The 144,179-nt window shown below is 37.5% G+C and overlaps 2 protein-coding genes across 8 annotated transcripts; both read left to right on the top strand.

Moving 5' to 3' along the window:
• Positions 1-83,702: 83,702 nt before the first annotated feature.
• On the top strand, positions 83,703-102,555 carry NUDT12 (nudix hydrolase 12). 3 transcript variants are annotated; one of them, XM_071580265.1, is made up of 7 exons: positions 83,703-83,717; positions 84,309-84,522; positions 88,505-89,094; positions 89,994-90,161; positions 91,968-92,081; positions 99,963-100,162; positions 101,419-102,555. In XM_071580265.1, the coding sequence occupies exons 2-7, from the start codon at positions 84,317-84,319 to the stop codon at positions 101,527-101,529; spliced, it is 1,389 nt and encodes a 462-aa protein (XP_071436366.1). In that variant the 5' UTR covers positions 83,703-83,717; positions 84,309-84,316; the 3' UTR covers positions 101,530-102,555. The 3 variants fall into 3 exon arrangements, with proteins under 3 accessions (XP_071436366.1, XP_071436364.1, XP_071436365.1); XM_071580263.1 differs by lacking the exon at positions 83,703-83,717 and adding an exon at positions 83,722-83,803; XM_071580264.1 differs by lacking the exon at positions 83,703-83,717 and adding an exon at positions 83,742-83,842.
• Positions 102,556-104,639: 2,084 nt separating this feature from the next.
• Positions 104,640-143,955, top strand: LOC139684978 (uncharacterized). 5 transcript variants are annotated; one of them, XM_071581446.1, is made up of 14 exons: positions 104,640-104,831; positions 106,561-106,633; positions 111,496-111,587; positions 112,589-115,114; positions 115,847-116,029; positions 119,833-120,000; positions 121,733-121,834; positions 122,806-122,916; positions 124,518-124,696; positions 135,580-135,737; positions 136,967-137,009; positions 140,320-140,506; positions 142,175-142,310; positions 143,048-143,955. In XM_071581446.1, the coding sequence occupies exons 3-14, from the start codon at positions 111,530-111,532 to the stop codon at positions 143,145-143,147; spliced, it is 3,951 nt and encodes a 1,316-aa protein (XP_071437547.1). In that variant the 5' UTR covers positions 104,640-104,831; positions 106,561-106,633; positions 111,496-111,529; the 3' UTR covers positions 143,148-143,955. The 5 variants fall into 5 exon arrangements, with proteins under 5 accessions (XP_071437547.1, XP_071437548.1, XP_071437551.1 ...); XM_071581445.1 differs by lacking the exon at positions 104,640-104,831 and adding an exon at positions 104,965-105,118; XM_071581447.1 differs by lacking the exon at positions 106,561-106,633.
• The last annotated feature ends 224 nt before the right edge of the window (positions 143,956-144,179 follow it).

Here is a 144,179-nt window from a genome sequence, read left to right as displayed (position 1 = left end):
ACCAAAAGGAGAAGAACAATTACTGTTAAAAAACTCTCTTCAAAAAGGCTGACAGGCAGCAAAGGAAAGAGACTGATAAAAAGTAAGACAAAGTTGTAGGCACAACACCCCACAGCAATGTAGAGAGATTGCCAAACATATCTGGAATGTGACATCGTTATTTTTAAACTTAAATGTGTAGTGCCATCCATATCATAGTTGCTTTTCATAAGTTAATGGCACAATTTTTAATTTAGGAACAAGGACTGAGTTATGATGACCCTCCCTTAAGAACATGTTCCAAGAGATGGAAACTCGATTGGTTTTAGCAATGTAGCAAGCAACAGTCTCCTACAAATATTTAAATGTGTCATTTTACCTTGAGAGAGAAGGTTTGCAAAAAGATTATTTCAGAGAATTATGACGCTCAGTCAAACTTTGATGTGTAAAGCTCTACTGAGCTACCACTTCTATAGGACAATCCTTCAGTTAGCAATATCAATCTTTTAAATAGTCTGTTCTGGCTGAGAACATCACGTATTTTGTTCTCACACAAAACTGCAGGAAGAAACATTACACAGTACTCTTATTAGGGAACCCATTTGTGTGGACTTTTGGCCTCATTAAGAAAATCCAGGTACTTTAATAATTGTATTACATGTACCAATGCTGTAGCACCGCTTCATTTATGTAGCACACATTTTTTAAAACAGTGCAAAATTATGTTCATCAAGGTATGGCTCAAAACCATAGCCTCCAAGTAGCAGCAGCAAGAGCAGATGTTAAATATCTTCTAGGAGTCCTGTCCAAGCTGTTGGCACGGAGAAAACAAAGTGAAAGCCAGGAACAATCTGTAGCAAAGCACAGGGTATTTTTTCTTGCCATACATTTAGTACTACATACACTATAAGAGTAATACTTACAAGAAATACTAGGGAGAATCAAAACATGGCATTGTGTGAATTCAAAAGGCAACAAATTCTAGACTGATAACAGCAGTAAATATCTAGACTAAAAGATTCTTTGCCACAGAAAGAAAGCAAAATAAAAAAAATTACCTGGTTACTTAAAGAAATACATACAGCTCAGAATAAAGCAAGAATAACTTCAATATATTTATTAGACCTGCTTCTTGGTTAGTCCTGCTTTAAAACACAAGTTACCAGTCAGAAGGGATGCTGGATTTAGTAGCATTCCTAAACTGCTGATCCCTTTGCTCCTTTTTTCTAGTAGATTTCTTCCAGCAGAACACTGAATACCACAGAGACATCTGAATATGTCCCATGAAAAAGAACTATTTAATTCCCCAGATTTTTATTACCTCATAATCATTTGAAAGGAAACTAAATGTCTTTAAAGGAAAGGTCAAAGGCTTGGCTGAAAACTGTGTGGGGCAACAATGGCATTATGCTATATTTGCTGAATGACTCACTCCATCTTTTGTTTAGTCAGTACTTACCTATTGAGTTTGGAGTTCACATTACTTTTTTTTTTTTTTTAAAGAGCTGAATGCCTCTAATGAAAATTTGTTCTTGTTGGCGTCAGGTTGTATATTCTTCTTTGACTCAGAGATTGTTTGGCTTTCAGCAAACCTCATCAGAAAACTATGAAACACCAAACCTCAACATAAGCCACACAAACTTCTGTCTGCTAACTGAATTGTTTGTGTAATACAATTGACCAGCTAAAATGCAATTAAAAGTAACATTGCCTACAAGTGCCCCCTGACCTTAGGACAACTGGCACATAACATCCAGAGTACCCATTATAAAAAATCTGCAAGATTTCAGTGTGGAGGGACCATGTGCAAATGTCCAGGAATGGCTCCTGGAGTGCACTAACCCCTGAACAGTAGCCTCAAGTACCTGTGAGAATGTTGACTAGTAACACAATATCTATGCCATTTTAACAGTTTAAAGGTATAAGCAGATGATTTCCAGTAACTTCAGATTTTCTCTTACACTGTTCCATTTGAGAGGATTGATGCAATGAAGAGACTGGAATGTAGTTCTGTTCTATCATAAGGTTCTCTGAAATGTCAAAAAACACTAAACGGAAAGAGTGAAAATATCCACTGCTGTTACATGGAAACACAGGGATGGAAAGAGTGTTCAGATTCCACAAACGAAGTTGTTTTAGTTTTGAGTATTAGTCTACCTAAATGTTAAAAGCAGGTTTTATCCATATCAAAACTACCGGGGATGAAGTTGGTTTTTAGGGTTTATTTTTGAGATAGAAGAGGCATCAAAAGTGGCGATTACCAGTTAAATGTTTCCATTTCAACACACACATATTTTTCAACCAAAACCAAGAAATAAAAATATCAACCGGCATATAGAGACAAGGAAAAAAGTGAAATATGTCATCCACTAAATAGTTTCGGAACACTGAGAAAAGTGCCATCATTTAGTAATCACTATACTAATAGGGTGCCATGCATGCCACTGTGTGATGTTTATGTGGAGGGGTATGTAAAGGCATTACCACTGTAACACACAGCATGTGAGCTAAGTTCCTCAAAATCTGTGTTAAATAAGAAAACAATCTCTAAACAGTTTTAAACATGGCCAAACCCAACCTTTCCAGGATGACAGAGGATGCCAATGGGCCCTAGAATTTGTCTTTAGTTAAAACAACAAGCTGTGCAGCATCTGCCCATTCTCAGGCAAAAGAAATCTACCAACATGTAACGGAGAAAGGAAGCTTTATAGACAGCAACAAAACTCAAAATTGGTGTGTCACTGAACTGCCACCCAGCACAAGAAATGAAGGTGGCAAGTCATAGACTTGATTTACTGTCCCTGCTGCAATGTTTCACTCTAACTGAAGCCTGTGAAAAGGCATGTTAGCCTTCCTCGAGAAAAATAAGGGTGAGAGAGAGGCATCTCAGTAATCAGTATTGGAAGTATCAAAAGTTCCTTCAGCTTAATAATACTGTGCACACAACAAAAAAGAGAAGACATAAATGGTACTTCCAAAATAACTGACAGCACATATTCTCAAGGCAAATTCTTATCAGTATGTTTCAAAGGATTTAGTGGAGTTCTTTCATTCAGTACTAAGTCTTTGTACTGCTGTGCTTTGCATGATACTGCTAAATATCAGTTGTTGCCACAGGAGTAATTTTAACAAGTAGTTCAAATTAGGTTCAAGGAATGACCTACACTCCTTTAGCGTAGGTTCCATGACACCTGACTTTCAAAGCCTCTGACTTGAAGTGAAACCCATAACATTGATTTAAGTTCCTGCACCCTCTTTACAGTGCACAGTATTGGATTTGTCCCAAAGTTAAATCTAAAATTGCAAACACTTTGTCTAGGTATCCAAAACAATTGAATCAATACACTGAAAACTAATGTGTTTGAACACTATCACATAAGAAAACATGGAGGCCAAAGTTTCCTAAATTTCAGATTTTCTAATTTCAAAGCAGCCTTCATCCACTATAAGCAAACCATTTTAAATGAGGTGCCTATCCTTGTTTATTCAAATAACTAAAAATACTGTAGACACTGACATACTTTCAAATAATTTAGTGGTTGTGACAATTATAGGAATCTAAATACCAAGTTGTGAGTTCTTCTTAGAAGAGAGAAATAGACCAAAGCCATCTGCTTCCTATAAGAATGACCAAATTACAGAGATTTTACAAAAGGTGGCCTCAACACCATTATTTACCCTTTTGGCCATCTCTTATAAGACAGGGTTGTTAATAAGCACAATGCTTGAGGAATTGAGTTTTGACAGAATATACATGCATGACTAGTACTTTTCAGACACTCAAGTGACAGAAACCAGGCCTCTGAATACCAGTGAAGTACACAAAAACCCAGGCAGTCTCTTATCACAATCTAAAGTGGGACAAATTCCAAATGCCATCATAGAGTAAGGTAAGCACAGACTAAAGAGTTTCATTTTGAAAATGAGACCTAATACCTACGTAAGTCACACATTAGCTGCCGCATTTGAATAAAACCAAGAAGTTAATGGAAATAATAGCTTTTACCTGAACCTGGAGGTACCTCAGGTTCAGTTTGCATTTCCATTTCTGACCTACTTATGGTTGCAGTCTCATGCAGAATTAACCCAAACTCCCTGATCGGATGATCCACACACTAGCCACCTAAGCCCTTTGAGTAGCATGCTATGAGCACACTGTAAGATGTCTCACTCAAAAGTCAGTGGCACATGCTTCATATACTGTTCATATATAGTCAGGGAGATAATGAGACCCTACTTTTATATATCACTGCAAGAGCTGAGGTAGTTCTGAAGAAGATATAGACCAAACTGTTTAATCCCATATTTGCCAGCTACTAGAGGAATGCCCTTGGCTAGATGGGAGCATCCTCCAAAGAATTTAAAAGCCAAAAGCAACTAACATTTTCAGTAAGATTTTACTTTAAGGAATAGATATGTGTATTTTTAATTTTCTCCAATCTTCTCTTTGTCACTACAAAACTTTGGTACCTTTGTGGCACATACAAATATGTAAATACATAACCAACTGCAACTGGAAATTATCTGCCTCACGAGTATAAAGATTATTTTGTACTTACAATAATATATTTATCCACTTAGGCAGTCACTCTCTGTCTTTATTTTTTCTGTTAATTTATATGAAATGTATGCATTAGTTCTTTACTTTGCACTCAGTGTTTTTCATCTGTAAATCTCAAACTTCTACACTTAGGTCCTAAGGCAGTTAAATGCCTCCCTGACATCCGATCCCGTCAGATCTCGGAAGCTAAGCAGGGTCAGCCCCAGATTAGTACTTGGATGGGAGACCTCCTGGGAAATGCCGGGTGCTGTAGGTTCTAGTCCTGAGGACTTCAATGTCACTGTCCAAGCTCGCTCGGCCATGGCAGATGAACCTCAGGACTTAAACGGTGGGGCCAGTTCTGCGCACGCTGAGTCTCACCTAAAATCCACTGCTCAGGCTGGAAGGGCACACCCACATGGGGACAGCCCTTCCCAAATCTTCATTCATGAAGCTGAGCCACACACACACACACTTAGGTCCACTTACTTATTTAAAAATGGTAAAATATTGCTGCCGAAAAATTAGGATACAGTAGGACAGAAGAAGCTGCATATTCAGAACCTACATGGAGAACAAACTTCACTGTAGCTTCACTGTAGCTAACAGGCTCTACAAAAAGCAGAAAACAGCCAATAAGCACAGAAGGTGAAATTACATTAAGGGATTGCTGTTATTAAGATCAGACATTTAAAGAACTGTTTAGAATATCTATTCAAAATTAAGCCTTCAAGCTAAGTTACAAAGCAGAATTAAAAATTAAAATGAAGATATCATCTGTTTTGAGGTATTGCTGTGCATCATCTAGTTGCCCCCATCATCTTGGAATATGTGCAGTGCAGATTGGAAATGATGTGGACTTTCCTCTTGTTTTTGCAAAATGTGCTATTGACTGCTTGTCTAGTGGAGAGTAACAGTAGGTAATTAGTTTGAATTCAGTCTCACTGGGCAAATTATTTCACTCTCCACAAACCTTTTTGTTAGATGCAGCTAATGGCATTATGTCTGCATTATCCATGACACGTGGATTTGGACTAGTTATGCTAAATTATGACAATGAAAGCATTTTTGAAGTGTAAAATTTGAAATAATCCATTAGGAAACACCCAGTATCACCTGAAGGAGCAAACTGACAAAAACATACTTCATTAGTTACAAGAGCAATTTGATGTGTGGCAAAATACCAGTTATATTTGCCAACCAGGCACAGGTGCATACCACATGGGCAGGTGAAAATGTGACTGCAAGGAGACTGATGTTCACTCTGAAATCATCATACATTCCTCTGATGTATCTCATTGCAGATCTCACAGACAGTAAAAACAGATTGAAACATGTGTTTGGGTAAATTCAAAATAGTTTGCATTAAGACTGAAAAATGTCAACTATTGCTTCAACTCATGTTTCAAAGCAATTTTAGAAACACAGTCACAAAACCTGCATGTGAACATTACAGAAGTGGTTGGCAAATCATAGACAAAGCTCAGTAGCAGGACAGAATAGAATATACTTTCATGAAAGAATTTGTTCATAGAGGAATACCAAAAACTAGGATGGAGAAACAAAATACAGAAATATAGTTGTCATGGCATTACTTGGAGGTATGCCTTCTGGAAGGACTCCCTCATTGTTTTATCAATATGAATACATACTAAATTTACTGAAACCTGATTTTGAAAAATTAGCAGCTGTAAACTGTAACTGAGAATGGAATGCATTCAGTGTCCAGTGACCATTTTAGTATAGCCACTTTTTAACTTGATTTTCACTAGATGTTTGCAACATTCTTTTCCTAAATACCTGAATTATCCTTCAGTGTTGGGTTCTCAAGCAGCAAAACTACTGTGAACTGTTTGATCCAGTGCCTATGTAGTTAAGTGGACTCCTATGTCCTTTTTCTGTGTTCATGTCTAAAACTAAGAAACACAAATTTGGCCTAACAGTCTAGATGGAAGTTCCTGGCCTGATTTAACTGCCAGACCAACAGTGCTTGAAATCAAAATAAAACCCCAGTGTGCAGAAGCCAATGTAGCAAGACATGGCATGGACCCCATGTATCACATCAGCTAAAGATTGTTATGTTTTAATCTAAACTGGGTTTTAAAAGTCTCTAAAACTACAACAAAGAATTCCTTGGACTTCCTTAGCTTCCAAATTCAGGTGTGGAATTTTTTGGTTTACTTGATTAAATACAAGAATTTGAAGCATTCAACCGTATATGTTCTTCAGGTCTGTTTACTCTAGGGAAACTCAGCCACTGAAATTTAGTGGCAGTGAACCAAACCATGATGAACTGAGGCAATTTCGGTTTTGTTGACCATTGCTCCAGGTCATTGTAATTTAATGAGTAGTAATCCTATTTAAAATATGTTACAGGCAGCAAGGTGCCTGCTGGGAGAAGGCTGCTACGCATGAACAGATCAATATGCACTGTGTGCATTCGACCATTCAATAATCGATTCACCCTTGTTATGAGAAAATGAATGCTAAAGTCCTAAAAGTTAATTTCTATAGAAAGCTTTTATAAGGCTATCAAATTATTAAAAGTTTTTACTTGTTCTCTTTTTTGTTTCTTTTTGGGTTTAAATCTTTGTGCAGTACAAGCTGTATCTCACAGCAACATCCAGTTAGCAGTAGCTACCTGGCTCTCAGTTTGATCCTAGGCTTAAAGGATGAAGTTGTGATTCAAAGGCTGCTATTATTTTGAGTGAGGAAACCTGGAGAAAAAGCAAACAGTTTCCAATTTAAAGAATTTGGCTGCTAACTCCTACAACTACCTTTCCAGAAGTTTGTTTGGTTTGGTTTGTTTTTTTTAATCACTGCCTTTTTTTTAAGTCAGTTCTAAGCTAACATCAGAGACTCAGAAAATATAATTTAAATTTTTGGCCTTGTTTTTTTTAAATAATTATTGTAAAACAAGTACATTGGAAGAGTGCCTGTCCAATGTGTTTGGATTCTTCAGCAAAGCCATCGGCGAGACTGGTACTGAGGATGGATCTAAGGGCAAATCTGCTACATACATCCACATTTTCCTTGTTGCAATGCTCTCCTGGATCTGTCTTTCTGCCTGTCTTCCCAGGAATAAAAGGAAAAAGTGCAATGACATGCAATACAGAGATGGTCCCAAAATCTTTGTGCTCTGTATGTATCACATACCTTTGTGACAATGTTTTGCAGTGACCTTCACCTTCATTTACACAACAATTATTGACTGGGTCCTTTATTTTAACAGCATAGGCATTCCTACAACAAGGACAGACAGAATATTGTAGTTGGTACAGAGGCAAACTTTAGGTGAGGTTGACACCAAACACTTTAATTTTAAAAGTGTTCACACTTTGAACACCTATATTCTTGGTCTTGGGAGTATCATGGTCACTGACAAAGACCCTCATTTCAGCTGCAGCATTAACCCATCTGAAATGTCCAGATCTAGCCTTTCATATGTTATTTGTTTAGGTTTTAATAATTAAAATATTTTGTGGCACTTATGCTAGCAAACACTTCCAAAAAGGGATGATTGAACTACCTTTGATCACTATTGCAACATGTAAGTAGTTGCAACAGATTGAATTTTTCACAGCCAAAATCACAAATATTAAACTGTTAATTTTGCATGTCCCATCATAGCATTCCCAAACCAGTTGCTCACAGTGTTTTTTACTGCTACGTTGTAATGGAATAATTCCCTTTCTAAGTGGGTAATATCTCATTCTTGCTCTCAAATGGCTTTTGAAAAGTCCTGTCTAATAACTTTACCCTCAGTCTGTTTCTGAGTGTGTGTTGTTTTCTCTCTCTCTTTCAGATAAAATTGTTGCTGAAGTCTGTCAGGGAAACGATATAAACCTGCAAGTAGTAGAGGTATTTCTGTAGAATTTTTCTGTTCTCTCATTTTGAATGTGGAAGAAGCTTTTCACATGTTTATAGTTCTTTTCCCAGACAACATGTGCCAGTCACTTCCCCAATCCTGACAGCCCATTTACTGGGACAAGCAAAGACTTTTTTCACTGAGCTGTTACCAATCACTAGAAGACAGAACAGCTTTGAGGCTTACTTTATTTTCTCTCCAGAGGCTGAAGCAAGTTTTCGTTGTCTTTTGGATTGAGAGCAAATCTGGAATAAAGTCTATCACAAGTAAGATTTGGGCTTATATGTTGACAGTGTATCCTTTTAGTATTTCCCATTTCCCCATGACTAAGCATTGATAGTATCCAAAAAGGTACTAATCACCCATAGACCTTATTTCTGTTAGCCTTCTTTTCTGCTTAAGATTCCCTAATGCTCTACTCTAACATTATAAAAGTTTCATTCCAAATCCCACCAGACCAGGAGAACAGCTGTTCTTTTCTACCCTGTAATTCTACTGAAGTTAATTAAGTTCTTTTTCATAACTAAAACTTGTAGACATCTAAAATTAACAGCTACTTTAATTCTTCTGTGTATCATGTATCATTGTAATTTGCCTTCTGAACAGACACTAGTCAGTGACTTCACTCCAGCCTCGAAGACTGGCCCTCTTTTTTTTTGTGCTGATGTCAGTGTTACTTCTGTGCATGCAAAGGTCAAAACTCTTTGTTGCACCCCAAGGAGACACTCTACTCATTCTCACCAGACAGAATGTCCAAGAGCATTAATCAAAATGATCTACTACTACAAATTTTTGTCCTTAACCATTCATAGCGCTCCACAAATCTGGAGAAATCTAGGAAACAGTGAGGTTTAAGGACAGACTTTGCAGACTGAATCCTCAGTCTCCACAAAATGTTTCAGATATACATTCAAAATGGATGAATTCACCCTCATGCACAAAGCACTTGCAGAAATTTAAACTGATTTCAAGGACCTACATAACATTTTAATGATTAATAGATCCCACGAGGTCCCTGAACAGGAAGATAATTTCCATTAAATGATTTCTGTATCTAACTGGTGACTCTATATGACAACAAGGGTGATCTTTTTAAAGATTTGCTTTCACACATGCAAATTAGGTAAAGAGTCATGAAACCTTAGCAAAAAGGGGTGATACCAGTGTTAACCTAAAAAAACCCAAACACCTTAGTGTAGCTATTTAATTGTACTTAATGTATTCTATTTAAGAAGACAAAAGATGAACTCCACTGGCAAATGTAAGCTTCATTACTGTAAAATTGGTGAGGTCACAAATCTACAAATCTTTTCCATAATCATATGGAACACCATGATTTAACCAGAGGCACATCTAGGAAGAATTTTAAAGTAATTTATACAAATCTGAGTACTGGTGAGTGAAAAGAAGCACTATTATAATAAAAAATACTTTTCCATCTGTCCATATATATGTGGACCTTGTATTTTATAGTAAGACAGCAAATGCAGCAATAAAGGAAAGTAACCAGGGATTTTTAAACAAACAACTATGAAATAACAGGCATGAAGAAAGAGAATATAATTAAAGAAATAGATATTTTCCTCCCATAGACACAAATTTTATTCATCTTCTAGTCTCACAGGACAAAACAAACCATCTGGTTTGTCAGCAGAACTTGAGACATCATAATACAACAGCAAACTGGTGAATGTATGATCCTTTTTATCCTTATGCCTCTGTAGCTTTCATCATGGATTTGGTTTGCTAATGGCTATTTATGCTTAGGAACATTTTTTTCAGTTGTAGAAAGCAGAAAAACAGGGGAAAAAAACTAAACAAAAAACAAAAACACAAAAAACCCACAAAGAATAAAAACAAAACAAAAAAATCAAAGCAAAGCAAAACAAAAACCAACCAAACAAAAAAGAACATACAAAGAAAAAAGAAACAAACAAGGAAACCACCAGAATGCTCCCTGGGTCTTTACGATAACAGAAGGCACAGTGACAACTGCACACAAAGTCAAATATTTGCCTATTAGCTGCTTATGGAAAAGAAGAAGAGAGTCTTAGTTTTTAAAACTGGAAGAGAAGCACATGGATAAAGTCCTTGTGAAGATAATAAAAATAATACTGTATTCATCTTCACTACAGGGAAATAAGTCAAATAGAGGCATGATTTAGCTACCTGATTTCCTACAACTCTAGAAAGTTGTAGAAAAGTGGGAGAACTGATAATAGTCCCACCCATCTATACCCATTACAATCTCTGTGTGTGTTCTCTAAGCAGCCTTATTTCATCTGGTCTAAAATCATAGCTTGAGATCAAATGCAACTATGGGTTCCATGATTTTCTGATGCCATAGGCCTTTTAGTACTTCACCAGAATAGTGTCTTAGAATATAGTTAACTGTTATTATGAATGAAAGGGATTTCTGATTTGCCTGACTAGGATGAAGGACTTAAAACCAGATTCTCTTCTCCTCTCTCCTCAGCCTGCAGCTGCACTGAACTTTATTTAAACCACAGTAATTTGTAATTGACAAATACAAACACAGGGTTCAGCTTTGAAAATCTTTAATTTGACATTTCTTTTATTGTGGATGCTGAACTATATAGATGTATTTTATTTTGAGGTTGATAATTTAATTTTACCTCTATGGTCTGATAGAAGAGACAAAGAAGACCTTGAAATTGCCAAAATAACTTCACACCTGAACAAATCATTTCATATAATATGACCTAGTTAGCTTGCTATGTATTGAATTGATGGTTAGATCTGAAAGTACTGACGTGCAAAAATATGTGTATTTAATATAAAGTAGCCTGGAATATATCTATTGACAGCTTACTGTAAGCATTTGATAAATTAAATTTGCATTATTTTTACTGGATACAAATCAAGTGGTTTGCTAGCAACTCAGGTAGATCAACATTGCTCTTAAATTTAAGTTTCTGGAACAAAGTATAGTATTAAGATTTTGATTACTAGGAATTATGACTATGCCTTTCATATTGCAAGATACAGAACAATGAATGAAATTTATCTTAATTTTTTAAAATACATATCTATTATTCATAGTTGTTAGCTGAATTTTATTTGGATAAATAACTGTAAATTTGTAGGTAGTCTTTGAGCTGTTCCCTATACATACTATTCATGCTGTTTAGGTTCCTGCTCTTTCATTGGACTACACTATTTCTTAGCAACAGAACAATGAACAATTAACATGCTTTCTTAACATGTCTGATAGTAGGTTTGTAAGTATTGTAGTGTCATAGCAAAAACATATGGTTCTCCTGGTTTTGACTGGGATAGAATTAATTTCTTTCTTGGTAGTTGGTACAGTGCTGTGTTTTGGATTTAGTATGAGAATCATGTTGACAACACAGTGAAGTTTCAGCTGATGCTACCCATAATGTGGAATCCTAATGTTACTGTGATAATCTGCCAACCCCAAGTCAAGAACCTCTCAGTGTCTCATGCTCTCATGTTGAGGAGGTGCACAAAAAAACTGAGATGAAGGATGGCCAGGAGAGCTGCCCAGAACTGCCCAATGGGATATTCTACACCATAGGACATCATGGCCACTATATAGGCAGTGGGAGTTACCCACAAGGGGACTGAGCACTGCTCAGGAACTGGTTGGGCATTGGCCAGTGAGTGGTGAACAATTCTATCATGTATCACTTGTTTCTCTTGGAGTTTATTCCTCTCTCATTTCCTTTATTATTTTTATTGTTGTTATTAATATTATCATCTTTTTTATTTTATTTTAGTTATTAAACTCTTCTTATTTCAACTCCCAGCTCTTAGCTCTTTCTGGTTCTTCTCCCCATCCCATCAGGAGGGTAGGGGGATGATGGAGGAGAGAGCAGCTGCATTGAACTTTGTTGCCAGCTGGGATTAAACCATGACACCCTGATAGAAAAGGCCGCACATTTAAAATGCATAAATGGTGGGGTATAAGAATATACCATATAATTAATCCGTGCAGCTTAATACCACCACACATTAATGAAAGTAGTAAGATACAAAAAAGATTCAACATTTATGAATAAAAATAGCATAGATAGTTAGACCAGGCCAGGTAGAATAAAATTAAAAGGGCAATCAATCTACATGCTTCAGTGCATAAAATAATTACTGGATTTTTTCAGGAAGACATTTAATCCCTTATATAGATGCATCAAAAAATAGGGGATATAATGGATATATTACCTTTTTCAGAAAAATCTTATGTTGCTAATATAGAGACAAGACACTAGGATAGGAAAGCTATTGCTTATTTTTCATACCAAAAAGCCCTTAAGATTCCCAAGAAATAGAAAACAAAAATCTAATTTCATTAAGCCTAGGATGTTCAAAAATTCTGGTCTGATATTTTTTCAAGACAAATTACTCTTTACAGAAATAATAGTCACTCAAGACTCATAAATAATTTATTATCACTTTTGGATTTTGATCCAAATTATTTAAATTTGGCCACACACTAATGCTGTCTATTGTATTCTTTAAGGTAAAACTAAAGCAAAGTCACAATGCAGATGAAACAAGTCAGAACCAAAGCCTTCCCCATAGCAGCTAGACAGCAGGTGCCTCATAACTACAGTACATTTACAGAAGGAAAGTATGTAACATAGTCATTTCTCTTTGAAGTACTTAACTCTTCCTTGAAAACCACAGAGGTGCATGGTTATTTTTTAATTATGAGATCTCTCTTTCCCTCAAGGCAGCTTCACTCATCTATAAATACATGTATACAACATACCAGGGAGGAAAGAAAAGAACTAAGAGATCTAGAGTGGGGAGTCAAAATTCTAATAGAGTTTATCTGCCAGAAACAATAGACAAATGACAAAGCAATTTTCACAACTTCTTAATGAGATCCCAAGGCAATTTTCTTGAGCTGCAAACTGAAAATGTCAAATAGATTAATTCAAACTCATACAGCTCACCAGGAATATTCCGGTTTGTGTTTTTTTTAATAAAGAAAATGGTGAAAAAGAATATGGGGACAGCACTAGAGTGATACTGGGCATCCAGAGTAGCATAAAGATTGTTACAGAGCAACTTCGATTAGCAACATCATAAGAAATACCACAAGAGCACACAGTAATTCACTACTTAGTTAAAAATTTATTTTTTAAGAATATTTTGACATGTTCAACAAAATTAAGTAGTTGGGTTTTTTTCTTGGAGGACTAGACATCAACTATTACTGATGGAAGGCTTTTATCCTTCAAGCTTTTCTGTCTATAATTTTAGATGCACACTCTTTCATGGAAAATTAGTAAAATATTGGGCACTTATGAAGGTGAAACTATCTGAGAAAATTGTTCCCACAAACCTCCTGGCAATCTTGCTTTTTATTTATAACTAGAAGCCGTTCAGCTGTTCAGTTCTGCCAGGTCAAATCTTGGCCTGTGCTGTAGAATCTGCAATTCCACCTTGGGCAAATGACCAACATCACCCCACTCTGCAAATGTGAGAAAATAAAGGCAGTGTGTTTTCCTCTTTCTCCATCTGCTTCCCTACAGGTCCTAGAGATTAAACATGTCAGTGCACTGAAATATCAGCTTATTGTCAGGCTATATGTGAATGCCTCAGTTGTGAGTGTTTCAGCAGGATGACACTGTGAAACTCCTGACCTCTGTGAAGAAGAAAAAAAAAGGGGCTGGGGGGAAAAGGCAGGTATAAATTTTGGCTTCCCAAAATGAAAGTCAAAAGGATCAAGCTGATGTCCCAAGATTTACTTTGGGGTGAAGTACTTCCATGTGTTTCTACACACCCCAATTCACAACTACCACCAACTACAGGAGAGGTCTGAGAGTCAGATTAATCAGCAGAAGAGATTTCTGGTTTTGAGGAGGTTCTTTGATACACAATGTTTTTGTTTAATGATGACATGAATGAAATGCATTTTTGTGATTCCTTTGTCTGGTTTGCTAAGATTTTAAAACCTTTGTTTGCTTCCAGCATGTTCTGTTTTTCTTTACAGCTGTTTGATCTGCTTTGTATCTCTTTGGGGTTTTTTTCTGCCTGCGGTTCCTTCTACTTCTTTTTTGATTTGTAGTTCTGAATGCCTTCCCACCACCCCCATATTCACTGGGTGTTCAGGTTATTTCAAGGAAGGATGATTTCAAATACATACTGTTCTACTCTAAGCACACCAAGAGGTAAATTTTCAGTACAATACATAGTCATTTAGATGCACGACACCTATTAACATTAATGGAGTCATGCAGCTAAATTCATTCACACCATGCTGAAAATAAAAACAGAGCTCTTCCCCTCAATGAAAATTTCATAAGGATGTTTTGCCCAGAAACTCAGTGGACACACATAATTACTAAGAAAGCAGTAGGGCTCAAGGCCCCTAATTGCTCACTACACAACATAAGTAAATCCACGACACTCTAAACACTGTGTCTACCAAGCTTAGAACTAGAGCTTTAGAAAGATAATATAATCCTTTACTAAGATATTTCAAAGTACTATGTGGCTTCCTATAAATCCAAATACCAGAGAAAAACATGGTAACACAAAATTTTGTATAGTTCATGTCCATTTTCCTTACTTAAACCCTGACCTAAGAGAATTATCTATTTGATCAAACAATATCTGGACAATGCCCTTCAAGCTGAGTGAACCCAGTATGACCATACATGTCAGAATCAGTTTTGGCTGCATTTTACCATATTGCATTGGAACCTTTAAAATCTGGATACAGAGCATTGGAAGGTAAGTGCCTTCCACACACAGCTGTTCCTTGACTACATTAGATATAAGTTAAGTTACACAACATTAAATAGAAGGTTTGAATTTAGCTGCAGTTAATTAAGAAATTGCATTTCAACCTTCACGCAGTAATTTTTATATTTTTTTAATGTTTGAAGTAAATGTGTTTATACCTGAAAAGCCACTGCTAATTTGTTTTAGAAATCATTTCTTTTTTAAGTTTTACTTTTCTCCAATGCCTTTATCTTTAAACCTATTTCAGTTATACCAGTCAGGCTCCATTAAGCATTTGTTTTCAGTCCTATTCCTACTCTCCTTGTGATTTTCATGCTAAAACACAAAAGGAATACAGTTTCAGAAATACAATTTAGTAGTGACTCATATTTTTTCAGTTCCATACTAAATTGGATATAATTGCTGCATCATATAGTGAGTTTCGTAGAATATAATCTTTAGAGATGCTGATCTTTATAAAAAGCCAAAAATAAAGAAGTAAACCCAGAAAAGCATATTTAACAGAAGCATATCCATTTCTAATTCATGACACACCACACATTTTCTACAAAAACAGTTACTCCCACTACTTCACTTGAAAACACCAGAAACCTCCTTTCCTGCTCAGAGCTCCATCAGACTTCACTGTGGAGTGCAGAGATATCCTAGAAACAAGACAGAATGGTTCTCAGACACAGCTGCACTTCAGGATTACATAAAATATTATAGGCTCAGCACAGGTATTATATATCCAGTTTTGGCTTTCTAGCTGACTCCCATTCCTTATCTGCAAAAATTTAAGGAACTGAGTAGCTATAGAAGTTGTGTCTGAAATTGCTAAGAATTTGCAACACTTCGCTTTCCTGCCCATGCACATACCCGTGAGTCTTTGAATTATTTTAGAAACCAATGAATAAAAAGTTGCAACATCTTTGAGATGAATATACAATAGTCCTGTGAGTTGATATTAGTAAGGCTTCATCTACTTTGTGGACAGTGTGTTCAATGCACAGAGATCTGTGAAGGAAGAGCAGCATAGAAACATAAAAATAAAGGGTAGAAATATGACATTTTTTACACATGTATTTAGTGTAGAATCTCCTAAGAACAAGGACTTTCCTATTCCATTATCTGGGCACAAGTTGTAATCATATTAACAGGTCTTAACAAGTTTAATTTGGTGGTCATTGTATTTTCAAGGACAACATTTTGCAAATGAACTGTTAATGGAGTGTAAGCCACATCCTCTGTATCTGATTTTTTGACAACATGTCGCTTCCTGCTCTTAAAGTTTCAAATGGCATATAGTCATTAATAGTAAAACTGACAACAGGTCTTCAAGCAAAAGCAGTAATTGTTTAAAACACAGCATGAAGATATATCATCAGTTAATATGATCTTGTATAGTGAGTGTCAAAAATATGAAGAGTAATGAAAATAAAATTAAAATCTTGCAAACACTTGTACTGTTATCACAGGGGTTTTTTTCCCTTTTTTTAATACAGTCACACAGAATTCCATCACTAGACACAAGAACATTTTAAATTCATTTTGTATACTTTACTTGTATTCTACATGTGCTCTCTCAAAGTAAAAATGGATTTAAAAGTGCTTATCTGGTGATGGCAGTGCTACAATTTGTGTGTGTGTGTGTGTGTGTGTGTGTGTATCAAAATAAGCTATGATAGGAAACTCTTCCAACTTGCTTTCACACGTATATCCAAGGAAGAAGCTCAGCTCCCCAAAATCCCATTCCCCTCTCAAACAGAAAGATGAAACCCTCTTTCAGACCCATTCTGCTGGTTCCTTCATGCTTGAAAAGCTCTTTGAGATTGCCATGTTAAGCACACTGGAAGAACTAGAAGGGTCTACCAAAAAATGCTTTATGCAGTTACAGAAGGGTTAATTGTGACACCTTTTTTTCCAGCACCTTCACTCTTCTATTACTTTTCAAACTTTGCTGCTCACAAAGGCTGAGAAATGGGGGCAAAGGTCAAAGAAAACCATTATTGTCAATAAAGCTGAAGGTAGGACAACCAGTTAATGCCCACAGCCCCTTCAAAATCACTGCTGAAGGACAACAAAAAGTCACAAGAACAGAAGTGCCTCAGAAGGCAGTGCTTGTCTTTAAACTATTGTGCCAACAATAGAGATAAGAGGCACCTATTTGCCGAGATAGGAGAAAACCAACTGGAAACTTTTGGACTCATGACCCAGAACTCTCAATTTATTGCTCTGCCCATATTGCTTGCAAGTAGCTCAGGTGCTGCTCCTGCTACCTCTGAAATCAGTCCAAGACCTGTATTTTAAAAAGGTCACCCTTGCTTTCAGCATGAAGAAGCTCAGACCTTGGCATCGTGCAATACCAAGATAAAGAGTACAGAGAGGGAGGAGTGTTTTCATCTTACCAGTTACAGCTACTTTCCAGTCTTGAAAGAAAGGGGTCTAATTAGAAAGCAATACCCATGAGAATGACTTTTCATCAATAGTTGCTTTAATTGCATATTGCACATACTGTTGCTACCCATTTTCTGTGTCAACTCACAAGGACCTCGTATCACTCATTGTGAGAATTCAGCTCAGCATGTAAGAAAGAGCCTTCAACAATGAAACTGTAGATAAGTTGCCATATGTGATGACTTCTACTAATGTTTTAACATTGCGTGAGCATATGATCCCTTTCTGTCCCTGCCATCCCATCCTACTCCCTGAATGTCCTTGGTACCAGCAAAACAATAACAGAATGGCTAAAAGTTCAGAATTTAACATAGATAATCATACATAAATGATTGATATTTAGCTGCTATCTCCCTTACTACCCACTCTAAAGAACTGAGGTTTATTAGAACAGGGTTTTAAAGGGCAAGCCAGGGGTGAGCAGGGCAGGTATAAGTGTCACAGACAGACTCCAACTTGTTACACCCTGAGTAGTCACAAATAGTTTCATTTGTGAACCATCACTGTATCCTCTTTACTGTTCTGTGCTTAGTCTTTCATCACAGGGGAAGGGAAGTAGACCTAAATGAGCTTTGATCCATTCTGGAAAACGCAATGAATTGTCAATGACCTTAATGCAGGGATCTCAAGCTTTGTAACTCAGGACAACCATAAAGAGCACTATGAGAAAAGGAAGGTAGGATGTAGAAAATTAATACTGAAATAACAAGGGTCTTGGCATAGAAAATTATTGCTGTCTGAAGTGAAAGTACCAGCAAGGTATGAATACAATATAAATGATAGTCATAGGACTTATAAATAATCTTTGAGAATGGGTGAAAATCAGTTAAAAAAATGTTTAAACAGATAGAAAACACTTAATTCACGGTTATGTTGAATCTCAGTAAAATTTTGCAGCCATATCATTTGCATGATTACCCACCTAAGCTACCATAGGCAATTGAGATAGTACTACAGGATGGAAACCTGGTCTGGCAGGAGGCAAACCCAGAAGACCACACAGAGATTTTTTTCCATCTATATTTCTCCATGAATCTACAGTATAACAGTTTAGGCATTTAGATAGCCAAGTAAAACAAAACTTAATTGAGGTTAAATTGGCTTTCATCTTGGGTTTCAGAAACCCACAAATGAAAGATATTTGCTGAAGTGATGTAATACAAACTGTACTGTTTAACTTGCCTATTTAAGTGATTAATCTTTGATGTTAAACAGCTCTCATTACTCATTATTATTCTTTTATGAGTCTATGATATTAATTGGAGTTCGTTTGTCTATTCACAGGCTTATAGCAAATAGACTGATGAGACTTAAAACTTTCAAACTTGAAGCAGTTTTTGTTGCATCCCAGCAAAAGTCAATATTTCATGCAAGTAAAACTAGACATTTTAAATAGTATTTTCTTTTGTCCTCTAAAGGAGAGTGAGATTTGCCGATGAAGACTTTTATAGAACAGACCTTTTCAGTCTGCATTTCACACTAATGCATTTTCAATCCATTCAATTTTTAACAGAGGAAAGAATAAACAATTAAGCAACACATTTAACATATAACAATACTCTTACACGCCTGCTAGCAACTAAGTGCTTTAATTAAAAATCAGAGGGGAATATACAGAAACATAACCTTTTCTACATTCACAGCATGGCAGAGAGAGAAAACTTTGTCATTACATTTGTTTACATCAGTTCTTAACAACATTTAAGAATAGATGATAAAGTGGAAACTAAGACAATACTCTCATCCTATTTGAGTTCCATCACTTTCAGTATTTAAGAAAAAATACTAATTGTATTTTAATATTTACTGGGAATACAAAATGAGCAAGGAATGTTTCAGTAAAAAATGAAATGTCATATGAAATTTGACAATACTTTAAGCATTGAACATATTGAGAACTTAGATCAGCAAGGGAGATTAGAAGAGGACAGATCAGAAGATCATCTACCCCTTTGGTTCCATGTGTTGGGAAGTGCTTAAACAGTGATGAAGAGGTTGTACAGATTAGACAGTGCACTAACTGAGAAAAGGAATTGACTTGAGGGAAATGGGTTGAGCAATGAAAGGAAAAGGATGAGAAGAATTAAGAGGAAGGAAAACATTATAAAGGAAAGGGGAAGTGCAGATGCAGGGAAAGTGAGGTTAAGTAAGATCTGGATAGTAGGAAACACAATTAAATTAGAAGAGACATAGAGACAGCTTATGAAAGGAAGAAAAGCCTTGCAAATGGGAGCTGTAAATTAAACTGTATCTTGTATCGAAACACACAAGTGAAAAAGAACTGAGGAAATCAATATTCTCCTTGTCTTACTAAAAAGGAAAAGACTTATCATCTTTGTGTCCCTAGGAAAGTCTGATTGGGAAGCACAAGAAGCCCCTAAGCTCTCCTTAGCTATCTGCTGAGCTAGCAGCACTTTGAGTATTCTTTTGCAGTAGAAGAGATTCTCAATAAATAATTGTAGTTAAAAATTTCTTCTGCTAGAGGAAGCCTAGCTCTGAAGTGTAGCTTATTGCTTGGATAAGCAACTTAGATACAGTGACATAATGCAATTAAGTGGAGTCTGTGAAAAATGTAGTGGAAGCGAGTGATGAGCAGTGTGCTACTTATCTTCTTTGCTTCGCAATACCTTTAGCAGCATGACTAAATGAGGTCTTTCACTCATGTAGCATGATATAAAGATTTTCTCAGCATTGGTTTACTCTGGCCACATTGCTCATATACAGGAGAGCTGTGAGTGAGTTATGTGAGTCACACCAAAAAAAGAATGATAAGCCTTCACACAGCATCATTTAGCTACTGCTTCATACAGGAGATAAAAAAAAATTGGAAGTATTTTTGAAGGGCTCTGTTTCTTCTGCATGCTCTATACCTTCACAAGAGAAACCAAGAGTGCAAAAGTTTCATGACTCAGAGTCCTCAAAAGGGCTGAACTTCATTTTAAAAAAGCAATAGGATTTCTATAAGTAAGGATATCTATTCCAATATTAAATTACTCATCCTATATATTGAGCCATACACCCCTCACTTCAAAGTTCCTAGTTCTGATTGGTGCCAAAATAGCAGGCTTGCAATTTCTACATGCCTAGACATGTATCTCAGGCCACCCAAAGATGTAAACAAAATTGCACATTACAGTATATGGCATTATATGTGAAAAATTCAGATTTTCTAATTAGCTTTTGCAGAGCAATTTTGCAAGTTCAAATTTCTCTTTCATGTTCCTCTATTTTCGTACTGCTTAATCATTCAAGTTAAGAGAAAGAAAACACCTCTTTTTGAATCTCCTGTAAAATTAAAACCATCACATTATTTGAAATACATATTGTCAATTTTATGTTTATATATTTATTTCTTCAAGTTAAGCACAGGCCCAATTGAAATAGAAGAATATGCAGGGTTTCAAAAGAAGTGAACTAGACGAGTTCTGGTCAAAATACAAGGGGAGATACAAGTTCATCTATTATTCTTGGATAATTTTTCCTATGATTGCCTATTAGAAGGGATGCAAAATACCAGGCTGATTTCTGAATTTTTAACAAGACATGATTTCTTGGAACACTGAATATCTCAAAAGACAGAATTACTGATTTATTTTCTGCATGTGTACCAGGAATGTTCTCCAGAAAGGAAATTTAAAGAAATTCACAATCTTGAGCTTATTACTGGTTTTATGCAGAAGTTGTTGTCACAGCAACTACTAGAAAAGTCTTGACTTTGCACTGAATAAGGAAAATTAAAATAAAATAAAAGATAAATGACAGAGAGAAAAAATGGAAGAAAAGGTCTGCTCATAGATAATATTTTTCTGAGATTAACCAACTGAACCTTGTAAAAAAACATTATCAGTTAAGACACTGTTCCTTCTCAATCTAAAAATATACAAAGCAAGTGTTAGAGGGCTAGTGTGTTAGCTACCCTTCTCTGAAAGAGACAGCTGTGAAATCTGCCTTATGTCACAAGACATACAGCAAATGTTTATTATTACATCCATGAGTATTTTAAAGATGTGAAAGCCCTTTCAAACTTCAAATTGGGACAAAAAAGTTAGTCTCAAGTTTTTCCAACAAATCTGAAAAAATATCCAGATTTTCCCAATCAAAACCAAAAAAAAATTTGTTGATTGCAATTAAATGGTAAAAAATTCCTCCCCTCTACAATTCTTTGTTACCAACACACAGATCTAAAAATTCTGGAGTGGGTGGGTGTGAAGGCAAATAACAAAAAATATTAAATTAATGCTTCAGAAAAGCCCCAATATTTAAAAAATAAATAAAAAATCATCATCGTTGACACTGTTCCAAGGGGTTTTTTTTCAACAAAAATTGGCAAGCAACCATAATCAGAGCTTCTAATGAATGTGGAAAGTTACTGACAATTCTATACTAAGAACTGGTCTACAGAATGTGAACCATTGGTTTGCCAAAGCTCATTTTCCCAGACTTCTTCTGACCAGTGACACAGACTGAACTGGAAATTGTAGAGCTGTACACTGTGTTCTGTGTGCACACACTGCTGCTTTATTTTAACTATAGCTACATGAAATCAATGCATTCACATAAAAATAATTTTAAACAGAAAACCTGGTGTAGCAAAACAATAAGTATGTTTCTTGTAGGTATCTAGGGATGACTAACTACATCTGAAAACGGAACCACTAAAGCAGTCTCTTTATGTCCTCTGTAGGGACAGAAATAATGTTTATGTTCTATGATACTGCTACAGTAGTTAAAATATCTAGACATATTTCATATTTGGTAGTAGGAAAGAATCATTCTGCTCCTAAAGTGTAATAGGTTCTGGCCATCTGGTGACACACTGTTCTGGGGCAAATGGAAATGCAGAGAACAACACCATTAAAATTGAGTTACTATGGCATGTATAAGGCAGAAGTGATCAATAAATACATTGATAAATTATAATTACTCCAAAAATCATTGTCCTTTATTACTCAGAACATATATGGGCTGCATAAGAAAGTACAATATAGCATACCATGAAAATACTAGAGTAAGTAATTGTGCATGTAGAAAGTTTACTTTTTCTCTTCTGTTGCACTGCCAGTGTGATCCTTGAGGAGTCACATAAACCACAGTATAGGTGCACATGTCTGGATCATCAGCTAGAGTTCTGTTTCTAACACAGAATCACTCTGTTGGTTCTGTCACCTCTTCTGTTGTCCCATTTGTCTTTCCTCGTAATCTCTGAATTTGATCCTGTATCCAACGAGTCCAGCTTCACAGAGTTTCAGTTTTCACATGCTACTCACCTGAAGTTATAATGCATATAATTCTTCAATTCTGTTTATATAAGTGAAGTTTCAGATGGCTACTAACTTGATATATGTGTACTAAAATGGTGTAATTAAGGATAACATGCAGTTATTTTGTGATACTAAGATGGTATAACCAGGCACAATCTCATATATATGTGAACAGTGTGAACACCAAGAGGGCAGACAAAGATGGCTGAAGTTTCAGACAGGAGGCATCCAAGAAAAAAAAGGTACCAGGCAGAGGAAGCACAAGGAACTGCAAATAGGCAGGACATCTTCACAAATGCATAGGACACATAACTAGCAAGACAAAGTAAAATAAAGTGGGCAGCATCAGAAGCAGAGGAGAACCCTTTGCATGAGAGATGGTTAACAGCATAAGAATCTCGAGCTTTAATAAGGAATGAAATCACAGAAGGTGATAACCCCACTTCTCTCATCAAAAACATCTCAGGGCTGACTAATTTGGCATTTGCAACTAAGAACTCCTGGGGTTCATAGCTATCAGTACTAACTATACTGCAGCAGCTCTGTGGCTTTATATACCCAGAGCTCTTTTAGAATATGACTGCTAAAGAGTAACAGCTTTATATATGTACTGACTATGTATCATAAATAAGAATATTATTAATTACTTGATCTAGTAAACATTCATTTTAAAACTTGAAATTGTTCTGGTTTGTCACTCTCTCAAATAACATCATTAGAGTGATTTCTGATTCCATGTATAGATAAAAATATAGATAATTTTAAAGACCATGGGACTATTTTACTCTTAATACAAACACCCCATAATTTCACATGTTACCAGTTAAACAGAAAGTTGGTAACCATGCAGATGATTTGACAACTTTTTCTCCAATCTCTGTGCCAGTAAGATACACGCTGAACATCATGATTCAATAAGCTGACACACAGGTTAGGAGATCACTTTGCAGGATTCTTCTAAAGTAGCTGCACACTTCTGAACCTTGCATCTTTCCTTCTCATTATCTTTCCACTTTATATAAACTATCAGTTGCATTGAAGTTCACTATCAATTGTCTATCATTATTGGATTTGACTGAATTTCTTATTCTGTTACGTATTTTCTTGTATTTCAATTTTTCTTCCCAGTGGAGAGAGGATGTCAAAAAGTACCAATAAATGCAAACAATATGGACAATTTATTTGACTCCTCTGCTACTCAGACTATGCCTGGACTGTTTCTTTCCCATTTCCCAGTGAAAGAATTTACTTTGAAGAGAAAAAGAATAATGGACTTAAATTGCCCTTCAAAGCTTATGCATACTTTAATTGAGGAGGCTCCAGCAATACCAACAACATGAACCTTTAGAAAGTCACCAGCTGACAAGCAGCAGCTGCAAAGGTCTTACAAAGATCTCTCTCTGTGGAGATCCAGAACAGCAAGTGATGATGGACTTGGCAGAGGAAAAGACTCAGCAAGTTATTAAGAGGCCAGACTGCCAGTCATTTTCCCCTGTCTTCATATTACTTCATTTACAACTTGTTCAGTGTTAATGTAGCAAAGAGAAACAGTGATGGAGTGAGAGACAAAGACAAAATAATACATCTTGGAAATGAAAAATTATTCTTTATGCTGATGGATTCAAACCTTTACAAATTATCATGCCATATATTTCTGCACATGCATTATTTTATCAGCTCTCATCTATTACTTTTAAATTAATATTATATTTTAAGATATTATTGAAATAACCCTAAAGGAATATTTGGAATTTAAGGGTATCACCAATCTTCAGAAACATAGTAGGTATTTCAACACCAAAAGAATTGATAAAAATACTCAAACTGCTACTAACAAAACTTCTTTCACAATTTCCAAACACACTGACTTCAATAGATAAATTGTCCTTGTTATATAGAATAAGATCCTGGGATCACTTGCTATCCAGGATCACTTCTCCACAATGGCTACATGGATTTTTCTTGAGAAGCCTTAAAAATTGGTTAAAGTACTTCACACTATTTCCATCAAGTTCTGATATTAGTTAAGTTAAACTGGAATAGTCAATGTATTATTTTTACTCTTAATTTCCTGTCTACATATGTTTCAGAACTCTCTAAGCATAGGATTCCAAATGACAACCCAGATAGTTCTTTGACCCTCCTTCATTCAAAAGAGGTATCCCAAAACGGCTTTATTGTCACCCTTCCATCTTTCTAAACCAGTCTGCAAACACATAATTAATTATGTCTTTGTTTAGGTTACAGTTCCCATGTGTGCAATAAGAACCTCTCAGTGCAAGGAAGAAAATATTGTCTCTGTCTAGTTTCAGACACAAGGCAAGGAGAGTTGAATGATATTAATGGAGGAACTTTGAAATGTCTGAGCAATGAGATTGTAACAGCTCAACCTACACAATGCAGAGTGGGAAAGTTTTTACTTACTTACTCTTGCATTGTATACAAGTTCTGTCAGACCTAGTTGAAATCTGCAGAGTCTCAAAAAAGCGCAATTGTTTTGCCCACATCCTTTTTCAGAATACTGAAGCACTACTTCAGCAGTGAATCAGAACACTTGGCATTTCCAGTCTGACTTCAAGGCAGTAGTTAGGAACTTAAGTTATTCTTTGTTAGACACTACTAAGAAATTTTGAAGACACTCTTAACACATGTGGTGATGAAAAATCTGTATGGGGGCAGTAAAAAGAGGGAAGATATTTTATCTCCTTTATGGTTTTCTTTATCACTCGACTGCTTTAGTTTTGTGGAAACATAGAGAACATCGAAAAGGTCCTTCCGTCCTTTAAGTAGTCAAAGTAGATTTCAAATGAGAAGAAGAGGTAAGCAGTTAGGCTACAAAATAAACTCAAAATTCCTGTTAAATCTGTGATATTTCAAAAATTCTGAATATTACTATTGTGCCATGTATCTGTGTTTAGTCTCAAAGATTAGTGCAAATGTAAGTGATAAAGCAGAAATCTCTGTTTTCCTTCTGCAGGCAACTCGCTATTGTAGTCCCCCAAGCTATCAAGTTGATTTTAAAAAAAAATCCAACCAGCCCCAACCACAAGTTTAAATTTGTTATTTCTTTATATCAAATGTATTTCATTATCTTCATCAACAGACTTATCTCAGTTAGAGATCTTGGAGAAAGTTAAAAACAAATCTCCAAAGATTTTTTTTTAAAGGTCACTGCTAACTTCTGTTGTTTCTCAAAATACATATCATAATAACAGAAATTTAACCAGCTATTAGAGTAAATTTGCCATGGATGCATAATTTATAATATTAGCATGCATGTGAATAACATAACCTGTATGTTTACACATCTCTTACATTTCCACCAATCTCTCTACCACCATGCACTGTTAAGGCAAAGAAAGACAACAATCCAGAAGCAAAAAATGGGGATCTATTATTGCCCTTATCAGTTTGTATCTCATCAGTCTCTGTGGACCCCACAGACCCTTCCTTATGAGTCACAGTGAGTGTCCTTTTCTCTAGATCTGCACAATAACCACTACAGGTGGGTCTCTGTGTCAGCACCATGTCAATAATATAACACTGTAAACCAGCTATATGCTTTCAAAACTCAGTCTTGTAAAGAGTTAATCTTTACTACTATTTCTGTATCAAGTGTCTCTTCCTCTTAGCATTTACTGATAGGTCATGCATTGGCAATTCAGAAAGGTGGAAAATCAGGGTTCTTTCTGTAGACAACCTGCGTTGGATCCATTCATAGCTAGTACTCCACCTGTTGTTATAGAAACACACTTCAGTATTATGACTTCTCTCTCACCTAGATAGCTGGTTTAATTGCAGCTATCATCAGGGTGTCAGAGGGCTGGACAAAGAAAACAACATCCAAAAATTCTGGGTCAAGTCAATCAAATCAGCAATAGCCTGGATATAGTTACAAATACGCATATAGATTTCTTCTTTGTAGTGCCACTTGTCTATTACTTTCAATGCTTGTTTTAGTTATTGAGGGAAAGCTGCAACAGACAGATGGGAATGACATTTAGTCTGGACGGTGGTAAGATTTGTGGCCATTTCAATTTCTTGAGGACATTCTTCACTCTTTCTGATAATGAGTTTAAATGGGGGCACAGACTCCCAGAAAAAGTGATAAAACACTTGTTGCTTGGGACTTGTGAAAGTAAGTTGAATGATGCACAAGAAAATGCAGTCCAGAAAGAGCTACACTCACAGAATGATAAGCTACATGGTTTCAGAGTTTCTAGCTATTTCTAACTTTTGTGGGAATTAGAAACCTCACAGAATTTCCCATATAAACAAGAAGTTGTTTACTTTGGGGAAAGGGGAGAGGAAGAGAGAGCACAGAATGAAGGAGAAAAAGCAGTCTATGTAACTAAATACTGAAGAAAATATCTTCTCAATTTCCTTATGCAACTGACTCATCATACCACTGAAACTTTTACCTACTCCTAAATAGTGCATAATTAGCTGGAGAAAATAGATGCATGTTCTCAGATGCTAAGCAGAACAAGTGCAACAGAACTCTGCAACTTATTTTGCAGTCTGAAGCTTATAAAAAATGGATAAGTAAACATCAGAGAGACTACTATACTCAAGAATGGAGAAGAGCTAGTTCTGTGTGGCATAACTGGTCATTTCTACAGTTCAGAAATATAGCATAATGCCACAGGTGATTTCTATTTCAATGGCTAAAATACACTACATCTATTCCCACAGCAAACTTAGTTCTCTCTCCAGGCAGGTCACTTGTGAACCGATATTAAACAAAATGAGCAAAGTTTGTACAAAATTCTTCCAGTGAAGATTTTTTCTTTTATATATTCTTAGAATACAGTTCTGCAGTTTCACTGGTTTTCTTAGTGAACACGGATTGGATTTCTTCTTTTATCACTCAGTAAAATACCCTCAACTCCAAATACATCATCTAGTCGGTTTCCTACTAACTATTTTTCTTATCAATTTACATATACCTAATGCTAAATTACTCACATATGGCATGATGCATTTCAAAACAATATCTCTGGCATCTTCTCAGGGCACATTTCTAAAGTATCTTTCTTGCAATATTGCAAAAGTTAAACACATCACAGAGTGAACCCATGTATTTTCAGTTATTTTAATACTAAAAATTCAACATGTATATGATACTTTAGCAGGTATGCAAAGATCAATAACAGAAGTTGAATGTGTCATTTCTCACACTCTGCCATGATTTTCACTAAATAAAATAGCTCAATGCTACAAAGTAATTACTAATTCACTATCAACTTTCTTCTCTAAAGCACATAAAAATATTAACCCAAATAAAAAGTAGCAAGGTATCCTGCTGTCTCTAGTACCCACTCCACTGCTCCAGTTTTACCCCATGCAACATTTTTGTAATAGTTCTGAAAAAAACGTATCAAAAACATTGTTTATAACTCACGTAAATCATTGCCATTGCATCACTGTTATTTATTATTTTATTAAGTTTGTCAAAAAGCACCAAAAGAGACAGGAACAATTGCTCTTATACTAGTTTTATGTACTATAGTTATGCAATTTTAACTCTGCTTTTATGCCATATTTTACAATTAACACTAATAATTTTGCAAGACTAACTTGTACAGCTAGCCTCTTATTTCCAGAAGGTTAGTTTGGTATGAATAATACCACTTCAGTTTACTTAACACATTTTTTTGTAAATTTGTAAATTGACATAGTAAAGCAGTGTAACCTGTCACAGAACACTATCTCCCTGAAAAAGTCTGGATTTTGTCAGGTACTTGTGGCATATAATGATGTTGTTTGTATGTAAAAGGACAATTAATCACTGTGTTGTGTGGGTCTTAGATACTATTCAGTGAAAGGAATTTATATCAGTGATCCTGAAGTTCTCAGCTGTTCGTGCTTAAAATCAGATTATTGCCTAACAAGCTTACGCTAAACACCTGCCTGCTTCCATTCAGAAATTTTTCTTCAGCAGAGAAGAAAGGAATCAGACATTTGCCCAGGTTCCAGCAGCCCAGGTGCAGTAGTACCAGGAGCTATGGTCAGACCGCTTAATGTCCAAAATAATGCACCTCTTACAACAGAAGGCAGAAGCAGCATTCAGCCAAATCATCTGCTCACTCTTGCCTTGCTTTTCCCAGGGAACAAGACAGCATATTGCAGGAATGCAAAGAAGCAGAACAGATCAAAGACAGCTGATTGCCACTGACACAAGGCCTATGGAGGATCCTATTTAAATGGACAACATTTGAAAGCCAGTAACACTCAGGTTTGAGGAAGCTGTGAGAAATAAAGTGCCAGACGGGTTCATCTTTCTCTACTCCAACAACCACAGCTCAGAAACACAGCCCTCAAAATTATGTCTTTTTCTAGACTTCAAAAACTCTTCCTACAGCCCTTGATAACAATGACCTCTATAACAGGTAAAAACTAGTATTGCACATGAAGGCAAAGAAAAAAGTATGCATTTTCATAGAGAATTAAACTTTGGGTTTAGAGATACATTCACTTAAGTAAAAGGAAGCTCCTAGGTTTTTCTGATGTGTTCTGTTGGAGCTTTGGTTTGGGTTGGGATTTTTATCAAAAAAAAGGAATACATAAGCACATGGGAAATACTTTAAAATGAAAATTTCACGGAGTAAATTCTTGAAAGAAGGAAACTCAAATGAAATACTTCTGAGGTCCTGTACAATTGCAATCTGTTCCCTTTTATCTTTTATCATATTTTGCTTAAGATACACAAACCATCAGGATCTCTAATATGGTGTTCTGAATTGGACTCCAAACTGATTCTGCACATCAGGCAAAATCACTAGATGTCTATTTCCCCACCTGGCCTAATCAGGTCATTCTGACTTGTATTGAATGTGGACACAGCTGCTGCTCATGACATCAGCAATATCATGGTCTCCAAACAACTTGTAACAATCTACTCACAGAACCACAGGGCAGGAACACATACAAACCCTTTCTGAACATTTTTAAGATTTTGTAATGGTAACAATCAGTGATGCAACTTGACTAATGAGCAAATTGTTGTGCTCTCTTACTAACATAGCAAAACCTATATTTTGAAGTATGACTCATCCATTGTAAATTATGTTTAAGCCAGTATGATTAAGAACAGCCAAATTTAAGCACAAACTAAAGTGCCAAAGGGGAGATTTTTTCAGTACCTTTGTTAATATCAACAAGGATTTATAGTAAAGTAATTATTCTGTCTGCTAAAACTCCATATTCAAACAGTCTTTTTATATTTACTCTGGTGTTCCAACATGAAGTAAAACTCCTGTCTCTCATATGACTCAGCAGCTCTTTCCAGAAACAAATAACCAAAATCTGTTCAGTCCCATGATATATGCTGCTCCACCATCACTCCATCATCTTTCGGAAAACAAACAGTTACTTGAACTTTTCCCAGATTCCCACTTTTCATTTTTAAGGTAGTATCAGTAACACATAGGCTTTATTATTTTTCTCTTCATGTAGGCATTCTCATGATATGAGGCATGATTCCAATCAAGGGGATAACTATAGTAGAATGAAGTCCAATTAATTTGAATCATACAATGTAGTCATTCAATATTAATGCCATTTAGCTAAACCTATCAATCCAAAGGAAAACATCTGCTTGCAACTGGCTGAGTGGGCAAATGAGTTGTGCTACATGGGTGTGTTTTCCTTTATGTGTATTGCACGTGTTACAAATACATCTGGCTGATAGCATCGCCAGCATCCTTTTCAAGCAACAACAGATAATGGCATCATAAAAGGGAAACACGTGGGGATTGTTCCCAGACATTATTTGGCAGCTACAATCTCTTATGACCAAGGAGAGTTGCTTAATGTTATTAGCAAGGTGGGTCCAATATAATCTTACACGAGGTATAGTGGAAAAAACTGCTGAGATAAGATAGAACAGGTTCTATTATATCCATAAAATTGTTCAGAAAGGGCATAGTTTGAGAATTAAATTAATGAGAATGCACAATCCCTCCAGGGGACTTGGAGTCAAAAGTTAAAGAATAGTATTAGCATGTAAAGCAGAGGGGAAGGAAGGACTATTACTTCAGAAAATTTACTAAAAGCTTGATAGTAATGATTATGCAAAATCTGCACTTAAGATGGCTGAACCTCAACAGCATTATAAAGAAATTTTCTATACATGGATAGTTTTGTTTGATCTCCAGAAGACATAGGCTATCATTTTATTTGTCCATGCAGGTCATCACATTATAGAGTTTTAAAATTAGAGTGTTTTATAGCTATCAAGCAACTAAGCCAAACAGAAACAGAAAATAAGGTGCCTCTAAACGCACTGACAAGACATCCTTTCTTTCCCATTCTCCTTTGTCTCCTTGACAGAGCAATTTTTTATTATTTGTTTTATGTTCCTCTTGAGATGTCATTTTGTTGCAGTATGTATTTGGGAGTCCTCTAAAGTGTATTTATTACAATGAGTGTAATAGCTTTGGAAAAATATTAAAATCTTGGTGTTATTAAAGCCAGTGTGACTTTTGTCTCTTCTTCAGAGGAGCCAGGATTTCAGTATACAGAAAGTCATGATAGCATGGAATGTTTTTGGCAAAGGACTTTGCAGAAAGTATTTTCAAATGACAAATCATACACATAAACTGCTTTGTATACTGACTTTATATAGTGTAACATGAAGAACAACAGGAGAGGTCGTCTGCAACCTTTCAGATCCATTAGGAACAGCAGGAATCATTTCAGTTTTGATAATCCTTGAACTTCTACAAACTCTCTCCAGCACAGCCAATTACTGTCTTCCTCACTAGTAGATCCTTGTAGTAGTAGACTCCACCTGAGCTCTTGTCCACATTAAGAAAGAGAGTGCATCTATAGTACCTAGGTATGGACATTGAAAGAAGACAAGAATTCACTGCTTCTCTGTTCTATATTCCTAGAAGAGTTGGCCTCAAGAGTCCCTCTTTTCCCTCTGAAACACTAGTTATGTAAGAATAATTAAGACCAGCTTATATTCTGTCCTATACGTCTCTATCTAAAACATGCACATTTTAAGAATGGAAGCTGACTGGTATGTTATCATTAAAATATCTCAGCATAAAATAGTCTATAGAATGCAATAAAACATTCTTTGCAACTTTTGGCTTTATTGCAAAATTAAAACAAGTCCTATTTGCAGAAAGTAATCCTAGCTATAAACATGTTCTGCTAACTCTGTCTTCTGTACAATTTTAATACCTAATGTAATGTATCCCAAGTTGTTTTAAATGTACAACAAAAACAAAGGGATTCATCAAAAAGGAACCATGCAGAGTTGTATACACAAGCTTTCTGTGTTTGAATTTAAAACAACATTATCCAATTTATCACAATCTTGTAAATTATCCAACTCACACAGGAGTTTGATACAAAAGGCTATGTAAATATTTATTTGGCCTATAAATAGTTGTGCCACCCCCACAGAGATGGCACTTTGCATTTCAGAAGAGTGGATCAATATCATAAATACACAATGACAAAGGGAAGAAGACAAGAACTGAAACTTGAAGGACTCCAATAGGTCAAAAAATGTTATTTGAACAAAATTTTCTGTAAGCACTTATACCACATTAAGATGAAGCCTACAAAATTTTTTTCTTGGATTTCTTCCCATCTCCCTTATATTTACCACTAAAAGAAATTCTCATAAGTTGTACAATTTGCATTGTTTTTTCATTACACATGAAGGATAGACCCTCCACTTCCACCTTTTGTCTTTTAATAAAGATTGAAAGTCCATAATACACAAGTATTTCTACTCTCTGTTGGCTTCTCAGTCCTTTAGAGGCCAAATTAAATGTCCCTACATTTATCTTCAAAGTTCTGAAGCAATAGGGTATTAAACAATTCTTAATTGTGTTCTTTCCTGTAGCATTATGGGCACCAATTGTAATTTCAAAAATAAATGCCAGCCTCCAGATCAAAGTCTGTCTTTCAGATATGCTTTAGATTTTTAGCAGCAGAGTATCCTCAACGGGAACATCTATGTCCAGAAAATCACATCTGTAAACGAGCAGGTGAGATCTAACACTAACCTACTTGTGCTCATGTTTACAGAAATATCATAATCTAGAACTGAGATAAAAATAAATAACTTGATGGTCAAAAAAGAGAGGGAAAATAAATGTTGACTAGAACTACTGCCAAGCATAAGTGTACTCATGAGGGTTATCGCTTGTAAGATCAGGCACTGGAACCAGATACCATGGGCTGTCTATTGTAATATATGTTTATGATAATCTTTGCCGCTGGGATTTTTAATCTATTCCAGAAAAAGTTACCTCATACTTTCATGACTTTCAGAGAGTAAGCAGGGCAGAAGTTTTCATCTGAATAAAAAAAATACAAACAAAACACATAATTTCTCTTAGCTACATAGTTTTGAAAAATATCAATAGAATACTTGCACCTTCTTACAAGGTAAGTAGCCATCAGGAGGCAAATTGATCCTTTTGGTCCCTGTTTAAATCCTCTTCAGACATACCTGGATGCCAAAACCATAAAAGTTATGTCAGTCTTGGGATGAAATCTAAGTGCAGTGGTTTCTTTGAAAGTATTCCTTTGTTAAAACGTTTTCCCTCAAAACTTCCCTTCCAGCTTTCTGGGGACAGAGAACAGCTTCTCAGATACCGAGTCTCCAGTGTGGCTTATTAGTCCTGTAATAATTAATTATTTATCCCACACTGTTTTGACTATTTATAGCTATTCTACAATGCCTCAATTGTAACATGAGGTGATAAAGGTAAATCTCTGACCTACACCTCATTTTGCTTCCTATTTTTGAATCTTCATCACCCTTCATTCACCCTTAATGGATATCTTTAGATGTAAAGCATTTCTGCTCGTATATGAACGTCGACCACATTTCCACTTTTAACCTTCTCATAGTTCCCAACAAGCACTCAAAAATTTGCAAGTTTATATATTTACATACAAATTTTCTGAGAAAAACAAAAGTTAAATTTTAAATCTATTGAGTTACAGGATTATTATTCCCTTCACTTTCAGGTACACAGAAAGAGTATTTTTTTAGCATGATTAAGGATGTTCTGTTTCCTTGGTAGGGCTCCTGTGCCTTCATACTGTACTTCGTGTATTTATTTGATGCTACTGCGTCCAGTACAGGACATAAAAAAGTAATTAGCCTTACTTTGTATTCTAGTACTGTAGATGAGGAATCTGCTGAGGGACACTAAACTGTCCCTTGGTCATCACACCAGAGGATCCTTTGTAAAGAAGCACCCAAAATGCCACAGTTATATGACAAGCAATTCCTGCACTACAAAAGGACCCATGGGAAAACTGGTATGTATTTATTTCCACTTTATAATATTAGATATAGAACAACATTTTCAAGGAAATAAGACAGAAACAAGAAGGTAATTCTTGCAGGGTTTCTTTCAGTTGCAGGTGAGATGGAATCCACACATTATATGACAGATCTGAGCCAACTACACAAGTAAAATTATGTACTGACAGAATTTTTGGAGATGTCATACTAAGCTTTTTCTCTAAGTTCGTTTATTGGAACTGTACAACAACAATTTCAGGCTTACATTTATTTATTTTAAAAATGGGTTTTCTTCTGCTTCTCAGGATTTCCAAGAAAGATAATAAATAACAAAAATAAAAAGATAACCAGAAAGAAAACATTATTTTAGGCTTATGTTTTCTAAAATCAATTACAGTGTTTTAGGCACACAACTCCACTCAAGATTCTTGGTAGTAGTTGGAATGAGTGTTTGTGATTCACCTCTTTGATAGCATTGGTAGCTTTTGACTGATATAAAGCACTGTTATTGAAACACAAGGCAAAGGGAAATTTAAAGAATTAAATATATACACACTCTTACACATTCAGTGAGGACATGTCAGAATTTGCTTTTAGTTTATTTAGGAATTAGCTCTCAATTACTGCCAGTGCTTATGCCTAATTTAACTAGAAAATTTACTTTGTAAACAGTACTACCTGTGCTCAGTTAAGTGCTAACTAATTTCTTCACTAATTCATTTCTGTGTCCTTGCCATTTATGACTTAATATTATTGGGAGAAAAAAATTCATAAGGCGTTTTATGTTGCATGATTCTCTAAGCAGAACATTTAAGACCACCAGAAATGCCTTATCTATTCAGATCAATGGTTCAGCCTCTCACAGCAGCAGTAGAAGTTGCTATTCAAGAAAAGCACAAGCATCTGGCTATTACCTACAGTCTATTTCCCTCATACTCCCACAACATATCAGGTCATCATGTTACAGGTGTTAGAGGACTCTCCCTAACCTGTTTCTTCAGAATCTCTTTATGGAGCTTCTGTTCATTTCTTTATCTTGTCCTGGATGGCATACATCTTTCAAGTCATTCTCCTCCTAGGTTAAGAGCATGATCCTACTTACAATAGAATGTTATCTAGTGAACAGCACTATATAATCCACTTTTTGCACCATGTTGAAGATTTTGTAAATCTTAACTCATACACTTTCTTTGTCTATTCATGTTAAAAATGAAGTACTAACATTTTTAATCACTTCCCATAAAGCAACTTCCCTCTCTATTTTATCATTTCAGCTTGATCCTTCTCCACTCAGCCCCCCTTGAGATAAAGATATTAGAACTTATTGAAATATTGCAACAGTAGGTTTGACAGGACTCAATACAACATCCCTGCTTACCAGATTTCTCATGTTTAAAAAACAAAACAAAACAAACAAATGAACAAACAAACCCCAAGAAACAGAAAAACAACCAACACACAGTGTAGTTTGAAGCTTACTGTATATCCTGAAAACATGGAACAGGTAAAAAGCCAGATTTCTTTATCATGAACTCAGCTCTGTGTATTTATACCACAAAAATGTTTTGCCCCCAAAGCACAGGATTCAAATAAACTTCAGGTTGATTAAGACCCACAGCATGGAGGACAAAAATAAAACATTCCACCCTTAGAAAGGAACAGTGGCATCTAATTATGATTTCTTTTAGTGACAGACTAATGACAACTGAGCAGTGAGAGCTAAGCTGTGTGAAATAATAAATTATGTGACAAGAACTTTATTTCACTTAACAGGAAGCATTCATTTCCCCTTGATCAAATCAGGTCCTTTACCAAGCTTCAGCAACTAAAAGCAGATCCCTAAGGAAACAATTAACACTGCCTCCTTCTGGCACTTTAAAAGGTGTTTTTGTTTACATATTCCCCCAGTCTGCAAGATAACACCCTATGCAATAATTATAAACAGTGAGAAGGAATATTGGTTTGGAATATTTGTTTTGCATTTAATTCCTTGGCACTCCAGGAAATTCAGTACTCTGGAAATTATATTTGGCTCAGAAGGTTTTTATTTTAATTTTATGAATAATACTTCAGCTTCATGCTTTCTCTGACTCATTGTTTAAATTCTACAACCAAAGAACTGTGAGAATAGCTATTGTCTCTAAATTCCCCTAACATTTTTATGTCAGCTGCAGTCAGATGGCTTAGGTTTTAATCTCTTCAAGAACAGATTTAAGACTTTTCTTTTTGCATCAAGATAATAGGAGATAAAAAAATATGTGCTCTCATCCTCTGGTTTTTCATGTTTCAGGAATAAAAAAATACAATCATTCTTTTCTGAGTTTTATCGCTTACAAATTCACAATATAATCTTCCTTACAGCTTGCTGCAAAGGACTACATCGTATACAAGAAAACAGTAATTACAGTTTTTCTACAGATTATTCAGGTGTGTAATTTCCAACAAATATTGCATTGAGATATATTTAAATGGGTTCAAAATGTTTTTTTTTTACTTCTGTCAAGTAGTGATTAACTAGTAAAGCTGTCTGTCAGATTCTGATCTAGTGACAACTAAATATAACATTAGTTTCTGCTGACTTTTATAAGAGCAAATACTAAGGAATACAATTATTAAAATTACATATCCTTATAATTTTTCAAATGCTAAATATTTAATATATTTTCAATTAAGTTTGCTCTTGGAATTTACAAAATATAGTACTGGAGATGGGAGCACTTTGTTTATATTTTTGATTAGCAAAACTTTTAAGGGCTGAATTCACCAGTCACCAGAATTCAATTCCTAGTCTGCATCAGTCTAATAGTATTAAATAGCTGGACTCCTGAAGCAATTTCTGTTCATGTCAGCTCTGCAGGCTACAAGGTTCAAAATCAGTGAAAGATGGTCTGGCCTCCAAGCAACTTCTGGACCTCAAACTTTCTTCACAGTAGACATTCTCCTGGTTTTTTATCAATATAAATCTTCTGGTGGTGATCTCCAGCCACGATCTAGCAAAACATTTCCATACTGCAGTAAGACACCTGTCAAAGAAACCTGTTCCTATTAAAATACAAGAAGTTCCATCCTATATTCTGAATAGGATATATTTAGTAAGTTTCCTAGAGTATTCAATATTGAAGTGTCCTAGTTTAGCAGGTGGGACCAGTTAACCCTGTGTGGGGGTGATCAAAGCTGTGTATTCTACCCCCTCTATTCATTTCCCAAGGACAATGGACCATTAGCAGCAGCTGCCCAGGGAGTCATTAGCACCTTCACACCCAGCCTGGGGGGGCGTGGCTGCTAATGGGCCATCAACAGTTCAACACCCCCTGGCTCCCAGAGTTAATCACCCATTGTGTGAGTCCCCGCCCAGGGGGAGGGACTGGGTGCTCCCTGAGGGTACATAAGAGGCGGGTAAGAAGACCTCGGGAACCTCTCATTGGATCCAGAAGAGCAGCAGGACCTTGAGAGGAGGAGACCGCCCCTCTCAACCAGACTACACCCCTCTCAACCAGACTACACCCCTCATCTGTACCAACAGGTTTTTCACTTCCTTTTGCTTTGGACTTGGGGGAACCACACGGATCTCAGTACAAGGGCCACCAAACCCCTGTGGGTTTGTGTCCCAGTACACTGGGTTATACTGCTGGGTTTTGTGAGTTGAAAACAATTTCCGTTTGTGTCAGTGTATTTATTGTAATATTATTATTAAATTTTAGCCTCTGACTTATAATCTCTCTCGTGGTAAGTTCATTTCCCCTGCTGGTTCACCTTTAAACCAGCACATGAAGTTAAAAAGGTCTTGTGTATTTTGCCTTCAAAAAAATTCCTAGTGCTATTGTTTTCTGGTCAAATAGTATTAAGAACAAATCTTTCCACACTGTAAAAAGAGATAGAAAATACAAAAATACTGAAAGTTGTCTGAATTTATTTTTTTATCTGATTGAAATGACCAGTTAAAATTTGAGGAGATGCAGTTCTCACCTCCCTTTTACAATGAACCATTGTAACTTAAAAAGAGTTTTTAAATATCTTGTCTTGGAAGTTAAACTCAACATAACTATACTTTGCATGTAGCTCTTTGTCACTAGGCTGTTGCTTACCCATTACAGCCCTCATCTTCATGATGAATCACAATTGGCCAAAACAGTAATATAAATGCAATGTATGTTCTACACTCCCTCTTTATGATTAATTCTACTAGTGGTACAAATTTGCATGAATGAATGTCAGTGTGTTTTCTGCCCTGAACATTTCCTGCTGGCTTCAATTCAGCCCTGCTGACATTTATTACAAATAATAGCTAAATATTCTTGATTTAATGGCTGTGGTGGCCCCACGTCTGAAGGTGATGTCTGTAATAAAAGCAGACAAGACAAGCTTATAAAAATTACTAATCAGATTGTGTTTGCACACATAATGGAAAGGCCTCACAGACATACCAGCAAAATGGAATGACAGCTTTTAAAATGCAGCTGCTCAAAGTCAAGAGTTCAAGAACATATCACCTGAATTACTTTTTGCACCTCTCCATTCTTCTACCACCTCTCTAAACCTGTGGCAACAATAAGAACACAGCCAAAAGGGTCAAAGTTTCAGTTTTCACCCTCTTTACACAAATAACAATGAACACTATAAATCACAGTGTAGTTGCATCTACTGTCATTGCTAATTCTTCTACCAAAAAACTATGAGGAATTAAAGGGACTTGTCACCATTGAGTCAGACTTCGGAGTCGTGTTTACCTTAGGTTAATATAAATCCTGTTAAAAACCTTAATTTCCTCCCACCATGTCCCCTGAATTCAAAAATGTTCTAGTCTTTAGAAAGAAAAAAGAATATGTTGCCTGCCAGAAGTGCAGAGCAAATGAGAAAATAATAGCTGGAGAAGTTTTGCATGATGTGCAAATACACATCATGGAAAGGCTAAAGAAAAGAAAGAAGGATACTATACAGGTTTCCTGTTGAGGGCTGTTAAATAATTTTCCCTTTGACCCGTGAATGAACAGCTACAATGCATCAGGAGTGACAGAGGTTAACAGGGCCACATCAAGCAGTGATACCACTTTCTCCAGATTCTTCTAGAAAGGATTCTACAGCATCCAAACTAAAATCAGTAAGGCCATTGCCTGTAAGGCTCTGAGGGTGGGGGAAAAAATATATTGTTCCAATCGTGCTGTTTAGAGGTACCTCATAGCATTGTATCCTCTGCTTTCCCTCAGTATTACCCCCATGCACATAAGGAGCAATTTGCTCCATCACTGTCCCAAGGACTGGAGGTGAGTCTAAGTACCCTGTAGTTAGACTCAGATGCTCATTCTTACCCATCTTGAAAACAAAAGTAACACTTGCAGTCCCCTAGTCCACAGGAGCCTCTCCCTAATGGTGTGACCTTCCAAGGATCATCAAGACTGACCTGGTAAAGACATCAGACATCCCCTTCAGTACTTCTGGGTGCAAACAATCAAACCTCATGGACTTGTACGTGCCTGGTTTCTCATAAGTGTTCCCTAACCTTGTCCTCCTTCACTGCAAGGAAATCTTTCATGCTCCAGACTTTCCTTTGGTCTCAGGGATTCTAGAAGGCTGATCTTTCCTCTAAGAAAGGAGAGAGAGAAAGCATTTTTTCTCTGTGCTGTTTGTCACCAGTATCACCAGTATCTACAAATACTTTAAATATTTTTAAATAACTACCATATCTATGTATCACACATGTTCAACATCTATTGTTACCTAACAGTTATTTCTCATCCATTGCTCAGGGACAATAGTATAGTGTATCTTGTTTTTCTCTTCCATTACCAACTTGCAAATTCACAGCAGTACTTACTATGTTCTTAATTCATTTACCATCTGAACCAGGAAAAACTTGTGCACCACTAATTCCTCTTGTAGATAAGAAATCCTAGGAGCAAGGCTTGTTTTATCTGTATTTATCTCCTGTCTGTGGTAACTTTGTTCTGTCCTTTCTGACAGGCAACAAATAAGGAATGTCCACATCAGATATTTTAATTACTTGAAATCCTTTTTTTATTGAACACAGGCAGCAAAACAGCTCTTGTGTTAACCTTTCAAAATGTCAACTTAATTTATGAATACAGTGATTTTTTTTTAGCTCTGTTGCTACCGATAATACATATTGTATTATATTACTGTTACCAAAAGGGTGTTTTAATTGTGTACCAAAAACATTCTTAAGAATCACTGTAATTCATGAGAAGAGGTGCTTAACTGCTTATATACAGTCTAAGCAGGTCAGTAAATAAGCTTATAGATTTTGTTGGGGCAATGATATTGTATTTGTTCAGATTTTTATGCCAGCGCCATTCATTCAGATTCTTCACAGCCTTTACATTTTTATGTATCAGAGGCTTGAACAAAAGTCAGTGGCTGCATACAAAAACATTCCTGCTGAGTGGCATTTAGACAGAATACAAGCACCTCACATGGCTAACACAAAGTTTAACAAAAATTCTCCTTCAGATCAGGAAGACATAGCAGTGTTCCACCACGTCTGCAAATTGTTTCACATCATTCCCTCTTCATCAGAGAAGAGTGACCTGTGCCTCACTGAGCGTGCAGTACTTTGACACTACATAATTGGATTACACAGCATACTAAAGCAGCAGCAGTGGCTGTGAATTGTTATGTACCTGTTCTCAGAGTTTTTCATGGCTCACAGACAGTGGCCGCTAACAAGAAGCTTCAGAACACACATATATTGACAGGAGGTGCATCCAAACTTTCTCTTGGGATTTGCAAAAAGAGGATTCTGGGGGATTAATGATAATAACATTCTGAGACATTTTTACAGGAAGGGGTGCCACTGATGGGTTTGCTCAGAGCAAAACAAAATGGCTGCCAGAGGAAAGAAAAGAAAATACTTGATAAAGTGGGGTTTTCAACTGTTTAAGTTACATGCCTTTTCCAGATTCTAAATCAGGTTCAGATCAAAGCAGAGAAAGATTACCTTATGGTTACTGACCCAATGATCTATCCTGAACATCATTTTTCCTCCTTGGAGTTTCATCAGCGAAAGCAGAACATATTGGATTTATTCTCCATAGAACTTCCATGCTAAATAATTAAACCTACAATAATTTGGATGACCAGTGATATTATTCATGTTCTTAAGGCTTTGTGGAATTAAGGCTTAATTCCACAGCACTTCAAGGTTATAAGTTCCTTAACTAATTTCATTAGCACTTTAATGAAGTATTTATTTTTTATTCTTTCTTTTCTTATTTTTTGCAGAACATTTTTGCAACAGCTCTGCACTATAAATCTGAAAGAAATGCTTCAATAGAAGTCTCCATAAAGACAAAGTCAAATAAAAACCACTGAATTCTTTAGTAAAATCTGCAGGGGGGAAATATCAAAACCAAAAAATGCCACAATTTTCTTTAAGAAAAATATTGACATTGCTATTTAAACTAAACACAAGTGCAGATTAGGAACATTTTCTATTTATTCTTGGACTGCAAATTACATGTCTACATTCTTCCTCATAACATTGCCAAAGGGAAATCAGTTACCAAAAAAACAAAACATTGTGACATGGTCTTAAGTATCCTGCCATCACATCTATTGCTACATTTGATATAACATTATGCCTGTGTGTTCATTAAGTCCACATTTTACAATATGACACATATGTTATATCTCTCCAAAAGCCTGTGAGCCAGGTGGGAAAAGTCAATAGCTTTGGTCACATTGAGCATTCCTACCACAGCACAGAATCCCAGCTTTGTGCTTTGCATTACCTGCCTATTATGCAGAAAATCAAATTGCCAATATGTCCTTTTGCTTAAAGCTGTAAACACATAGAAGACTACAGTAACCAATAGCTCTGCTGCACATGTAGCAATGTCCACAGTTGTCTTCTTAAGATTTTTATTTTGAAAAGCCATTCAAATAAAAATACTTAAGTATATGAATTTTCTTTGCGTTCCAAGGCCTGTAAATGTATGCCATTCCTGAGGAAGAAAGATGTTTTCTCATTCTACTGTGTCTAGAAGTGTAACACTGATATATTTCAGACCATTTACTAAAAAATTATGAAAGTAGTGGAAGAAGGACACTTCTTCCAACTCATTAACTCAATTTAAGTATCAGAGTATATAAAATTTTCAATACAGTTTATAGTTCAAATATCTGTGAATATCTGTCTCAGACCAGGTTCAGAAGGACCAATACCCATGAACTTAACTGCAACAAGAACCTGCAATATATCTGAAGGTGGCAAACTTGAGCTTACAGGAAAGCACTGGAAATAACCTAACAGGTATAACTGCAGAGCATCAGATGTCAATCATTTGATTACACAAAAATATTTCCTAGTGGAATCCTGAAAGCCTAAAGAAGATTTTTTTTTTTTGTTAAGAGTGACAATTTGAACAGAAAAATGTCACAGCAAGAATTGACTCTTCATCACTACTCACACTTTTGAAATCCACTACAGAGGAAGTCACTGAAGGTTATTTTAAAATTAGTGGATAGAGGGAGGAGATGAATTAGAGAGCTGGCATTTAAAATATATGTCCCACAAGTAAAACTTACGGGGTTTTTTTTCAGGAAAGTGACATCAGATGTTCAGTGTGTTCATATTTTACACAACACAAAACTTTCTGAAAGAACCAAAATATGTGATCAGATAAAAATGTAACATTCTTGAAAGTTAATTCTACTGCAAACACTTTTAATACAAAAACCACACAGGCACATCACAATTACAGGTTCATCAGTACACTATTAATGCCTGTCTGATAGAGGGACGGCCATCCTTCTTAGGAAGGAATAGTTTCACTCTGGATCTGCATTCACTTAAGTGGTTTTTATTTACTTTTAACTTTTCTGGTGCAAAGACTGGTATTTCTTTTTGATGTCAGTGTCATGTTAGCCATGGAGCAACAGCTATGCCCCAGCCAACAGCTATGCAACACAATTTGCTTCCCAGCAAAACTAGTGAAAGTGTGAATGTCTGAGGAGTTCTACTTTAACAGTGTAAGTGGAATTCAGCAGATATAAATCACATGCTTTTTGTACCTTCCTTTTAATAGGGAAATGGCCACCACTTCACAATAAACCACACTATAAATCATTCTAAATATCCTTGGACAAATCCTCCAATACTGCCAGCAGCTGCTGGAAGCCACTCAGACCAGCCAAGAAATAAGAAGCAAGATTCCCAGAAATCCTGAATACAATAAAATGTCTCTTAGTTAGGGCCACTGCTGTCTTACAATTCTGTAAAACATTTTGATGCAAAGCTCTGTTAACCAAAATATTCCTGTAAATCTAGGTGGAGGTTCTTCCAGCTAAAACAATTCCATTCCATTTCTCTGGAACTTCAACAGACAAATAAGAAACATACTCACAGAAAACACAGTCAGGAAAAAAATCTACCCCCGCCAATCAGCTGCTTTTTAGATGATAGATAGGAACTAATACTTAACAAAGTTCCCAGTTCAGTGTTTGAAGATAGTTTCACCAGGTAAGGATTCCCTTGAAATTAGTAGCAGAATGCTTATTTCTACACAAAAAATAAAAAACAAACGAACAAACAAAAAACCCCCACCCTGTGTCTTTCCAAAATGATTAAAGAGAGTGTATGAAAACATACACTAGAAATATTTATCTCTTTTGGGAGCAAAGAGGAATTTTTTATTTATAAATTATTTTCTCCAGTGGCTTATATAGCCCTGCAATTCCTCAATTACATGATGTGATCCCCATTATGTTCAAGCATGTTCTAATGCACTGGTTGAGCCTCTTTATTTTTAAGCAGTTCTCCTGACAGAGGATGGCTAAACTGCATGGGCTATTTCACAATAAAAAGCATGTCATGTCTATTGGTGATCAGGCTTCTGCTTTAAAGCTAAGCAGCTGAGATAAGTTGAAAGCTGATAAGGACTCAAAGGATGAGGATGCTGCAGACAGAGGATAAGCCTTTTTTTACTTTTTTTCTCCTTTGCTATTTTCATATCTGATGATTTGGAACATTTTTCATGAATGGGAGTGAAACACGGATAGAGCATTTTGGAAAAATGGAGTAAACATAATACCTATAACTATTTACTTTCACTACTACAGCACAGTAACAATGTTTAATTGCTCTATATATTTAGTGGGATTAGTGGCTCTGTAAAGATACCATAATGACTAAGAGAAATATTGTCCTTATTCAAGGGGATTATAGTAGGGTTAGTGGGTCTCAAAAAGCTGGATGAATCATCATTTTGATTAGTAGAAGAGGGACAAGAACCTTAATATTCTACACTTCAAACTCCACTGGAAGAGTCTACATGCTGGGGTTGATGTCCTATACTTACACTAATGCAGTTGGTTTTTTTCCCACAGTTGCTTTTTAGAAATTAACTTCCTTTGGTCCCTTGTTTTCTTACAGCATTTTGTCATAAAGAAAAAAATCTTAAAATATTCATAATCTCATTACTTTTATCTACACTGTTAGTAGGGATAAGCCTCTTTTTCATGCTTTAAGTGTTTATGAATATTGTGCAGTTCAGCCAATTTTTCAGGAAATAACATTTTTCGAAGACCAGACATTGTACTTGTACACTAATCATTCCATCTCTCTCATTTGCTGCACTTCTGATTGGTCTACTTTGCATTCATTAGCTCAGCTTGAAAAACATTGAGCAACAGGTTGATCATACCTTTAAATCAGTTGAAAGAACTTATTTGTTTTCCTTACTTAGTGACAAATCCAGTTACCATTATTAGTTTATTTACAGTCGCTCTTCAATATATATTGATAGTTTCTTGGCCTTATCAGCACCACCCAATTAACATGGCAGCATACATTAGTACAGTTTTAAATCCCCAAATTACTATCAGCTAGGTGAGTGGTGGCAAAAGATAGCTACTGTACACTTTTGTGCCATTAGATAACGACTGTTTACAGAGGGCTGTGTGCCTAATAAATTATCCATTATGTGGGTATTTGTGTTTCAGCACATTATTAAGAATAATCATGCTTCTCCACAACACAATTTCAATTCACTTCAGTTGACAAACTTAAATTTGAAGATTTTTAAGCTCCTTACTTAGCATGGGTACCACTGTTGAGTTTAAGAACTAACTGCAGCAGGTAATATTTACAGAAAACCAGCCATGACCCAGTTAATGGCAAGGTAATAACGAGACAGAGGCATCTTAAGTCCTTCAGTTAAGAATGAAGCAATATTTACTGTCTTGTTCTCACTCTCTCTCTCCTTCCCACCCACCTCATCTGTAAACAAAGTGAAGCTTCATCACCTGTATACATGACCATCATTGCACTGCATTAAAACACTTAATGAGTGGTAACTCATCAGCTGTGGTGTGGCTGCCTTTCCATCTTGGAGCAACACAAAGAGGCTGAATCCAGAATTCTTAGTCCATTGCTTCTTACCACTCCATACCGTTGAAAGTAAGTTGTTCTTGATTGAACCTTTTTCAAGATTCCTTCTAAGTTTAATGTCTTTTTGAGGGGTCATTCCTGAAAGAAATGCCACTTAAATTTACCCCCACTGTGTATGGCCACTGAGCTAGGTCAATTTACCTCAGGTCATATTCTGCACTATTTTTACACAGTTCAAATATATCTGCTTTATTGTAGTCCCTCTGGAGAAAAGAAAAAAAAACCTAAGAGGAAGGTTTTTAAAATACTGCAAATTGTTAGATACTATTCAGCTTTCTTCACTCACGGCATATAAAGAACAATATTTCTGCCACAGAAATATTTTGCTTTTCTTATTTGAAGGTATCTTTTCAGGCATAATTACAGGAATGCAATTTACAGGACTGCTGCTGCAACCTAACAGGAGAAAAGAAGCCTTTTGTCATCTTTTACAAGGAAAAATACAAGGCATAAAGCTCAGTAGTTAGATGGGCCCCTGGACTCTGACTCACATCATTTTCCATCAAGAATGGAACACATAAAAAAGAAAATCATGTGTCAGAGTCTGTGAAAACTTTCATTTGTGCTGATCAGAGAATGACCTGACCTACACTGATGCACTGTGCCATGCTGAGGTTCAGTTGTGCTACACCATACAAGGGCAACAACATTCAGTTAACATATGGACATGTGGTGCTCCACTAACCTGGAGTCCTGGCACATTTGCTGCAGCCGTATGCCACTGAGGAACACTCCCACCATGGAGAGAATCTGGGTATAATGCAGCAGTGGTACCTGTCAACACTGCAGAAAAACATCCTGCTGCTCATCCATATACCTCTAGAAGAAGCTGGTGATGCAACTCCAACAATGGACCAGAAGCTTTTTTAACTTTTATTTTTGGGGGGTTTTTAACAGTGACAACAGACGGACAGCTGACTACAAACCAGCTTTGGTATCGTAGAAGTGGTTAACACACAGGCCAAAAGCAGAAGTTAACACTGTCAGAGGGAATTTAGATAATCAATATTGTGTTTCCATCTCTACCTTTGCTTGTTCCAGCATGAGAGATGTGCAGTCTTGTATTGCCTAAGAAATGACCAGGTGGTTTTGTAGTGGTCATTTTCTAAGAAGAATATCAGAAAACCCTTGGGAGGCTCGTACTCTGTGGGAGAACAACTTGTACTTGGCCAGCTGTACAAATAAGAATAAGCAGAACAAAAAGCTGAAGATTCATCCTGGTGTGATAGGTTGGTTACTCTAAAATCTGAGATTACATTTAATACTAAAGGCTGAAAATAGTCTTATAAGAAAAAGTTAAATTTTCATTACATGTGTACAGCTACCCAGATACACAAAAAGACCACTAATGACAGCATATATAAATGTACTTGAACCTCTGGTTTGCCTGAATAGTCTACGTCCTTACCCCTTGGTGAGATAATAATTTCCAGAAAGACCAGTACTCAAGTATGTAACATGAGCTTGTACCTGCATCTCTCTAAATGGTGAGAAGCAGTTACATCCTATATTAGGCATAAACAAGAAGGTTTTGATACTGGTGAGCAGCAGCTCTGTGAGAAGAGCCTGGGACCACCCTGTGCTGCACACAGGCAATTCCAGCAGGCTCCAATAGACCCAGTGCAGGGCTAAGATGGTGGTGCCTCTGTTGTTTAAGACAGGGGTGACGGACAAGCAGAGAAGTGGGTGGAAAAGAGCTACAAACAGCAGGTCAGAGAACAAAGAAATGGAGGAGGTGCTCCATCACAAAGCTGAGATTCCCCTGCAGTTCATAGAGCAGACAATAGTGGGATAGATTTGTTTCCTGAAATAACCCACCCTGGAGCTGGGGAAACATGTGGGGAGGAGCAGCAGAGAGAAACTGCCAAGAAGAGAATACAGCCCTCTCTTCCCATACTCAGTCCTATCTCCTGTGCCATGTTAGGGGATGAGTTCCACTACTTGACTCTACTGAATTGCAAGTAAACTGAAATAATTTTCTCTAAGTCACTACTTGTTAAGTGATCTCTCTGCCTTTATCTCAGCTTTTAATTTTTCTCATCTAACTGTCTCCTCCCATCTCACAGAGGAAGGGAAGCAAGTGAATGGTCGGGTGCATGGCCCTTAGCCAGGGCTAACTCTCCACACATCCATCTTGAAAAAGAAGCCCCTGCATCCTTCTTTGTTGGTAATTCTAAATTTATTTTTAGTTATTTATAATGACAGCATTAGCACCTGGCCTCCTGATGATTAGTTCTAGTACATGTCTATATAATGGCTGCATCTTTCTTTTATATCTTTCTCTTCTAAATTCATTAGGATACATTAGGAAAGATCCATTTTACTGATAGACACACATTCAAAAGATGTTTCTACCAGGAACATTCTTGCACTTTGTGCACACTATTAAAAATCAAGGTATTAATATGTTTACGGAGTTAAGGCATAGGGGAACGAATTCAACACAGGCAGACAATTACTGAGAGTTAACAAAAGATTCTTCTGACATAATCAGGAGAAGCATTCTTTGAATTAATTTCTTGCTGTAATGTTTTCCCTCTAATAACTAGCTGGCAATTTCTACATGCTTTTCAAACTACCTTCACCACTAGAACAATACGGTACCATGTTAGAAATTATTTAAATCTCTCCAATTCCAAGTACAGAGACAGACAAAATTTGTTGTTTCAGAAAGGAAACACGTGCAGGGTACACTAACATGGCTAAAATTCAATAAAATATGACAACTTTTGCACTGCACATCAATTTATGTAACTTGATAATGGCTTACTGAAGATCCAGGGATTTCTCTTTTCTTTTGTTTAATTCCCTGTTTTGAATGTCCTTGTGAAGTCCAAGATGTTCAGAATGGGCATTCTGGTGAATACTAGAGAGAATGCCACCTTCTTCCCTATGATAAATATGGATGCTGAAGAGCCCAGAGGTGGGAAAAATCTCACTTGTGACAGGTAACATAGTGACTACAGTAAAAAAAAAACCAACAAAACAGCATGTCAAGTTGAGGTGAAAATTTTCACACACTGAACAAAAGGATATCCATTTTCATTATGGCAAGTTGCAAGTAACAGAAATTCAACACATCTGGTGTTTTACCCTAGAGCAACTCACCCTCAGCACCTTCAATAAACACAAGATGACAAGAAAACTAAATACATACATGCATCATGCCAGACATTTTCAAGGCACTCAAACCTCACAATTATCTGAAAGATTGAATTAGCTTACTATTACTTTTCCTGCTACTTTAACAAAAACAAGTTCCAATTCCTAAAGCTGAATGAGGTCTGTACTCTTTCAGGAATTAATGGCTCAGAAGGTTCACAGTTTTTGAAAGAGAAAAATTTTCACTGCCAAAACCAACTACCTGTAGGTGACAATACATTTCTCAAAATTAGTTTGTCATTGTATCTCTGGGCACATACCACATATAATTGATGACACCAGCTAAAAGAAATGTTTCCTTACACTTCATCTGTACATCTTCTCACTGCAATACACAGAAAAATTCCAAGAGAACTAACAATGCAGTTACAGATGAGCTGTAAGAGGTATGGAGAAGTAGGACAGGATCTCACTCCTCAGCATTCACTTTTTCACATATCATGATAAAGGAAAATAAATAACCTTCATTTGCATGAGAGCACTCTGCTCAGAACCACAACGTTAAGAGTACTCCAATACATGATATCCTACAACTTTATCATTGTGACATCTTTCTATCTGATCTTTACAGATTTAAACAAAAACAAAAACACACTAAAAAAGGGGGGTGGGGGGAGTGGGGGTGGTGTGCCAGGATGTAATTCTTGATTCTTCTGTTAAAGTCTTAATTCCTGATGTTCAATCATACAAAAAAATTACTCCTTCGCAGGAGCCTTTGCAGTATTTGACAACTGTCATCCCTATACCCCAGTCTGCCTATCTCTAAGCTAAACATCTCCAAGCTGTTCAGTCTTTCCTCGTACTTAAGGCTTCTTCAGGATCCCTTAAGGGAAGAGCCATTCCGAGTTCATCAAAACAATTTTGAATTCCACCTCATATCCCAGTACACTTGTAGCTATTCCTAAATTAGTGACATTTGGCAAATTCACCATCTTTTAGAACAGTTTGCAGATTTATCTCCTAACCCCTGTGCTGGGATCCATTTCTGTTTGTGTAATCCTGAAACAAGAACAAGATCTTGTCTTTGAGAACACAATTTGGGCTACAAAGATGAAAAAAGGGAAAACGTTTGTGAGAAAAAGTTAAGTAGCAGTGATTAGTCCCTTAGAAACTGTAATTTTACTTGGAACACAGCTGTCACCTAAACAATAAATAAGTGCCACGATAAACTCATTTGCTAGGTTTGTAAGTGTATATTCACAATAAGTTTCCTGCACTGTTTTCTTGGAAAAAATATAAAACAATATTACCATCTATTAACAATTTAAAGAAATACATCCAGGATATTAATGCTCATTCCCCAACTTTTAATATACTAAAAAAGTCAGCACTTAATCATAGAATCATAGAATGGTTTGGGTTGGAAGAGACCTTAAAGATCATCTAGTTCCAATCACCTGACAGTTAGAGCAGGTTTCTTAGAGCCTCACCCAACCTGGCCTTGGACACTTTCAGGGGTGGCACATCCACATCTTCTCTGGGCAAACTGTTTAAGTGCCTCACCATCCTGAATCACCTTAACTTTGTTACTTCTGTTCCATGTTAAACATGATTATGTGTCCTTTTTTTAAAGTAATTATTTGGCCATTTCCTAGTCTATGCCTTGATCCTCATTTTCAGCTGTATTACCTATAAAATTTAATGTCTTTATCATTAAAGAAGTCTAGTATTGTACCTACCTTATTTCATCTATTGTTTTGTCTAAATATGGTCACAAGTTTAAAAAGCACTGATTTATATATTTATACAGTTCGGGTTGTTGATGGAAAAATTACTGGGTTTTTTAATCACTAGGGATCCAAATTAAGCAGGTTACTACAAATACACGTGAAAAGTTTCACTAGACACTAACTTTGCTCAATAAGTATTACCTACTGAGAACAAAATTAAATTTGCAGAGAATTGTACAGCCCTGTCTACTCACAGCTAGACTGTCATTAAATGTTAATAATTAATTTTATACTTCATATTTACTTCACATAAAATAGCATAGATTAAGGTCCTCATTCAGGAAAAATGAAAAGAAATCATTAAATGCAATCATGAGGCTATGTAACAAAGTCAACAGAATATAAAAATTTCTAGATTCCAAAATTTCAATGGGGTTTATGAAGAGAAATATGTGTAACGAGATTCTTTCAAAGAATCTTCACAGGTCAGCAGTCCCCAAGTGACACACTCGATGTTTCCAAATGTGACCAAAGTGTGGAGACAGACTATATATAATCTGTAGAATCCTTTAAAAATTTCTAGGCCTAAGTGTTTTCCTGATGATTGGAACTGAGCTCAAATTATAGATAGGAAAACATGAAAACAGTATTAAGGATACATGAAAGTAGTGCACAGAAATAGCCAAACCAGCTTTGAAGAAAGTAGTTTTAGAGATGAAGATTAAAAGCGCTCTGCCATTCCCCAGCTAATTAACCTGTCGAGATACAGAAAAGGTATCATAATACTGCTGTACAGGGGCTAAACTAGTATATCAGCATGTTATTTCACTAAGGAGTCTAGCTGGTGCTGAGCTAGGAATTTCTAAAATTATGCTGCTTTGCAAGTTCTGGGTATGTGTTAATATTCTAGATCTATGGGAGAACCAGCACCAAATCTGGCTAATAAGTTTTCTGTGTTTTTAAATGTTAAATCATGCATTATTTCTATTTTTCTACCATTTAAAAGTCAACTGACAACATATCCATGTGGTCTTCATTATATCCTATTTTTCCTCTGAATACAAGGTTAGAGGAAGATATTTCATTGAAAACAGAGTAACAAGTTTTATTGAATTGACTCTCTACTTACTTAAAAAAACACATTATAACCAAGAAGAATGTGCTATAGAAAAATAAGAGCTCTGCAGCTAGTACTAATGGTTATCTTTAGTTTAAATATCCAACTCATGAGAAAAAGAAATATTTTCTGGTTTTAAATGTTACCTTATAAAATTTCTTTAAACTTACAGAAATACAGAATACGCTGAATTGGAAGGGACCCAAAAGGATCATTAAAGTCCAGCTCCTGGTCTTGCATAGGACACCCATAACAAACTCACCATGTGCCTGAGAGTGTTGTCCATACACTCTCTGAACTCAGACAGGCTTGGTGCTGTGATCACTGCCCTGGGGATTCTGTTCCAGTGCACAACCACCCTCTAGGTGAAAAACCTTTTCCTGATATTCTACTTAAAGCTCATCTATTTCATGACTTTTCCTCAGATCTTGGCATAGGTACTGATGGGTGAAGAAGAGTGGTCTAGCCCGACCTTAACTCCATTTCTCACTCACTTTCTTGCAGATTATGAAATAGGATGATCATGTCCTGACCTCCTAGATAACAAGACTCTGGTTTTTTTGCTTTTCAGCTGCAAAAAATCAGCGGATTATTTCACAGCCTTTCATAGGAATGGCATTTGTACAACATGATGCGAAAGGTTCACCTGAGGAATGGCAGAAGGCTTGCTGGGATGATTGTAGAGCCATGCCAGAAGAAGCATGCCAAGGTAGCACAGCCTTATCTATTCTAGGAACTGAGAGCATTTTAACTGCTGAATCATATACAGGGAGGGCACTGGGGAGGGCTTTGATGCCACAGGCCAAATTCATTCCAAGAAGCATTCTGACTGTGTGTTAATCCAGACCAGTATGGCCCAGTGCCAGAAAATATCAATGGCAGACTCAGAGTCACTTGCACAGACACAAACATCACACCAATAATTTCCACCTACACCCATCCATCTTCTTTTGTATCCTCATACAAACTCACAGTTCTCATAGTCAAGATTTCCTCTCCATACTTTTATTGCTTTGGTTCATTTCACAAAAAGATTCCAGAATTTTTATAGGCAACATTTATCTAATTACACTACTTATCTAGGACTTCTTCATGGCTTTTGTACCTTGATTTCTGCTGGTAGAGGCTCTGAGTTTGCAAGTCCTACTCTGATCTAATGATGTACACTGATTTAAGAGATAACACTTTTTTTCTTTCTCAATTTAGGAATACATTTTTTAAAAATTGAAGATGCAAATATATCTTGCTGTTCATTTTATTTGAAAGAGAAGTCAAAGGTGCAGATGGAAGGACTAGGTAATTGATTGTCTCTGCAAATTACAGTAATGGCCTACAATTTGTCCCTGTAATGCAAATGTACTTGCTTAGAAGTAGAGGAAAACTCAAGGCATGAAAATCAGTGTTTTGCAATTCCAAACAACTCTATGATATGTAATTCATAAACTGCTCAGGTTTCACCACAAAGCTGGCTAGGTTTGCTTTCTCTATATCCCTCAGAATCTGAAGCCTTGTCAATCCTATCTTTAATGTTTAGAAACTGTTGTCTTAGGGAAATTTAATGGCCATTTTATAATTTGCATTCTTAGAGACACAAAGCCAGTACTCCTTAATAACTTCTGGTTTGTTATTTCCCTCATGAAAAAAAAAAACTCCAAAGGAACCAGTACAATCTGTTTGCACTCTGATTTATATAACACCAAGGTCAATGAATTGCAAAACCTGTTTTTTTGAGGGAAGGATTTCAAGTCTATTCCCAGGAATGGTACCTGAATCCATACCAACTCTGTATCTACAACTAATTTAATTAAAGCATGGCTTAGTGATATTCTTGAACAAAACATACTGAAAATCTTAGTTATCTCTATGTTAATTAATTTTATAGATTCATATAGCTGCACAGAGGTTACCAAAAAGTTCAAAGTGAATAGTGACATAGCTCCAAAACTGTAAATAACAGCTGGACATTTGAGATTAGTGACTGTGAATAAATCAATGGTAGATTAAAATACTAAAGGTCTTATACTAAGTGGCAGAAAATAATGTTTTACTGCCACTTGAATGCATTCCAATCTTTTCTTTTGTATGCACTCATTAGATTTGAGATTTTGTTAGTCAAAAAGAGCCATTTCACTCTGTTTCAAAAGTGCCTAAAATGCATATATAGCTTATAGAGCATAAGACGACTTTTTTTCCCTCAAATCTTTATAGTTTACAGAGTATATAGGTATTTTCGAAATAGGACCTAAATCCTTACTCACTCAGTTGACCACAAATTTACAAATTAGTGCCATACAATTTCAAGCTTTCTGCCCTGCTTTTTCAGGCTATTAGTAAAATGCTTCCCAGATGAAAGAAAACTCAAGAATTCAGCTACAGTATGCAGGACAGGAAAAACCCCATTCTGCTATTTATAGGGTTTATTTTGGGATTTTTTTCAGTTCTTAGGCAGAAGTGTAATGTAAGAATGTCACTTCTATGTAGTTTGAACCCCTTCCCATTCAGAATTACATAGGGACTTCCCATGTTATGATTTATATAGCTATCAAAGCAGTCTAGAATGTTTACTGGTATTTGAAGAAATTCTACTATCACACTCAGATTGTCCTCTCATTTAACCTTTGCACCACAACCACAGAGTCTGTATTTTGTCTTTTTCTTTTCTTATCCAGAGTTCTATCTAACTGCTATTTCCTTTAGACTGCATAAACTTCTTAATTCTTTTACACTCAGAAAGATGGGGACCTACAGTGTCATCTTGTAGTACAACAAGTTATTGCATGTAGCTCGCACTATCTGCTACCATGTTTTGCTTCTAATCGTTTGCAGACACAAATGGTACAAAAAGAAAGACAAAAATTTAGAAATATATCTTATGATCAGTGGAAAAATACCCCCAGGGAAAAAATCTTCCAGTTGCAAACATATCCATTCTTTGGTTGTCATAGGAAATTGCAAGTTAACAAGAACTGTATTCTCTTTAATCATCAGGATTTGTAATTCCATAGGACTTGAATATTTAACACCTAGTCTTAGTCAGTTGTACTTACCTTTCATCAGCTGGCAATAGCATTGCAAAAGGAGTTACTGTATTAGTTTACATATGTGAATCCAAATTTATGTACATTGCAGTGTCTCTCTCAGAATAATCCTGTCTGGGCACGTTCTACTCCAGATTCTCAATTCTGCACTTGTTAGCATGTCTGTTATTTCTATTTTCACTTTGTCTAAAAAAAACCCCAAGCCTCTAAGATGCAATACTGTCTTTACCTATGATGGAAGATAAATGTGTATCCCCATTCATATGAATGTGAAAAATCATAACCCTTCACAAAGAAGATACCCCTAGAGAACTTCAATTTTCAATGACCAAATGATATGAAGATATAAAAGCATAAAAACATGAAAGTCATGTAAAATTAGTTGTATTATTACACTACTGCAATCTTCAATGTTTCTTTCATTTTCTGGATATTGACCTGTTATGGGTTCACCTAGGTGGGCCTAGATTTGGGCTCTGAAGTGTGGACTAGGCCGAAGCTGTCAGCTGACTTGAGCTGGGCTGAGCTAACAGCTGATCTCTTCTAGCCAGTAATTTTGTATTCCATACCACATTATGACATCATCTCCAGGGAAGTAGGAACCAGTATGGGAGTGGTTAAGGCAGTTGCTTCTCAGCCCTCCTCTTGGGAGGACGCACGATGCTGTCCCAGGGGGGATGGAGAGGACCAGGCCCACCACTGGCTCACAGGGTACCTCAGGAAAGTAAAATGTGTTGTTCTGGGTCTCTCCTTTCTGCTTGGGTTTGTCTCCCTGGGGAATAAGCTTCTTCTTAAGTAATGTGTAGTTAGGACAGTAGAATTTGTGTGTTCGTTAAGAAGTTGAGGTGGGGAACTTGTTGTTGCAGACTTGTGTGAGTGTATATTTGTACTCTCTTCTAATTGTCTCTTTCTTTCTGTGAAAAATATATGTAGATTTAGTATAAATGCAGTTTGAAGTGTTTTTTTTCTTTCCCCTCTCTTTTCCTCCCTTTCCCTGGTGTTAGGAGGGAGGCTTTTCTCTCTGTGCTTGGGGGGGTTGGCAGTTGCTTATCTCAAACCAAGACATGACCACTGTTCAAAAAAAGAACAAAACAGAGCTCACAATGCTTCTGGTGTGGTTTACAAAGAGAGGTGAAACAAAGACAGTTGTTATCTTCATCTCTTTGTTTTCAAACTAAGATGCATATAACACTGTAGCTCTCCTCATCTGTGACTTCAATCTCTCTTCTAAACTTCTTAGTCCTTTACACAGTATTGTGTAATCCTCTCAGATATTTCATCTTTCAATGAATGTTAAAATAAGGACTACATTTGGGGGGAAGGGGAGGGGGAATAAAGGGGGGGAAAAAGGGCCCCAAGAAACATGCAACATATTAGGCAAAGTATCTAAAAATCTATTTGCAGATGTTATTCCTGTAGACACCAATGAAGATGTAAAACATACCTGGATTTTTTACACCTACAGTCCTAATCTCACTTTTAAAATTAAACCTCACTTATTACTGGAAGGAAAAACTGCAACTGCAAGAGTTATAGACAGCATATTCAAACCATAGATATTTTTTTTACTTCCTTTCCCTAAGGATCTCTGCTTGTGTTCCTGAAATGTAGGTCTTTACCTTTGCGATTGGATTTAAGTTTCTCTTCTCTTTGATGCATTGATAGGGGTAGTCTGAGTCTTGGAGCGAATTTCCACTGTATTTGTTCAAGTAAGGGACTGATAGCAGTGGCTAAAAATGCCCGACATGGACTAGCAGATGCTAGACAAACTTCCCTGCAGAGCTCTGTGAATGCATTTGAGTCCTGATCTATAACACCCCTGCTATTCTTGATCTGGACCTCTCCTGTGCAGGGCCTGACAGGAGTTATCTAGTATTGTGGCTCTGAGATTCGAGCAGATAGCCACTTAGGACTAAATAGATACCCCAAAAGTCATCTTCACTTGTTTGCTAAGCCAGTTGTATGATTAGATCTAGATTATGCAGAAGTTAATAGGCATTGTCATGAGTCAGTAAATATGAAATTGTTTTTCAGCATCTGGACAGAGCAAAGTGGTAAAAACAAGGTTAGTCACAAAAACACAGAAAAAGAAAAAAAGAAACTTGGAATAAGGCATACAAAAGTGGTTGGGTTTTTTCCTATAACTATATGGCATCTTTAAATTCTAAATATAAAATTCCAAATGGAGATTTTCAGCTTGTGCTTACACCTGACTCATCCCAAGGAGTCACTAATGTACTGGTGCTGTTTACTCAATGTGTGAATCATAAAATGTTTTGTATTATTCCGCAGTCACAGTAAAAAAAAAAAAAGTTTGAAGTGCTAGAAGCCATACATATATAATGAGTATTTAATGAGAAAGTGTTACCAAAAGAGAATACTGCCAGGAGTGTTAGTCTGAAGTGAGCTGGAAGGCTTAGCAGTTCCTGTCCATTGTCTATGAAAATGGAATATGTCAGGGAAAGCACAACAGACCTCTCAAACCAGACTAGCAGCACACCTTCACTACTATAAAGTCCCATAAATCTGCTGATATCAGAGTTATGACAGTTTACACCTGCTGAGGATCTGTCCCTAGAGGAGCAAGCAAAGTACACAGCAAGTCAGGGGAGAAAAGAATGAATCCCAGATGCTCATTTTGTAACTGCATGTTATTTTTTGAAATTCAATTTATGCATGTCTAGCCTTTCTTTTCTGTTATCTTCATAATACAGCATAGTCTTGCATCTTAAGACATAAGATTTTAATAATGATTTAGCAGGTTTCAAAATCTTTAATGAATGATCTTTAATGCCCTTTTTCTTGGGAGTAATATTCTATGACTACATTCAAGATATGAATACTAAATTTCCTTAGAAGTTGTGTTAATGACTAATTTATAAACCTTTGAAAATAAAGGATTTTCCAGCAAAATAACAATATATTTACAGTTATATTAGTGTGGACAGTTTCACTGAAACACAAACTATGATTTTAAGTCCACTTGTTTCAAGACAAAACAGAAAGTATTAAAGAGTTACTTGAAGCCAATACTTGTATGACAAAATACTGAATGCCACAATGGGCCAGGTATCAAATCTTAGTTGTCCATTACTCTAAAGGACAGCAGCAAAGTGAACCAGTACTAAGTGTTCTTGATTAATCAATACAAACTGAGCAATGGTAGTGATCTGTAGCAAACAAGTGTGAGGAGGAAGCAGCAGCAGAGAGGACCTGTTGTGGCTTGACCACAACCCTTGTCCCTTGAGGAGTTGGGGAATGAAGCAGCGAAGGAGTTTTACTATTAGCATGTTACTGGCAGGACACAGGTAGAGTTAAAACAGCTTTGAAAACTTTTAATATCTGCCATTATTATCAGTGAAGTGTCACAATCAGAAAACTGAAGAAAAAGACGTTGGGGAGAAGTTTTTTTATATCTCTCATTTTATTCCTCACAATTCAACTCTATCTTAAGTGGCAATAAAATACTTTTTCATAAGCTGAGTCTGTTTTGTCCATGATGGTAATTGGTGAGTGATCTCCCTGTTCTTATCTTTACCCATGAGCTCTTCCATCTTAATTTCTCCTATCAGTCTGATAAGAAGGAGGACTGCAAGAGTGGCTGAGTGGGAGTCTGGCAGCCAGCCAAGGTCAGCCCACCAAAACTTCTTTTACGGGCCTTACCATCTTTAAATGGCTGCCTGTACTTTATTTGCTACATGTGGGTAGATATCAGAACCTATTATGAAGGGTTATGTGTCTACATTTCAAAGATTTTTTTTAATTAATGGTTTAATTATTGATGTGCTTTTTATTACAAGAATATAATCAGAATGGAGTGAGAATGCTACCAGGCTGACTGAATTTGTCAAGGCCCCACACTAGGAGAAATGAGATTAAGTGTAGGAACACATTTATTCCCCTTAATTATTCTTGCCATGTTTTCTGTGAATATTGTTTTTTCCAACTCAGAAGAGTCATATTCCATTATAGGTATTGGATGGTAGCTATATTATAAAAAACAGTAGAGTAAATGTTTTCATTTTAGGATGTGATGGATAAGATGTTAATGGAGTTCAAATAGTTTTGAAAACTTTTCATATATGCACTAATTCTACTGAAATGTTAGTTACAAAACTCCTAAACATTTCTTGACATATCAGTGAGAGGTTTTGATATTTCAAGATTATAGGAAAATAAGTGTTGCATTCATTTGCTAGGAATTATAATGAATTCATATAGACCCTGACACAGAGGTGGAAGTATGTCTTCAGTCTAAGATCTGTGTCCTGTGGTGAGTGCTGGAGTTGGTGGAACTGGCTGTGTCTGGCACAGGAGAGCCTCAGCCTCTCCTCACACAGGTCACCATGCAGCCCCCACTGCCACTACCAAAACCTATGCACATACACCTTAAACTGAACTGAAAATCTAAGATGATAAAATGCCCTCTCTTCTCACTCTAAATAACAAAACAAAACAGAGTAGTCAATCCTTTTTCCCATAGCTCCTCCATCAATAAGCATGCTGTCTGTATATTTCTACATGTAATAAGGATTCAAAACAAAAAGGACTTTAAGCCTATTTAGCTTTTAGAACTCTCTCTTACCCTAAACCTGCTAAGTGTTATCATTTTACCCAGCTTGATTTGTTTTCAGGTATTTACTCCATCTGAACTTTAAACCTATTTTCTACTTCATCTATGCAATCCATAAAGCTTGAGCATTAACTCATCTCTGGACAGGAAACACAAGTCCTAAAAGTTGTGAAGAGAAACAATTACCATTAGCCAAGTGTCTTGACCATTTATCTGCAAAAATGAATATTAACAACTACTGTTCAAGAACCACTAGGTGTATACAAGGTAGTTAATTCCCAGACAATGCCTAACCACACTTACTGTAGCTTCCCTGGCCTCCAGGTGACAGTCTCGAGAAGTGTATTCATTTCAGCTTGGACTCTTTATCAAAGTGGACTGGCATTGTAAAACTACTAGTTTCTCCCAGTCCTGTGTTCTGACGTATGTCACATGCAGTAACAGCAGTAAAGAGCCTTGTTTCCATCAAAGCCATTAAAGAGGGCAGAATCAGGAACTGTTCAGTAAGACATAAATGTGAAATAAGTGACAGAAACACGTAACCTGTCACCTACATATAAATGAATTTTACTCCTAATATCTACAAATCTAAAGAATGCACAAATGTACCATACAGGTGAATTCAACCTATTTTCACTCAGCTTGTTAAGGAAATTTATTACAAACATCTTATTGAATTGATTATACAGTTTACATTACTCTTCAAAATGATACACACCTTTAATATCTTTAGATGGGATTTGCATGCTAAATATTTTAAAGCCAGAAGTAGCACACTGCAATCATTACCTTTAGACCTGTAAGTGATCTGTGCAACATATCTTTTGCTATCATTATTAATTTAGGATGTTCTGAACCATAATCTGAGCCATTTGGAAAGCTATGAAGGCTTAGAAAAGCAATGGTTAGATAACTAGAAAAAGAATATATTTCCCTGCCTAGCAGAAACACTTATGCAAATATTTAAATACTTGACTTATTTCTGAGCTGCTTTTCAAATTTATACTTATTTCCACTAATTTTCATGATTTCTCTAGAATAAAGTGTGCTACATTATCCATATACACATTAACTCAGTTTGATATATTGTCCTCCACTAAAAGGTAGGTTGATGTGATCTCTTTTAAATTTCTTAACCTCAGAGAGAGAAACTGTTGGTTCACAATAGAAACTCAAATTGAAATAAAGATTTCCTAATAGCTTTGTGTTTCAGCATCCATGAAACTTGTTTGCTTCTACTTTTCTAACTTATTTTCAGATATACAAGAAATCACACTTGTATTTTGTCTGAAAAAGAAAGTAAAACTCATGGGAACACAAAGCACACATTTTATTAAAGTCAAAACATTAGGAGAAATTATCAATTAAATGGTCTGAGAAGTAAGTGTTTCTTTTCAAATCTGAATTTCAGCCCTTGTGAAATATGCCATAGGAAGCCCTGGAAATAAATCACCCAAACTGTCCAGATGATGTACAGCTTGAGAAGCAGTAGTGAAAAATTTCCTATGTACCCAAATTCTGTTCCAAACAGTGAGATCTTGTTATTTCAAGACTCAAGATTTTCATGAAAATGTATCAACATGAAGAAAACAACATGGTCAATAACCTCATGGAATACAAGTTAGGACTTTTTGGTTACTGAACTGCTAATATTCACATGAAAAGTCAAACATTTAAATTAAACAAAGGTGAAAAAAACCAAACACTTTCACTTTTGTGAAAGCCACTAGACATTTCAGAATTCTGAGATGAAAGAACTGAAATGCCAAATTAATTGACTACCCTACTAAAAGGTGTCCACCTTAAAACAAATGACAAAGCAAGAAACCTCTGAAGACTTTCAGTGTAAAACAAAAAAAAATCACATCTCAGGATGCATGTAAGAAAACTCATAGATACAATAGTGCAAAGCAGGACTTTAATCCTATGTAGGTTATTTCCAGGAATTTCTTAGCCAGTTTAATGGACACTGTAAGAAAATGTTGATTTAATAATACTGAGAAAGAGCAGCACCTGGAAGCATTAGTAGGTGTTGTGGTTAAACTGCGGTGGGCAGCTAATTACTATGCAGCCACTCACTCATTCCCCTTCCCCTCACCAACCAATCCTGCATAGGGAGGGGTATTAGGAAAAGGCAAAACCAATGGCTTGATATAAGAACAGTTTGAAATGAAGTAAAAAAAATAATAAATTAATAAAAATAACAGAATTAAAACCCAAGAAACTAAATTGATGCACAATACAACTGCTCACCATCTGTCAACTGAAGCCTAGGCTGTCCCTGAGCAGCAATCAGCACCCCTACTTTATGTACTGAGTATGATGTTCTGTGGTATGGAATATCACTTTGGCCAGTTCAGATCACCTGTCCTGGCCATGCTCCCTCCTGGCTTCTTGTGCAGCTGCTCACTGGCAGCATGGGAAACAGATTATTTGATTACTTTATTATCTCATAATGAAACATAACTACTTATAAGTTTATTAGACACTGCCAACTCATTATGAATTACTTTTGCCCCAAGACTGTTTCAAAATTAGAAATTCCCTATGGCAGAAGTAGCAATCTTAGCATAAATTTCTACAAAGTATAAAGAAAATATGCCTAAAAGATCTCTGCCTTTGTACTGCTGGTGACTTAAACAGAGATAACAAAACAACAAGTGAAGATAACTGATTAAATTCATCTCAAAAGACAAATAGCAAACACTGCATTGCTTTTTCTATTTCAGTGAGACTTTGTCTTGAAAATCACCTTCTTTTTTCCTTACTCAAGTTGCTGGTGCAGCTGGAAACTCAGATGAAAAATTAGCTAACCAGCAGTCCCCGAGACACATTTGTTCAAAACCTGCTTCATCTTCAGTGGACACCTGAGGAGAAACTAGTTAAAAGCTTGACAGATTCAACACATGGCAAAGCATCTTTTGTTGGCAGTGCTTTAAATTGCTATGAGGAAAGGTGTGTCAGTGAATCAAAAGTCAGCAGAGGGAAAGAAAAGCCACTGCTGCCCTCCATGTTAGGAAAAAACTGTCACATAAAGAATCCCAGAAATTCAGAAAAACATCAAATTTTCCAAATTAGCTTTAAAATTCTTAAACAAATCTTACATATATATCTGTAGAAACATATATATTCTAAGAGTGATTTTATGTGTAGCACTAGTTTCACATCAAGTAAAAGCAAAGATTCTCCAGTTCATGCTCTCTGACCTTCAGAAGACTCAAATTTAGATCCTATAGATGCAGGAAAACAAATAAGCTTCATTTTAAGTCACAGTTTGATAAGCTGATGAACAGGATTCTAAGATGTGCTCAGCTGTGATAGCAAAGGTCTGTGCTTGATGACCCAGAGAGTTTTTTGAAGTCCTTCTTCTTACATCCCAATGACATATATCAATGCAAAAAGTGTCCAGAATTATTCAAATGCAAGTGCATTAGATTTAATGAAGTATGGATTAGATTCCAAACAAAAAGAATCGTATCAGAAAGTATAACAGAAAATAAAATAAATCAAATTAAATAGGATTGCCTGAATGACTCTATTACAATGGTAATAGCCCCTCCAATATTTGTTGCTGCTTCTTGATCTTCGTTCAAGCCATAAGCAAACTTTCTCAAGCTGAACATCAAGTGAAGTGTTTTGTCTACTTCAAGATCTTCAATAAAACCATTAGTCATGATCTAGGTTTACTACAAATCAGTGATTACTTGCTTTGGGGTGGCCTTGTACCAACAACCTTAGAACTGACGTGGACTGAAGATGTGGTTAAATACTTGACTGACACATAATAATAATAAATAATAAAAAAGCATAAGTAGATATTATGAAAGGATCTGTCAGTATGGGGCACTTAATTTCCTTTTCAATTTCCAGTCTTTCTCCTGTTACTCTTCAGAAAGGGAGTAGACAAATATTACAGACATAAAATTCTCTGTAGATTAAATCACTGAAGCATCAGGTCAAATGTATTCTAGAATATATAAAAACATTCTTGTACAGATGTTCTAAATCCTGCCTTTCCTTTCATGGGAGATGGAATGAGGATGTACAAAGAAGCAAACACACACCTCTTCATTTCCTTCTGAATAGAAAAAGCCTCTATAGACAAACATTTGCACAAGAAAACCTGATAATCTCATTTTGTTCAACTGGATCAAAGAGCATAAGCCTGCTTCAAGGCCATCAGAAATGAGAAAGAACCAAAGGGGTGTGCTTGGATCACCTCAGTTCTGTTGTTCTGATAGGAAATTCAGATTGTTTTGTGTGCAGAACCCACGTCTATGTTCTGGCATTGAAAAGTTCTTTTTAGAGTTAAGGATGCTCAGTGATTTCGTTATCAGCCAGTTTCATTTCTTTGTATATATGAAGGAAAAATCCATATTGTGTGACAAAAAAAGAATGCAAATTTAAAGAAATTATTTATCCCTTTTGACTTATCAGATAATGAATTTGCTGGGAGAGCAGGGGAGGAACATGACACGACATTTAATTTTCATTACAATCTGACTAAAATTATTACTTGTCTCACTACTGCAATGAGTCAACAAATTCACTTGCAATTCTTTGTACTCACAAATTATTCATATTTATGCTTGACAACAATTCAGCACACTTTTTGTTCCAAAGAGTAAAATACTCTTAAAATACAAAGTATGCTTTAAAGCCCTTTTCAAGACACAGTTTGACTTACGCTCTTTTTGAGTTCTGCTCCCTGATTGCCAAAGCTTTCCAACTTACCTGAATACTGATGTACAAGAAGGCAATGTTGTACCTTTCACCAAGTAAAAAATCTGCAGGAAAGGCACGTGGTCTTCCACAGCCTCAGGACACATGTGTACATATGTACAGTTATATATAATGGGTATGCCTTCAGGCTAGACATGGCAACTGATCGACAGCAACCACATTGCCAGCCTGGTGCCTTGGAAAGGTACCTTCAGTCAAATCTTCTTTGAGCTTGGATTTCTAAGACATACAGAACTTGGCTGCAGTGCAATAACCTGGTACCATTCTCTTCAGAGATAGTCGAAAGCCAGAGACATATCACAGAGCTGTGCTGGGAATGTGTTCCAGTCAAACTCTGTGTCAGGGAATTAGGAGGTGAGGTGTAAAGAGTGAGCATCACAGTCACAGCATGAGAACTTCACAGGTTTTTCTTCTGGAAAGAGAAAAGATTAATGGTTATGAGCACCTTTCCTTTCTGGAGGCAAGTCTGAACAATAAAGCCTGTTCTCATATGTCCAACTCCAATCTCACACTAGAGAGGAGACCGTAACTAATATTTTCAGTGAGGCTATGAAGACTCTGCCTGCAATAGGCAGTCTCCCTCTAAAAAGCATAATAGAGTAGGCAGGAGGAAAGATTGGCTCTATTACAGGTTCCACTTCTAACACAGAGCTCATTTAACTAGTTTATAATAGTATTACATCAAATTGTCCTCTAACAAGTTGGCAATGGGTATTTTATTGCAAAAGTGGGTTTAGAGAAGGCAGCTACAAGTCAAAATATTCATCTGCTTCTTCTCATTAATCAAGGTGATTTACATTCTCTGGCCATGTGCATACTTAATAAAAGTAATATTAGGAGTCATAGGAATGACCAGGTTTTAATACATTTTGCAATATTTAGAATTTCAAATAAAATTAATAACAGGTGTGTTCAGCCAAAAAAAAAAAAAAGTGTTCTATTTCCCATGTAAACTTATAAACTGTGTTGTCATATCAAGGACCTAAACTATTCCATCTTGATACCAACCCTCACAACCTTAATTTATTAATTATTCTATATTATACCTGCTAATTCCTCTATTTTAATAATGATTTTTATGGATTTGCTACATAATGATTCACCATAATCTTTTATTCATTTACCATGACCAAAATTTCTTACAAGCATAAAGCAATTATTTCACTTCTACAGCATCTAACCTAAGGATCTCAAAAAGTTAAAAATTGTCGGCTAATTAATTCTAACAACATTGCCATAATTTGACAAAGGTTATACAAGTTTCACTTCAGCCACCAGCAAAATACCTTATCCTCTGATGTGAAATGCAATAGCTGACCGAAAAGTCTTGATAGAATAATATTTTGGATCGTTTTCTACCATGTGCTCCACAGTTTCTATTATTTAGTTGCAGATTATATGGGCTCTTACAAAGTTAGACATTAAATGACTTCAGAGAACACATACATTTATGTAGAAGGGGTCAAGAAACACATATGGTTCTTTGCAGAAGGCATAGACTTAAAGCCCTAAAAATTTGGAATTCATATAGACTATGCCTGCTTGGCCAGATGTCCTTTTCATGTTAGCAAAATGATTTGGCCATAGCTTTTGTTACTATTACATTCTGGGACCCCTTAGTGCAATTATCGCACTAGTAATTTAACTGTTACACCATCAACTTGCAAATGCTGGCTTAAATTGCTAGCACATGGCAGTATCTGTATGTTTATAAAAGACATGATAAGTCACATCCTTCTGGCAACCACTTCAAAAAACAGGTTCACTAAGCATACATTTGGCACAGCTAATTATAGAGTCAACTACACAAAATACAGGAGTGCAACAGATGACATTCTTGAAAAATCCTGATCTGCACTGGGTAAAAACTCTAACACACCTCAAGAAATATGGTCAAAAAGCCATTCAGTTTCTGTAAAAAAAATAAAACTGAAGCACTATGGAAAGAACTACCTGCCAAACTATTAGCAAGGTATCAAAAATATGGCGTTTCCCATGAATCTAGAATCACAGTTTATAATTCTCAGTCATCCTGCAGACACTTTGCAGCACCACTGTAGCTATAAAGCAGGCACTAGCCAGTTTAAATTACTGGCTCTCCTGAAGGCCTCAAATCTAGTTTAGAACTACCTTCAATTTTGTTTCATGCCTAGATTGGGCACAAACCTGAAACATTTAATCTTTTCTTACAAAGAGGTAAAGAAAGAAAGTACACTTTGTACATTTGGTACAAACTGAACCCTTTGGCTAAACTATGTGCTATGCTTTCTGAAGGCTTTCTGAGAGGCAAAGCACACAGGAAAAAAGTGTGTGACACCTTTGCTCATGCTGCATTTTGAACTAATGTAATATGAAACAGCCTCTCAGTGGTGTTGACGAACCACGCAATATATTGACGCCACACAGACAACTCATTCTGTCTTCAGGCTCTTTCTTTTCTTGATTCTCCAATTTTGAAGTGCATGGAAAAACTGGCACACATTTGTATGGCTTATCACTTTTAATTTAGATACTGTACTTACTATGGTTTTTCAGGTTTTGAGAACTGTATTCTATTTAGACCTCATACTATTTAGGAATGCCAGACCATGGCTCCCTAGAAAGACAGCTGAGAGGTCACTGAAGCTTAATCAGTTCCATACTAACAGCACAGTTCGCTCCCTGAAAGAAGGACTCTCCTCTGTACCCTTTCAGCTGCAACAGCCACACAACACTGAGATCAGAAGAATGACCTCTCTAGTTCACGTGTCTGACTCAGCTCCTGGGACAGTTTTCCAAAGCGCTGTCAGTGTGTGAGCCATGTACTAAGATCCTGAAAAACAGTGTGCAGGGTGACCATGAATCATCATGGCAGGACTAAGCAAAGATAAACAGTGTGAAGCAGGTGTGAGCAGAAGAAAGATGGAATGGGGAAAAAAATAAGCGTACATGTATATAGGTGAAAAGGGTATTGCTGCGTTTGCTTCCCCCTGTCCTTTCTCCTAAACAATATTTTTGGCAGCTTTTTTCTCTTTTTCTGCTGCTTATGCTTCCTAAAACACTTCAATGCAAATCTTGACACTAAAAAAAAAACAAAATAAAGGCAGAAAATCTGCAAAAGGACAACCTCTGCGTCTTTTCAGAAGGGAGCAGGAAATACTTTCTCCTTCCAACCTCCAAACAGGAAGGGAAGCATAGCAGTGAAAAATTTTTTTGAAACTTCTTCAATAATTTTTTTTTCTAACATGCTGAAAATGTGTCTTCTGCTTTCATCTTCCATGTCTCTACTCCTTCTCAATGTTTGCTTTGTTCTCATGATAAAATGGTGCATATCATTAAGTCTTTAATGGACTTACTATTGTTTTGATTTTTTTTCCTCTTACAGAGTTGTAATTGGTATCTGCAGCTGCTTACAAAGTATTTCAAACAACATAAACAAGTGGTCTGAATGATTCAAGATTATTAGTAAGGGCACACACAGCCTTTCAACTCTGTAAGACAAATTAAAATGCATCCTAGGATGATAGTGATGAAAGCCGTATGCAATTATGTCCTAAAGTTTTATATGAAACAAATGTGGTCTGCTCAGAGGTCTATCCTGCATCAAGAAACCCCACTACATATGGCACTGTTTAACAGCAGTTGGCAGTCTCCAAAGGATGGTTGCAGAACCAGTGCTATATGAAAATTAATTCCTCTTTTAGCCCTGGAAGAGGTGCTTTAGCTCAGAATTTACACACTGCATAAAGGGTAAGGATGTGGACCAATTCCACGACCACTTAACTCTTCTCTGCTGCTCAGAGATCTCTGTGAAGTTTAACAGTAGAAATATTCATAGTACCAGATGGTCTGAAATTTAACTACACAGAAGATGGAGTGGGAGGGAAAGGAATAACCTTTACCTTTACTGAAATAATCAAACTATATAACACAGTTTAGTCAGAGTACTCTTTTTTTCTTTCTTTTTTTTCCCTAATTGTGCTTCCTCCTTTTTACAAAAGGCACTGCCAGAAGGCAGCCCTGATAGCTCGCTCCAGGAAAACAAAGGTGCCAAGACACAAGGAGAAAATGGACCTGCCCTTGGACTAAGACAGTAAAGGAGAAGACACAAATACAAGTTGTGTATGCACAACCCATCTGACCACAGTTCCCTCACAATTATCCTTCCTGACAAAACTGAAGAAGAGAGTGCACAGAGATTACCTCAGTTGCCAGCTAGTAATTGCTACCAGCTCTCATACTGTTGTTGTGATGTATGAGATCCTCCACAGCTGATGTCCCCAGACCAAGGATATTGGTCTCAGAAGAATACTGTGAGACAATGAGCACTCCATGTAGCCATACATTTTACACATCTTCCAACTGGTTCTGGGCATATGTCTTACTTCCACCAGAGACCTTTTAATTAGTTGAAAGATGGAAAATCAAGTATTAAAGAGTGCCTGGAGTGCCTTACATCAACCAGTGGAAAGATAAAAAAAAATCTGTTAACATTTTTGACAACTTCAGTCCCAATTTCTTATTAGTATGTTTCTGGAACCCAAAACTAAATTTATAAAAGCAACATCATTGAAGGAACAAAACGAAATAACACATACTTGGACACAAAGCAGGAATGAGGATCAAACCCAAAAGATCAGAAAAACTACACTCAATAATTCAAATTACTCAGTAATTAAAAAAAAATACTTTATGGTCCATAAACCTATGCATCAGCTGCTATTGCACTTAAATTTTTTATTCTATCAATGTTCCCTGCAGATATGCAATACCTGAGCTCCAGTAAGTAGGTAAAAGGGAGGTTCTTATTGAAGCTTTACAGGTAAGCTCCAGGGATTAGTTGTATTTCATGTAAGTACCTACAAAGTTCAGAGAACAAAAGGCAATAATACTTAAAACTGTAATAGTAAATTAAATTCTTCTTTCCTTCTAGTGCTCTTAAAGAAAAGGTTTAAGCATATTTTAGGTTTACAAAAATAGTGATAATTTGTTTTCCAGAAGACTTGGGTAAAGAAAGCTATCATTAAATCCACCCAGAGTACAGACACCTGCAGCCTTAAACACTCAGAGAAATGGTCGGGGAACCTTTGAATGCTTCCTGAAATACTAAACATAGAAGATTCCTCAGACATGTTTTCCTGGACTCTGGTGCAAGTAGCATTTTACTCGGCTTCTTCCTATTCCCATGCCTTGTGCACCCTCTAGTGGAAAAAAGAAAAACAAACCAAATTACCCATATTTTTCAATAGTCAAAACTTTTGGCTTTACTATCCATGGATGACAGACCTTTTATTATTTTCCCTGTTTTCTCAGGGACTTCAGCTATTTCTTATTTCATGCCACACAACAGCCCGACGCATTAATATGAATTTTAAATAGATTGTCGCAATGTTACAGTGCAGGTAGTATGTGGTTCATGAGAATTCTGCTGTAATCAAGGTCAGTTATGCCATCTCTAGATTAACACTTAGTTGCCCATAATTAATAAACATCTCTCTTAGATGCCTGGAATCTCAACCCCCTATCCATCTTCTACAATCATACTGCAATATCCCTTAGCCTAGCACAATTTTAATGTAGCTTGCACAATACTGAACAGGATTTTGTCTGGATTTCCTGATGCAGCTTGAACACAAACTAATGATAACCAGAAGTTACAAAAAGAAACAAAAAAGAATCTAAACTCACCAGCCAAGCACAGATTACTTCTAACCATACAAAGAGAGAAACAAAAACAAACTCAAAAAACCCAAAACACAAACAAAAACCCCAAACAAACAAAAATAAAACCAAACTATTATTATACCTTAACAAGGATTTGTAAGCAAATTCAAGATTCTGGATGAGATAGAAGCAATGAAAGCAAAATTCGAATTAATTATCCTAAATAGATGAAAGTATTCAGAGAAAATACATCCTCACCCTTAGCCACAGCAACTGGTAGATGTCTTACAGAAAGTTAAGGGATATCTATGTTGGATATACATGGGAAAGTTTGCAGTTGCTTTGCATTGTGCCTGTGTCAGGCAGATGTTCTCTGAGATGGCAGAATTCTTGTAATTTCCATAAACCATCACAGCAAAACAAAGAGAAGTTAATATCTGATTAATTTCCACTAAAGACTGTAAGTAGCCATGTTATTATATTATCAGGACATAAAGGCCTAGTTTTATAGGTCTATGTATTTAAAATGAATTGACAGATAGATGAACACCTGGCACCTCTCCAGTGAAAAAATATTTTGCTGCCTTTGACAAAACAAGGGTGTCTTCTTTATGCTATTACCAGGTTTTCAGACATACTCTACCATGAATTGCATGCAGTTATTTTTATGAGTGTATTTCATTTGGCAGCATGCAGCCCTTGAAATGTTTCCAAAAACAGAATTAAATCCATTCTTTATCTTGAATAAATCTGTTTTCCGATAATAATTGATTACAACATTGCCTTTATAATAGTTAAATGGATAAATTAATGCATACTAACTCAAGAATTTTTATAGAATTTACTGAAAGGGGCCTGATCCTGGGCTTCTATAAGTCCTTACTAATTACTTTAAGTCATTTTCTTTTAAGTTCTTGCTAATTTACTTATAGATTATTGTTAAACAGATATGGTACACTGACTACTGTTAAACAAAAATGAGCCACAGTTTGGTAACAGGGACAGAATTAATTGGCCCTGTATCATATGGTTTAAAAAATGTTTTAGCAAACATCACATATATTAATACTGTTACTATGAAGCTATGGTTTCAATATTATGGCATCATGACTTTATGTACCTGAAAATCATCCATTTCAATTGTACATATTATGGTCCTAAAGATAAGCTACAGTACTTCTTCCCTTATGGGTGTTACACCATTTTTAGACTTGTACATAGCAGAAAAATTGAGTACATAAGCTTTTAGCCTCATGAGCAAAATTTTTATCCTCTCATACCTAGCTTTCTAGTTACAATGTTTATTATCCATCTGAAGTGTGTTTTTTGCTGTAAAATAAACACATTTTGCAAACATTTAGCAATGAATGTTTGTGGTGGGGGGGTTGGGTTTCTTTGTTTTTGTTTTTTTAATCAAATATCTCACCTCCTTTGGAACTTATCTTCTTGTAATCCATGCAAATACCTAATTTAAATATATTTATGCTTTTTAAGCCTAATCTGAGATTATGTGGATATTCAAAGGGTACATTAATTTAGTTTTTTCCTTATAATTTTCCTCTCCATCTTTTGGCTCCCCATAGTAATGATAAGGAAGAGCTTTCTATGGCAAGTACTGCTTTGTGTCGGATTACAATTAAACAAATTCTCTGAACTGACATTTCAAAACCAAAACATAACTTGGTCCTTGCAAAGAAAGAGTAAGTTGCACTCAAAATCAGGTACTTGCACAGATTCTGCACGTTTGAGATAGTGACTTTAAAATTCACATGACAAATTAGAACTAATACATGTACCCAAAGCAAACGCATATCATATGTATGTGTATAGAGAAAGACAACCCCCACATATTACTTTGCTCTTTTCCAGTGTATCTTGTTTGCTTTGTAGCATGAGAAAAGTACCAAGTTTTCTGTACTGTGCATACATAAGTGCTCTTTGTGCCTCTACCTTACACATACACAAACTCAGATAAATATACACTACCTAGCCTCTGTATTGCAAACCATATATTTTGCCATAAAACTGAACTAGCACATACAATGAATAATTTATTTGTCTAAACACAAAATCCTTTTCTCTGGGACAGCATTTTGTTTGCTTTAAGCTCTTCAGAAACCTGACTGATCCGCTAACTTGTACTCTCTCGTGTCTCATGAGAACCCTCTAGTGACTGAGGGTCTCAGTTCATGCTGCGAGTTTTCAATGGTGAACAATTATTGTGTTTGTAACATCCCCTCCCTTGTCTGTACTCAGACAAAATCACATGATTAACTAATAATTTTTCCCCACTGATTCACATATACATTTCTTACTGTGATTCCTCTGACATAAATAGGTACTAACATTCAAATCTTTCATAGATCCCAAACACCACTTCAAATGCATATTGCAACATGAATAGCATAGTGCTATCACACTGTCCTATTGTTAGGCTGCACTGCCAGTTCTACACGAGCTAGCCCAGGCATCAGCAGTCTAACTGGAACCACACTCATAAACAGCCAGTTTAATCTAGCTCTCAAGTGGATTTCACTGCTAAAAGTAAGAGCTTACTAAAGAGACAGCAATTTCAAAAGCTCAGGAATACCTAGCAGGGAGTATAGGCACACTCTTTGCCTGGTCAAAAACACCACTAAAGAAATAGGTTAAAGCAACTTAGTATTTCTGTGAAAACTTTGAAACCCCTTAAAGCCAAAATCAATTCTTTTTTTTTTCAGTTTTAAAGCAACTGAAATAGCCTAAATAAAAACATAGCATACCCAGCTTTCTCACTTGCTACATTCCATGGAAGAGTATCTCATTATATCTTTTTTTTTTAATTAACATATTTGTATATTTTTAACTTGTATTTCTGCCTTTTAAACTCAGTTTGAACTCACTGAAGCAGACAACAAATATAGATTTAATTATATACAAAAGATGATTTAATTGCGATGCAAATTCAATTCCAAAAATCAGAAAAAGCAGCCCTGCTTGAAACGTGCACAAATCAATTCATTACACCAATTTGAAAAGAAGTGTCCTTTAACACAGAGATTACTCAAGGCCAGAATTGATAAATTACTGAGTTTCTATGGGTAAAGTTTTACTGAAAAACTGACCATCTGTAAGACACTTCACAAACTCCTTTTTAACTCTTCTCTAAATGATGGAACCATTAGAGCCCCTTAAACTTCTAGTGCTAACCATACTAATCTGTCACCTAGTGAAAACTGACAATTTGAATTCAAATCAGAATACTAAGGATCAGCTGATACCTTATGAAAACCATGGAAGACTGTATTTTAGACACAATTGTTTTCTATTACATCTTTCTTCTGAATGTCTTAAACCTTCATCTTACTAGATAAGGTGTAATTAAAGCAGACTGGTCCATATAGCTGAGGGTGTTGGAGAGTCATCATTAGACACAGCAGAAACAACATGACCTAATTCACTTTCACAATGATACTACACTCAAGGAAGTTTAACATCCACAGACTCTGCACAGTGCCACAAACTATCCTGTGACTTCTAAAGATAACATTCCAAGCTACACTTATCTTACCTTGGATTTTTTTAACAATTGCACTAGTTTTCCCTTTTAAGAAGCGCAGCGGGTACACTTCACCAATGTACAGCAGGCTTTTCTTCAGAAACCTCACAGCAATGCTTGAGGAGCATCCCAGGGGACAGTCATCACCAGGGGCTGATCTTGCGCTCTCTTGCATGAAGGATCCTGGCACTCTGTATTGCTGGAATGATTTTTAAGCTAAGCAACAGTAGAAACACAAGCACACTGAACCTCAGCAATGTCACCCTCTCCATCAGCTCCTTGCAAGATGCTAACCACTGGCAGGAGTTTAAGCTGTCATAAGTGTCAGTAAATTGCACTAAGGGTCAATTAAGTAAAAAATTAATAAGTTTAGCAATTTGTTCTGTAATGAAAAGTATAAATGTAATGTAGCACAACAATATGAGAGGATGCCAAAATATAGGCTTTTAGATAAGGTGTTTAAGTAATGTTTTATAAATGCTCTCTGAGACATCAACAGACTCATGATCTTTGATAAAGAGCATTGCATTAGCAAAGATTTAACAAATCTGTAATAATAGCATCAGAATAACTATGGATTGTGATGTGTCTGAAATTTTATAACCATACTTATCAGTTTTTACTTCTGTTAATTTACTGTATTTCTTCTTATATAAACTTTTTACAATCATTTGCAGTTCTATCTAGAAGGAAGCACAGAATAAGCTTTCTATTTTATACAAGACACAACCCTCCTTATGAAAATAACTCCACAAAACCTTGTATTTCACATTTTCAGCAGGTAAAATCTCTTGAAATAAGAGGTTTGTTTCAATTTGGTCAATATCGCATTATTATTCACCCAAAAATCCTAAGCCATTGCTGATTTGGTGGTACTTAACTTATCTTTTGCAAAGAGCTGAATCTATACAAACACACATCAGAACCACTGCTCTTGCTAGCACTGCCACCTGCTGTTCATGCTAATTTTGTTTCCTGCTCAATAGTTTTAAAATACCAGCTTTTTTCAGCTAATTTCATATAGTCTATAAGAAAGATATATAATCAACACTGATATTTTTAACTATTTTAAACACCACTCGCTGTTTCAGTTTCGGCTGGCAGCAGATCCATAAGTGTATTTTTTAAGCCAACAAACCTAGCACAGAAATTCATGACACCTTAAAGAAATAGGTTCTACTACTTTTAGAAAGCAGACCTAGTAAAGTGTTGTGGGGTATTATTAAGTAAGGTCTGCAGCTTTACAGTATCAATAGAATGCTATGAATTTATTCTGAGGGAGCCATTGTTCAATGAGTCAGAGACTATTACTTTGCAACTGTCTTTGGAACTAGCCTAGGTTTCTATATAAACAAAAATGCAGACAAATTGAAAAACAATTTTATTTCATGTATGTATTGTAGTTTTGTAACTTTATATATATGTGTATGTGTTTTGTTTTTTTTAAATTTATTTAATTATATGTTTGTATACTGAAACAAGTAACTTAGTCCTAAATCTACTACTAAATTTCAAGGTAGCAATTAAGCCATGCTATCCTGATGCTTAGCTTATAATGCTGCTCAGAATATTGAGTTGGAAAGAAAATCTTCCTTTCCAGTGCCTTGAAGTCCTGAAGACTTAATTCCGGGAAAATGCATCACTGAAATTGTTGAAATGAAAAAACATGGACTGTAGGACAAAAAGCACTGACAAACTTTGGGGGGAGATTTCAAGAATCAAACTGAGGACTTGTTTCTGCTCTGTTGGATTTCCATGGCAAGGTTTTTTGATAGCAGGGGGACTACAAGTGTGGCTTCTGTGAGAAGCTGCCCCAATGTCCAACAGAGCAGTGCCAGCTGAATAAAAGACAGACCCACCACGGGCCAAGGCGGAGCCCATCAGTGACAGTGGTGGCACCTCCAGGACAACAGATTTAAGAAAATTATAAAGGTACTAAACAAGAGCAATTACAGGCAGAGGGAGGAGTGACAATATGTGAGAGAAGCAGTTCTGAAGAACACCAAGGTCAGTGAAGGAGGAGGGCAAGGATGTGCTCCAGGTTTCAAAGCACAGATTCCCCTGCAGCTCCTGGTGCAGCCTATGGTGAGGCAGCTCTGTCCCTGCAGCTGAGTTTCGTCCATGTGGAGCACAGATCAACCTGCAGACCATGGAGGACACCATGTGAGCAGGATGCATGAAGGAGGCTGTGACAGGACCTGTGGCCGCATGAAGAGAGGAGCCCATACTGAAACAGGTTTGTTGGCAGCACTTGTGACCCCTTGGGACACCCAGGTTGGAGCAGTGTGCATTCCTGAAGGATTGCAGCCCACAGAAGGGGCCCAGGCTGGAGCAGTTAGTGAAGAACTGCAGCCTGTGGGAAGGACCGACATTTGAGAAATACAAGGAGGACTGTCTCCCAGGGGAGACACCCAAAACTGAAGCAGGGGAAAGGGTCCCTCCCCTGAGGAAGATGCAGCAGCAGAGACCACAACCCCCATTCCTGTCCCACTGCACTGCTGGAAAGAGGAGACAGAGAATCAGGAACAAAATTAAACCTGGGGAGAAGGCAGGGGAGTTATTTTTAAAATTTGGGTTCACTTCTCATTATCTCACTCTGATTGGTAATGAATTAAATTAATTTCCTCAAGACTGTTTTACCCATTAATGGTGAGTACTCTGTCCCTGTCTTTATCTCAGCCCATAAGCCTTTCATTATATTTTTTCTCCCCTGTCCAACTGAGGAAAGGAGTGACAAAGTGACTTTGGTGGGTTCTGGTGTCCAGGCAAGGTCAACACACGACACACTGTTTAGGGGAGTTCTACTTTCTAGCCACTATATAGTAAGAATTCTTTAGCTGGACTACTGCCCCTGTACTGATGAGAAAGTGTAGATACACAGCACAGGGACTGGGCTGACAGAACAAAGACATTGTCAATGTCCTTTTCTTTCTGATAGCATCACATTCAAGGATCACCTTCACCTACATCACTAGTAGAGTTAGCAAAACTCTTTCTGGTGGATCTTACAATGCCAATTCTACTGCTGAAGCAAACTGATTCTTTTCTACTCCAAGGAAAGATTAAGCGGAACTTCAAAAGTTTCACATGTAGATAAAAAAACCCATATGGAAAGAAACTAAAACCTTGCAATAAGATTTTGAATATTGCAAAGTAAAACACTTAAATTAGAAAGTGACATAATTACAGTATCATATAAGCTACATCTATTAAGAAAATACTAGAATACTATTAAGGTAATATAAACTACATCTATTAAGAAAAGACTAAAATAAGCAGTCAGACAGTGATAGCAACACCTAAGTTCAGCACAGTAAGAAAGAGAATACTAGGTGGCAGGTTCAGAGCAAAAACAACACCACAAGAAAAAAGAGGCGTTTTCCCTAAACAAATTGCAATTAAGCTGTAGAGCTCCTTCCTAGAGAATGCTGCAGAGTCCAGAAGTTAATGATTTGGAAAAAATATTTTTTTAAAAAATCCTCTTGTTAGAAAAAGTTGTTGACTGTTAATAACTATACCAACTCCACCACTGACATATTATACAACTTATTGAAAGCAGGTTTGAGGAAGGGTTCTTGCATTCTTTAACACCATGAGATGTTGTGATAGACAAGCCCTCCCCTCCCCCATTTACATCTGGTTACCAGGAAAAAGCCTGGGTCAAACTATCATAGATGTGTTTTTAATCACTGCCAAAGAAATGCTGGACATCTTGGACTAAACAAAATGAGCAAGCACAAGCCTGAAAACAAGACAAACTATCTGAGAAAAATAAAAAAAAGAGGAAATGACAACTGGACATCAACAGATGGGATGCACCAATTTGAGTAACTAAATTGAAGACTTACCTGTGATTGAGTGGGACAAAATTATGGAAGAAGTTGGGTAAGACCAAGAATAATGAGAAAGAGGAAAGCAGTATCATGAGCACAAAATCTGTGGTAGGAATCAAGACTGCAGACATAAGAAGACAGGAGGTAGGCAAAGAGTTTAAGCTGGTGGATACAAAATGTTCCATGAGGACTACAGGAAGAGCATGTAAAAATGAACATCAGCATTTTTAAGGGTATTTGGTCAAGGACTTTTTTCAGTACAGCAAATCAGAAAAGGAGGAAGCCATACACAGGGACATACAGGGACACAAACCTGACCACCAAATGATACAGGAGGTGGTGATGAGAACCAAACTTGGTCAGCCACGCTAATTGACATGGGCATGTGAGGGTACAAGAATGTTTATCCCAGACAGGTTATCTTGATTTGGAACTTGACTGGCAAACCAATGGATCAGTGGTAAGCCAGGAAGCAAAACATACCAAGACACACACCTGACAAAGCAAACAGGGTGACAATGACAAGAAACAAACCTTGACAGTCACAATAGCTGCTGGGCTATCAAGCAACTACAGCCACCACTTTGAGGTAAACCCACCTGGAGTTTGCAGCTGGTCATCCTGGAAACTCAGGGGCCCTGAACTGTGTGGGGTGAGAGAATAAATAGAGGTGCAGAGAGATTAGCAGTGGAAGGTAGAGCATTTAAAAACAGAGACAAGACAGACAGAAAGGGTACAAAGTGATCAGTTGCCTGTAAAATAGGGCCAGTCAGTACACTCCTCTGGCAGAGCCCTGTTCCTGATGATCACATTCTGTCTCATCTTCTTTGATCTTCCTGTTAAAGCTTCTCTTACCCACCTCTCTGCATAATCTCACTGTCCTGTACATGCTGCAAGGACTCAGTGCCAGGTGCTGGGGAGGACCTTCATGAGTTTGTGCCTCAATGGAATGTGGTTCCAGCCACTGGAGTCAGCCAAGGATGCGGGTTCCCCTGGACTACGGTGTCAGAGATAGAGACTGGAGTGACTGGGGGGATCCCAGCATAACCTACTGGAGCAAGGAAAGGGCCCCTCCAATCACAGTGCTTATTCCCAAAACCAGCTGCTGGGTGGCACAAGCATGAGTGAGGGAGCCAGGGGCTCATAACTGGTGGCTTGAGCAGGAACACCTGGAGAGTGTCCAGTGAGAGCTGCACTGGAGACCTTCTGTCTTGCCAGCTCAGAAGGAGGAGGGGGCTGGGCTGTCATCCCCTGGGGTTGGGAGTCCTCCATGGGGGGTTGCTGGAGGCACTGGCAGTACCTCCTCAGTGCCAGCATGAGTGTCTGGCTGTGTTGGTGTCCTCTGTGTGTGTGTGTCACAAGGACACATGCTCAGCTTCACCTCTGTTTAAGTACAAAAGTGAAAAACACCACGCTCATCCCTCAGCCTGGACAGAGATCCCAGGTCCCCAGCCTGGGCAGCTGCATGTCCTACATCACTCAACAGCTGTAACAGACAACTCTTCCAAAACTGAATTAAACTACTTCCCTCTTTGCAGGGAGCACCCAGTGACAACACCCAGCTCCTTTTCTTTCTGATAGCATCACATTCAAGGATCACCTTCACCTACATCACTAGTAGAGTTAGCAGAACTCTTTCTGGTGGATCTTACAATGCCAATTCTACTGCTGATGCAAACTGTTTCTTTTCTACTCCTCCAAGGAAAGATTAAGCTGAACTTCAAAAGTTTCACATTTAGATAAAAAACCCAAATGGAAAGAAACTAAGAGCTTGCAATCAGATTTTGAATATTGTAAAGTAAAACACTAAAACTAGAATGTGTCATAATGCATGCCACTTTAACTCATACAGATAATAACAGGACTCCCAGGACATGACTACATATTGTTTGTTACAGTGCATGTAGATCCTCTGTGATCTGGGAACAAAATGAGGTCTTAAAGATAAAATATTTTGCATGTTTCCTTTCTCACTTATTATGGAGATAGATAGTGAATATCAAAGCAAAGAATTAACCCTGAGGAGGAAGAGTTTTAGGAAACCGGCTTTGGAGATTTCAATTTTTATCCCAGTATTAGCTCCACCATTTTCCATGGATACGTAGAAAGTCTCTTTTTTTTTCCAAAATAAGTAAAAGTAGTTTCCTACTTAAATTCCCCTTTAATTTAAGAGAAGCCATCCTTTGAAATCAAAACAAGCTCCATGAAGGTAATTATAATTAAAAAAAAAAAAAGAAAAGATCATTAGCAGGTATCAGTTAATTTCTGTTCACAAAAAACCCTAAAACACTATTAGATGTTTTTAATACTAACTCTAGGCCTCAGCTAGCAGTCTACTGAATCGGGATAGTAACTGCTATTTCTATTCAAATTTGCTGCAAATATGATTCCCCTGATCATGAGAAAATATTTGTAAGTGAGACACTGGCAGATTATTAAAACCACTTTTATTAATCGACCCTTATTAAACAATTCAAACCCCAATGCAGCCATCACCCGAGAAACTTGAGAAACTAAATTAACCTGTCTAGAACTCAGGGAGCCATGCTGTCACATTCATAAACAATCAGTTAAATACATGTGCTTAATAAACTGAACCAAATTAGAAGGAGAAAATTGAAAGCACAAGAATAATTTGCAGAAAACTAGAAAATCTCCATTAGCCACAAAGAACATATAATAATGTCACCCCTACCCAACCCCTCATTCACCCACTAGAGGTATTACTTCTTTTCCATGTACCCTTAACACAGTTTATCAGGTTCTGAGGACTCCAGCAGATTACTACATTGTAAATGTTGGCTCTTCAGGTTACACTTCGGGTTAGATCCTTGAACAGTTACATTTTTATTGCCTTTATCCTTCTCCATTGAATCCAGATTAAACAAAGTGAAGGACAGGAAAACGGAGCAGTGGTCAGGCATTCAATCTCACAGAGGAAGCAGCTGGTCTTTTACAGCAGTGATCCCTTCTGAAAAGCCACTTGCTGAAAAGCTAACACCTCCCCAGCTGACAGTCCTGATGATCGTGCTTCTGCCTTCCAGTTTTCCACACTGTGCATGCTGTCCCTGCAAATTTAACTCATGTACATTTATTAAGTTTCTGCACTCATCATCTCCCACCCTCACATTAATTGTTTGGGGAAATTATGTTTCACTAACCATCATATCACAAACCATCCACTTTTCAGGAACACATTCTGAGCAGATTGATGATGTTACATTCCTTTTTTTTCCTTGTCAGGCCGAGCATATATTGTAGTGCATTCCACAGCTGAAAGAAACTTCCTGTTTAGCTGTCTGAAAGCATTTTGAGTTAAAAGAACCCTTATTCTCCCTATTTTCCAGATTGATAGCTGAGGTTCAGAGTTATCATTAAAAACATCAAATAGTATTTTAGGGGGTTTAACTGAAATTAACTCATACCTACTAAGGAATTTTTTTTCCATAATAATTGCTGATATACAGTTTTGCTACAGCTCTTTCCTAACAAAAAAGTCAAAACTCCCACCCAAACGGTTCCATATCTTCAGTACCAAGAGAGTCGTATTTATAGCATGGATCCTGGAATAGGTCCTTTAGCATTTGTCCAATCTTTACTCAGGGAGGACTGCTTGGAAATTAATAGCAAAGATGCTTGTAAAAAATACAAATTAGACTGCCTCAAGACCCTGGGTGAAAACTCCAAAAGATATTATTACGGAATGCTGCAGTGCCAATTCAAGAAACCTTGTTGATAATACTGATTTCTGCTTGCCCTATTAATAGCTTTGAATACCTACAGCAAGTCATGTATGCACTAAAATAATATCTTGAAGCTAAGAGGTGTAAAAAGCTTAATCTATTGTAATGTATTTTACATGAACTATTTGACAATTCCTTTCACACATCCAGTGTCTTACTTTGTTTCCCTTCCAATGAACAACTTAAAATCACAGCTGCCTTTTAAATGTTACCCAACATGTTAACTCTTTGAAAAACAGAGCCTTCATAAAACATAGTGAAATTAAGAGATAAGAATGAAGTATGAACCCAAATGAAGAACAATCAAACCTTCTACAATATTGTTACTGAATCTGAAAAGTATTAGTATGGATTATTCTCCTGTGTAGTCTAGACCCAACACTAAAAGGGGATCCACCCAGATTCTCTAAGGAATCTAAAAAAAATAAACATAAAATACTTCAACTTTACATTATTTTTAATAACTCTATAACCTAAGTAACTGAGAGTTACCAGGGTCTTTTTCTTTTACAGATAGCTCCCTCAGCACAGTTTATTAACTCAAATAAAAAGATTTAGAAGGTATCTCAGACCAGACAGGAGCACTGCTGTCTCACTTTTTGCAGTCACTCCCAACTGTTATTTTGCCCACACACTGCAGTGCTCCCAGTGGCACTTAGGTACATTCTTTACAGCACATGCAATTTTTTTCTAAAGGCTGAAGCACAAAATGAATAGGGCATCAGGGCATCCAGATATTACTCCCTGACTGTTGTCTGCAGTAATCAGCAAGCATTTTCAAAAGACTATTATTAGTCACTATCAATTCAGAACCACCAGAGCCTCCTTCAGGATCAGAGTAAATTAGTGGCACAGCTTCCATTTCCATTCTCACACTGAAAACCTCACTCAGACTCCTGAAGTCTCACAAATACACCTTTACAATCATGTTCCCAACTACTAAAGAGCTAAAGGACTCAGTGAAGTCAAATAAATACTGGACAGTACAGGCTTTATTTATTACAAAATTCAAGAATCACAGTACAGCCAAGTCAAGCATCATTTTGTCCATCTCAGTGAGCTTTACTTAGATCTTGAATACACCAAAAGGAAAAAAAGGAAAAAACCCAAACCAAAACAAAACAAAAACCAAAAACACCCAGCTTTTAAAACAAGTAACCATTGCATATTTTAATCCTGAAGAAAAATCAAATCATTCCTAGGAAATTAAGGTTAGTGATTAAATAGAATTCTACATATTCACAAGAACTTCTAACATTTTATCCAGCAAAATAACTAAGCCTGTTAGTAGATCCAAAACATTTTCAAATTCACAAGTTGGAAGGTTATGACCACTTAAAAATTCCCATTGAATTTCTTATAGTTGCTGATAGTTAAAATAAGGGGTGCTAAGTTATTTTTGAAAGGATGCACTGGGAGATGGCACAAATTTCACCCATTACTTAATGTCATGCAAGTTGGGAACTGTTGATACAGTGTCAGGACACAGAGAATGCATCCTACCACAAGCAAGAAAAAGAATTGCACCCTTTTATTATTTATTCCTGATCATACATTACTAGCCTTCTGCAATACTCCTGATGATTCAAAAATGGCACTGCCATTGAGTAATAAGTTATATAGATATTACATATACATTTATATTTATATTTTTATATAAATGTATATATAGGTATCCCTAGTTAAAGTCTAAACTTGATGGACACACAAACCTTCTGAGAGCCACATTTAACAACAAGCTACTGAGCAATCACTTTATTATTTGTAAATGGCAGTGAGTATCTTAAATAAAACATTAAAGGTTTTTATGAGTTAGCTATTCATGTTTAAAAAATGCAAGTAGCGAAACCTGAAAATGTAATACTGATGGAAGAATAGGACATAACTTAACCTTTGTATGCCAACCTTAACCTGACTGGAATAACTGCAGGCTGTTTTGCAAAATTTTACTGCACAGTATGACAGTTTAGCTTTGACCTTTCAATGAAAAGTTGGTTGGGTTTGGGTTTTTTAAGTGTTCTCTGGGTGCAAATGCACTGCAACAACAGCCCTATGTTCCTTTCTACAGAGCTGGTATAGTCTCGATTTTCTCAACACTGCTCCTGAAACTATCTCCTGGCTCATTCCCTCGCCCCAATCTCCCTGCTGCCTCCTCTCCCCCGCTGTGTCTCATCTGCTCCACTTCTTTCACTTGTGCAACCCATCGCCACCTACACTGACCTTCCTGCCATAGCCCGCTGAAGCAATGCTAAGAACTCCCTCCCACCGCCTCCCTACACCCCACGGGGTGCCTTCCCGGCGGATCACAGAATAGAATCATAGAATCATAGAATCGATTGGGTTGGAAAAGACCTCCGAGATCATCAAGTCCATCCCTTGGTCCAACTCCAGTCCCTTTACCAGATCATGGCACTCAGTGCCATGGCCAAACTCACCTGAAAAACCTCCAGGGATGGGGAATCCACCACCTCTCTGGGCAGCCCATTCCAATGCCTGAGCACTCTGTCTGCAAAGAATTATTTTCTGATCTCCAACTTCAATTTCCCCTGGCAGAGCTTGAGCCCGTGCCCCCTTCTCCTATTGCTGAGTGCCTGGCAGAAGAGACCAATCCCCACCTGGCCAGAACTTCCCTTCAGGCAGTTCCAGACAGTGCTGAGGTCACCTCTGAGCCTCCTCTTCTCCAGGCTAAACACCCCCAGCTCCCTCAGCCTCTCCCCCCAGCACTTGTGCTCCAGTCCCTTCTCCAGCCTCGTTGCTCTTTTCTGGCCCCGCTCTAGCCCCTCAATCTCTTTCCTGAACTGAGGGGCCCAGAATTGAACACAACACTCAAGGTGTGGCCTCAAGGATAAAACCACTGTTTGCCTTTAACCCCGCGGGAGCTGCTGGAGCATCCCCGGGGAGCGCCGCACGGACCGGACAGGCCGCTCAGCCCCGGGATGGGCACGGCGCAACCCCGGAATCAGCCCAAGGCTAAGCGGGCTCAGCCCCGCGAATAGAGCGGCTCAACCCCGGCCTCAGCACAAAGCTCAGCCCAAGGCTCAGCCCCCCGCCGGGCGGGGCTTCCCCGCATTGCCCGCAGGCACGTCGGGGCGGGGCGGCCGCAGGACGCGCCCCCGGGGCGGAGGAATCGCCTTAGGACTCCCGGTAGGATTCCCGATCGCATTCCGGGTCAGATTCTTGGTCGGAGCCGCGGTGGGAACACCGGTGGCGGGTTCCCGGTGGGATTCCCGGTAGGGATCGCGGAGTCCGCACGGTGACGAGGCCCCGCGGTGGGTGCGGTGCAGGAGGGGTGGCGTGTCCGTGTCCGTGTCCGTGTCCGTGTCCGTGTCCGTGTCCGTGTCCGTGTCCTTGGGAAGTGCTTGGAACGGGCGCTTGAGCAATGGGAGCTGTCGCTGTGTCGCAGCTGCAGTGTAGTGGTGTGTTCGTCTGTGTTTTTGTCTCCCACATTCAAAGAAGCTTCATTTTCGTGGCCAGACCTTCCTTTTCTCTAAGCGTCTTTAAAACTAGTTTTGATTGTTAAGGCAATTTTCACTGTGTTCGGTTGTGGGTGGGGCAAAGATATGTTTTGGAGTAACGCTGCTGGGTAATCACAAGATTTTGTTGTGTCAGTATTTTTTTATGATAAAATATCGCTTGTCTGTACCGTGTTGAACTTACTTCTTTTACCTAAATCCTTTTAGTAACGGTGGATAATCCTCCTGCACTTTTTATTTCCTTTTTTTTTTTTTAACTTAGTTGAAGCAATGACAGACTTTGAGAGGAACCTCCGCCAGGACATGATTTCTCAGCTGCACAACTTTGCTGCCGTGGGAGATGCAGCCAGGCTGAAAGCCTTGCTCTGTCGTTCTCCATCTCTTGTCAATGCCACTGCAGGGAATGGCTGGACAGCCCTGATGTACGGAGCCAGGAATGGACACTTCGAGGTTGTGCGGGTTCTTCTTGAACAAGGGTAAGCTGCTTAGTAGACCCCACTCAAGAGCTCTAATTTGCATCCCTTTCCTTCCCATTTCAGTTTGTCGCAGGTTTGGCCTCGCTGTTGCCAACCCTGGACTGGCCCCCCTTCCCCCTCCCAGAACTTTCCCAGCAAAAGAAAGGGGAAAAAACTACTGAAAAGAAACACACTCTAGAGAAACTGAACTGAATAGAAAGAATAATATTTCTGACATTCACAAACCACACTGTATACACAGTACGTAGGATCCCACTCCCAGGGGAAGGGGAAAGGGAAAAGGGGAATGATTAGCCAGAAAATAGGGAAAACACCAACCCAACCTAAAGAAACCGAATGAAACAAAACAAATACAATTAAAAACCTCAAGGAAGGGGAACAAGAATGAAACAATCTCACCCAGGACAGGAGAAACACCAACAACCGGAGGGATCAGGCTGCAACCACCTCCCACCAGCTCCTCAGCCAAGGGAGAAGAGAACAAAAACCACTCCCCCCTCCCCCCCCGCCTTCCCCCGCTAGGTGGAAGACACGTGTGGAATACTTGTAACTTCCTTAGATACAATGGTTACTGAGGAAGCCATGGGTCAAACCATTACACAGTTTTATCTCAGAAAAGTGAATTTACCTGACAGGTAGTGGCAGAATTTTTGGGGTTAAAACTCAAGAAAATGTGTCATTTTATAACTGGGTTCTGCTGTTGCATATTGCTTTCCATATTTGCTTAGAAACTCTAAAAGTTCTGAGAATCTCTAAGATTACTCTTTTGATCTTCTAGGATATATTGTCACTCAGAGGCCAACAGAATAAAACAAACTTTGCATCCCATTCCAGCCACTGTACTGAATATAAATTTGGTGTATTTGGTTACTCCATTTAGATTTTTTTCTCTAAACTTTATTTGTAATGCATTTGCATTTATGTTACAGTGCAGAATGTTTTTTGAGTTACTGACTCTTAAGTAGGACATGACAAACACAGCTTTACCAAAGTTACCAGTTAATAAATTTCAGTTGTATCTTAGTTTTTTGGACAGTACACATCCTTGACCTTGACAACATTATTTTCTAAAGCTGTTATGACAACCACGCATGTTCATTGCTTGTCAAAAACTTGCTGTTTTCAAGTCATCTCTTATAGTTCCAGTGTTTCAAGACACTCAAAACCACAAAGAATGCTTCAGTGTTCTTCTCGAGACCCTAAATAAATTTCATCTAAAGCCTGATACAAGTCCAGATACAAATATTTCAAGTGTAAAACATTTCAAAAATAAGGGCTAGAGTCAGATGTGATTCACCTGAGTTCTATATTAATCAAACCTATGCTGTTCCTTTCTGCACGTCTAATAACAGATCCAAGCACGTTTAGTTCATTCTGTGCTTACGACTAACCTCAGGCATAGCATTTTACAGACTCCAGTAATCACCCCACCCTTTTTTCCTATTTTTTTCAGTCTTGCCCAAATCATGTGGCCTCTGCTGAGGCTCAGCATGGAGCACTAGGCGAACCACTGGTTTGTACTACAATCAGTACATTCCAGCATGTAGAGAAGTATCTCAGTGCCAGGTTTTGTGGATGGAAGAATCTTCGGAAATTTTGGGGAGTTTAGCAGTTGGTAAATAGGATAACAGTTTTTTAAGTTATCCTTACTGTAAAAAAAGTGAATATCACTTTCACATGCCCTTTTCAGGGTTGTTCTCTTAGGCAATTTAATATAGTTCTGAGGTGATGCTGTGGCCTCACTGGTCTCATTTTAGTTAGTGCTTACTCATAATTAGTTTGACAAATACAGTTGCTGGTTATATAAACATGAATGTCTATGAAGGTAGTATTTGATAACATTAGAGAGAACAGTCCTATTAAGCTCATCAGGTTTTTTGTATCACAGAATTACAGAATCACAGAATATACTGAAGTGAAAGGGACCCACAAGGATCATGAAAGTCCAACTCCTGGCCCTGCACAGGGCACACCAAGAGTCACACCCTGTGCCTCAGAGTGTGGTCCAAACACTTCTTGAACTCTGTCAGGCTTGGTGCTGTAACCACTGCCCTGGGGAGCCTGTTCCATCACCCAGCCACCCTCTGAATGAAGAACCTTTTCCTGATACCCATTGTAAATGTCCTCTGACACAACTTCATGCCATTCCCTCGGGTCCTATCTCTGTCACCACAGAGAAGAGATCAGTGCCTGCCCCTCCTCTTCCCCTTAGAGGAAGCTGCAGACCAGGGTGAGGTCTCCTCTCAGTCTCCTCTCTTCCAGGGTGAACAAGCTTCCCCTCTAGACCCTTCATTAGCTTCATGGCCCTCCTTTGGATGCTCTCTAATAGCTTTAGATTGTTCTTAAGCCTTACTTGATTTGAGGCCACACCAGCTTGGACTAGGAACAACGCAATCTCCTCCCTCAGCCTGCTGGTGATGCTGTGTCTGAGACATATGTATTTATCCATGTTTCAGAAAACCTACAGGAAATGTTTATAGACTGGAAAAAAAGATCTTGGTGACCTAAAGAGTTCAGGGCACTGTTGTGGACTCTGAAGAACAGCCTGCACATAACCTGAGCAGATAGAAGGGAGAAATCAGAACAAATTCAGTTGAGTGAGAGATAGGAAATTAAGTGGAAAATTAAGCAGTATTTTGCCTAAAGGAAACCTTATCTTTAAAGATGAATTAACAGTAGTAGTTTCTTTAGCATAAAACTTTGTAAATTAAATTTTGGATGCTTTTCTAAACTATAGTCAAAACTGCTCAAAAACTACTGAGGTTGATATAAAATCTCAAAATGATCTTGCCTGTGGTACTGTAAGCTTTGTATCAGCAACAGTAACATACTGACATCTTCTGGTTTCAAAAATGAAGAATTTGGCCCCAATCTACTGTATGATTTGTACTTTATAGTGATGTTTCTGTTTAACTGGGCCGTTTGAGTCAAGATTGACAAAAATTAAAATGTGTTATTTAATTTCCAATTGAACCCAATCTCTTTCAGGCATGGATTTCTTTTTGGTTTTAATATGCAAATATATGTCATGAGGCAATGTTTCCTCATCTGTGTTATTTTGGGTAACAGAGATCCTTACAGGGATCAGCACCACAGTTGTAAGGGTGCTACTTCTGTCATCAAGTAGGGGCCATATTCTTGATTCTAATTTTATTGTAAATCATGGAATTATATAATATCCTGAGTTAGAAGGGATCCACAAGGATCAACTCCTGGCCCTGCAGAGGTGAGTCCCAAGAATCACACCTGAGAGTGTTGTCCAAACAGGTCTTGAACTCTGTCAGACTTGCTGCTGTGACCACTTCTCTGGGAAGCCTGTTCCAATGCCTGACCACCCTCTGGGTGAACAGCCTTTTCCTAATATCTAACTTAAACCCCCCAACCCAGCTGCATGCTGCTTCCTCAGGTCCTATCACTGTTCACCAGAGAGAAGAGATCAGTACCTGTCCCTCTGCTTCTGCTCTTGAGGATGTTGAAGACCACAGTGAGGTCTCCCCTCAGTCTCCTCCAGGCTGAACAAGCCAAGTGACCTCAATAAAACATTTTATTGTAAATGTTTTGATGCTATTTTGAGTAGCTTCTAGAAACTAATGCTCCTTAAACTGTATTTTTTTTTAATTTATGAGGAACAGACTGGCAACTTGACTTTCAAAGTTCTATCTTGAGCTTTTTTTCCCCATGATACAGTGTGGGATTTTAATTAATGCCTTTCCGTTGTAGTACTGCATGAATCTCAGTGAATCTGGAGTGGATGAACAAAAATGGGAAGTTTAGCCTTAGCAAAAAATTAAGTACGATTACTTTTCATTACCATGATGCTGAAGATTTAACCTAAAGAGTGCCCCAGTATAGACAGGGTGTCCAGAAGTTCTTGCTCCATAAGAGTATCAGATGTAATGCTGTAAGTAAGAATAACACAGCGCCAGGACTCTTCCTAAATAAATTTACCCTTGTAACCACAGTTCTTTTCTGTTCTCTTTAGGTGTGACAGATCCCTCATTAATAAATCAAGGCAGACGGCTCTGGACATTGCTAAATTTTGGGGGTACAAACACATAGCTAATTTGTTAGCTAATGTGAAGGGTGATCCAAAGCCTAGTTTTTTGTCAAATGATGTGAAAGAATGTGAAAACTATTTTGGCATGACCCTTCTGGACAGAAGAACTGATAAAAGGACAGATTCCAAGTGGCTGAGTAAAAAACAAAGCCATCCAACCACAGTATACATCCTCTTCTCAAATCTAAGTCCCCTGGTTACTTTGGGTGGGGGAACAGAGAGTTCCCAGCAACCAGAAGTAAAGCTTTGCAGGCTGTACTACTGTGATGTGGAGCAGTGCTTGGACCAAACAGAAGAATGTACCTTGATTTTTCTTGGTGTTGAACTTCATCAGAACCTGATGGCTGCTTGCAATGGAAGAATTCTGCAAGAAGATGAAGAGGATGGGTTAGTTGCTTGGTTTGCTCTTAGCATAGATTCTGCTTCTGCTGAGAAATTTAAACAAAAGCGTGAGGGCTGTTACTTTCTTCACCCACCAATGCCAGCACTACTGCAGCTACCTGAAAAAGAAGCTGGTAAGATGCATAAAAGGCAGCTGGTGCTAAATGTGTGTGATTAGAAAGACAGATTTTAGGATTCACTGAGGTACAATATAAGGAGAAATCACTGCAAAGGAATTGAGTATTTTCAGTGGCTTTAGAAATATTTTTATTTTAAAAGCCTGCAGTGGTTTTGATAAGAATTTTGTGTACAAGAACATTTTAAATTGCAAAGGGCTGACTTCTGCAGTAGCAATATTAGTCTGTAAAACATATTAATCGTCATATTTTTAAATGGCACCATTTAAATATTCATGCATACACATTAGTGTTCTAAAAATGAGAAAAATCTCTCATTACTGAATTTTCATTGCAAGAAATGAGATTTCTGTCCCTAGTAAGAGTGTGTTGGATACTCATCTGAGAAGGAAGTGTTGAAATGTCAGGATACCAAAGTGAATGAGTGTTATTATGGAAATGTTGTTAACATCTGCTGTTGTAGTAGTTTTGCTTTTACAGAAGGATAAAGGGCAAGCTTGACTAGTGCCTCAAGTTTAAATGGAATAATGCATTGTTATGTCAATACCTGTAGTACCCCTGAAATAGTCATCTGGAAAAGCTGTGACACATAATTGTGGCACTGTGCCCAGACAGTAAGTTTTGTAACAAACATGGTGTATTGGTCCAGATGAATTTGTTCCTGAATATATAAATTGCTCTTTAGCTATGTGATACTGTGTTTTATTGCATGAGTTGTGGTACAGAGAAAAGGGTCTGCATAACTCATATGGCTCAACTTTTCTTGTAGCATATTACGGTTCAAGCCGCAGTCTTACTTTTTTAGGTTAGACTTTACTACATGCGTTTTCTGTACTGTTAAAGGCTCACATGAATTAGTGTTTGATTTTGTGAATTTTCAATGTATTCTTTTAAAGGAGTGGTAGCCCAGGCTAGATCTGTTCTAGCATGGCACGACCGGTACCGATACTGCCCAACATGTGGAAGTGCAACCAAGACTGAAGAAGGGGGTTACAAGAAAACTTGCTTAAAAGAAGATTGTCGCAGTCTCCAAGGAGTTCACAACACATCATATCCAAGAGTTGGTGAGAATATTGTAGCATAGTTGCTCAAAAAGTGGCTTGTTTGTATTATATACATACAAATCAATTTATTTCTAATTATTTCACCTGCTCACTTCTGTCCCAGGTCTTAAATACTTGTTTGTCTCCAGATTATGTGGGTCTCAGCTCTATTTAGGATTAAGTACTTCAGGCTTCTCTTTCTTGCTGTAGTCTAACACAGAATTGCGTGAAAATAAGTCGTTAATGCAAAAAGTAATATTAATTAGGAATTTCAACAAATAGATAAGCTATTAACAGTACAAAGGGTTGGTCACATTTTACTTTTTTCCCCCCACTTGCATTTTGTTTTCTCACCGTGTGCAAGCCTTCTGAGCTTGAAATAGCTCTGTATCAAATTTGGCTTTGTATCAGCATTCGGGTACAGTGCTGATTTTCCTGTAGTGCCACTTGGACTCTGTTAGCCATCATCACTGGCTTACACTATTAGTTGTCAATCACAAACTGCCAGGCTTATTTCTAGTAAGTATATAAGCCTTTATAGACAGTTTTCCTGTCTCTTTCATGCCCTTCTCTCTCATGCCTCCTTTTATTTATGTGCTGCAAAGGAACTGTACTATATTACGGATGGGCAAACAAGGACAGAAAAAAAATCTTACCCATTTTTTTCCCTGGATTGTGTGGTGACACTTTAGTTACCTTTTGTTCCCCTACCTTGTGCTTTCTTCTGCAGGTGTAGTTCTGGATCTTGTATGCTTGTTGTATTTCTGAATTCCATATTCTCTTACCTCCTCTGGATACATCTTTGTAGCAGTCAAAGCTATTCTGTCTTACTTTTCTGTCTTGTGGACTGTAGCAAAGCTTGCTAAAACATTGGTGGCTGTTTCTTTACAGTTTCTAGCGCAACAAACTTATAGGAAGAATGGGATTATAGGAATGGCTGATGAATTGGCACCTACTAATGCCTTTCTCTGAGGGAAGTGTGCAGACAGCAGCACTTCATATTTTATGTTGTGCCATGTGGCAGATACTTGGAGCGGGCCAACAGTCTTTAATATTATTGTTTTAATGAGTGCTGAACCAAGCCTTTACTACTGGACAAAACCCACGTGAAAAAAACATCAAGAGAAAAATATTATAGAGAGGTAGATAAACAAACAAAACATTGAAAAACTTAGCAAGGTAGGTTACCATAAAAAAGGGGAAAATTTCACAAATGAACAGAGTTGATGATACCAGTGACAGAAAATACTAAAACAGAAAGAAAAAGATAAAATGACCAGAAATGAGAAAGTAGGTAAAAGTGCAACTTAATAGGAGAGGCTGATAGCAAAGAGTAAACAAAGTCAAAGGTGGCAAGTTTAGTCAGTATTTGCATTGTTACTAGAGTATTGGGTTCTTCTTTGATATTCAGTCAAAAGTGCATTCTTCAGACCTCTGTGAATCTAGAGGAGGTGACAATAAATGGGTTTGCTGCAGAAACCAGTGCTACACACTGGATACATGGATAGGTTAGTATTGCTGATACTCTTAACAGATTGTGTGCTTTGGTTACAGGTAGTTTCTGTCCTGCATTTCAAGCCTTGATTAGTAAACTGCTTCTTGTAAATATGCATGTTGCAAAACAAAGTAAACTGGCATCTTAGTGGGAGAAAAACTCCAAAGTGAAATAAAACTATATGTTGCTCTGGGCATGCACACAATTGTGATTTCAGCCACTTAAAGATATTTTACTTGTCTTTACACACATTGGTATTGAATAGGCTGAAATTTATTACTGCTTTCAAGTGCCTCAAATGTTGAAATATATTCCTTTCATGTCCCTTACAGATCCTGTTGTGATAATGCAAGTCATCCATCCGGATGGAAACCACTGCCTTTTAGGTAGGCAGAAGAGGTTTCCCCCAGGAATGTTTACCTGTCTTGCTGGATTTGTAGAACCTGGTAAGTCATTTATTTTCCTGTGCCAAATATTTTTTGTCACCTAACAGTACTGTATGTTTACAGTAATACAGAAATGTATCTCAGGTTTTGTCAAATTAATGTTTTTGCTTCCTGTTAGATGAACTGTTGTGATAAACACACTTATTCTGTACTTTGCAGCAGCTGACTTATAAAAAAATCAAAAAGCAACTTGAGTAAATGAAAAGTTAAAGTAATTTTCTTATGCACTTTTAATTCACATATTTAAGTGATTAAAAAAAACATTTTAGAACACATATGTGGGTGGTCCTCTGCTTGATGACACTTAGCAAAGCATTTTGGCGTAGCAAAAATAAGAGTTAAAGGGTAACTTCAGATTAACATAAAGTAAGCATACACTTACATGTTTAGGCCCTGATTGATTATATGGAAGAGAAGTAGAAATTATATCATTTTGAAAAGTAAAGAGATATTTTCTTGCTGTGTTAAGCAATAATAGTTGGAATTAGTTGTAAGTATTATATATCTGCAGAATACTTTGTAAAACATTCTTATATTGGGAATACTTCTTAATCACCTCTGACATAGAAGTGTATAACTTTATTCAGTAAATGTGTGCAGGTTGACATACTATGACAGCATGAATAAGTTTATTCAGGTATCATTTGAAAAAAAGTCAAGAGATTTATTTTTTCACATCTTTCCTTCTTCTGCTGGCCCGATTATTTTCTGATGCTGAATTCAAGTATATAAAGTGAAAGTTAAGTGTAGCCAGTGATAAAATCAGCTACTCTAATCAGATGAACATAACTAAAACCTCTTTCTCTGATGCATGGACTTTCTTCTTTAATGAACCTGTGGTTCATTACAACACAGTATCTGTGTGCATATGTAAGCCTGTGACCACCAACACTCCACATACACACCTAACAGTTCCCTGTGAATATGGAAGCAAAGCTTTCCATCACAGTTTAAGATTGCAGTATCATCTCTATGTGTTAAGACAATGAAGACTGAGTCAGACAAAGTGAATAATACCATGCAGAAATGTGAGTCGCTATTTTCTTATTGCTGTAATTTTAAATACTGATTTTTCAAGTCACAGTCATACTGAAAATCCAAAAATTAACACAACACTATTTATAAATTACCAGATCAGCATTTCAAGAATAATTAAAGGAACAATGTATTTTCTACCCTGTTGTAGTTTGGGATTATTATGTAAATTCTCTCCCCTGCCACTTAACTGCCCAGGCCAGCGGTTAACAAAAGAAGTAGTTAACTGTGATCGCTGGGGTGGGGGCAGGTTTGTCTCTTTTGGTTTTTTTTTTGGATATTCTCCGCAGTCTTGGCTCGGCGGAACGGGGGAGTGGGGGCTCCAAGGAGGCAGGCTGCCCTGCTGGTTACTGCTGGGGTTTTCCCTGGCTGTCTTGCCGCTGCCTACTTCGGATTACTTTTTCCTGCCGTGCTGCTACCTGCCTTGGATTTGCTGCTGGTTGCTCGTACCTCTCTGCTTCTTGGACGGGGAACACAGGGGAAAGAGACTGAGTCCATCTGAAAGCCCACTGCTCGTCTGTTTCGCTGGAGAGGGACTGAAACTCACTCTGCAGCCAGCGGGCTGTGACAAGGACACTTAAGTATAACCTTTCCTCCCGGAGGAAAACCTGCTGGGTTTTGTTGTTGTTGTTTTTTTTTTTTTTCCTCTTATGGTGTTGGGGAAGTGGGTTGCACTAGTCTGTTTACATATATATATATATATATATATATAGCAGTTATCCTTCTTGTATTAAAATTCCTTTTCTTAAATTTGATAAAGAGTGGTGTGATTATTGAGGAGGAGGCCCCTCCCCTGCTTGTGGGTAAAACATTTTGGTTTTTCCCCTCAAACCGAGACATTTCTTGGCGCCCAACGTGGGGCTTGTAAACAAAGAAGGATAACTGCTATTTTGTGGCACCATGTGGGTCTTGAGCTTAGGGTTCATCAGGACCATCCTGTATAATATATTGGCTTTTTGTTGGTACAAATTCATGCCAAAAGGAGCGGCAGGTTTAAGTCTTATCAACAAATCAATGAGCAAAACTCAAATAGCCGCAATTATTATTGAGTTCTTACTCTGGATTTATGGTGCCATGAATTCGATGCCTTTGGATGTCATGTGGGTGGTGCTCTCCAGGCTGTTTTCCTGCCGCAACCTAAGCTGCTACCTCTGGGGATTCAGTGATAATAGTACGGACCCTTGGGAAGGAACAAAGGGGAATCTCTTCTCCCAACCCTTTGTCCATTCCCCATTCAAGTCTGCTACAACAGCTTTTGAGATGTTTAAATTCTCCCTGGATGCCAGAGATATCTTGCTCTTTATGGTTTTTCTGCAGGGTTGTATCCCTGCAGCTTACAGAATGTTTGAAGGTAGGGCCAGGGTTTTTCCAGAATGCATTCAGAAACCTAGCCCAGTGAAGGGGGAAAAGCGAGAGAATAAAACCCCTGATGCCACAGTGAAGGGAGAAAAGGATGAGGCTAAACCAGGAGGACAGGCCAAGCCTATGGAAGTTGCCCCTATTCAGAAAAGGAAATATAAGACCAAATTAGACCATCCAGCAGACGATGAGGGGGCTGCTGCACCTCCACAGCAAGCAGACCCAGAGCCTGAGATTATCACTGAGTCATTGTCATTTGATAATCTCCGTAGTTTGCGGAAAGACATTGCTCGACACCCGGGTGAGCCCATCCTGACTTGGTTGATCCGAGTTTGGGACCTTATGGGTGAAACCTTACAACTGGATGGTGCTGAAGCCAGGTTTTTGGGGGCTCTGGCCCAGGACGTGGCTATTGAACAGGTGTTCGTGAGGGAATCAAAGCCCCTTTCACTCTGGGCACGACTTCTAACGAGTGTAAGAGAGAAGTTTGTTTATAGAGAAATCCTGCAGGAACATCATATTAGGAAGACTTGGAAGACGATGGAAGAAGGAATTTTACGTCTGAGGGAGATGGCAATGATGGACGTGCTTTTTGGAAGAGGTGGGCAAGCCAATAATGACCCTGACAAGGTCAGATGCACACCACATATGTGGTGGGACCTTTCACGCTCGGGGCCAGCTGAATACACCGATTTCCTGGCATCCATGTATAGGGAAGAGAACCATGAAACAGTGGGCGCAGTAGCAAATAAGCTCCGGATATATGAAAGCATGACCCACAGCCCAATGCAGGCCCGTATTTCTGCTGTAGAGACATTGGTTGAGAGTCTCAAGATGCTGCCTGCAGAGGTAAAAGCGATCAGAGAGGAAATTAGGGAAAGTCTCCAAGTGGCACCAGTGCGAATGAGAACCTCTGAAGTCAGAGCCAGACGCCCCCCAGCCAGAGGAAGTGGACAGACCTCACGAACTGAGATGTGGTACTTCCTGGCCAAACATGGAGAAGACATGGGACGGTGGGATGGGAAACCCACCCGTGCCCTTGCAGCCCGAGTACAAGAACTGAAGGAGAATGGAAGAAGGTCAGTGAGAGTAAGTGCAGTCCCAGTTTCCCACGGGCAAGAATCTGACCCACAGGAGGGCACCTCCCAGGTGTACTCATCGAGAAAAGGTTCTGACCGCTATGACCAGGATCAGTGTTAGAGGGGCCCTGCCTCTAGCCAGGTAGAGGCACGGGACAACCGTGTCTATTGGACTGTGTGGATTCGATGGCCTGGTACATCAGACCCACAAAAGTATAAGGCTTTGGTTGATACTGGCGCTCAATGCACATTAATGCCATCAGGACATGTGGGCTCAGAAACTATTTCTATTTCTGGGGTGACAGGGGGATCTCAAGAGTTGACTGTGCTAGAAGCTGAAGTGAGCTTGACAGGGAGAGATTGGCAGAAACACCCCATTGTGACTGGTCCAGCCGCCCCATGTATCCTGGGCATTGACTACCTCAGGAATGGATATTTCAAGGACCCAAAGGGGCATAGATGGGCTTTTGGAATAGCCACTGTACAGACAGAAGGGATTGAACAATTGAACTCATTGCCAGGTCTCTCAGAAAGTCCTTCTGCTGTTGGACTGTTGAAAGTTGAGGAACAGCAAGTGCCAATTGCCACCACGACAGTGCACCGTCGGCAATACCGAACGAACCGTGATGCTGTGATCCCCATCCATAAGATGATCCGTGAACTGGAGAGCCAAGGGGTGGTCAGCAAAACCCACTCACCCTTCAACAGCCCCATCTGGCCTGTGCATAAGTCTGATGGAGAATGGAGATTGACTGTGGACTATCGTGGCTTGAATGAAGTTACCCCACCGCTGAGTGCCGCTGTGCCGGACATGCTGGAGCTCCAGTATGAACTGGAGTCCAGGGCAGCAAAGTGGTATGCCACTATTGACATTGCTAATGCGTTCTTCTCCATTCCTCTGGCACCAGAGTGCAGGCCACAGTTTGCTTTCACCTGGAGGGGCGTGCAGTACACCTGGAACCGACTACCCCAGGGGTGGAAACACAGTCCCACCATCTGTCATGGACTGATCCAGACTGCACTGGAGAAGGGTGAGGCTCCAGAACACCTGCAATACATTGATGACATCATTGTGTGGGGGGACACAGCAGAAGAGGTTTTTCAGAAAGGAGAGAAAATCATCCAGATCCTTTTGGGAGCTGGCTTTGCCATCAAACGGAGTAAGGTTAAGGGACCAGCCCAAGAGATCCAGTTCCTGGGAGTGAAGTGGCAGGATGGACGCCGTCAGATTCCAACAGAAGTCATCAATAAGATCACAGCAATGTCTCCACCTACCAGCAAAAAGGAAACACAAGCCTTCCTGGGTGCCATAGGGTTCTGGAGGATGCATATCCCAGCATACAGTCAGATCGTAAGCCCTCTCTACTTGGTAACCCGTAAGAAGAATGATTTCCACTGGGGCCCTGAGCAGCAACAAGCCTTTGACCAGATCAAGCATGAGATTGCTCAGGCTGTAGCCCTTGGACCAGTCAGGACAGGACCAGACATACAGAACATGCTCTACTCCGCCGCCGGGAATAATGGCCTGTCTTGGAGCCTTTGGCAGAAGGTGCCTGGTGAGACTCGAGGCCGACCACTTGGATTCTGGAGCCGAGGCTACAGAGGATCTGAAGCCAACTATACCCCCACAGAGAAAGAGATCCTAGCCGCCTATGAAGGAGTCCAAGCCGCCTCAGAGGTGATTGGCACAGAAGCACAGCTGTTTCTGGCACCTCGACTACCAGTGCTGAAGTGGATGTTGTCAGGACAGGCTGCCTCTACACATCACGCCACTGATGCTACCTGGAGCAAGTGGATTGCCCTGATTACGCAGCGCGCCCGTATAGGAAAATCAAATCGCCCTGGGATCCTGGAAATCATCACAAACTGGCCTGAAGGTGAAAATTTTGGTCTAGCAGATGAAGAGGAAGAGCAGGTGACACGTGCGGAAGAAGCTCCACCATACAATCAATTGCCAAAAGAGGAAATACGCTATGCCCTCTTCACCGATGGCTCCTGTCGCATTGTAGGGACTAATCGCAAATGGAAAGCAGCTGTATGGAGTCCCACACGACAAGTTGCAGAAGCTACTGAAGGAGAAGGTGGGTCGAGTCAGTTTGCAGAGCTTAAAGCCGTGCAGTTGGCCCTGGACATTGCTGAACGAGAGAAATGGCCAAAGCTTTACCTCTACACCGACTCATGGATGGTGGCCAATGCTCTCTGGGGATGGTTAGACCGATGGAAGAAAACCAATTGGAAACGCAGAGGGAAACCCATCTGGGCTGCCGATATATGGCAAGATATTGCCACCCGAGTAGAGAAGCTGATTGTGAGAGTCCGCCACGTAGACGCACACGTGCCCAAAAATCGGGCCAATGAGGAACATCTCAACAACCAACAGGCAGACCGAGCTGCGCAAGTGAAAGTATCACAGACAGATCTGGACTGGCAGCACAAGGGAGAGCTGTTCTTGGCTCGATGGGCCCATGATGCCTCGGGCCATCAGGGCAGAGATGCCACTTATAAATGGGCACGAGACCGAGGGGTGGATTTAACCATGGACATTATCTCTCAGGTTATCCACGACTGTGAGACATGTGCTGCCATTAAGCAGGCTAAGAGAGTGAAGCCCCTGTGGTATGGTGGACGCTGGGATAAGTATAAGTACGGGGAGGCCTGGCAGGTTGACTACATCACACTGCCACAGACCCGCCAAGGCAAGCGCTATGTGCTCACCATGGTGGAAGCAACCACAGGGTGGCTGGAGACACACCCAGTGCCTCACGCCACTGCTCGGAACACCATCCTAGGCCTGGAAAAACAAGTGCTGTGGCGACATGGCACCCCAGAACGAATTGAGTCAGATAATGGAACTCATTTCAAAAACAGCTTAGTTGCTACCTGGGCGAGAGAACATGGCATTGAGTGGGTGTATCATATCCCCTACCATGCACCAGCTGCCGGGAAAGTTGAGCGGTGTAATGGACTGTTGAAAACCACTTTGAAGGCGTTGGGTGGAGGGACTTTCAAACACTGGGATCAACACTTAGCAAAGGCTACATGGCTAGTCAACACTAGAGGCTCTGTCAATCGAGCCGGCCCTGCCCAATCAGAACCCCTTCACACTGTAGATGGAGACAAAGTCCCTGTAATACACCTGAGAGGTATGCTAGGGAAAACAGTCTGGATCAACCCTGCCTCAGGCAAAGGCAAACCCATTCGTGGGGTTGTCTTTGCTCAAGGATCTGGTTCCACCTGGTGGGTGATGCAGGAAGATGGAGAGACACGATGTGTACCTCAAGGGGAACTTATCTCTGGGTAAACGACTCATATTACTGTATTTGTAAACACTTAATTATTTGAAAGAAAATTTAAGTTTAATGTAGAGTATCGGCATGGAAGAGAATTTAGGGGTGGATAATGTTGTAGTTTGGGATTATTATGTAAATTCTCTCCCCTGCCACTTAACTGCCCAGACCAGCGGTTAACAAAAGAAGTAGTTAACTGTGATCGCTGGGGTGGGGGCAGGTTTGTCTCTTTTGGTTTTTTTTTTGGATATTCTCCGCAGTCTTGGCTCGGCGGAACGGGGGAGTGGGGCCTCCAAGGAGGCAGGCTGCCCTGCTGGTTACTGCTGGGGTTTTCCCTGGCTGTCTTGCCGCTGCCTACTTCGGATTACTTTTTCCTGCCGTGCTGCTACCTGCCTTGGATTTGCTGCTGGTTGCTCGTACCTCTCTGCTTCTTGGACGGGGAACACAGGGGAAAGAGACTGAGTCCATCTGAAAGCCCACTGCTCGTCTGTTTCGCTGGAGAGGGACTGAAACTCACTCTGCAGCCAGCGGGCTGTGACAAGGACACTTAAGTATAACCTTTCCTCCCGGAGGAAAACCTGCTGGGTTTTGTTGTTGTTGTTTTTTTTTTTTTTTTCCTCTTATGGTGTTGGGGAAGTGGGTTGCACTAGTCTGTTTACATATATATATATATATATATATAGCAGTTATCCTTCTTGTATTAAAATTCCTTTTCTTAAATTTGATAAAGAGTGGTGTGATTATTGAGGAGGAGGCCCCTCCCCTGCTTGTGGGTAAAACATTTTGGTTTTTCCCCTCAAACCGAGACATACCCTTTTTCTGACATTTTAGTTGTGGTAATAATTGTTTGTGTGTATGATAAATTATCAATTCAGGAAATAAATATGATGTAGAAACTATTACACTTTACTTTCAGAGTTCCATTTTGCTTTGGTGGATGGTTTCACCTTATTATACTTTTGTATGTTGTGCTTGAGGTCTGTGCCCTGATCTGTGACCTAGATCTTTATAGATAATTGCCTTGGGCAGTTTCAGATCTTTGGAGTCAGTTCAAAGCACAGGATGTGATTGTTGCTTGGAGGATTTTCATCAGCTACTTGTTCTTTGCCCTTTTTGATTAGGTGAAACAATAGAAGATGCTGTTCGAAGAGAAGTGGAAGAGGAGGCTGGAGTCAAAGTTGGCCATGTTCAGTATGTCTCTTGTCAGCCATGGCCAATGCCCTCCTCCCTAATGATTGGCTGCTTAGCTGTTGCAGTGTCCACGGAAATTAAAGTTGACAAGAATGAAATAGAGGATGCCCGCTGGTTCACTAGAGAACAGGTAAAGTTCAATTTAATTTCCTTCTTCTATTGATTACTTTGTGACTGTATTGGTTCTGGTGTACAACAGGTACTTGCTTCTTTTTCAAGTTGAATGGGCATGTATACTCTCCATTTATCATACTACAGTTTCATTATATCTCTATTGTAGATTGCACACAGCCAGAGAAAGGCAGATATTCACAGTAATGTCTGAATCACTTACAAGACCATTTTATGACGTTTTTGCCAGCTAAATCTCCACCTTTTCCTTCTGGGAGATATCCAAGTTATTGTAACCCACTTCCTTGGCAAGCCTGTGCTTTTCATTTTGGCAGAAGTGGTGTTTAATAGCATCCATCATGAGAGTTTATCCAAACAAGGGTGCTACCAGATTTGCTGCAGGGAGGAGATTAGATTAAGAACTTAGGGAATTCACTAGACTGAACATCTTTTTCCACGTAGTATTTTATATGCAGTTTACTATATATTAATAGGAATTCCTACAATTGGCTTCCCTGAGTAGTTAAAATACAGTGAAATAAAAGAGAGGCAAAAAAGACCTTTGCAGAAAGGTTTCAGTTCACAAGTAGAAGAAGGAAAGATTGCTTATACAACATATTCTTCACAGATTTTCCCACAGGCAAATTAGGAGCTAAACTTCTAATAGCACTGGACTTCTGCCTAGCATTTCCAAGTCTTTTGATTGTAAGTCAACTTGAGGGCAAAGCAAAGTCACCTATAATCTCAGTATATCTCTGTCAACTGCACTGGGAGCATTATATTAAATGAGCACCGGTTCTGAATGCAGCTGGTCACAAGCAGGTAGAGCTGGAAATAAATGTACTTCAGAAATGAACTGTACTAAAAGCGTGTTCCCACGTTGCTTGCAGGTTCTTCAGAAACCAAGGAAACATCTCCTTTGGCACTACATGCAAAAATAAAAAAAATATTTATGTCGCAGTGTAGAGCACCATCTGGTGGTCCTTACCATAAAAAGACTTCACAAAACCCTTAAATAGTATATTGGCAGTCCGTTTCCATAGTTCTGTTAGGAAGAAGGTGTCCTTTAGGGCTCAAAAATGACAGAACTCACACAATGTGTGTTTTTCTCTACATCTGTCTCGGAGAATCTGTTAGTGCCTCTTCAACAATAGCTATGGTAATGGTAGACAAATGGATCATCACAGGAAGGTAATTCCTGCATTAATACAGTGTTAGATTCTGTACGATTTTTAATATTCTCTTCTAAAGACAGAAAATCTGGTTTCATTGCAGGTCGTGGAAGTTCTCATGAAAGGAAATCAGCGTTCCTTCTTTGTACCACCAAGTCGAGCTATTGCACACCAGTTGATAAAACACTGGATTGGAATGAATGCTAATCTTTAATTCAAATAATTGATTTCTTTAAGTTAAGTTACTTTTCCTATTGAATGCTAATTAGGAATAAATTAGAATTGTTTATCGAGTAAATGTCATTTTTTGAGCCTTTCTTTTGGCTCCTGAACTAAACTATGCAAATCTTCGGAGGTGTTTTCAAACCTGAATTAGAAGAGGGCAAATATTATCCCAAGCAAGCAAGCAACAAATAGGTAGAATTGGTACCTTGTACACAGACTGTTTTTTTGCCCTAAAATCAAATCATTATGGTTTTTGCTGCTGTGCTTTCAATGTTTGATTTTGGCCTTCCTCCACTGGAATAACTTACAGCATTTCAAAGAGGGCTGTCTGACCTTGCCAGCTGTTTGAATTCTGTATTTGCATCCTCCTATTTTGTCTTAATTATTTCCTTTACACTTTTGCCCTTCTCCATTCTTTAAATTCTGCCTGTCACAGAAATCAACACGCCGTGCTGAAAGTCATACCAGCAATAGTTATTTTTAAGCTAATAGCATATGTAAATGGGGAATATGTGTTATCTTTTACATTTATAATCTACTTTACATTAATGCTCTAAGCATTTATTCATCCATCCTGATTTGGCCTACACTTAGCCAGTTGTATGTCAGCCTGAACTTAAAGGTGCAGCACAATACTTTGTTTTCAAAAAAGCTGTTGAAGAACCATCCCCAAAAGCCTAAATATTAGTACTTACTGATGCTAGGCAGGGAGTTATGTCATTTGCTAATAAATAGAAATGAAACTGTAGAGTGATGGAGGAGTAAGAAGGCATCTCAAACTATGCACAAAATTCTTCATGAAAATGGAGATGCTAAGATTGTTACTGCTATTAAGAAATTTACTGTTGAAAGAAGTATATTAACTGCAGGTTTAATACTGGGAAAGTATTATATGAATTAAAATATTTACTTATGTATACTTAATGCTACATTTCAGATTTGTGCCTTAATTTATCAAGTTACTGAAAAGAATGTTAATGTTTTTAAAATAAAAGTACTTTTATTATTAATGTCATTATGTAATGGTTTGTCATTCTGCAGTCTTTTTCAGTATTAGAAAAAGAAATACAAATGACCCAAGGAAAATAAAATTCTAGTGCTACATACAAACTTACTATCATATGGTGATTTGTTTACTCAGAGTAGTTTGGGATTTTTTAACAGCAAATGTTGTCATATTTGTTTCAAAATTTTTGTCTAACTGGAATAGTAAAACTGTTCTATAAATCCTGATTGTTCCTTTTTGTCCTATCCAGTGTCACACTATGCTCAGCAGTTTTTTTGTAAGGCAGTGCATGTAAAACTTGAAAGCAAGAAGTATTTCTGACAGACTTGGAACATTTGACATATTATACTGCTTCATTATCTCCCTTGTTTCTGCTCTGTGTACAAATGCAGACAACCAGGTTTTCTCTCAAGCTATCTGAAAAGGAGAAGGAAGCAATACACTACTTCCTTTAAAAATTGCTTTTACAGAGAAGGGGAATTGTGAGAAGCTGTCATGGGCTACAGTTACCAGCAGGACTGCATGTTATCAGTGGCATTAATCTTTTTTTAAGAAGTATGGGACAGAGGAAATCCCAGCTGCAGGTTGCTCATACAAGTAAAAGAGAACATTGAGAAATGATGGAAGCTAAGCAGCAAAAGGAAATTTCACCCAGTTCTGTGGTGGTTGCACATTAAGAAAGATGAACAAGAAAGGAATGAGGAGCAGATGGAAGAGGGAGGATAAAGCAGAGAGCAGATATAGGGAGTGTAAAAATAAATGAATTATCACTTTGAGGCAACTAAATACATGTCTAAGACCCAGGCAAATACTAGTTTTTCATGCAGAAAATTATGGTGAGTTGCTATAGAGTTGGGCTTGTAACTGTGAAACTCTAAAGTAGCCATAACCAGTAGTGATATTAATAATTTGCCTAATCTTTTTATTTTTGAATCAGTATATGTCTGCAATTACAGTGCTAATAAATGAATTAAATGAAAAAAAGCAGAAAAATAATAATATGACAAAGGAAACCACACTTGAATAATATCTGATTTTGAGAATAATATTTTAATGATATTTCAGTTCTGATAACTTCTGGTGTGTAAATTATTTTTCATATTTACAGATTTTCAAAATCTAAACCAAATTTTTTTGTTTCCTTTTTCCCTCCCCAACAGATGAACCATTCACAGAGAAAACTAATACCTTGTTTAAGAAAATTACTTTGATAAAATTTAATTACTTAATCCTATTTAAAGGAAAATGATTCCTGGCTTTTTATTGCCTAATTTGCCCTGTTTGTAATGAAGACTTGAATTTTAGTATGAAAATTTTCTGAGAGGCAGTTAATGTTAGCAGTTTACATATGAAATGTCTAATGGAACAGCCAAATGCTGTAGTTATTTAGCACCTACAGCAATTTAGAAAAGTTCCAAGTTAAATTTAGCAGAAATTAAACCAGAGACTGTAGTGGTTCTCACTGGAATACAGTCAGGGCAACACCTCCATAAAACCTCAGGAGTTTGCCTTATCCAAGAGACAGCAGCAGCTTTTCAATCATGCTGTTCCTTGCCACTAAGTTAATGCAGTATATTAGGAAAATAATGATATCACTTTTTGCTCCTTTGCTTCTGCAATGGTACAAGAGCAAAAAAGGTACTCATGACATGTAGATGTACAAGGCAGAGAATTCTGGAGTTGCCTTTTTGCACAGTTTGCCTGTATACTAAGGAGAATTACCTTCTACTCAATATAAAATCTGAAAATACAGTTTTTATCTAGTTTTGAAAATATAATGATTCAAAAATAATAGAAGTAGTAGCTTAATTCAGTAGAAAAAGATCAGGTGTTTAAACACAAAATTATTACTTCTAACGAAGCTGTAATCTCATGTGATGCAATGACATTGGATGTAAGTATAAAACCAATGGTGACAAACTTTGCATTGATCTATGTAAACATACTTCTTTTATCTCATTTTTCATACTGGATATGTGTAAATATGTGAAGAACAAAATCATTCCAATGCTGAGAGTGTAGCATGAACATTGTGTTTTGTGTAGGAATATTGCCAAGCTGGTAAATGATTACCTTGATTTCTGCAACATGTGAGGAAAAAAGGGGTGGATGTCAACAGGCTGATTAAATGTAGACCAGTCGTGATGCCTCATGGAATTAAATATACTAATCAGATTCTAAGCTTAGGAGACAGAAATAGAAAAAGAAGTGGAGCAAGACTGTTAACATTGCTCCTCTTTTATCTTTAATTTTCATTGAAAAAGCTGACATTTTGTAACGCCCAGGTAAGTTATTTTTATTATCTGTTTTAGCTGTAAAGAGTTAAATAAGTAGTAGTCCTTTATTACCTCAGTAATTTGAAGGATATGTATATATATCATAGCATTGCTCACTGGGTTTGACATTACAGACAAGTGGGTAAGTCCAAGGCAAAAAAAAAATCTGAACTTGTTATCCTGTTAAGCCTTAGCAAGATACACAGACCATCCTTCATGAGCTTAGAAAAGCAAATTATTCACAGAGTCCACAACAGCAAGCATCTGACAAAAATTAATATTGTCTCAGAGTAACAGTAAGTATAAATTACTTTTTCTTTAAATTAGACCCTGTTGGATAGTATTCTGTAGATACTAATTGTTGTAACTTTTCATAGCTTTTATAAAATATGGGAATTCTGCATATTTTTTCACAGTGAGAAAATAGGAATGTTTTCCTAAATGAGAGATTTTTAAGATGGCTATTTTCTTCCTAAGACTCTATCTGTCATTTTTGCATATAGGAGCTTTTTAAGTATTTTTTTGAGCTTTTGAGGAGGAAAAAATTATAAAAGACATGGTGCACAATAAACTATGTTCTCTGTTTATGTTTCTACTTATGTGATAATACATACATGAATATCAATTGCAGTAAGTTGATAGAACTGGAAAAATCTAATCAGTAAGCTGAATTGCTCGTTATGGAGTACTTGTTTTAAAATCATCACAGATTCCAGTAGGCACAGAGGCTACCTACTAGTTTGTTGCAGTGTAAAGCAGGGCATGTTTTCAAATGAAGGGAAGAATGAGAAATGTTGATGCAGAGATTATCTCCAAAATCTGAAATAAATGCTTATTCTTATTAGTACATTATTTCGTCTTTTTGTTGGAAAGGCTCAAAATAACAACTAAATGCAAGATAACTTAGTAAGTAGGCAGAAGCTTCATAAGAAATGAGTTTTACATATGATTTTGTAGAATTTAGTAGCTGAAACCTCTGACTTTTCCCTAAAAGAGGTAGAAATGCTTGTTTGTATACAGTCCTTGATGGCTGAACTATTTTTCACTAAAATTTTCTTGTCACTTGCATTCTCAGTACCCATTTAAAATAATCTTGAAGACATTTGACTGACTGTTACTGTAGTAGCATTTTCTAAATCTAAAGTGAGGAGCAGCCTGCCTGCAGAGAGAGAGTTTTAACATAATGGAAAGAATAATATACCTATTATTTCTTTTCAAAAGATTGGTCAAAATCTATTTACGACTTTATCTGATGTGACTTGCTGCTTATAGAAAAGTCAAAAATAACGCAAAATCAAATTACATGGGGTTTGGATTTCCTGAATATGTTGATTTTTGGCATATGTGATGTTCTTAGTTGCCTAGAGAGTAACCTTCCTTGGGAATCAGAACTGCAGAAATATTGAGTGGTGGTTGATATCTTTTCATAATCTACAAAAGGAAGATCCTGGCTCAGTGTGCTCATTAAAAGTCCCACAGCACATTTCACAAAATAAAGTGGTTGGTCACCGGGTCCTGGCACAGTACCTGTTGTAGATTGATCTCACTGATCCATGCTTTTCTAAGTGTTTTATTTTGCTCCATTCTCAGAGCAAAATGGATACTGCCATACATCTGAGTTCCATTTGAATGGGATCTGATTCTTTGCAGTCATATAATTCACATTTATTAATTTTTTAAAATGCTTTAGGGTACTGTTGCAGACACTATAAATGGCTGTCTCTTTCCCTTTTTCTAGACATTTGGCAGACACTATTTTAAAGACTCATCTTTAGAGCAACATACATAGATGAAACTATAAGCAAATAAAGGTAAGATCCATAGCAGCTGAGGCAGAGGGTGAGAAACACTACACAACAGGCATTTTTGATAACACATCTTGTATGTGTTTGACATAAAATACATTTTTGGCAACAAAAATGGGGGCAGAGAAATTATTTAAGTAACATACCAGTGGAAACTTGATAAAAGACAAAAAGGCAAAACCAGAAAGTACTTCAGTAAGATGTACTTCAATGAGGCAAGTAAGGGATAGAAGAATATTGAGAAATCCAGAGAGACACAATGGAAGTAAATAAGTAAATTCAGTATTGTTAAGGTCATCTGGGCAATAGGAAGAAAAGGTAGGATTCTGTATCCAGAGGAAGGAAACAGAATGGTTAGTTGCAGTTGAAATACAGAAGAAGAAAACAGTAAATGTTTCTTTTTTTGGAAAGGCTTGTTTGGGGATTCTGTGACATCATTCTCATCTAGTCTCTGAAGAGCATAGAATTCAGTGGGGAAGTGTTCAGTGAATATGTTTGTAGTCATGCCTTCTACTACACAGGATACTGAAACTGTAGGAAGAGACTTACAGTCTAAAAGGGAATATTATCCTGGGAGAACTTTAAGTGTTTTGCAAATGCATTATGTCATCACACTGTTCCTGTTCAACATTAAGTAAACACATTCACGATGTTTTTTCACTTTGTCTTTTCTCCCTGTGTCTCATCATTACTATATAAGTTCACTGAATATGCTTGTTTAGAAAACTTAAGAACACACATGTTTTCACATAAAATCTCTGTTATATAAATATCTAAACATAAAATAACTTCCATATTCTCAATTTTACCTCACCGGAATTTTTAAGGCAACTTTTCCTGCCCAAGAAGACGAACAGAAAGGCCTATGTTAGAGGAGTAGTTTTTTGTCTTTATTATCAGACAGTTTGTCATCACCTGCATTATCCTGAAAGAAATAATATTACAGATGTTATTCACAGTGAAAATAAATGCATTCTAGAGCTTTCACTATATTTATAGTGTGATATAAATATAAACTTATTTATAATGTGACTGTTTACTCAAGATTAGATGCTGTTATTCTGAGCTGACCCAGGCACTGCTGTTTGTAGTAAGAACAACCTGTCACGTAGAGAACTGTCAATGGACATTGGCTTCCATCCAGTGAACTGCTAAGTGCCTCTATTCCCAGCTAAGCTGATTGGACTCATGTACATCTCACATCCAGCAGTGGACAAAATAGTCCCTAATGCAGGTTCTGACCCTGCAGTCCTGATGCACACAAGTAATCCTTACTCAGGGCAAGAGGTCAACTGATGTGACTGGGATTGAAGGTGATGAGATTCCCAATTCTGTCAGCACATCTCAGCTGCAGGGCCAACAAAGCAAGAATAGACAAAGACAATGTATGGATAAAACAAATGAAAAGCAAAGAACTGATGCCTCATCTGCAGTGGTAGACCTTAGAGGAGAAAGGATAAATTAACATATGGAAATGAAGTATAGACAGCAGAACTTATCTTTCCAATGTTTACTTGAAATTTAAGATATCGGTACATTAATACACTGAAGGTACAATAAAAATCAATAATGTATAAATACTAAAATTAACATCTGAGCCGCTAGACTTAATCACAAATGAACAGTGCAAAAAATCATAATATCAATTACACAAATTGCTAAAAAAAAAAAGCCTACTTATCCTGTTAACCTGTATTTTATGTCTCATCTTGGACAACATAGCAAAATCTGTAATCCTACCTCTATAAAGAGGTCTGACCTGTGGTTATTTCTAGTGCTGGTTTCACATGCAGAGCTAACAATGTCTACCTTCACTATTTCCAGAGTGTCCCATGCCACTAAATGCTATTTGGTTAGTAGTAAAACTGCTGATCGTGTCAGACGTAGGATCTCTTCTGCAAAGTCATCTGATGTTTTACCATTGAAAAACCTGGCAGACATACATTTTAACTATGAGAAGAAACTGAAATTAATATTATTTTTATTATAACTATAAACACTGCTTTCTAGCTCCTTGATATTTCAGTATCTATCTTGCAGTGCTTCCAAATTTTAAGCACTTTTTTACTCTTCCATCTGTCTTGAACCATGCTAATCTTATTCCCAAAGCCATTGTAATTCAAATCCATTGCTAACTGATTACAGACTTGCCTATCATTCTTCCCTAAAAGAATGCCTTAAACACCTCAGGTACTAATTATATCCCTGACCTTGTGTTATACTCAACAGTCAGTAAAATTCAGAATTGGTTTAGAGAATAATCTGTGATGCATACAACTGTACAATTAACCATCAAATAAAGAGAGACTAGAGTAAAACAGGCAGTTATTGCTGATCTGCAAATAGTTTCTAACAGCATTTTAAGAGTGACAATCAGAAAACACATTTCCTATATGAAGATTAACCATTTAATGACCACAGGATAGGGGAAAAAACATTAAATTGGAATTCCTGGGAAACAACAAAAAAGCAGTATAACAAATAAAAGCAGTTTGGAAATACAACCATCCAGGTCGAGATGGGGACAAAGAAAGGCAGGGGGAAGGAACTGAGTGGGTAGCACCTTCTTTAAATTTAATTGAGAGAATTCCTAGAAGTAAAAATATTTTCTTAGTTGCAACTTAATGAGATATAACTGAATCCTCAACCAGCACAATCACATTATGGTTCTCTGTTAGACTGTTGTTCCTAATGTCATAAATAAATGCATCAATCTGTAGATTTTATATATGGCTTCTCTAAATATGAGGTTGATCCTGTTGGCATACTTGCATTTGTAAGTCTTCAAGAGACTATTGATTTTTATCTAGAACTGATGGGCACTGCCTCATATCCAAAACTACAGATAAGTATCAGTTCCTGCTCTTGCCTCTGTCACTTAAAGCCTTGTATTTGACTTTAAGCTCATTCTTCCTACTGAGAACAGAGGTCAGCTGGCAGGATTGGCTGTCTGTAAAGCTTTGATTGAAGACTCCTGGGAAAAATAGAGATACAGCTTCATCCAGAAAACAATGTAAGCATTCCAAAGAGTCTGCTGTGTAGTAAGTACAAGACTTCCTCAGTTTCCCTGGAGAGTCTTCCAAAAAGACACAGGAGAATGCCTGCATTTTGCAGCCAGATAATTGATAAGAGCACTGGCATATTCAGTCATTTGGCCTCACACAAAATTTAAACTTTTCAGAAGTAAAAGTCAATGACTGCGTCTTGAATTACTTCCCAGTTGTTTGGCTAGTTATGTATCACTGCATACAGTGACATGTAACATGAGTCTTATAATGTCAATATGATTGTTTAAAATGCTTTATCCTAATACTCATAGCAAAATTCAAACATCCTCATTATACTAGATAAGTTTGCAACCTGAAAAATTCACACATGCTTTTTCCACAATAATGTGTTTCATGTTCTGATAAACATCTAATATTAGATTATTACTAATTATTACTAAGAACACCTGCAATCAATTGATTTTTCCCAATATAACTCTACTGATTTTCAAGACCATGCCAATGATGTATTAGCCATTCAAATACTTCTCATTTCAAAGACTGAATTATCTTTTCAAAGTTCATTTTGCATAGAATACAAAATATTTGTATTAAATAAACAGAAACAAATTCTAACTCATTGACTTATTTTGAAAAGTGGACTATTTTCATTATATGCCAATACTGTAAAAAAAAAGGCCCCACAGCTGTAATCTTTGGCCAATTTTCAAAAGAATCAACAATCTCAGAAATAATACACATAAATATATAAATATTTAAAGAGACTACATAGTAACCCTGTTGCATGTGATACAGATCTCTTCTGTCACTACCATACTTTCAGTCATATTCAGTCCCAGCTGTACTTTTGGACTTTAGCTATTTTACTCAGTTCAATATAAATTTAAGGTCTCAGATGAATGAGAGATTATCTTAAATGATCAACTGCAGGAAAAGGACTGACTAGCTATACAGAGATGCAAAGTTCAGCTCCTAGCTGAGGGTTTATGGATTCTTCATTTGTCTCAAATTATCAAAGAACATAAATAATAGCATACCTAATCTTCCCCTGAGCTGAGCCTTCTTTGATACCAACCCTCATTCAATTCAGCATGAAACTTCCCTGAGGCTTGTGGAGAAAGAAAAACAAACTCTAATTTTTATCTTCTTGAATTTTAGAAAAGAATATTTAAAGATTAATTATTGGAGGTGTTGCACTGCCATTTAATTTTGAGTGGAGTAGGTTTTTAGAGCTAAGACAGCATAAACAGTTCATCTTACATGTAGCGAGAGTCCACATGATGTGAAAAAAATCTAAAACCGTTTTTTGAATTCCAAAAATAATTCCAAGGGACAACCCAAACTTTGAGGCTTAGGTTAGTCTTGGTTTGCTCTGCATGCAGCTCAGCTGTGCACTTAGTCCTAGGTCAGGCCTTTTATTCACTTATATTAAGTCTGACATTTTCCCAAGAGAAGAAAATTATTATTATATCATTATGTATATAAATAAGATTGAATTTAAAATGAATGCTTAAAATAAAGTATTAATCTCTAAAAATCAGCATCAAATTAAATCATAGATTGCAAAAGGTCAGCCACTGTTCAAACTTTCCACAGACTTTTAAAAAGTAGTCATTCAGGCCCCACAGCTGAAACCATTAGATTTTGATTTTAAGCTATTATTTGGAAACCTTCAAAATTTGTTCCTAAATTACCAAAAGAAGAAATAGATCCATAAGTACCTGCTCTGAACCTTCCTATTTTTTATTTTAACGAGACTTAACATAGAAAACAAGTCAAGTTAGAAAGCCTGAGAGAGTTGAATATCAAAATTATTCCAGTGAAGCTCAGTCTTTATCCAGTGTTTTCCCTCCCACACAGAAAAGCAGAACACAGATGCCCTCCATTCTTGGAAATGAGTAGGAAAAGAAGAAAAAGCTGTAAGGGCAGAAAGAGCTTTGATTCCAGAGAATGTAAGTTTACACAAATGTTTAATTTGAGGTAAAATAATCTGAATAGTTTGTGACTATTTATTTACTCATCAAGACAGCAATTTATGTTTGTGCCCAAAGTTGTTTGTCAGGTTGAAAATATTTACACTTAAGTGTGGGTGCATACAGGTAATGTCTTGGTGAGGCTTATTGTTTTGTTTTAGTTAAGCTGCTATCCTAGTTATTTGTGGCAAAAGCTTTCTAAATATTTGCTGTTTAATTGCCTCAAATTTCATCATTCTTGGTGTTAATTTCTCAATGTTGTCTTAGTTTAATAGCTTTTGCTAATCCTATTTAGGTGGATGTCGCTGGGAACTGTTAGTCTCTAATGCACATGACCTATTCTAAGAATAGCCCAAGTAAGACAGAATTTTATGTCATTGTATGAATGCCATGAAATCTTGCCTAGCACAGCCAGGGAACATTATTTTTTTCTGCTTCCAACAAGGAGCTGTGGCTCACAACTCCTGTAAATGTGCCACTGATCTGCTGTGTGATTGTGATAATATTAATTAATCCCTTTGTTTGCTCATCTGTAGAAGGATTATAAAAGCCATCTTCCATAGAATTTACCCCAAACTGCAAGCAGGCAGTGGGATATTGATTCTCCCAGTGTGCTCATAGGAACAAAGTAAATAGCGGAAGGAGTAATAAAAGTGTAGCTGTTACTATATGCAAATAGAATACCTTATTCACTTACAACTGTAAAACTTTATTTTAAAAAAAACTCCTAATTTATTGGTTTTCTCAAATCAGAGTTAATTAATGTGGCACATCCTGTTTATCTGATTTCACATTACTTATCAGATAATTAAGACAAAACAAGTTCATATTGAAACCAAAAAACCACACTGCACCTTAGAGATAAAATAGGCTTTTGCTATGAAAAGTGTCTCAAATATAATCACACTTTTATGATCCTTCTTACCAAATCATGGAAAAATGTTTTTTTCTTTTTTTCTTTTTTTTTTTCCTTAAATTAGATGAACAGTTGCCACCCATTTGTAAATGCCAGCAAAGTGTAGGAAGCCTTGAAAATAAAGCAGATGAGGCTCTGGCTCACTTCACAGAGCCACTGGATGCAAAGGGTACTGAAGACGATGGAAAAGATCATGAAAGCAAGAATCAGAGTAGCTCAGATGTTTCTGAAGATAGAGACATTGATAACATATCAGACAGTGAAAAAGAAGGAAAGAAGGAAAAGAATTGTGCTCCTAAAATATTTTCTCCTCAGCAAGATGAAATCCTAGCTACAGTAACTTTTGGTGAATCAGAGGGCTCATCCAAAGGAAAAATTACACTGTGGGTCAAGCCAGACTCTTCAGAGTCCATTACCTTGACCACTGGAAAAATTTCTGCAGAAGTAAAATATGGATCTTTTAATGTGAAAGTAGAAATAAAGGATGTTTCTATGTTTGATTCTGGAAAAAATATTGTACCTGAAAAAAGGAAAAATTCAAAGAACAAGAAACATTGTCGTGACAGACAATACCAGAAATGTCAGTGCTCAAAATGTTCAAAAAGTCAGTGCTCAAAATGTTCAAAGTACCAGTGTCCTATAGCTGACTATTCAGCAGAACACACTGGGAAATATAGGGGATCCTCTAAACATAAAATTCAATCTGCCATCAACAAAAGTGCCTCCCTGGAAATGAACATTGAAACAAAAGAAATTCAAGTGCAATTCACTGGCAGAAAGAAAAATCTAAAGGTTAACATCAAAGCTGGTGATCCGGCAAAGGGCAAAGCATCCAACAGGGAACATGAAGATACCTATTGGAGTGAAACAGATTATTCTGTAACAGAGGCACCATGTAACACAGATTGTGAGTCAACTTTTAGCTTTCTTGAAAAATCAGACTGTACACTGCCTGACGGATGTACACTTCTCCCTCCACCTAAAGAATTTGCTGATTGTGACACAGTGCATCTGGATACAATTGCAGAGGGGGTATCTTTGTACCCTGTTAATAGCAGAAAAGAATCTGATGGCCTCACTACAGCCTTGAGTATCTGGGGGAAAGAAAATTATTTCTGTAAACTTAGCAAAGAGGACTATGAAGGCCACACCAATGAAAAGGAAGATTTTTCAAAAGATAAAATACTTTTGTCAAAAATGAATAGTACAAATTGTCTTGTAGCTATTAATACCTTGCATAACCCAGACAAAGGGAAGGAATGTATCAGTAAAAACAACGTATTAGGTCAAGAAAGAAATAACTGTGACAAACACAGTGACACAGGGCAAAAAACAGCAAGAAGAAAGTCTTTCCCAGATACTACTCTCACTGTACCATCACCAGTTCACCCTAGAAGGGATTCTGGCTTTTATTCATTGCCATCCTTAAAAGTATTGGGTAAGGAGACCAAAGCAGGAGATGTCTATAACAGTAACTCACATATTCATACCAAATATACAGAACTTTCTAAGTGTCCTGACCTGACCTCCTCACTGACAGAGTTTTGCAAGTGCCCTGACTTTACCTCCTCCCTGAGAAATTTGAGAAGTCTTAAGTCTTCATATCAGTATGCTTTCACATCATTTGATCATAATGTAACCATTTATCCATCTGAGCCTGAAGAAAGTCTGGATGGCACTTGTTTATTGAATGACTACACAGATTGTGTGGGGCAAGGCGAAGAAACAGAAGAAACATTAATGGAAAGTCTTCATTCCAGTGGTACTATAAATGACAAAAAGGAAAATGGGCATGAAGAGCCTCTGAGGAACGTTGCCATGTGGGAGGAAGACTCTGAGTCTGCCGAAGATGCTTTAGATAAAGCGACACCAGAGTACAGATATGTAGAAAAACATGTTGAATGGCAAAGCAAAACTCAGCTGGTCCAAGTCTCTCCGTGTCCCAGAAGCCCTTCAGGTGAATCCATTAATGACAAGGAAGGAACTAATAATGCATCTACAGAAAGCATCCCAAAACAACTTTCATCTTTAGAGCTACATATTCACCCACCCTCTGCAGAGTCTGAGGTAACACGTAAAAGAAGAGGGTCAGTACTGACTGACTCTTCAGTGGTAACTGGAGAAATAGATGGAAGACTGATCCAAGGTGACACTACATTGACACCTGAATGTTTTGGCTCTGCAGTAAGAAAAGAGTCCAACCTTTCCTGCAGTATACAAGAAAAATCCTTGCTGTCATCCTTGTGGTTAGATCCCAAGGAGCATGACATAAATAAAGAATCAGAAAGTTTTTCTGAGACGCAAGACATATCTGTGAATATTCTTGTTGAATCTGGTTGCCATAATGATTCAGCATGTACAGAAAAGAAAGAGAATTTCACAGAACATTCAAATGTTAAGGAAAGATCAGAGAACTTTTGCAGTAAACAGTCAGCTGATGATAACTTAAGGAGAGAGCCTGGAGCACATCAGCAACCTCACATAATTAAATCCAGCTCTGAAGAAATTGAGAAAAGTTTTGAAATTAAGGAAGATTACTATGAGAATGCAGATATTCCCCTATCATCAGTAAAGCAGATTAGTCAGAAAGGTAGGTGTTACAAGACTTTTGAAATGAATATCGTTTACACACCTTTTGCATAAGAACTTTCATAACATCTTAGGTTTCTTGGAAAATAAATGTACATTTAAAGTTTACAATTATATTGTTATGGTATGGTGTGCTTGGCCATGTGGTTGTAATATGCAACAATAAATTATTGTGTTGAGGATCCAAGGAGCCATCTTGAAGAGCTGAGTAACCTACATTAAAAAAAAAGGTTCAATGCAGCTTTTCTTATTCAGCATCGGTAATGGAAATTTTAGAAGTACCTGAAGTATATGTACATTATATAGATTTGCTATGTAGGTACATATTGCTATACATATCAATATCTCAATATCACTATCTAAAATAGTAATACAACAAAGAAACTGAAAAAAGAAAAGTGTGTCCTTCCCATCATGCATGACTTGCAGTATTATTGGTGTTCAAATAGGAGTTTATATATCTACATACTCAACACTTCAAAAATGTTTGAGCGCTTTAAATAAAATCCAGAAGCAATTTACACATTTCTGCATTAAAATGATGACATGCAAATGGCTATGTAGGTCTTTAACTACAGATGTCTGTACTTTTCTCTGCATGAAGGCCTCAGTCTAAAATATATTCTTTATGAATATTTTCAGTATTATTTGGTATTTTCACTTGTGTATTAGATTATTTTTGCATTTAGAATGTGAAAATATTAAACACAAAAAATATCTGGTTATAATTTAGACCTGAAATCAGAAATGAATAAAACCAGAAGATTACCTTTGAAGAAGGACACCAGAGCAAGTGACAGTTCCCAGGAGGATGCAATAGACCAGTGGGCCAGAAGACGGAAACAGTTCAAAGACAGCAAAAAATGCAGCTCAACTGGAGGAAGCTCCATAAACAGCACAATCACTGAGGGGTCCAGTGAGTACTTTGGTCTTACAATTATGACCTTTCCCTTCATATGATTGGCACTCTGACAGGGTTTTCAGCTGAAGAAATTATCTCCTGTTCACAACCTGAGTGTCTGTCTTTCTCATTATCATGACCAAGCATATTTTATTCAATTGAACTATTCCTCATTATAGGAGTTAGTATCCTCTTTCCTTGGAAAAACAAACAATCTGACTGAAAAAAAGAGTTGATTACACTGTGCATGTTCATATGCTATTAAGACAAACTCTAGGCACAAACAGGTAATCCCATGGCAGCAGGTTTTAGGTTATAATGAAAATCATAATCCTGATGCCTACTTATGTCAAAGCCATGCTGAGCTGGGAGTCTTGTCTCCTCACTAAGGCAACCACCTGCTCAAACATTTATCTTGGGGCTTGTTGCCTAGGTTGTCCTTCACTGTGCCTCCACTTACTGAAATAGTTAAACCCATACCTGTCTCATTAAGAAATCTGCCACCTCGGCACATGCTTGAACCTGTATCAAATTCATCAGCTTAAGGCTCACGGGAAGGAATTTTAAAGATGAATTTACATTTCATGCAGGGGGAGTCACCAAGCAAGGATTTCACAGTCTAGGAGAGAACATATGTGGCACTTCTTACTTGACACTGCCCTGCCTCTTGTTTTGCTGTTATAGTAATTTAAGAAATACTTTGTACAGATGAAGAAATGTGCCATTCCCTGTGGAAATATTTTGTGCTGTAATGGTTAGTTTTGGTGCAGAAAGTTTTATTTGTAGATATATAAGCTCCTTTTGAAGAAGATTGAATGGAAACCTATCAACTGTAAGACTTCCATGCAGGTCCAATAGCCAATAAACTGTGAATATGTTATATTCCCACTACAAAGAACTAAGTCCTGCATCAGCAGGGCCTCAATTTGCTATCATAGATGTCAGTTGCCAGCTGGGACACCAGGAGGGATCTGACATATGTGACCAGCAGGGAACCCATGTCTTTTGAAGCAGTAACTGCATGGCAAGCAAGATACCCTGAGGCATCTAATGTGGTACTGGCCACCCCTGTTCAGGTAACTGAGTCGATCCCTAAGTTTTTAATACCTGTTAACAAGACAGCAGAGATGACTGTTTCACATGGAAATGAAAAAGCTCTTTATTGGCAGCTGTTTTCATTCTTTGCCTGTAAAACAAATGCAAGTCCATAGTAATGAGATTAGAAAGTTAACATGTCAAATCAGCTGGGCTCAAAACACAAACTGTTCATTGATGTCAACAGTAACATCTCTTGAATACAAAGCTGGACCATGAATTCTACTAGGTCAGGCACATGTTGATTTCATACAAAAAGCATGTATATGAAAAAGAAGGAGTTGCAAGAACTAGAATTGCCTTCCTTAAGACAAAGCTTTTGGTAACACATGGCATGAACCCAAAGTGGACTCCAGAACAGGTAACTACAGGCAATTCTTTAACAAATTCTCACATCTAACCATTTTGGATAGTATTCTACAGGCCTGCTAATTCTGTCCCTTTTGCTTCATTAGCTAGGCTGTTCCCTCCTGTTTGCAGATTTGAGACAACTCTGATTGATATGTAGAAGCAGTAGCTCCTTATATGCTTGCTTTCAGCAGCTGGGAAGAATTTATGTGCTTGTTTGTGACTCTCAATTTGACATCTGTTCTGAAAATGCAAGGAGAGGAGAGAAAAAGTGTCTTGGCATAACGCCATCCTGCCAGTGTGGCAGTTTCTATTTTTCAAGCTTTGCATATTTGTCACATTTTAAGCTCTACTGTAGGACAAAAGGGGAGAGAGAGGGTCCTTAACCGGGAGACTCTCTCCTTCTCAGCGGGTTGCCCCCAGCCACGAACCCGGGTTCCGTCATGGAAGTCACTGATTACTTCTCACAGAGATATGGTCAATGCTTCGAACTTTATTAAGAAACGAACAGGGCTAATATACCTTCTCAAACCGATCATGCACACAATAACAACTGGCAATTGGCCAGCTATAACTGTCCACATGCCCATGCGGCTATGCTGATTGGGCGGAGGGTGACACCCACGTGAGCAGCCACGGGGAACTGGAACCGTTGAGGACCGATCTGCTCCAAACTTGTGGTGGTTTGTCTAACGGTCATACCCCTTCAAGGACGCCGTGTCCTTGGCCAGCCTGTTAGCAATGAGTAGGGGGTTGTGCAGATAAGCTTCTGCCAGGATGCCATGGCCAACATTTTCAAGCCTTGCTCCTACACTCTACTACAATTACAAAAAAAAAATCAGTATTAAACTGGCAAAAAACTGTGCTGTACTGAACTGCTTGGTGCTAGTCTAGGTTTTCTTAATTTATGCATTCATGGTTGCAATTTAAAATGTACTTTCATCATATCAGCATAGCAATATTCATTTATTTATTTATTCTTTTTGTACTAATAGCTTTATATGCAGTTAACTATGCCATCTCATACTTTCTGCATAGTAAGAGAAAAGCCAACATGTGTCAAGTATTTGTCTACATAGACATAGTTGAGCAAACTCTCTAAGTGACAAAGCAACTTAGAAGTAACTCCCCAAACAAAATAAAATAAAGGTTAATTTTTAACTTTGCTGTTAGGGAAGTGGATATGATTCCACATAATTGTGACATTTAAAACAGGACAAAGAAAGCAAGCAAATCCTTTCTCCAGCTGCATTAAATGTAACTGCATTTTACCAGACATTTCATACTGAAAGGAACATGATTTTTTTCCTCCCAGACAATTTGTATTTCTCAGCCTGTCTGTTAGCACAGTGTCTGATGATATACACTTTAATATGACTTCCACTATCCAATTTGAGTTTTGAAGTAACTGCTCCCAATCTGCTTGGGATGTTGTCATGCTATTGCATAGCCCCTTTCTTCACAGTCAAACTTCTGTTTGTTTATTACCTGTCACACAGCCAGAGCTACCTGCCATCCTATTGCCTTGTGAGCCTGACCATTACTGGTTTTACCTTTAAGAGAGACTCACAGTTCTCTTCCATCTCCATGGGGACTCAATGCAAGAGATTTGTGAATGTAAAAGAATATAAAATATGAATCTGAAAATCCTCAGCATGTAGCATCATACCCTGAGAAGAGCTCAGTTGTTTAGAGCATGGTACCAATGCCTCCAAGGTTGTGGGGTCTATCCATGTATGGCCCATTCCCTTAAAAGTTGGACTTTGATGATCCTTGTGGGTTCATTCCAACTCAGAATATTCTGTGAAATGCTACAAAATATTCAACAACCTAGGACAAGCTAGAAATTCTATGTTAAACAAACCACCAAGCTATTATTTCCTCACCTCACTTTTAATAAACTACACATCTGGAAGAGCTAAGATTAAGCAAACAGCGAACATGGTCATCACTGACCAAGTGATGTCAGATAGTTTGCAGCTTCTTTTGTCTTCCCATGTGCACTGAACTCATACTAAATTTCTAAAAGACTTGTTTGGTTTCCTAATCAAATGGGCCACATACAAAAGCTTAAGAATTAGCTAATGCCAGACTTGTCTTAGAAGGATGCATCTCCTGTTTTGACCATTTGCATTAAGACTTCACATCTTATTCAAGTTGAATATGCAATAGTATGCAGTATTGTGGTCTTACATTTGGAAATCTTTGCAGACTGACCCTTTAACACCAACAAAATTGGTTAACTCAGTACAGACATTGTAAACAGTTCATTAAGAAGCTTGTGGCACTTATTCTATGCTGACTGGCTTAGATCTGTTATTCTTAATGCATTTTTCCTACGGACATAACTTTTGCTTGTTTTATTGTCATGACAGTAAATTCAGAAGATGCTCGGTCAGTAGATCTGGGACTATATGCTGAAAATGAGGACAGAGGGTTTTATACAGAAAACTTCCATTCTGCTTCCTGGGTTTTCAGAGGAGATGATGTCTCCCCAGATAACAGTCCTAGATGTCTCAGCAAAAGACCTAGACCAGTGGCAAGTAAGTTGTCTAGAGCAACATGTAATAAATTTCATAGAAATTTATTTGTCTTGAACACTCTGAGGGTTTCAGGGGATCGACATGTTGGAGAAGATGCTGGATGCTTATGCTGAAGACAGAAAAACCAGCAATGCAAGAATCTAAAAAACTATTAAATTAAGTAAGTAGTTCAAATATTAGTAAATAAGTAGTTCTTATTTAGCTATTGTTGTACAAAATGTCATAATTACTTGACAAAATTGAAACTGGTAAACGGTCATGATAAAACCCCAACATAAAGGTAAAGTAATTCTGTAACTTCTTCAAGCATGAGAAAATCACAGAGAGAGATTATGGTCATAAATTATCATAATAGTCGTAAAACCTCATCTGAATCAAACTTTCAAACATAGTAGATCCAGAAAGAAAAGAATCATTTGCTGTGAGGCATCACTTTATTTGTATCTTAGACCTGTTGTGCAAACAGAGACAGTGAACAACTTTTTCAGGGAGATGGAAGGTTTTCTGTCACTTTTCAAATGGCAAGTTACTGAAAAGAGGCACATTTCAAAGAAACAAACTGAAACACCCCTGTAGATTTCCAGGAGATTGTTCTTTGTTGGAGCTCATAAATCATTCAGAACATGAGAGAAAACGAATGTCCTGTATAAATCTCCCAATATGGAAAATCTCCCCTAACATACATGACAGTATTCTGGAAAGCTATTTTGATTGCTTCTTCTCCCAGAGGAGAGCTCAGAACTTTGGCAAGATAAAGTCAGTATTGAAGTTTCTATTTTGGGCAGATAACATCAATTGGCCTGCTGGTAAACTAAGGTTTAAAGCAATTTCTGTTGTCCAGATACTACACAATTTGAAGATAAGACAGCTGTCATAAATTGTTATTAAATTGGCCTCCATTAAAAAAAAAAAACCAAGAAAAAACTAAAAGCAAAGCAAAACAAACAAAAAATAAAGCCAGTGAAATAGTCAAATGATTAAAACCAGACACTCTGACAAAACAAATTTATACTGAAGTCCTTCACAAGCATAAGATTCGCTGAAAAACCAGGCCATCTGAGACACAATAATTAAACTAGACTCTGAAAAAAAGAAGGAAGTACGTAATTAGACCCTGATCTTCCTTTTTACTGAAGTTGATTCCTTTAAATGATGGGTTGAAAGACATTTCACATGGTGCAGCCACTGGTGGCAGAGGATGACACTGTAGTGGGGGGGTTGGAAGGCAGTGGGAGTGGGGAGTAGGCAAGGAAAGATAAAAGAAACAACCATCCAAAAGATAGAAACCCTCTGAAATACAAAAAGAATGAAACTACAAGAAACAGATTTATACCCATTTGAGAATACAGAGTGTATTTCGTAATTGCAACATAGAGATCTGGCACAGAAAGCAAGAGTGTTTTTCTCATCCAAAACACCATCAGTAGAGGGAAATATCTGGATACTTCTCCACCTCTCCATTACAAGTCCAGACATTTAATTTAAACTGCTCATGAAACCACACTTCATTGATGCTTTCTGTCTGTGCCCAAACATAAATGACATTTGATCAGTCACAGTGTGAGAGGTGGCACTGTCTGAGGACCAGCAGTAACAGCTGGGAGTCATACTGAAAGCACCCCAGCCATCTGTAGAATCAGTAGCTGCCAGTGCCTACAAAAGTTTTGATATCAGTCTGCTGCTTGTTAGATCCAGCTCATAGTGAGGGTGTCTCTTTTTTCCTATTTTGCAGTTCGAGAAAGAACAGTCAAGATTGCTAAAGGAACTGGCAGTTACCCTTGGGGTTTCAGGATCCAGTTCTCAAAGCCTATCCTTGTGACTGAAGTTGACACAAGTAAGTTGTGTTTGTACTGGTTAATTTATCCTATGACATGTATAAATATATAATATTTTATATATATATATATATATATATATATATATATACACACTATATTAGTTGTATTATATATTATATATTAATATATTATATATTAATATAGTGTATATAATATATCAGTATATTACATATACTGATATAATGTTATCTCTACATAGTATAGAACATCTGGTTTATATTAGTATATAATATAGATGTACACAAATTATTTCCATAATTAGTCAGTGCTAGGTGTTTAATAGCATATCCTGGGATGAGTCAGGACAAACCCTTCTAGGACCCCAGGGGGTAAACCAGACTCCACTGCTCTGTCTCCTTCCATGTCAGTAGGTACTTTATGCAAGTGCCTGTATTCAGCCTCCCTCCAGATGTGGAGTCTAAAACTTTTGCAGGCTGACATCTGTGTATGACAACGGGCCTTTAAGAATTAAATGAGGGATGCAAAGATCTTTCTAACATTTCCAAAAGTGTTACTGACTGGGGGCACTTTTGCTCATCAGAATAATAGACTTCTTTTTTCTTATGGCTTTACTGAGCATTGCAACAGAACTTTGATTTCATTTTAGGCCAAAACTCTCAGATACTGAAATGACTATTTGCATCTTAAAGCATCTAAATCCTAATGGCATTTTTAATGAAATTTCTCTACTGCCAATGATTATCTGGTGTTGCACTGGTATCCAAATCCTGACGTTTCATTTACAGATAACTAATATATGACTCAGTAAAACTTGTTCCACCTCCAATGAGTTGGAATGACATAGAGAGCCCTAAAACATAATCCTTGACTGATTGAACAGATACCTGTTTTGCTAGAAAATCTTGATGACATATACATGCTTGACATCCTGACTCTAAATAAAATGGGGAGGTTGATTGTGGTTTGTTTGTCGTTGGGTTTGTGGTTTTTATTTTTTTAATTCCAGATAGTGCAGCTGAAGAAGCAGGGCTGCAGGTTGGGGATATTCTGATAGCAGTCAATGGAACAGAGGTCACCAGCATGCCACATTCAGAAGCTGCCAATCTTGCAAGGAAAGGTAATTATGAGATCACAATAAATTACATGACAGGGCCAAGTTTCCTGTTCACTGCTCTAAATACATCCATGCATGCAACAGAAGTTTTAATTATCAGTTTAATTCATTAGTATTTAATACAGTTGTATTGCCTAAGTAACTTTTTTATCTAGACCTTGTCTTCTAGACACATAAGAAAATGGACTTGCAAATTATCCCTCAAAATGTACATGTGGCAATAACAGTTTTGGCTCTCCTGTCATAAAGTGACTGAGAAAGTCCTGAAAGTGACGGCAGAGGCACAAATATCTTATTTATGCCTTATATTTCCTCAGGGAGAGACCATATCTTCATTCAGTGCACCCTGTAGTCATTTCTGGGTCACCAAGCCCCACAGTCTGTTCAGGAGAGCAGAGAGGTTATTTCATGAGGCATCCTTTTTACACCCCTACAGAAACAAACAGTCAGTGATATTAATCATGTATATTCTTCCTAGAATTGTGATGACTAAAACCCTAAGATACCCATGTTCGCATGCTGAAAGTTAATCTACTGCCATTCCCTTATTTATCTCATATAAGGTTTTGACAAAGGCTCCTGGGAAATTCAGTAAATTAAAATGCTTTTACAAGACAGTGACAAATTTAACTTGACACATACCATGTCCTTTAATTATAGAGGTGCCATTCACACTGTTATATTTAAGAGTATGTTGAATCTTTTGGCAGATAAATCTCTGATTACTGGGTATTTTTAACTCCTCAGAGAATACTCTCTGGACTAAATCTTGGCACATAGACAGCATTCTCAATGTCAAATATCCCCAGAAAAGAAAACCAGCAAATGTTTTGCAAATGAAAATGTTTAATAGTCGCATTTCTCAGTCCTCCTTCAGGCTCTGAGGTAGTATCAATATAATCAGATTTTCAGGCTTTTAGGGTCAAAATCATAGATGTATTGATAACATCAACAAATATTATGATTTTGTATCTCACTGATGATAATTGTGCCATATTTTTGGAAAATTTGCAACCTGTCATCTCTTCCCTTTTGCAATTGAAAAGTAGAACATTTAGCACAAATTAGCCTTCAACAGACACCCCTCTCAGTGAGAGGCACAGAAAAGGTTAGAATACTCCTCCAAGGCATGGAAAATAAGAAATTCTCAAGAGCATATGTAAGATGATAGGGATGGAAGATGCCCCTAAGAGCATTCTTAGCAATTTTTTCATAAACTTCAATCTTGCACCAATTCAAGCAAGGAAATTCAGTCACTTCTTTTAACTGATAAAATATTCAAGCATCCAAAATGCTGCCTGCAAAGGTAGGTCACAAAAATTAAGAGTTGTCTTCAAATAGGTGGCTCCATTACTAGTTAGTCCTCAACGCAAAATTAGTTTCATTCCTGAATATGTTAAAAGAAGGCCCAATATTGCTTTGTTTAATTTGTTTTCTAGGCTGCTCTGCTCCCTGCTGCTTCTAGAAGCTACATTGGGAGGACAAGGGCATGGAGTAGAATACTGCAGTCCTGCTTCATCATACTCGATGTGGCTGCTTAAAAAATATTGAAAGACAAGATTATAGTTCTGACCTGTTTTTTCACTCTTCATGTAATATTTTAGGTCCTGATATCCTGACTATGATTGTGGGCTCGGATATCAGCCGTTACCCCAACACCCCCAGACCTACCTGCCGAGGCTATCTCCACAAGCGAACACAGTCAGCAATACTGAAGGGCTGGAGGAAGAGGTGGTTTGTGCTGAAACATAATGGCTACCTACACTATTACAAACACAAGAAGGTAAGGAGGGTGCCTGGTGAGGAATCACGGTGTGCCCTGAACTATGAAGTGCAGCAGCTTTGTAATCAAAGTTGCAGATCGTTGTCCTGACTTGTGCTTTTTACAGGATAACATCAGTGCTACAGGGTTTTGTATGAGGTATGTAAAGGAGTCTTGTTGAGTAGTTCTGCTTTCCACAGCCTAGTCACAGACATGGACACTGGCTGGCTTTTATGGATTCTACATTTAATCTCTGCTCTGATCTTTAAGAAGCCGGTAGGAGGCTTGGAATGAGATGAAGTAACTTCAGGAGTGTAAGAGCTCAGTGTTTCATCTAGCATTATATGTATTTTCTTAAACAGGCATGACTATGTGATTTCTTTGTGTCAATTAATAAGTCACAGACCTGCACAGAGAGGCATTGGGAAGGTTCAGTTTCTTCAGAGTAGCATTGCTCAGTACTTCATTCTGTCATGTGAACAGGGACCCGTGTAGTACTAAATATTTCTTAGTATATATAAGACTTTAACTTCATCTAATGGTAAGCCATCCAAAAATTGAATATAACAGGTGCTTCATGAAGGGAAATATTTCACTTGACTTTATCCTGAGGCTCCATTTTGACACAGCATAGTTTAGAACCCTCCAGTTGTATAGTGAGTATTTATGGCCATTAATCTGTGACTTCTCAGTTATCTCTGCTACAGACATGTGAGTATTCTACAGAGCTGTTTGCCACTAAATAAATGAATAAATAAAGACATTGCTCTTAAATAAAAAAAATAAAAGTTTTTCAGTTTTCCCTTGAAGCAGTTAGCTCCAGGAATGGGAGATGTAGCCAGCAGGCTCATGGTGAATTCACCTGCCCTACAGTAGCTTTTTACTGTAGCCTGTGGGGCAGCTCAACAAGTTGCATGTTACTTATCCCTTCTCCTGTGCATTTTCACAATGAAGTTATTCATTGACAAAATTACTCCTATGAAATCAAGCAGTTTGATTTCAAAGACTGTCATCTGTTCATGGCTTTTTATGGTAAAATATTTTACAGCTTGTAAAAAAGATTCAAGGTCATCCATCCACCATCCCCATGCCTTTGAGGGGTTAATCACTAGATGAAACACATGTAGCTTTCAGGGAATCTTCTGACTACTACAGGAAGTGCATCAGTGGCAATATCAGCTGGTTAGAAACAGGTAGGAATGGGTTTGTCTCCAACATACAATTTGAGCACATACTAGTAAAATAAAGTCATATCCACCCTTAATCAAAACCTACATGAGAACATGAGCATGACACCAAGTCCTTGGCCTGTAAGTAGTCTTATCTTCCCTGAAATGGTCACATGCCTTTAGATCAACTCAGCATATGAAGAATATGGGTGTACATGAACACATATACGTATGTAGACATAACAGCACAATTTTGCCATAAACATGAATATAATACAGACAAACCAAGATGATGTTATGGACTTTCAACCATCAGAAGCCAATAAGGAAGAAAATACTACAGGCTTCATTCCTAATCATGAATCTACCTTTATGTGGGTTTTTTGCTACTATGTCATCTCTCTATATATCATATATCATCCTCCTATCTATGTACTTCACTTATGTTGTTATGTATTAGCCTGTTTAGTCATTTTTACATTAATAGTAGAGCTACTCCCGTGAAATTCTCACTTGAAATTTTTTCCTTTTTACTGAAACCTAAAAACCAAATTATATTTACCTGAAAGGTGCTTATGCAGTAGTTCCCAAAGACTGTACTGTGAGGACTGCAAGGGTTAGTCTTTTTCTATAGTTCAAGATCTCTGGTACCCCCCCTCCAATACCTTCTGGTACATCCTCCTGGGGATCTGATCCTTAGCATAGATTTTCATGGACAACACTGTTAAAACAAAGAAAAGAATTCACATGAGGCACTGCATTTACATATCCAGGCAATATTTAAGCTTCTGGATCAAACCCAAACACTTCTATGGAAAAAGACATTTTGAGAAAGGTAATTAAAAATTATAGGAAGAGCTTGCTCCTCTACAGTTCTCTGTCCACATAGTATGCCCACCAGAATATCTGGTAGTCTTGTTTCTCTGTATCTGCCATGGTACACACATGAGGCACCCAGTCAGGGTTATGCTGCATGGAACAAAGCAGTCTGGCTTTCCCCTGTCGTTATTTCAGCACTACTTTTTCTGGTTTCAAAACAAAACCAAGTAAAAAACTTCACAATTAAAAAAGATAAAAACATGTAGGAACATATTTTGGGAAGAAGATTTTATTTTTTCCTAATCAGGTCCGTCATCAGACTCCTGAAATGTTAAGAAATATTTCTAGTTATGTCTTTTAAACATTCTTCAATTAAGTATCTCTGAAGACAGAGTGCTGGATAAATGGGATTGAGGACTAGAAGGTACCCCATAATCTTGCATTCTCTAATATTTAATTAATTTTTTATTTATTCCTTTCATCTAGCTGTTCCCTTTTAATTATTTTTTTCTCTACTGGCTCATTTACTGAACTGAGAAAATGAACATTTCAATCATGCAAACTTTATGATCTGATGGCTTTTTAGCCATGCATTTGCTTTTTCTTAAAAAGAGTAATTAAATTTAAAGCGCTGCATAAATATTTTATAGTAATAACCAATTACGGCTTGCTTTTTTGCATTATCCAAGACCAGTGCCATTCAATCACTTTTTAAATTATTTCATACCATTTTTTGCCAGCTGCTGCCTCTCTGTCTCTGGGCTCTAAGTAGTACTTGGAAATATTGCAGTACTGTTTTTGCAACTAAAAGCACGAGGACTTTCTTCACTGTGTGATGCTTACAGAGTACTCTGAAGAGTCATTTAGTAAGAGAAACAGAAAGATATTTAAATTAAAATACAGCTTTTTGCTACAATGCCCAAATGAAGTAAGATGGAGCTCAGTTGGACTCACTGCCACTTATTTCTTTTGGTATGGTTTCTGTCAGGATATAAAAAGAAGATTGCTCATCCCCCTCTTTCTTCTAAGGGAATTACAAATAGTGTTCATAGTTTAACACAGCCTTTAACAAGTCAGCTGCATGATTAAATTGGAAATGTTATGTTCCAGGCCTTGACTCAGGCAGAAAAATTTGACCACTTATCTGAATCTACACTGTCCTTTAAAACAGTTCACTGAAGGCAAGAGTACTTCAGGGAGACAATAAAATGTTCAGGATAAACTGCTTATGAGTATCCAACAAACAGAGTAAGCAATTTCCAGGGATTCTGTTGTTAAAAGCAATAACCTGTTGTGTATTTCCAGTGACTCCAGCAAAGTCATGCCTGATTTCCACTTGTGTAAGAAGACAACTGGGCTTTTTATTTGTGCCAGAAATGTTGCATATAACATTCTGTAGTGCAGAAAGAAAATGGTGTTTCATCTCTGCTCTAGTCCATATCAACAAACGGAGAGATTTCCTCATCATTGCTATTTACAACCAGAAGTTATCCATCCTGAACTTTCCTCTTCCCACACCTACATTAAAAAGGAAACTGATGTTTCTGGAGATTTTTACATTCATCTCACCCATGTAACTGCTGCACTTTGGGAGTTGTCTCTAGCCAGTCACATGACTGTGAAGTGATGGCTATTGCAGACATTCAGTCACTTCATATGTGTGGTCATTTTCTTTTCCCTCAGATGCTGCCACTGTCCTTGACTCTACAATCTGTGTAAAGTAACTAAAACATATTTTTCACTTCAGTCAATGTAGCAATGTTTGCCACCACAGAGGAGAAATATTTGACACATTGAGTTAGAACCATGTTTTCTGTAAATTACTGAGATGAGATAAAGTTAAAATTATTTATAATATTTTTGCCTACACTTAGCTACTGTGTAGTTCCCGTATACACTCTACAGTTCTAATCCTCTATTGTCCAGGCCACTGGATCTTCTCAAACATCTTATTTCCTCCTTTGTCAACATGCCTAGTTTTTCTCGTAAAGGAAAAATATCTGGATATTATGCAAAACCAGATAAGGAACGCACACTTAAATCCTACCCTAAGGCAAATACAAGCAATCAAATTTCTTGTGCTTCAACTTAACACATTTTTTCAGGGAAAGCTGACAGCACATCAGCATAGCCAAGCATTGATCCTTTCTTTGCAGATAACATCTGCTCCTCTTGAAGTACAATTTGCTGCTCAGCATAGTAAAAGGCCTGCAATGTTGCCACAAAATGTCTGTGGGAAGTCTTCAGTACAGAACAGAGCTCTATCAGCTTTGCATGAGACCAGTAACGCAGCAAAAGCAATTTACCCACAGCAGCAGAGTGTCATTTCAATGTGTTAAATCTCTGAGCTGTCATCAGCAAGTCACTTTTAGAACATGACAGCTAACTTGAAAACCTTAAAATATGCTCCAGTCTTCAGGATAAAAAAATGCTGGGTTTGAAGATTCATTAAAGAGAAGGAACATAATTTCTGGGGCCTGGGAACAAACAGGCCACTAAGGGCATATATTCCTCTAGCATGAGGACATACCTGCTGGAAAGGTACCAGTACTCTAGGCTTAGTAGAGGAGCACAGGATGAAGAAGGCATTATAGTCAAAAATCTGATTCCCAAAATTCCTCATTACAAATATTCATCATGTAAGGAGTTCAGCTAATTAAGTACTGGAATTTACAAAACCACTAAAAGTGCCAGTAAAAGCCATATTTTCCTAGTTTCAATTAACCATTGCTTTCTTGCTATGTAAGACTGGATACATTAAAAAAATAAAATCTGTATAATGACTGATTTTTGTGGATCAAAAAAAGAGGAAAAAAATTGTAGAGTTGATAAAATTGAAAGAATTAATGCAATATCATGTTTGTGACTATGCCCTGGCTCATCTCTCATTTTCATGTTGCTGTGTTTCTAGGAATGATTTCCAGCTCCTTTGACATAGGAGGACCCTGGTAAAGAGGTTAGCCAGGCAGATAATCCACCCAGCACCCAAAAAATAAATTAAGAAATAACTGTCATTGTTGTTATGGTCTAGGAGAAACTCTAAAGAGGCCTGTCTCCAAACCAGAAAGTGTTATTAATGTATCTGCCCTGGAGACTTCTTTTCCAGAAGTCAGAGACTCATGGATTCTAGTCAAACTAGCTCTATCAGGTCCTTATATTACTTTTGTCATATATTCCATTTTACTCTGCAATTCCCCCAGCTAAGAATTATGTGGAATAATAGTAATTAGGAATAAATGTCTAAAGAGTAGGAGTTTGCTGACAGCATTTTGTGTGGACTTCAAGCAGGAAAGTCAAAAGAAGAAACTCTAATAGGAATAGGAAGGAAGCAGGACCAGTTAAGTTGGAAGAAACCATTAGGTTGAAAATTGTTGTCTGGAGAGTAGAAAAGAGCATGTTTTAGACATTCAACTGTAGTGAGAGACTGAAGTGTGAATAATGAGCAAATTCACATTGATGTGTAGCCTCAAGTGTCAGAGAAATGGTCTTTGTGATAGTTCATGTTTGTAATGTTCTGAAACACTCTGCAGGAAAACTGCAACACATACTCCTGAGAAGGACTCTCACTGTGGCAGCAACGAAGGACAGTCTTCATTGTGATTATATTTATTAATGTCAGTTTTAAAAAGAACTATGATTTGCTTTTCTTAGGCTCACAAGTATAATGCCTGTAGGAAGCTCGAGACACAGTGTGAGTGGTTAAGACAAAGTGTCTCAAAGCTGAGAGGGTAGTGGGAACAAAGACATGCATTTCTTAACGTCCAAAAGCAATTAGACCTCAAACTGGTAAACACCTACTACATCACCTCAATTATCAGCTGTTAGGTCATATACCTCTTTCCATTATGGACCCAGTCCATTTCACCATTCTGTTTCTCTTTTTATTGCACTGAAATGTAGCCAACACATTGGCAATTAAGAATTGCATAGATACTAATTATACAGTCTTATTTGCATTCAAAGGGGTTCATAACCTTCACTTTGTCTGAACAGCAGAATGCTTTCCTCACTGAACATTCTTTAATTAGTGGTGTCCCTGTGAAGAAAATTGCTGTTCCTTACACATCTCTAGTAGGATATATTTCTACTAGGTATTATTCAGAACACCTGGAAACAACATTACAATTAACTTGTTCTTTTTATTTCAAATAAGATTCATTATAATCTTTTATATATTTTATGTAAACAGCTGGATACCATCCTTCCATTTCTTTTTACTCACATCAAAGCAGATCCCTTTCCATCAGGCCTCTCACAACAAATGAAAGTTTTCTGTACATGAAGGGATAAATTTAAATGTAGAATTAAATGTTTCCTTTTATTTCTCCTTGTGTTCTCTGGATGTGGGAATATAGAATTCTACAGAAAGTGTATTTACAAGAATTTTGTGACTCAGACATTACAGTACTTTCTGCAGGTTGATTGTGTGCACTCTTAAGAGTGTTCCCAGTGGAACAGAAGAGAAAAAGTTGCTTCTAAATTATGTTCATGTCTGTGATGCATACAGAATCCAATTATAACACCAAGAAAGAAATCCTCTGCCAGCCATGTGCAGACCCTGCACAATATTTCAATCTATGACAAACATTCAGTCCTTTGTTTTATTGAACAAGCCTGTGTGTTCATTGCTAAGCATAATCACTTTACATAAAAGGCTTAGCTAAAAATAGATTTAAGTCTGAGCTGTTGCTCATAAAGATACCACTTCTTTTTGTTCTTCATTCTTGCTTAGAGCTCTATCCTCATAGTTTAGGAGCTGCCACATTATTTAGAGCTTGTGTACAATCTGAATTCTCTACGTTTTCTATGACTCCCTTGGCTCCAGAAAATATTTTTCAATTTATATTTAAGAACCTGCTCAATCCACTGTCTCCAATACATCCACTGTATTATTTCTATTGACAAATGAGAAAGAACACTAGCTGATAGGATATGCATGTTAATTTTGCTCTACTAACAGATTGCATACCCTAAACCAGAGAAGAGTCATACTCAGACATGTTATTTGATCTGACTGAAGTTGCTCAGAATTTCAACCCAATCAATAGTTCTTCCTATGAGACTTGGTCCTGCAAACTGTTGATTACCTTTTGTGCAATTAATCGCAGCAAATTATTCAACCTCAACAAAAGAACTGGAATGTGAAGATTAATCTATTTCACCTATATGTGAAGGATAATTAGGTTCTTCTAATCAGAGGAGCTTTTTCATTGGTATGTTTCTAATCTCTGTAGTTTAGATGTAAATTGTTTAAAAGAAAACAAAATTAAAAGCTAACTAAATTCCTCTCTACTGGCAAAAAATGCCATATGAACAGTTTTGGAGTCTAGAGCTCACATATGCAAGCCCTTTCCTCAAGGGAAAAGGAAACATATGTAGGAAAAAAAACAGATAAAAAGCCTTATTTTCTTCTTTGCACCAATGTGCCTTGCTCAAAGAAGGAATAAATGCAAACAGGCTCTAGCTATAACTTCCTAAAGACTGTGAGCCTACCACAAAGTAGAGTGACTAGAGAAAAAGACAGAGAGGGGAGGATTTTAGTGATATTACTAAGCAAGCATCACCGGACCTCAGGGAGGAGCTGGTCAGAGAAAACCAGAAAATAACAGATGGGGAAAATGCTGCAAGCTGAGTGCTATGGAGGGTTGTGTCCACATCAGCTGTGAAGGAGAGAGTTAGGCAAATGAGGAATAAGATTCAAAAGGAAAACAAATAGTTCCACTTCCTGTCTCATTTAAGTGATGTCTGTTTTCAGAACACTGGGGGACACCCAGGAGGCAGTTTTCAAACAGTCAAAAATTCAGTCATGCCACTTCTGACCTGAAACCAATCTGACCCAGTGACCTGGGGGCAGCTGCTTTACACTGTCCAGTGCCACTCTCTCAGCTGAGCCAGACTTCCTTTTCTGCTTTCTAGCACTGCTCAGTTTTCACATTGTGTATACATTTCTTCATATTTTCTCTAAAGTTACTTTTATTCTGTTTTCCTAGTACTTGCAGACTCTTTTGTATCTTAATTTTAATTTCTTTTCATAGCTATTCCTGATGTTACTTTTTATTTCTTTCACTGCAAATAGTATGAAATTTTCATATATCCTTTCACATTCTCCTTTCTAATATATAAAGGAGTTTAACTGCAGTAGCAAATATAACTCTGCTCAAACTCCTTTGAATACAGTGAATCACCCAGGAAATATTATGAATGGTGTTCAGCTTCTGCAATTACTTACATCAAATTAAGTAGGGCAATGTGCGGTACCTTAATGAGCATTTCATACAATAAAGAAAGGTGAAGTCTAATTTTCTATTTTTTGTTTCTTTCTTATTTCTGTTTCGGATCATTATACATTGTTTAATATTTTAATTTTTTTTTCCAGAAACATTTCTCCTAAAATTCAGATGATCTTAGGAAAACTAGTAGCATGGGAAGGGTTGCTTCAGATGTTTATACCCTTCTTAGAATGGCCTTCACCAAAGCAGCACCTGCTTTTTGCCTTCTACACAGAGAAGTTCATCCATGTTTGATACTGCAGACAGCCAAGAACACATGAAGTAGCAGATCATGACCTTGAGGGGAAAAAAAAATATTAGTTTAGTGCAGAGTGGAACAATAGTGGCTGAAATTTGAGTTAGTTCATTTAAAATCCGCATGGTATATACTGTGCATCACATAGTTATATTAGGTTCCATAAAGACAGTATCATCAGAGGGTTATACTTCAGTCAACAGGCATAAGAAAATGCTTTTGTTTTTTGTTTTGTTCTGTTTTGTTTTGTTTTGTTTTCAGAAATATACCTTAGTCACCTCTTGCAGCAAAGGTATAATTGTCAAAGGAATTATCTCAATGTGTTATTTGTGAAAGCCACATGATTGAAAAGAAATACTCCCTTACAAAGGTGAGGATGTGGTACATAGGCCACGGTTTAGCAGAGAACCTGCTGGTGCTGAGCAAACAGTTTGACATCATGATCATGGAGGTCTTTTCCAACCTTAATGCTTTTATGATTCTGTGATCCAGATTGTCAGAATTAGGAGAGCATGGCTGTCTATTAGTCAATTTGATCTCACTTTCAATGCCTCAGATCTGTCTTACTCCTTTCCTAGATGTGTTTGTTTGAAATACAGTGGACATGTATAATTTTCGATGCCACAGAATGTCTGTGTGTATTCCTTCTAGACACATAAAGTAAGTTTATAAGGAGGAGCAATAATAGTATTCAGTGATTTCAGTATCTGCAGTGACCATTGCCTGCAGGCCAGGGCAGTCAGAAGAACTCAGACCATGGACAGGATTCTGCTGAATAACATTTCACCAGCACAGCACTTACTATGCTTTGCATTCGGAATAGAATTCAGAGCCTGAATTTGTATTTTGGTTATGCTGTCTCTGCAATGTAGTTTTGTGTTTGAAGGCATTATAAGTAAAGTAGGTCACATGGCACTGACAACTTTCAGGATTTCACAGAATCACAGAATCACAGACTATTCTGAGCTGGAAGGGACCCACAAGGATCATCGAGTCCAACTCTTAAGTCAATGGCCCACACAGGGGATTGAACCCATGACCTTGGCATTATTGCAACCAAGTTTTAACCAACTGAGCTAATCTCAGGGTCATCCCTCATCTTCTTCAGTTTTACATTTAAAAACATTAGTTTAGCATTAAAAAAAAAGTAGAAATAGAAAAAAGCATAAAAATGTAGGACACACTCATTAATGTTTATTTATATTTTTGTCAGCATAAGGGGTTATTTTGTTACTACAGAAAATTCATGTATGACAAAGGCATAATTACATGTACCAGTGAGCATACAATTAAGTATTTAATGATCTAATTCCCACAAGTGCTTTTTTTTATGGAAAGCTATGTATATTTATATTTAGGGTAAGAGAAAATTGCATGGGGTATTTAAAATTCAGTTCCTCCTGACAAAATTTAATTAACTCCCAATAGTCAACCAATTTTATTCTGTAAGGCTTCACCATCTGTGTATTTTGCAAACAGCACTAATGTTTTTCATATGTTTCAGCATTAACTCATGTTTTTCATTTTATTGCTACCAAATTTGATGCAATTGTCAGGCCTCCAGTCACAGATCTTCAAAGCAAAGGGTCTAAGAATTTGTTTAAAACACAGCTAAAGGTTTTTTTGTTGTTGTTGGGTTTTTTTGGTTTTTTTTAGTTAAGATGTGTTTTTGAGGGGAGCTTAGCTGGGAAATAAGTGGGGGAATAAACTGCTTCACCTACCTACCTGCATTAAGGAGCTTAATGGCTCTTTATAACTCACACAGGGAAAGACATTGGTAATGCCCTTCAGTCTCAAAGAGCTTTAACACCATCAGGAACAAGCAAAAAGGTTTCGAAGTGCTCTCTGTTCAAAGTTGTTTGAATTGTAGGGAAGGATTATGAACAGAATTATATTTACAGCAGCTTCTCAAAGCAACTCGAATCAGCCTTTTAAAATATTCACTATTCTCAAATTTAAGCCTTTGTTGCCTACATCTACACATATAATATGAGGTTTTCAGCATAAACCCAGTCTCCAAACAGCATTGATTAGTAAAGAGACCCATGACACTAAATTCTTCAGTGCACTCTAAAAATCCCAATACCACCCAGCTGAACCCTTGATAGTTGAAAAGTCTACATGTCTACACATACCTAAAAAGGGGTTTTTGCATATAGATATGGCTTCTGATGAACAAAAAACAATTAAGAGAGCAAAAACACAGATGCAAATTTAGAAGGTGTTTAACTGGTTTGTCCTTTTGCATTGTAACTTCTGGGACAACTGATCATTAAATCTTATGATGGTTCAAAAGCTTTACAAATGAATATTCCTTAGGTTATACCCATCTCACAAGGATCAGTTTCATTTTAGTTCTGAACTTTGGGCATTCATTCTTTTTGACTGCAGGATGAAGGGAAGTGCAGACCTCTGGAAGTAACAAAGTTGGAAGGAGCAGAAATTGGTGTTGACACCAGTCTGGGGAAACCATTTGTTTTTAAATGTATACCTCAAACTGGAAATAGAAGTTTCTACTTCTGTGCAACGTCCAACCAAGAAATGAAGAGGTAAGTGATCTTTCATTTCAACATGGACAGTTTTGTTGCTCCAGTGTGGAGAGGAGACTGAATTTTTGGAGGATGTTCACAACAGCTGCCTTGATCAGTAGAGGAAAAAATTTACAATCTGTCACCTACTATGGGAAGATAGTGTTTCTAATTTTCAATTGCAGAAGCTTAAAAATTATTTTTCCATTTTATAGTTTGGTTTTAGGGTGGTTTTTTTGTTTGTTTTTAGGGTTTTTTTAATAAAATCTTTAACATTCATGTTTTGCTATCCCTCTGAATTCTTGGTTTATCTTGAGAACTAAAGCTTCACCCATATTCTCATGCCTTCTCTCCCACTGTTACATCAAATGGAAGTTTAAAATGATTTCTCTTCTACCCAACAAGGACAATGCTAGCAGTAAATACATTTTCTTTTCTGTCTTTATGTCACATTTTCATTTTAGGATTTTAAAATACAAATGTGCCACAAAAGCATATTGGTTCTGGTAAGAGGCAATGACTTTGGGTTTGATACAGAGTTAGACCTTAAAAATACTCTTTCACATTTCCCAAAGGCAACAGCTGACAAAACAAAGAGACTAAAATCACCCAAAACACAAATAAAAACTTTTTAGTTCTCCTTTCAAAATGTACAAAAATCTAATCTTATTTTCCTCTTTGTTTTATTGTGAATTGTCAAAAATATAAAGCTATGAAGTAAGTTGACATTTGGTATTTATCCACACTTTTTTTTTCATCCCACTACTTAACATAACTTACCAGTGTAATACCAGAGCATATTCCATTTCTGAATTTTATATTATATGTAGCACAACAGAACAATTTTGCCAACAAATAGCTCGCTTTATTCTGTAGTTTCTGGCTCCAGGATTCTTTGTGCTTCTCACAAATTCCTGATCTGCAGTATGACAAATGCAGGAATAGTTATCACTTAGTCTGACAAGTTGAAGTGTATTCAAAATATATCAATACCCTTGTCTGCAATATGGCCTTAATTTGTTACAATGTGTTGTTACACAGCAAGCTTTGACACTTACTGAGAGTCAGCAATGTTTGTTTAGATTTAATCCACTACTTCTCTATCTTAAAGCCTTGAATGTGTTCTGAAAATTGCACATAGCTTTAGATGCTGCAAGAATTAAAGATGTCAGCAAGAATTGAAATAGGTAGTGAAGCATATTTGTTCTGCTCTACCAAACTAAGATCTTCTCAAATTTGTCATATTATAGGTGGCTGGAGGCCATGGAGAAAGCAGTGCATCCTGTCCATCAGGTAATGCTCTTTCAGATGAGAAGCATGTGTATAGCAGATTGTGCAGAAGACTGAGAGACAGGAGCTGTGTTTGTACATGATCAGGTGCACACAGCAACATGGAAGCTCCATACTTTTGTTCTGAGCTGTTGGGCTGTGAGTCATCTCCAACTGAAAAGCCACATAACAGAATTGTGACAGCATAGATTCTTTGCTGCCATATGGTGGAATGAATAAATACACTCCCTCTCCAGGTATCAGCAGCTTAAAGCTGATTCAGAAATGTAACCTAAAATTAGTATATCAGGCAAAAAGAAAGGGTAGACATTACAAGCAACTGTTATGCCTTAGGTAATACCAATTGGAGTAAAAGGAGAGAAGGGTCCTATGTTTACAATTATACCCCACAAGCCTGCCTTAATTTCAGACAACCTGCTTTTTCCAACAGAATATTGGGCAAGGGGGAGGTATGATTGCTGAGTTCTCATTTTCTGTGTTTTCAGAGATGAAGACAAGTCACCTGATAAACTTTGCATTACCTAGTTGTGCTCTCTACTGTCCCCTGTGCCTGGGAAAAATACAGCCATGATGTGTGTTGAGCTGCTACTGAGAGACCTTGCTCAGCCCAACATAACTCAGTATCAATAGTCCCTGAACTGGGAATTGCAGAGCTAATTTTAGTATTTCCAGAATGGGAATCATAGAGGTCAAAGACATTTTAGTCTGCCCTTTCCTGGCCCCATAATTCTTACTATTTCCCTCTATAGACAGACTCCCTTTCTGAAAATAAGCTCTTGATCTGTAACTCTTCTGGAAGAGGTTTTGCTACTGAACCACCTTGGATTTTTTTAAAAAACAGAAATGTCAGGCTCGAATGTGGAATAAGTATCAAATTCTACCTTTTCTGGCAAATAAAATCATCAATTAAAAAATATGAAAACCTCAAGGCACAAATTACAACCTGTAATAGTGAAGTGTGAAAAAAAAGGGGGCTTGAGTGATTTCTTCAGCAGTGTTTAGTGATAGGTTTCCAAATACTGAAAGCTAGTTATTGTTGTTTTAATTCCTTTTCTGCTGAAGTGAAATTGCTCAAACTATATTTCTTTTGCTTTTAGCTTTAAGGTGAGCTTTTAAGTACAAAACCAAACTTATTTACCAGTGTATTTTACCTGGCAGTGTTTCTCAAAAGAATATGAAGTAACACATATCTGAAACAGCAAAAATAAATCAAACCATTTAAATTGTGTACACTAATCAAAAGAAACAATAAAACAGGCTACACCAAAAAGAATAATAAAGGCTGACATACACAAAACACATCAAAAGAATTGTTCTTTAGTGTAGCATGCATAAATAACTTGTATAAAAAAACTTCCAGCATTATACTTACAGAAGGATCAGTCATGCATTCATCCTTTAACATCACAGTGAACTGGCTGCCTTCTGTGCCACTGCATCTTATTTTTTACTGCTCTGTCTTTTTTTTTTTTTAGTTTTGTCCTTCAGCAAAAAAAAAATTTCCTTTTTTTGAAATAAATGTTTGGTTTAATATGTTGCTTTCACTTTCTAACCTTCCTTCTAACTAGGCTTTTCAATAAGTTGAATAGAAAGGGCTTATATTTTCCTTCATTTTTGTTTGCTATACTTTTTGTTACTGACTTTTTGCAATAGCTAGTGTGTTACAGTAGAGCTAAAACACAGTGATTTAGTAGATCATTATACTGACACTATGTCCTCTTAATGAATCTACAAGGATAACTGCTTTAAAAATATACCTACTACTACTGAAGACCTATTCTGCACTTTGAGGCAATAAGTCTCAGCAGGTTTCCCATTTGTAACAAAGCTGTATTGTGCCAGGTCATATTTTTGTCATTCCCTTGTCAAGGATACTGAAGAAATATCATAAATAAATGCAAAAGAAAGTCCCTGTGGAAACAAACTGGAAGATATTGGTATTGCACATATTGTCCCCATGGATTTGAAATGACAATGACAATGGTAGATGTAGAATTCTAAACATGTATTGCAGATGACAAAACACAGTAGGAGAGGCTGAGATTCTACCAACTCCCAGATTTAAAGAAGAAATGCTTTAATCTCACATTAGACAACTTGGTCTAATAACACCACAGATGATTTTTCCCCATTTTTGTTTTATTATTTTATCATACAAATAGTCTATACAATGGCAGTGTTTCATGGGTTGAGCTTTTTCTTCACCTATAAATGACAATAAGTAATTTTGATAATGGAAAAGGCCCTGCTTTCCATAAAGGGATGGGAAGGTATCTGTAAACATTCTGTGTGCAATAGTGTTTTCATCCAAGTCTGAGTGCTGTATTCCAGCCTCAGACACCACCACATTTTCTCTGGAACTCAGAGTGAAGATGGTGAACCTTGTCTTGCCAGATTACATAAAGTAAAGACTCCTAAAGTCAGGCAATCAACAACACAATTTTTTTTCAAAAAGCTGCTTCATACAGCTTCAAAATAATCCTGTTCGTACCCGCAAACCATGTAGTAAAAATAAAATACATGTAGAAAAGGCAAGTTATTGTTGTAAGAACTAATTAGAAGTTGGACGCGGTTTGATGTCAAATATAGGATTTTCTAATTTTATTTTCAGCGTTTACTTTTATTGCAGCTTAACCCCAGTAGGCAGCCCCACACAGCTGCTCCCTCATGAGTTCCCAGTGGAAATGGGGGAGACAATCAGAAGAGTAAAAGCAGAAAACTTGTGGATTAAGATAAAGGCACTTTAATATGTAATGCAAAACAAGGGATTCATTCCCTGTGTGCCATGGGCAGGCAGGTGTTCAGCCATCTCCAGGGGAGCAGGCTCTGTCACATGTAATTGTGATCTGGCATCACTCCAGATGTCCCCCCATTCTTCTTCTTCCCCAATAACACATAATAACATCCTTCTTCTTCCCCAATATCCTGAGAATGATGTCATATGGTCTGGGACGTGCTTTTGGTCACCTGTCCTGACTGTGTCCTCTCCCAGCTTCTTGTGCACCCCCAACCTCCTTGCTGATGGGGAGGGGTAGAGGTGGAAAGGCCCTTGGCTCTGTGCAAGCCCTGCTCAGCAATATTGAAAACATCCCTGTGTTATCAACACTCTTTTCAGCACAAAACCAAACTACTCCCCGTACTTCCTAACGTGAAGAACATTAACTCTATTCCAGCCTAAACCAGCACAACTTTTCAAATTATTTTCACAACAAAAGCTGATTTCAGAGCAGAGGACTAGAGCTCGTGTCTTTTCATACCAGCAGTTCCTCCTTAAGTTTTTACCAGAAGTTTTCATGACATGCTTTCTTTACAGAACCATGTGTGGGTGGATGTCACTCTGCATAACACTACACTCCCACCCTTGGCTATCAAAAATCCCGAGTGCCTGGGGCTTCTCCACCAGCTGGACAGGAGCAAAGATGTCTGGATTCAGCACTACTGTGTTCTCAAGGATGGTTGTTTGTACTTTTATGCCACTCTCCGGTCTACACCTGCCCAAGGTAGGGATGGCTGCCAGATTTTCATGGGTCATTGAAGCAGAAATGTGTCACTGATTCCAAACAGAACTTTTGTCATTAATTAGAGTTTCTTATCAAGAAATTCATACTGTTCCATGAAAATGAGTGACAGAAGACCAAGCTCAGTCTCTTTAGTCAACCAACTACCTTGTTCCCCACCCCAATCTTTCCTTTTCTTCCCATGGTCTGAGTTTTTCTTTCTGAAACTAGACAGGGTCTGTGTACATTACATCAGAAGCAAGTATCAGAAAAAAGATCCGTCCTTCCAAGACTCTTTATGGTGGCTTGAGGCACTTCCACTGATGGCAGTCAAATTTTGCATGGAATCAACATGAAGCTACTGGGATCATTTGCAAGTAGAGCTCACTCCTGGTACTGAAAACCTGCAAGAGAAGCTCTGTGAAAGTCAGTATTTATTAAAAAAAAAAAAAAAGGTGGTCCAAGGATGAATCAAGACCTGCAAATGCTTTCTCCCTGTGCTAAGAAAGCTGGCAGTCAAAAGAGAAAAAAAAATCAATTGTACTTTTGCTTGGTAACCAGTTTTCAGATCAAAAGACTAAAACTTTTCTTAGCATTTACACTGTTTGCCACATGTTCAGACAAGAGGTGCTCCACTTTATACCACTTGCATTGCACTTTTCATCTGCCAAAGTCCATACTTACAAAAACACCAGGGATTTTCTCTCTACATGAAACTGAAGCTAAGGCTTGCCCAGAGAAAAGCAATGAATGAGCAGAAAGGCAAAAACTATTTATTTGTGACACCGAAGCCTATGCTCCTACTGCAATATATTTTCTTTTGGTGTTTAAATAGACTACTACATAGAAATTCTTGTACATGGTAGTGTTTTCTCTCTTGATATTGCATTTTTTAGCAGTTTCACTACAGATTCTCATTCTCTCATATAATTCTTAATACTAGAGCATTGATTTGATGCTGTTGTGGGTAAATGTGAGACTCCCCAAAAACACAGACCCTGAAGACAATAATGGAAACATGCAGCTGCAATTAATTAGCTCTGCAGGTCTTTTTGACTATTCACATAACACTGTTGCACTGAGGTAAGGTCTGAGGGGAAAACATAAAATAAAAAGAGCCAAACAAAAATCATCTAAAATGAAATGTCCTGAAGATAAAATTCTGTATAATGCCTCTCCTTCACACTGGTTAGTGGTGGCTTCACAATGATGTTTCAGTTACTATTGGCAGAAAGAGCAAACAATGCCGACTCTAGGATATTTTTTTTTTCATGTTGAAATTCAAATCCCCTTAGCTTTCAAAGGAAAGAAATAATCCACTCTTCCAAAGGACTTTGCAGTGGCTTGAAGCAGCCTTATAGATAGGAGTCAAAAGCTAGAAAATACATTTTGCCACTTCTTATTTAATGGAAAGCTAAATAAAACTCTACCGCTGGCCATTTGCTAGATAGGAAGCCTGTTCTACACTATTTTGAAATCAATTTCAGAAAAAAAACCCCAAACTAAACTTTCACATTTTTAAGTGTAAATTCTCTAAAACTCTGTCAATACATCCAAGAGAAGGCATCTGAAAATCCAGTTTGCCATATTTGTTGGTGTGCTTGCAATTGGCAGTAATTCTGTAAATGGTATCTGTACTATACATGATGCATGCTATTTTATCCTCTCCAGGTGGCCTTTACCTACAGGGATATATTGTGAGTGAACAGTCTCTGGGCTCCAGGAGATCTGTAATTGAACTCAAGCCTCCATCTGAAGAATTTAAAACCTTTTACTTATGCGCGGAGAATGTAAATGAAAACAAAAGGTAAACCAAATTTTTTGTGTGTTTGTTTTTTATCCTGTTTTATTTGCCAGACTTTTGGAGCACAGGAGCTCTGTAGTTCCTGGGAAGATCTAGTCACAGCTTTTCAGCCTGTTTTCACTTATCCCCCACAGATTTTCCTTTAACAGTAGCTTCAGTGAAACTGCAGTACAACATCTAATGGCACATGTGAGTCATCAAGTCTGTCCTTGTCAATGCTGGAACCAAGGCTGGCTTGCTGAGGTTCAGAAAAAAACATGGATAAGGTGCCTTTCACAGTTATGTGTGGGGATTATACAAAACACAAAAACTATGACAACCTTTCATTAGAGAGAAGAGAACGTGTATCCTCCTTGTGCCCAAGAATTACTTACTTCTATCGACTATCATTAGAATTTAATTAATTTAAGAAAATTAGCCAATGAAATCACATTCTGAAGGTAAACTCCCTCATCATAATCCAGTCAAATTCCACATCTCTCAGCAACAGTCCTTGCCTAAAGCGTACTAATTACATTAGTTGGGTTTTATTTTAATGAACAAGGACAAAGCTTTTCAGTATGTTGGAAAACCTGTGTGAATATACGTTGTTGTTATAGTCAACTCCTCCATCTTCTGCATCTCTCCAATGCCCTGATTATCAGCAAACTTCATAGCACAGTTGTACAAACACCATTTCGGTTTCAAAGAACATAGAAACACTTGACCAGGGACAACTGTTGGTGTTTTATTTCTTCTAGGTGGATTACAGCCTTGAAAGCTTCAATTAATAAATGGTTACCCCTACACCAGGCAATCCAAGATTTCATGAACAGACCACTGGAGGAGACAAGGATGTGAGAAGAAAGCTCAGGTTTTTTCCCAGTTCTGTTTTGCATTTAAAATTCCATGCTATGTCTTATGATTCATCTCGACAGATGCTCTAGCAGCAGCTCATCTTTAGCATTGCTACACACTCACAACTTTTGTAAGCATTAGTAAATAAACGGAAAGCAATGTTGCCTTCTTTGTCACTGTCGTTATTTTGTTTCAGTACTATACAGTCTCTGTTTAATTATTTGAGATCTTTATAGTGGAAAGTTTTAAAGCCAAATAAATAAACAACATGCCTTTCCTGACAAGGTAGGATAAAGCTACAAGCAGAGTGACCACACCCATTCTCTTCCTGAGCAACTGCACCATAGCAAAAAGCACACTGGAATTTCAGCATACACCAAATATACTTTTTCTCTAGTTTTCATAACATTATGCATGCAGTCTAAGGCTGAGATGTGAAGTCTGCAGAATACTCCAAATCCAAACCCATCAGTCAAATAGATTGCCTTGTTCCTCTCTCTGTTTAAAGATTAACATGATTACAAATTAGGATCATGCCTGTCATGCTTAGCACTTTAGAAACTCATACCTGCAACAGCAGTGTGCATCCCATTAATTACATTTGTGGCTTTGAGTCATAAAGAACATCCTTTCAAACCAGGCTAGAGCGCAATTAATTAGCAGTAGAAACAATAAGTAAAAATGTGTGGGTTTAAAATGGGTTAGAAATGAGTCTGTATGCAAACTAATGAAACAGTTTTCTTAATAATATTTTGTTTGTAGTTTATAAAAGATATTTTAAGCAAATCTCATGTTTAGTAATTTTTCAGTAAAAAAGCTCTCAGTTTTCTAATATATATGACAGTTATCCTGTAATAAATCTTATAACATCTTGATAATACTAGAAGCATAGATAAAAGTGCTTAGTTGTTAAAAAAAATCAACTGAAACACTTCTGATAATTCCCAGAGCACAAACAGAAAACATGTCCACTTTTGAACTTAAAGAACATCAGTGTTAAGTTTAGTAAATGAAAATGTCCAAGGACACACTGGT

Source organism: Pithys albifrons, chromosome Z (genome assembly GCF_047495875.1).
Source record: "Pithys albifrons albifrons isolate INPA30051 chromosome Z, PitAlb_v1, whole genome shotgun sequence".
In the NCBI taxonomy this organism is placed as follows: Eukaryota; Metazoa; Chordata; class Aves; order Passeriformes; family Thamnophilidae; genus Pithys; species Pithys albifrons.
The sequence above is the reverse complement of the archived record's forward strand: the minus strand, read 5'-3'. Positions and strand labels throughout refer to the sequence as shown.

Excerpts from the sequence above, each read along its gene's own strand:
- NUDT12 (XM_071580265.1), top strand. The coding sequence starts at position 84,317 with ATGACAGACTTTGAGAGGAACCTCCGCCAGGACATGATTTCTCAGCTG. Across the intron at positions 84,523-88,504 it reads CGGGTTCTTCTTGAACAAGG|GTGTGACAGATCCCTCATTA; the intron begins GTAAGCTGCTTA and ends TGTTCTCTTTAG. Across the intron at positions 92,082-99,962 it reads TGCTGGATTTGTAGAACCTG|GTGAAACAATAGAAGATGCT; the intron begins GTAAGTCATTTA and ends CTTTTTGATTAG.
- LOC139684978 (XM_071581447.1), top strand. The coding sequence starts at position 111,530 with ATGAGTAGGAAAAGAAGAAAAAGCTGTAAGGGCAGAAAGAGCTTTGAT. Across the intron at positions 121,835-122,805 it reads TGTGACTGAAGTTGACACAA|ATAGTGCAGCTGAAGAAGCA; the intron begins GTAAGTTGTGTT and ends TTTTAATTCCAG. Across the intron at positions 137,010-140,319 it reads CAGTGCATCCTGTCCATCAG|AACCATGTGTGGGTGGATGT; the intron begins GTAATGCTCTTT and ends CTTTCTTTACAG.